Source organism: Spinacia oleracea, chromosome 2 (assembly GCF_020520425.1).
Source record: "Spinacia oleracea cultivar Varoflay chromosome 2, BTI_SOV_V1, whole genome shotgun sequence".
Classification (NCBI taxonomy): domain Eukaryota; kingdom Viridiplantae; phylum Streptophyta; class Magnoliopsida; order Caryophyllales; family Amaranthaceae; genus Spinacia; species Spinacia oleracea.
The window spans coordinates 99497225-99614682 of record NC_079488.1 but is presented as its reverse complement, the minus strand read 5'-3'; the positions used below and the strand labels follow the sequence as shown (position 1 = coordinate 99614682).

The window sequence follows — 117458 nt, the reverse complement described above, 5'->3', positions numbered from 1 at the left end:
AAACTTAAATGGCCAGGCCCACATTCGCCGTCGTGTCAAGGTCAATATCAATAAAAGCTTTGGACAGCATCATTTTATTTTGGATTTTTATTATTTCCTACGTCTGTGGCTGGGAGTTTTAGCGCATTAATTAAGTCGAATTTAATTCAATCCCAAAATTACAACAGATCGAAAAGACTCCGTCATTGAAAGCTGTATCAAATATCGACGTGAAAGAGGGTATTCATCATTGTCAGATTCCATCCACAAAAATCGTGGTTTTGCCGGATTAAAATTTCGTTTGATCCTAATTGTTTTGTATTTGTTAGTTTTGATTTTTATTGTAGATGTCTTATGACTATTTTATTAATGAACTAATTTTACCTTTATAAAATTGTAGGCTAATTCTTAATTTTCCCTTCTTAATCTCTTTCCTAATTCACCTCATCACAAGCTCTTAACAAGAGTTGGCTATCAAACATCCCAAAAAATAGACTACCTCTTAACACCCCTTTGTCCCTATTTATTTACCCCATTTATCATTTAGTCCGTCTCCAAAAGATTGTCTTTACCATAAAAGTTCATAAGACAACACCTTTACTCTCACATAAAATACATTTGACCCATCACTTTTGTCTTTTCTCAATTCCACACACTCATTGCTTAGTAAAGCACATTTACTCCGTGGGGCAAACAATAAGGAGGATTTCTAAACCTCAAGTGGCTTGTGTCCATATGGACACAAGTGAGTACCAAATACAGAAAATTTAGTACCATACTAATATTTTAGTACCAATAACACAAAATTCCTTAGAAGTACCAATACAAGTCATTTTGTATTAAAGGTACTAAAATATTATGTATTGATACTAAATTTTCTGTATTGGTACTCACTTGTGGAGTTGTGACTTGCGTCCATATGGACACAAGCCACTTGAGGGCAAAACTTCCTTGGTACCTCTCATTACTTTGTACAAAATAATTAAAATGTTGCAACTATAACATTGGTGCCTAAGACAAAATGTCACGTTGAAATAAAGTACCTTATTGTTAATCGTTTCAATTTTTTTTTTTTTTTTTATATGATGTTCTAACTGAGTTTCCATATTCGTTGACTAAATGGCTAAACAATAATACTCCGTACATAGTAATATTCCTATTGCAATCATTTTGAAGATTGATGTTTTTGTTTTCTCAATATGTTTAATCTCGTCCGAAATTCCCTCTTTAGTCTAGGAACTATTGATATTAGTTGATGATACGTGGTACAATTTATTCGAAAACGTGCAAGTAGATTTTGGTTTCTCAAAATTATAGCAAATAGGGGTTTTCTGGATGTATTATGAGTTTTTCATAATTCTTTAATCTTTATACTCCCTAGTCTTTATAATCCCTCAAATTATTAAATTTAAAAGTTATACTTTAGTTTTTACCAATTGATCCTTGTGATGCTTATGTTTTTTTATTCCATATTACTCGTAAGTATAGTTTATCATCCAAATTTATCAATTCTTAATATTCAATTTACTGTATGTTGTTTTAATTGCGTGGGTTTGATTAATATTTTGATTTGTTAAAGATTGAACCGAAGAGTTTGGAAGATAAATTTACTTTGTAATTTAAAAAATTCTAACTAAACAAAATTTACTTGGAAGGTTTTTTTTTATTATTTTATTTTATTTTAAATAATATAGTCCGCTACATAGTTATTCTAGTTATGTTTCGAAAATTATATATATTATTTGTTCTTAATTTTTTTAAGGATTATTTCGGATACTTTGACTTTAATTAAGTTAGGATGTAAATATGTAAGATAGGTTATGCTTTTTTATTCCTCATTTTTACTTGCTTGATTGGTGCTTGCTTGAAGATGTTGATTGATTTTTTGCCTTTTGAGTGGGTATGACGTGCATGGCTAGGAGGAGAGTATTGGAGGTTTGCTCACATCTCAATTCTCAATATTTTGCTTTAATTTATACTAGTCTTTGCCCGTGTTAATGTGCGGGATTTATATAAATTAGAAAGCTAAACAATATTAGATCATATAAAAACTATTTTGCATGTTGAAAATGATAATATAAATTTAAGAATTAGTTATGAAATTTATAAATCAATTCATATACGTTTATGCTACCGGTAATTAACATTTTAAATGATGTTACACAATTAAAACGTTGGTAGATGTTTAAGGGAAAATTGTCATGTTGACTTAGCTTGGTTTTTCTCTTCAATTTTGTTTTAGCCTATTTATCTAGCCTGAAATACGCTTATCAGAATGATTATATTAATTGGTTTCACATGATTACATGAGTGTAAGTTGATTTTACGAAAGTAATATTTTCTTGGTACTATGTGATCATATGGCTTAAATTAAAGATTGGAGAGTGTTTTTGTTTTATTATTTAACTGGTATTTTTTTGTTCTACTACGAGGAGTTCCCACCGCCTTCGGCGAGTGGACTAATCTCGCGCGGGAGTTTGCATGGGTACCTCGATGGGCAGCATCCCTCCCAGTTGAGATTTTTTCCATTCCCAAGGCTCGAACCCGAGACCTTGGTTGAGGAGCAAGAGACCCTTAACCACTCATGCCAACCTCAATTGGTATTATTTAACTGGTATTAATTGTTGAGGTTGTAATATTATTACGTATATCATTACTTTGTTGTGGGGGGTGGAATAATTTTTCTTTAAAAAAAAATATATTTCAATATAGTTTTTTTAATACTCCGTATGAGTTATAAATTGTACGCGGTTTAATCATTTTTATGAACTTTTCCGTTGTAAATAAAAGCACTCGGATATAAGTTAATTATACACTAATAAATTTTGATTTATGTTTTCAAACATTTTCCACGATTTATTTTAGAAGTTTTGAATAATAGTTTGGAAATAGTCGATCATTATGTCTTTGTTATTTAAGTTTCCTTTTTAAAAAGTAATAATTTTTTTATTTATCAATATTGTCTTAAATAGTCCACCTCTTAATTATAGAGTGAGAATAATTTCCATAAATATCGAGATTCTGGTTTCCAATTCAATTAATTTTATTGATTTCTTAATTAGCTAAATTTTCTTAAATAATGAGAGGTGAGGATTGGGGTTGTGAAAACTGTCACATTTATCATCACTTTACTTTAATAATATAGATAGATGTTTAAAATTTTGGTTAAGAAATATGATGTCCTAATGATTAGTCAGCATATTAAGAATAGGCCAGGCCCATTAGTTTAGAAGTCATGGAAAAATCTTGCCAGAGTAGTTTAGTCGGAAAGGTGGTCAGAAAATGTATGTAGGCCGGCATATGATTAATACTTGGTTGGTAGTAGAGAAGTCATTAACTAAGATTTGATTGGTTGTCTGGAAATGGGAAAAGCAATAAAAGGAGTAATTAATTAATGAGTTAATGCAAGATTTGAAAAGTGCCCCAATCATTTGAATGAAATGAGAGCTCAATCTTGCACATCCTAATTTAAGTTCACACTCAATCTAGAGCTACGATGTTTCTGAACCTCCTACTTTGCCGTCCAAATTTTCAATGGTAAATGTCCGTATCACCACTTTCAGAATTCCAGTCTTTGGTTCCATTAAGAACCGTGAGTTTAGCGCAAATTAAATCATCGACACACAAGTGGACACACACACATGATGTTCACGGTGCTCGTAAGGAATCAAACACAAGTAAAAGAACATGTGGTTTTTTCATAAAACAGTCGATAAAAATAAAAGAACATAACATGTTTTTTTTATATATGCGTATGTGTTTTTTTCGCGTATGTTGAGCATCGTGTACATGTGTTTATGGTACGCCCTTTGCGAGTTAGACATGTTCCTTCCAGGTTGAGTAGGGTGTGATCGTGTGAATATGTGACAAAGATAATAAGGAAGGAATTGGTTTGAAATTAGCGGCCGAATTGAAAAAATAAATTTGTAAGTAGAAAAAATACTGCATCATGCACCTTGTTGGTAGGGCACATAAAATTATGCTCTCACCCGGTGATTGTACCAAAAATGTCTATAGGCACATGTCACAATATAAATATATATATATATATATATATATATATATATATATATATATATATATATATATATATATAATTGTGTACGTAGTAGCAAATAATTATAAGATTGTACTACGTATATATATTCTGTTGAATTGTAACCCTTTGTTAATTTTATTCGGTTTACACCTATATAAATATTTGAGTGATACATTATGCATGAGGATATAAACTATGGAGTACTTTTAGAGCTGGCAATGGGTTGGGTTGGGTCGAAATCAGGTCGACCCATTTATAAACGGGTTGAGATTTTCCCAACCCAACCCGACCTGTTTAATTAAACAGGTTGAGATTTTCAACCCAACCCAACCCAACTATAAACGGGTTGACCTGAAGTTGACCCGTTTAATTTTTTTTCCCACTTTTAATTGTAAATTGATTTGACTATAGAATTGCGAGGTGATTTTGTTATGGCATATCTCATTGCAAAAAGTAATTTTTCAATATGTATTTGACATGAATCAAAACGTCAAATAATTATTCAATGTTGAAGGGAAAATGAGAAATAAAATCTTTCAAATCACATTATACATATATATATATTACATACTTGCTTGCACTTAAACGGGTTAGACGGGTTGTTTTCGGGTTGAAAATTTCAACCTGACCCAACCCATTTAATTAAACGGGTTGGGTTGGGTTGACCCATTTAATTAAACGGGTTGAAAATCTTGACCCAACCCTTTATTATTGGGTTGGATTCGGGTTGGGTTGGTGGGTTGGGTCAATTTTTGCCAGCTCTAAGTACTTTAGTTGGATAGAGACTTAAAATTAAAGTGGTATCCAAGAATTTGAGATCAAATCTTATCTTATTGTCTACATCGACCGAACTTTAGTTGGATAAAGCCAATTATATATTTCAGTTGGTATATATATATTACTTGAGATAGGTAAAAAACTAATCAAGGGTTAGTTATTACTTTTTTTTTTTTTTTTTTGACATAAGCAGGGTTAGTTATTACGGAGTATGTAAATATGGAATATACATATAGAAACTATGATTATTTGCATAAATATATAACACCACCAATCTTAGACAAAATATGATGGGCTTAGACAAGAACGGGTCATGAATGGCACACATTATTGAATTTGCATCTTCAAACGACAAATTAATGTCATAGTTCCCACCAAATGCTTCTTCTTGAACAGAAAAGATATATTGTGTGTTGAGTGATTTCTGATATTTGTTAGCACATTAGATCTAATGAACATTATATTCAAATGATTCAATATTGCTCTTATATAGGAAATCCTCCAACCGATTTAATTTTCATAAAATTCTGTTTTGAGTCATTTCATAAAATTCTTTTATTTAACTTTGTTCTATTTTTATTTAAGGGGGACAAATCAAGAACGATATCTCGCGATAATATTATTAAAAGATATATAAATTCTTACAATACACCGTTTTTAACAATTTAGTCTGAATCTTCTGTCACATAATCCACGTCTTCTCATTAGTTAATTATAATCTTATTTTAGATATGAAAAACAATAAGAAAAAGTGACAGATAAGTGGTACCTAAACTATGGGATAGAGGATTTTGACTTTTAACTATTAATTCACGCCATAGCGTCCATGCTAACAATTTTGCAAAAAAAAAAAAAGCCATAAAATAGCCAATTGGCTAATACCAAAAGAGTTTCTAATACTTGTAGCTTTTTCCCCGCTATAACAAACCGTCAACTCATGTAGGAGAAATTATTTAACCGGTATGGTGTGATGGTATAGTGGAACTTTTTATTAAAATGGTTTATTTTTGGAATTTAGACATCGTATATTATTTTTGCGAGAAATCGTCCACAAATCAATTTTGTAGCTAAATGTTGCATAATTGCATGTACTCCGTATACATTAACAAAAACGAATTTTTGTAAGGGTTAAAAAAAAGTAATTAAGAAGCGAAAACCATTATCTTATGTTTGTTGGTTTCTTCGTTTCTTCTTATCTTGTTTATCTCATTTATGAAAATATATTAGAAAGTCTTAAGGAAAGTGGACCATAATGCATGTATTTTTATATCATAAATATGTAATACAGTATCTTGAAAAATTAAAGCTTTGGGATATTAGATGATTTTTTGCTTCTCCCCTCTCTCCCTCTTTTCTCTCTCCTTTTAGGACACGCTTGAATTGGGTGCAATGGATTATAGGGGTAATAAAAGTCAAACCACCATAATAAAAGGATAATAAAGGAGAATTGTGGTGGTTGCATGGAGGGTGGTGTGGTGGTATTGTGATGAGAAGTTGTGGTCGTGGTGGTGTTGTAAGGAGAAGGGAGGAAGGGTGGAGTAATTTCCCCCCAAATGAGGGTAATAATCACCCTAGTGGGATGGTGGGTAACTATTCCCCCCATGATGAGGGTATTTGTTCCACCTTCCCTTTTATTTTCTTCTTGCCAACACTAGCTTGTTCCCTTTGCCACCACTTCATTCCCTCATCATCACCTTCAATTACCTTAGTTTGACTTTTATTACCCCTTTAATACATTACCCTCAATCCAAGCATGCCCTTAGGGTTTATAAAACTTAGGGTTTTCTAGGGCGGAAATAGTCATTTTTCTTTGGAAATTTGGTTATTTCCGCCCCTTCTATTTCAATTCTGTTGTGTTTTTGCGTTAGATCTCAATAAAACTACATAGTTTCAGTGTAGTAAGTATCCCTATGATGGGTTTAATTGTTTCAGAGTAGTAAGTACCCCTATGGTGGGTTTGTTTTTAGTTAAGTTTTGTGTGTGTTTAGTTTAGTTCAGGTTGTTTATTTGGTAAAGATTTATGCAGGATCGAAGAGGATGTCAATCTTTCGACTACAATCAGACAAATCAGACGGAAATCATATTTGTCACGGCTACAACAGATCTATAGACCCCCTCGTCAATGAAGGCTGTAAATCACATCGATATAAAAGAGAGTATACAGAATGTTTGATATACTACAATCGTAGCTATGGTGAAAGAAAGTTCTTATTTGATTCGATTGTTATGTATTTGTTAGATTTTAAATTTTTATGTAGATGTCGTATGACTTCTTATCAATGAATTAATTTGTTTATAAAAAAAAAAATGATTTTTTGCTTGATAGTTTCATTGTTAATATTGATTGGATTTTTTTTAGAGCAAGCGAAAATATTATATTAACATATTAACCGGAATTCATCACAAGAGTCGCCTCTCTAAAGAGAGGCAAAACATACGTGATAAGAATAACAATTCCTAACCGAGAGACTAAACGAACTCCTATATATATACTACATCCGTTTCAGAATGATCTTTACATTTTTCGTTTTAGTCCGTTTCATAATGTTCTTTACATTCTGCTTATTCTATTTTTGGACATGAAAAATTTCTATCTTACCTCATACTCCGTAACATTTACAACATACCACTTACTTTCTCTTACTTTTTTAATTTTTTTCTTACACAGTTACACCTATCCACTTTTTATCGTAGTACTATACTTTATCCATATTTTATTATATCCACTAACCTTTTTACACACTTTTCCTATTTTATACTATATAATACCAAAAACTTGCACTAGATCAAACTTTATCGGGGCCATCCAGAAAAGGAAAGGCGAGAAACATAGTTGATGGAAATGTCATCATTTTTCAGTTCAACAAGTGTTATCATCGATGCTGTACTTGTTGACCCGCCAACAACAAAAGGTACAAATTCATTCCCACTCGAAGTAGGCAAGTAGCAAATTAATCAATTAAAAAAGTGCCCATATTAGGGTTTGTGCTCTCAGTGCCCATATTAGGGTTTGTCGTAGTTTTAGTTTTCCGATTGTCCCTCCGATGCGATCTGGATTCTCAGGCGTGAAGTATTATCAGTTTGATCCCCTCTTCCTTCTCCTCCCTCTCTCAACACCTTCTCTTCTTCTTCTGCCCTCCCTCTCTTCTTTTCTTCCCTCTTTCTTTCTTCTGATTTCTGGTTCCTGGTGAGTGTCGAAGGTGCGTCATGGCGGAAACTCTCTTGGATGATTGGGAGAAGTTTAAGTTGACCGAAGATGAAAGTAGAGTGGTTGGGGTGGATTGTGAAGGGGTTGATGATGATGACCAAAAGATTCAACTTTCCCTCACATTGGTGGGGAAACTTCTCACAGGCAAACCATACAATTTCGAGGCTTTGAAACGTACGCTGACCTCGATTTGGAGTGTTAAAGAAGGAGTGGCTATCCGTGCGGTAGACACGAATTTATTCATGTTCCAGTTTTTCAGTAGTGGTGATAAAGAAAGAGTTGTAGCCGGATGTCAATGGACCTATTAAGACCAAGTTCTATTGCTGAAGGATATTAACGGGGATGAGCAACCTTCGGAAGTAGTGTTTGACAAGGCGCCGTTCTGGATTCGCCTGGTGGATGTTCCTTTTAACCGTCGAAACGTTAATGTAGCGTAAGAAGTTGGTGAGGATTTTGGTGGTTTCTTGGACTATGATGACTCTGACCCATTGGGGTGGGAAGAGGAGATGCGCATAAAAGCTCTGATCGAAATTGACAAGCCGCTCCGGCGAGGTGTGACTATCTCCACGGGAAGGGGACTGTCAAAATGGGTTGGTGTGAAGTATGAAAGGATTGGTGATTTATGTTTCTTCTGTGGAAGACTGGGCCATATGGATAGAGAGTGTCAATTCCACAATGCAGTGCCTACGGAAAACAACACCATTGTCTACAAGTACGGGCCGTACCTTCGTGCGTCCCCCACCAAACGCAGAAATTTCATTCCTTTTGCTGAAAAAGAGAAACAACGACAATGAATGATGTCTGTAGCAAAGGACGAACCTCGACTACCAAGCTATACAGACCCGGGTGTGGTTCTCTTAGGGCCACCAAGTGCAGCAAGAAGACTTCGGTTTGCCTCCCCAAAGCCGGATACTCACCGAGCTTTGGAGGTTGAGTCTAAGAGGAGTGATGAAGCAGGGTCGTTGGGGTTAATCAAAAGTTACAAGGAAGTTGGGTTCGTACCAGTTCAGGCTTTGGCAGACCTAGGGCATGAGAAGGAGCAAAGCGAGCAGTCGTCGAAAGCCCATTCCGCTAAGCCAGTGCCAACCAGCAGTGTTATCATGACCATCGCTATAATCGGGGTGAAGGAAGGAAAAAGGGATATTGTGAAGTCTGCTTCGGAGCTTGTCCCCTCAATCACTCTTTGCGATAAGGAAGCCACCAGCTTGGTACAGGAACCTGCAATCTCGCAATTTCAAAAGAAGAAAAAGTGGACGAAACTAGTGAAGGACCCGCATATTACAGGAAGTGCAGTAGCTACGTTACATGGATCGAAGAGAAGCATGGAGGATTCATAGATGCAGATAGATGAGGAGGAAGTGTCTACTGGGAAACGTTTTAGGAACATCCCTAAGTCATTATCGGAGTCGTCTAGCTTGGCGGTGGTTGGCGTGGACCAACCCCGCGCGTCCCAATGAGTACTTTATGTTGGAACTGCCGAGGGATGGGCAACCCCCGGCCAGTTAACGCTCTTAGGAGGTGGTGTATCTCCATTGCCCCCGACATTGTATTCTTGTCTGAAACAAAAGTTAATAAGTCGGTTACGGAAAATCTGAAAGCAAGGCTGGGTTTCTCAAACTCATTCGGAGTGAGTAGTGTGGGTCGGTCTAGAGGTCTATGTTTGTTTTGGTACGAAGAAAACATTTCTTTTTCCCTAGTTTCCTTTTCAAACAATCATATTGCAGGAGAAGTGGAGCATAAGGAACTGGGGAAATGGCTGTTGTTGGAATCTACGGTTGGGCAGACTCGGCTCTTAAAGTTAAAACTTGGGCTCTGGTTCGATCTATTTTCCAGAATGTAATCATCCCCATTTTAGTAGGTGGAGACTTCAATGAGATTCTAACCTATGAAGAGAAAGAAGGGGGTGCTGGCTGTGTTAGGCGCGCGATACCGGAGTTTCGAGATATGATGGAGGAATGTAATATGCGGGACTTGGGTTACGAGGGTCAGTGGTACACTTGGGAGCGTGGGTTGACATCCGAGAACCGAGTTCGCGAAAGATTGGATAGATTTATAGGGAGTCATAGCTGGTGTGCGCGATTCCCAGGAGCAGCAGTGAGCCACTTGGTCCGTTTCAAATCGGACCATACGCCAATCTATCTACAGTTTGCGTACAAAATGTTAGCATAAGAGGAAAGACAAAGAGGTATCAGTGCTCCCATACCACAACAACATGAGAGTCATGCATTTGCAGAAAATATAAGGAGATACAATGACTTTCAAGGGAGAAACAATGCTTACAAACCCTATCCTAAGAACACTTATCAGTATAACATTTCTGGAGGAAACAAACCTGGATACAAGAAGCCTTTTACTTACTATTGTGATCATTGTAAAGTAAAAGGTCATAGTACATAGAGGTGTTTCAAACTGCATGGGTATCCACCAAGTTTTACTAGTTTCAAGAATGATAAAAGAACAACAACTACAACCTATTCTGATGAACCTTATGGGGATGATATGGCAGAGTATCAACAACAATTTCAATCAACTGAGAGGGGACAACAACCAGGATTTCTCATAGCTGATCAATGTACTTAGTTACTAAGTTTGTTGAGAAAACAACAAAATGAGAAGAATTCCACGTATGTGCAAAATGAAGAAGGAGAAACAACTGTCCATGCATTCATGGCAGGTAATACTTTTTGTTTTCACACTTGTGCTCATTCTAGACAATGGTTCTTCAGATCACATGTGTACAAACCTCAATATGTTCGACACCTATGAACCTGTCATTGGAACTGATGAGTGCATGAAATAATTATACTTGATGGAAGAAGGGTAGCTATTCTACACAAGGGGAATGTCACTTTAAATGGGAACATTCAGCTAAAGGGTATTCTACATGTGACAGATTTTCAGTATATCTTGTTGTCTGTTTATAAATTATGCTTGGATCATCAATGTACAATCTCATTTACTTCTGATAAATGCTATATTCAAGGCCATTTAACGAAAAGGACACATGTTCTTAGTAATGTGAGATCAGGGCTATATAGTGTGGACACAAGCAAGCAAGAGTCAGATGTAACAAGTCCAACAACATGCCTGTCAACTACTGCAGATAACACCAATGTAAAGGTTTGGCATCTAAGACTTGGCCATATGCTTTTCTTAAAGATGAAACATGTTATTGATAGTTTAGCCACTTCTAGTAATAATGACAGTATATGTCAGATATGTCCATCTGCTAAACAACCTAGAAGTTCCTTCCATGTAAGCAGTATTAAGACCACAAAAAGGGTTCATATAAGAATAAGACTCACAATGGTTGTACTATATTCCTTACCTTACTAGAACAACATGGACACATCTTCTAAAATAAAAAAATGATGGTGTATCTATGATTGATTCTTTTCTGAAAATGGTGGAAACACGGTTTGATAGTAAAGTTATTTGTGTTAGATCTGACAATGCTCTGGAATTGTGTGAGGGTGAGATGAAATAATGTTCCTCAATAAACGTATTCTACACCAGACTAGCTGTAGTGGCACCCCACAACAGAATGATGTAGTTGAGAGAAAACACAAACATTTACTAGAAACAATTAGGGATTTACATTTTGAGTCCAAAATACCTATCACCGGGGAGAGTGCATACTATGTGCTACTTATTTGATAAACATAATGCCCCTACAGAGTATTGGGAACTTGACACCATATGAAAAACTACATGGTCATAAGCCTACATATGAGCATTTAAGAGCTTTTGGGTGCATTTGCTATGTTTCTACCTCTAAGGTGAACAGAACCAAGTTTGATGGAAGAGAAAAATCATGTGTATTCATTGGTCATTCACCTTCACATAAAGGATACAAGATCCTAGATCCAAAGTCCAATAAAATAAGCATTTTCTAGGGATGTCACCTTCTATGAAACACATTTTTCTTTTCATCACATACCAGAATCTCTCACTGCCCCACTACTTTACCTCCATACATTTTTCTTCCAATACACACTCCTATTCTTCCTGATCCAAACTTACATTTACCTTTCATTCTCTCATCTCCAGTTCCAACAGATACACCCACTTCCTCTAATCCTCTTCAGAATGACTCTCAAAGGATATGGTGCCCTTGAAAGATGTAAAGCAAGACTGGTGGCATAGGGGTGTACACATCAATATGGAATTGATTTTAAAGAAACATTTTTCCCCGTTGTTAAAATGGCAACAGTACGATGCATAGTGGCCTTAGCAGTAAGCATGAAATAGATTATTTACCAATTAGATGTAAATAATGCATTTCTTCACGGAGATCTGCATGAAGAAGTCTATATGAAGATGGCAGAAGACATCCTCAATCTTGACAATAAGGTTTGCAGACTTACAAAGTCCCTATACGGTCTGAAACAAGCATCAAGACAATGGTTTGCCAAACTTCACAGTGAACTACATAAACAAGGTTTTATACACTCTAAGAATGATTAATCTCTATTCATTAAAAGGGATGATAATCATATTACACTTGCTGCAGCTTATGTGGATATCTTGTTGACAAGGAATACTCTTTCTACAATTGAAGCATTGAAGAAACAATTGGATGTAGTGTTTAGTATCAAATATCTAGGAATGATGAACAGTTTCTTGGTATTGTAGTTGGGTATTTATCAGATGGGGTTATTTTGACACAAAAGAAGTTCACTAAATCCTTGTTTGCTGATAGTGGTTTCCCCTTCAGAAACCCACAACTACTCATCTTCCCATCAATACTAAGTTCTTTGATGATACAAGAGAAATTTATGACAGACCTGAGCATTACAGAACATTAGTGTTTTGTTGTACAATTGATCGATGGGGCAGTTTATGCATCAACCTCGATTTCCACATGTTGCTGCTCTCCAATAAATGCTTAGATATGTGGTTGGTTCAAAAGGTCTAGGTATTCTCCTCAAAGCCTTAGATACTTTGACTCTACAAGCACTTTCTGATAATGATTGGGCAGCCTGTCCCAATTCTAAAAAGTCTATCGTTGGTTATATTTTGTTGTTTGGTAATTTCCCAGTTTCTTGGAAGTCTAAGAAACAAAGAACTATATCTAGAAGCTCTTCAGAAACTGAATATAGAGCTATGGAAACAGCTAGCATCTGCAGAAGTCATAAGATTAGTCAGATTGTTGGAAGAAATTAGAGTTACAAACTTGAAACACGTGACCTTACATTGTGATAATCAATATGTCATTTACATTGCAAAGAATCCAATGTTCCATGAACGTACCAAACACATCGAGATTGATTGTCACTTCACTAGGGACAAGGTGTTGGAGGTCTCATTCAACTCATATACTTGCCTACTTAATCTTAGTTAGCTGACATCTTTACTAACGCTTTACCCTCACCTCACTTTTATGAGCTTATTTCCAAGCTTGGTGTTACTCTTACCACCCCAAGCTTGAGGGGGGGGGGGGGGGGGAGGTGTTGGTGATGATCAACTTACTACACTTGCAGCTGCACCTGAACAAGCACAACTTTACAAGGCAGGGCTTGCACACACAAGAGTGCAGCCCATATAACTTAATTCTGTTACATATCAGCTAGTTTGTCTGCGTGTGACAACTAGGATGTTTATAACTGGTTAGCTGTTTTATTCTTGCAGAAGCTTCAGTGCAGATCCGTTTATAGTTGCTTAAGCTCCATTACTTCTTGCTACCTTTCTGCATTTTATGGGTGATTTCAACAAATTTGTGTAACTAACTAACTAGACCATACGTTTATTTTGGAATTAATTGAAATAAATAAATTATTGGGTTATGATATTTCCGCTGACATTAGTGTTTTCCGTAATACTGTGACCAATGATTGCAAGGGGGAAAAAGTAGTCCATAATTGTTGGTATTAAAACTAAAAGTTGCGTATTTATTTCTATAGTGGAGCAATTATATATTACTACCTCTGTTTCAGAAAGTTCTTTACAGTTACTATTTGCACGAACTCCAATGCAATATTTAATTACTAATATATCCAATTTCGTATGTGGAAAAAATATAAAAAGTTGATATTGTGAAAACACATACCAAGACCAATCTAACAAGATCTTACATGTAAAGTTTTGATGTATATAATAGTGAGAATTTACAGTCAAAATTTTCATATTTTGGACACATATTCCTAAGCGTAAAGAACTTTCAGAAACGGAGGAAGTATGAGGCAAATGATAAGAGAAATCAATTATAGTGTACAAGAAAATAAATACGAGTGGGAAACCAAAGCCCTCTGCATTTTAGCATGGCTAAAATAGAGAATTGAGGATTTGAGGAAGTACACATGATCCATCAACTTCTTATATAAAGCGTGGCACTAATAAACGTACAACATCTACTTTTACTATAAAACGCTCATATTTAATTCATGAATGTAAGATCTTAACCCTAAATAGTTTTAAAAAAGGGAACTTAGGAGCTAAGGACAGAAGGGCTCTTGCAATTATCGAGATGCAGGCCCTAACTAACATCTGTCAATGTGTTTACCGGAGTTGTTTTTTCGGATATCAGATATGTGTGGCAAGTGGCAAGTGGCAACACACATATAAGCTAAAAGACAAATAGATAAAAGACAAAAAATGAAGTACCATTCATATTAAAAAAAGTATCATTCTGTAAAAAAAAAGTACCATTTTGATTTAAAAATGTACTATTCAATTTCTTTTGTTTTTTTTTCTTCTATTTTGTCATTTGCTATGATATGTATTTGCAAGCACATATCAGATATCCGAAAATACTTCCTCGTGTTTACCTGACCTTAGAATATGCTTGTGTTGTATGATGGCATGATGCTGATTTGTTCTTTTTTTTTTTTTTTTTTTTTGACATTTGAGAAACTTTGGCATGATGCTATTTTGATTTTTTGATGGAATGGCATGCATGATGCTATTTTAGTCGACATATATATGATGGTACTTCCCACGATGGATGATTGGGAGTCTCAATAGTACTCCATTTTTGGAGTGAAGTCCAACCTCATAAATTGCAAGAAAGGGGACAATTTAATTAAGACCAAAACTTTTGGACCAAATACAAGTTAATTTTGAAGATACACTACAAGAATTTGTATCTTTAACGACAACCTAATTACGACGGGTCAAAAATTCCGTCGCAAAAGCCTTTTGCGACAGGGCTAACAACCAACAATGACGGGAATAACCGTCGCAAATGTCTTTTACGACGGGTTTACGACGGATTTACGACGGGATTTTCTATTAACGACGGCCCCCTTTTATGACGGGTTCGCGACAAGAAATCCCGTCGTTAATCAACGATTATTGGCCTTTCGCGACGGGATTTCCCGTTGTTAATAGTACAATTTCTTATAGTGATATCAAATTTATTTATTATTTTATTTTGCATCAAAAAAAAAATGGCACTGGGAATGAAATTTAAGATGCGTGGTGAACAACGTACGTGGTTTGGTTTCTAACACTTCTGTAACAAAAAGCTTTCTTAATCAGCTAGCTAGTTAGCTTTTTTGCCCTCTTTGATCTTATATGTTGTAGTGACTGCGTAATTAGATGGCATGCATGACTTGATTAAGTGTCTAGCAAATATAACTATCTATATAAAAGGGGGGTTTATAATTTTTAAAGATGTTATTATTTGTTATCAGGGTCAAGACTCTAGAATAACATTTTGTAAATCCTTGCAAATGTGAGCAATCGGGGCAACATACAAACTAATAAATTATTTACTCGGTTTCTTAACGGGTGTATTATTTTGAATTTTTACATAATTATCATTTACTAATCTTGACCTCATTTATTACTAATACATAAAGTTAAATTTTGTATTTTTAATTGTTATTGTGCTAATTGAAGTATATATATATATTCAAAATATCTGACTATTTCTAATTTTATTAATGTGTAATTTAAAGATATTGATGGTCAAACTTAATAAATAAACAATGTAGAAAATCAATAGGATCCATCTATTGTGAAACGGAGAAAGTAGTGTGTAAGTTATTATACAAACATAAAATCGTTTTTATTTACTTTGCCACCATGGAGAATTGAAGTAGACACTGAGGCTTTATTTGGTTGGGAGGAATTGGAAGGAAAAGAAAAGAAAGGTAAAATAAGGTTTCTTGTATTTGGTACAAATAATTACTCCGTATATGGGAAGTGGAAGGAAAGGAAGGGAATCGGAAGGAAATTTATAAAATTTTACTTTCTTTTCCTTCCAAAATTGGAGGAATTTGGAAGGAAAGAGAAAATTAAAAGTTGTCATTTATATTTCCTTTCTCTTCCCTTCCTTTCTTTCCCTTAAACCAAACACAGTAAAATAAAATATCTTTCTCTTCCCTTATTTTCCTTTGTTTTCCCTTCATTTCTTTTCTCTTCCTTTACTAATAATGAACCAAATAGGGCCTGAAGAAATTGCGGTTGGATGATCATGCATTGATGGAGCCGGATTTTGACGATGGACTAAAGATTGGAATGAATCGGGCTACGGTTTGGTTTTATGGTTATTAAGCCCGAAAACCTAATTGGGCCGAGGTAGATGATCATCTCTAAAACGCATGTCCAATCCTCTCCTATATACATACAAATAAATACCAAGTATTTCGTAAAAATTACTACTCCGTAGTACACTTTTTTGAAATCCCTTTATAGATTTACAAGTGATCGATGCTAAATATATGACTACTCCGTAATTGTTAGCTACTTACTCATATAACTCGGGACTTTCTAAAATTTTTAAGATTATTAACTATAACTTGATTGGTTGTGGATTTGTGGGGGTGATTTAGGCTCCGTTTGGTAGAGTGTAAAACGTTTTCATTGTAAAATGATTTTTCATGGAAAACATTTTTTAAGGGAAAACACAATTCCAAACTAGTTTTCCTTTGTTTGGTAGCTTAAGGGAAAATGAGAGAAGATGGTGAAGATTGAGGGGAAGAAAGGAGAGGGAGGTAAGGAGTAAAAAAAGGAAAAGTGTTTTCCCTCACTTTCAAATGGAAAAGGGTTTTCCACCTTTGAGGGAGTCATGGAAAATGATTTTCCATCCCTTACCCAACCAAACAACGTAAAATGATTGAAAAAGAAGAAAATCGTTTTCCATAAAAACGTTTTACGCCCTACCAAACGGAGCCTAAATGTAAATTAAATTAAATCTCGCAGAGTTCAGAAAAAAAAAAAAAAAATATACACATAAAAATAAATGGAGCTAGATGCGATAGTGTGAAAATCAGTTCGTATATGGAGTCCCTTTCATATTGTCGCTTTTAGTCATGTCGAAATGTAAAGCTCCATCGAATGTCAACCTCAAAAATACTCCGTAATAAGGCAACTACGGAGTAGTATTTGTACTACTCCCTCCGTTCCTAAATACGTGTCCAGTTCTCATAAATAGCGTTTCCTTATAAGTGTTCAGTTTCTATTTTTGGACATACACCTTTCCCACTTTTCCATACACATTTCCTACTTTTCCACACACTTTTCCCACTTTTCTATAAATCTTTATTACTTTTTCTTACACATTCTACACTTTTACCACTTTTCAATCACCACATCCACTTTTATATATAATTTATTAATAAACAATTATCTACTTTTTTCTTTCCCCAAACAAAACATTCTCAATCATTACCTCTTACACACCATTCAATTTTATTAATTACCGTGTAAATGTCCAAAATAAACACGTATTTAGGAACGGAGGGAGTACTAGCTAGTTCAAAAGTAGTACTCCTAGATCTAGAAGCTAATTAATCTGTATCGGACTATCGGAGTATATATTACGGAGCAGAGTCGGAGCTAGAGTACGTATGAGTAGATTTTATGAGGTGACTCAATTTGCGGCTTTACTACCTACTGAGTAGTGGCTAGTGGCTACTGGCTACAATGAAGTTAGAATTCTTCTGATTTTGATGATTAATTATACGACTGTGTTCTGCCCCAAAACTGAAAACAATGTTGACACCAGATCTTTCAGTCTAATCACACCAATCACCCAACTCTGAGGACCATGGCATGTTCGGTAAAACTAGTCGTAGCCAGTGGCGGATTTTGAACGGTTTTACAAGGGGGCCGGTAGAAAATAAATTAAGCAATATAATGTGTAATTATACAATTATATACAAATTTTAGGAGGGCCGTAAATAAAAATACACTATAAAAGTTTTCGGCCAGGGGGTCAGTCCCACCCCAGCCCAAACAAAGATCCGCCTCTGGTCGAAGCGGACTAGCGTGCGGATAGCTTTTAGCGGATAAGTATTGGGTAGCTGTCATGTATCGGTGAACTAACTATATATCTAGCTAGTAGAGGGTAACCATTAGATGTAAAAAGTGAATATAAGTTTGCGATAAAAATAGCACTTTGATGCAATAAAACTAAATTTATTGTTTAAAAATTTAAAATAAGGTGATCAAACGCTAGTGTATTTAACGTACTATGATAACGAAAACCATAATAATGTAGGCTGACACCCACATTTGGCAGTGTAACGATAGGGTTGGACTTACAAAAGACCACCACAATGATAAACCAATTGATAATCTGATAAGTGGTTTTGTACAGCCATGCCAAGATGACAATATTCAGCATCGATCTACAAATTAGATCTGTCTTCCACCCTGGCTCTATATGACAATATGCATGGGTTTCTTGCCACTTCAATTCGAGAACATGGAGTGTATGGCCGTTTTAGATTTTTTGTTTTAATACAAATATCCACACTATCTTGAGTACATGGTACGTACGCAGTTGGAAGGGCAGTGCTAAACTGACAAATAATGTGTAATCTCCGTCTCTTCTCATTAATTAACTTCATATATATATATATATTAAATTGGGGAAGGCTAATTAGGTAACTCTGATATCTAGAATATTACAATATTAACATAATATACTATCGTATACTCCGTATACTTCGTATATATTATCGTAACATTCCCCCTCAAGGCGGAGCATGAAGGTCTCGAATGCCCATCTTGTCAACAAAAAACTCAAATTGCGCATTTTCCAACACTTTGGTGAATATATCTTCTAATTGTACCTTCATCAACACGTACGGCGGACAAATAATCTCCTCCTTAATCGCATCACGAATAAAATGACAGTCTGCCTCAATGTGGTCGTCCTCTCATGAAACACCGGATTCTGTGCAATATACAAAGTAGACTGATTATCACAAAACATACTCATACCTTGCTTGTGCACTACCCCCAAATCGCATAGTAGTTGCCTCAACCACTTCAACTCACATGTCAATACTGCCATCGAACGACATTCTGGTTCTGCAGAGGAACGGAAAACATCATGTTGTTTCTTGGTCTTCCAGGAAACAGGAAAAAAACCAAGCAACCCAAACCAACCAGTCAACAAACGACGAGTCAACGGGCAACTTGCCCAATCTGAATCGCACCAACCTTCCAACTGCAACTTATTGTCGGAACGAAGGAGTATTCCTTGACCCGGACACTTCTTCAAGTACCTTACAACTTGCAAAGCTGCTTCCCAATGTCCCTCTTTCGGGTTCTGCATAAATTGTGACACAATATGTACGGAGTATGCCAAATTTGGCCTCGTGACTGCCAAGTAGATCAAACGACCAATCAAGCGTCGATACTTTTCTCCGTCTGCCAACTGCGGGCCTTCTTCCAAGGCCAGGTTATGATTTTGCTCCATCGGAAAATCGGTAGGCTTCGCACCTAACAACCCAGTTTCTGAAATAATATCCAGAGCATATTTTCTCTGACAGGCATAAAATCCATGACTACTACGAGCAACCTCAAGCCCTAGAAAATATTTCAAAGCCCCCAGATCCTTCATTTTAAAGGATTCACTTAAATATGCCTTAAAACTCTCCATGGAGAATGTATTATTTCCTGCTATAATCATGTCGTCAACATAAATGAGCACACTCAATTGTAACGTACCTTTGGAGAGAGTAAACAAAGAATAATCAAAATGTGATTGTTGAAAGTCGTATGTCTTCAGTGCCGTAGATAGCTTCTCAAACCAACATCGAGGAGCTTGTTTCTGCAAACTTTATCCGAGTTATCCTTCCGGAATCCTGGAGGTATCTTCATGTAAATTTTTTCCTCTAAATCGTCATGTAAGAAAGCGTTATGAACGTCCATCTGGTGTACTTCCCAATTCTTAACTGCTGCGACTGCCAAAAAAGTACGGACCGTCTCCATTTTTGCCACTAGAGAAAATGTCTCATTATAGTCTAGTCCTTCTTCTTGGTGATTTCCCAGACAAACCAAACGTGCTTTTAAACGAAGCAAGTTCCCATCTTCTTCATGCTTTTAACCCGGCCACTTGCTTCCAAGCGCTTTCTTTCCTACTTGCAGATTTTCCAAAGTCCAAGTTCCTTGTTCCTCAAGCGCATCAATCTCAGCAGCCATTTCTTTTCTCCACCCTTCATGTTCCATTGCCTGTTTAAATGATTTAGGTGTCTTTTCTTCCTGCAATACTACAATAAAATTTATGTCCTTTGACGAAAAACGTTCATAATTAACAAAATATGTGATAGGATAAGGAGTACCTGAGGAAGGTGATGTCGAGGATGGACTTTCGGAAGCACTATATTTTTTCGTATCGTATGTATCACACAAACTCTCGATTTTGTACTCGGGAATTTTTCACGCTTCCCACTCCCTAACTCCAGATCTTCCTCCCTCATTCCCGTACTCCTTGCTTGTTGCTCACTCGTGCTCTCAACCTCACGCACCCAAGCAGTAGGTACAGCTCCTTGTCGCTGCTCACCCACTGGCTGCAGTACACGCTGATCCACAACACATTCTGCGTGCACTGCATTTTCCTCACTCAGCGTGTAACACCCTAATAATTCCTTGCTTTCATAAAACAATTTCCAACTTAAAGTAAAGGAATTACTAAGATATTACCGCCACCGTGATAACGGTTAAGGTTATTTACCAAAATTATGCAGCGGAATTTAATTAACTTTCAAAACAAATAAATATTTAATGACCTCCATACAAATCGAAACCATTACGGCAAACCAAAACATTTAAAAATCCATTAACTAACAATTAATAGTTTATGTAGTCATGACTATAAAATAATAGAGTTTGTAAATGCGGAAGAGAAAACATCTCTCAAGCTCAATCCCATGCTCGATAACTTCTCTCGCAAGTTATCCCTACAAACCTGTTATTAAAAATCTACTTCCCAACAACGCAAATGCAATGGTGGATCATCATAGGGTCATCAAGGCGAAGGCCATGACCAAAGGAAACATGAAGCACGAAATCAGCGAAAGCTGAGTACGAACAAGCTAGAATGAAATCCTAGGCTAACATGCTTCACTCAACAATATAATAATCCACATGCAAAAGCCATTTAATAAACAAGTAATCATGGAGACAAGACTCGACATTTGACACGACTCTTGACTCACAAATTAATTAAGAATAAGTTTCGAACGGGTAAAAGAAAATATCCATAAAAGGAAGGGTGTTGGGAGCCCACCAAACACCAAAATAATAAATATCGGTCCATACCGACTGTCGGGCCACACCGACGGGATTCCCGCGCTTAAAAGAAAGAATGAAACAACATCTTGTATCATTCGTAGGCGTACAAGTTTTCCGGCACGACTCCCCCCATTGTTCATAGTCGAGGTATATACGTTCCAAGAGTTTTGAAGCTCGTTCTGGTTGCACTTTACGTTAATTAATATTTTATGTACAAGGTGAATTTAAGACACAACAACAAGATATAAAATACAAGCAACCAAACAATGACACTTCATTTTAAATCCTTTAGGACTTGTGATCAACACACAAGACTCAAGTGATATTACTCCCATTGTTCCTTCTCAATATACTATTGAGATAACCCGACATTGCCAGTCAACAAGCGGGGTGTGCACAAGGCACAAATAGTCCTTAGTTCAATTCACATAGACTTTCCAAACATACCCTACGTACACACGAGGTAAAATATATAGTGCAACAAGGCACGAATACTTAGCTCAAAGTATGCTGGACATTACGTATAATAGAATAAACATAATCCTTGCTTGTGAAACACCCAAACATGCATATAAACTTGAACAACATGCTTGACATAATTCAACGATTATACATACTCACAACATGATTGTTCACATAGGATTCATAAATTCAACAATATTCATAAACATGCTTGTTCACAACGATCAAACATGAATCCAATAATAATCCAAGTCACATAATTCACAAATAATAAACATCACATAGTCCTCATGTAATCGGTGGTCACCCTAGGCATGTACGTACCTCGAATATCTAAGTACGGGGGCCACTTTGCGAATCACGACTCAAGGCTAGAAATCACCTCCTATAATGTAAAATAATAAAACTTAGTTATTATCCATGCTTACTAAAATCCAGCATCTTTTATAAATTCTAAAACCTTTGATTTAGTTAGAAATTGATTGTCCATAATTAAAACATTAGTCTCAATTGAAAAGTTAAAGTCCTAGTATGAAAATATTAATATTTCACCTTTAAAATCATCAAAATCAACACTTTTAGGCTTTAATTAAATCTGAAAGTTATATTTGATTTCCATAATTGAAAGTTACGTTAAATTATGTAAATCAATTAACCGTTAAATTGGGATTAAAATCCTAACCCTAATTAATCATAAAAATCACTTTAAAACATTAAAATCGGCACTTTGTTAAATACACTTATCTGAAAATTATTGTACTTCAAAATAAAATGTTCCTCAATCATCTAAACACGTAAATCCTCGACTCAGTGTTCATAACCGATCCCAGCAGTTTAATAATCCAAAATCAATAATAATAATAATAATAATACTAATAATAATAATAATAATAATATGATTTAAAAATACGGAATTGAAATAGAATAGGCAAGGAAGAAGAGAATTATATGAAACCGGCCTATAGCACGGTACAATCACGATTTGAATGTGTTTAGGCACAAAAAGAATTAGTCGGAACAAGTACAATACACACAACACAGAATTGGAGTGCGTGTGGTGAAGTGACAAGCAGGGGCAGCAAGACTCGGCTCGACAGCAGTGCACGAGCGAGCGAGAGAGAGAGAGAGAGAGAGAGAGAGAGAGAGAGAGAGAGAGAGAGAGTGCGAGTGAGGGTGTGAGGCGAGTGTGAGGGATGGGCGACGAGGCCACGCAGCAACAACAACGACAAACAACAACAACAACAACACGCAACAACATGCGGGTGCGTTGCTGTGCGAGTGAGGGCACGAGAGAGAGCGAGCAAAAGAGTGTGAGTGGGTGAGGTCGTGCGCAAGAGGCAGCAACGACAAGAGGTGAGGCGAGGGAGGGTGTGCTCGAGAGAATGAGCACAAGGCAGCAGCAACGAGCGGAGTGCTTGGCTACGTGCGTGTGCGGGTGAGGGGACCGAGGGCACACGAGGAGCAAGAGAGGAGAGGGCGTCTGGTGCAAGGCAAGGGAGGAAAGATAAAATTATGAAATAAGTGGGGATCAATTAATGAGGAGAGTTGTATTTATAGGTTCCTAATCCCTAGTGGGCTTAGGCTTAGGGATTTGACATGGGGCTTTGCACACTTAAGTAATTGGGTTTGGTTTGAAATAATTTAAAGCTTAGAATCTCTGTTGGGTTTACCAACAGAACGAATTGGGCTTGGAATTTAATTCAAACTGTTTAAATACGGCCCAATAATTTCCCGACTCAAATAATTAATTCGTTTAATTTGTTTCGGATGTAATAAAAATAAAAATCATTTTATTTAAATAAAAAAATACATTTAAATCATTATTAAATGCAATTTAATTTCTAATATTCATAAAAATACTTTATAAATACATTACAATATATTTATAAATTCAGAAAAATACGAGGTATTACACAGCGCCTCTGGCAGCGCCTCAATAGCTTCACCCCTCGCCTCCTGCAACGCCCCTCTCGCCTCAGGCGCCTCAACAGGTACAACAACTGCACTTGCTGCTTCTGCCATACTCGTACCAGCAGCAGCTGCCTGCAGTACCCCTACACCTGCACTACTCACTTCCATACCATCCAAACTCTGTGCACCTACATCTAAATCCCAATGATCAAATTCATCAACACCAATACATCCAGTTGTCGTCGTCTCACGACTAGTAGGCAATGTCAACAACTCACGCGATGCATCCACATACGGAAACACTCGTTCATAAAAGTTCACATCACGAGAAACAAAGAACTCATGTGTTTCTAAATCGTACAATTGCCACCCTTTTTGTCCAAATGGTAACCAAGGAACACAAATTTCCTACTTCTTGATTCAAACTTGTCCCCCTTAATTACCCCGTTGATTATACGCATAACACAAACAACCAAACACACGGATTGGCACATACGATGATACTTTACCAAAAATCATCTCATTCGGTGTTTTATTTTTAAGAAGAGGTGTAGGTGTACGGTTAATCAAATAACATGCGGCAAGAACACATTCCCCCCAAAATTTCTTAGGTAAATATCCTTGAAATCTTAAAGCTCTCCCCACATTCACAATATGTTGATGTTTTCTCTCCACTCTACCATTTTGTTGAGGTGTCACAACACACGAAGATTCAAATAACATCCCATGCTTTAAAAAATGGCCTTGCAAACAATTGAATTCTTGACCATTGTCACTCCGAACGACCTTGATGAATTGATTGAATTGACATTTAATCATAACAACAAAATTAAGAAACATCGACTCAATTTCTGTTTTATTGCTAATTAAATGAATCCAAACACCTCTAGAAAAATCATCAACAATTGTCAAAAAAATATTTCGCTCCATAAGACAAAGGTGTCTTGCAGGGACCCCACAAATCAATATGGATTAATTCAAATGTTCGACTAGCATGACTATTACTATTGGGAAAATTTTCTCTATATTGCTTTGCACTCGGACATACATTGCAAATTTTATTATTTTTCCTATTGATATGACTCACAGGAGGGAGTAACTCCAATATTTTCTCTGACGGATGTCTCATACGATGATGCCACAAATCAACCACACATTCTACTGCAAACACCCTTACTTGTGGAACCCCGAGGAAAAAATATAGTCCTTCATGTCGGTCACCCACGCCAATCACCGTCCTCGTCGAGTAGTCTTGAATTACACAAATTTTGTTAGTAAATTGAGCTAAACAATTTAATTCGTCACTTAATTGTTACAGAAATGAAATTGCAGTTTAATTTAGGCACAAATAAAATATTATCCAGGACTAATCCACCCTCTAACGTTACGGAGCCATAGTGATTTGAATTCGTTCTTTGGCCATCCGGTAACACAACCGGACAATTTCCAGACGTTGTTATATTCCTCAAAATTGAAATATTTCCCGTCACATGGTTAGAGGCTCCGGTGTCAATAATCCATCGTAAGTCTGTATTACCTTGTAGTTTGGCTTTTGGCTTAGACAAAATATCAATAATATGTTGCACCTGGTCATTAGACACTCCAACAATGCCCTTCACAGTTGATGCCCCATGTCCGTATACTGCAGAACTGCTGCTTGCTGCACCTGTTGTGGTCACAGCGTTAGCCTGCGCTACAGTCTCAAACTTACTGCCTCGACCCTTTCCTCCTCGACCTCCATAACTTTTGCCTCCCCTTCGAGGCCCTTTGCCCCCTATTTTCTTCTCGTCCCAGTCAGGGAACCCGATTAGTTGATAGCAACTCTCCACATCATGCCCCTCTCTATTACAATGAGTACAAACTTTATCACTCGTGTCTTTGTACCTCGATTTATCCTTCGATTCCACCTTGAAAGCCATTACTGCCTCCTTCTCCTTTCCTGCCTTCACACGCAAACTCTCGGTATTAGTTACCGTTTGATAAGCTTCATCAACAGAGGGCAGAGGTGTTTGTGCTAACAGTTGAGCACGTATAGCTTCGTAATGATTGTCAAGGCCAATCAAAAAATAATGCAAGTAATTCTCGGTACGAATCTCATCAATCTGTTTAGCAATGTTGCACTTACAACCTCCGCATGAACACTTCGGAACCCGAGCGTACTGCACCACTTCCTTCCAAACCTTTAACAACCTGCAGTAGTATTCTGTGATGGTTTCTGTGGAAGTCTGTTTGCACACACTCAAGGATATCTTGAGTTTACAGACCCTCGTACCACTCGCCACGCAGAACCGTGTTTTCAGATGTGCCCACAACTCGATCGCAAAATCATCAAGCGTAGACCTCAAATTCTCATCAATACTATTAGCTGCCCAAGATACCAATGTTGAATTGACGACAAGCCAATATTTCATCTTCTTATCATCTGTCGATGGTTCCGCGATCGAACCATCAATAAACCCGTACTTCCACTTTGAAACAAGCGAATGACGTACAAATTTTGCTCATTGATCGTAGTTCGAAGCCCCTCTGGGTTTAACCTAAGCTCTGATACCATGACAAATAATATGTAATCTCCGGCTCTTCTCATTAATTAACTCCGCATACATATTACACTGGGGAAGGCTAATTAGGTAACTTCGTATATCTAGAATATTACAATATTAACACAATATACTATCCTATACTCCGTATATATTATCGTAACATAAACACAACCTGATTTTACTTGGCGCAGCCCTTTTTACTTTCATTTTTTTATTTTTAAAAAAAACATAACTTTCTCTTTTATTATTTTCTCTCTACCTTTTTTATATTATTTTGGTTCAACTAATTTTTTTTTTAAAATGTCACGTGTATCTAATCAAATTAGAATACATATTTTGATTGCAATTGACGACTTGTTAACTTGGAAAACCTTGAAATTGAGATAATTTTCGTTTTTATCCTTTTTCTTTTGAGTCGTTTTATGCATTTGTATAAAATAAATACTTCCACTTTGTACAGATTGAACATAATATAACTAACCATTTCGTACAGATTGAACATAGTAGAATTAACCATTTCGTACAGATTGAACAAAATATAATTAACTATTTCATACATGTTGAACATAACCGAACTAAGTATTTCGTACAAATTGAACAAAAGATAACTAATTATTTCGTAAACATTGGATGCAATAGTATACACAAGATTTCATGTATAACGTACAATATAACATATGTCATTATACACAAATTTAACAAATTAAAATGGTATTCGTGCAACGAGTAGTCGAGTACTACTAATATTAATTACTCGTAGTATTTTAACAGTTAAATGGTTATCTAATTGTCTTGCTTGATCATGTCTTAACTAAAAGACAAATTACAAGCACTATACTTGCTATGTATATAAACTGAAGGCCGGAAATTTGAAGATGGAATTGCAGCAAAAATGCGAGGAGGGTATTATCAGAGAGAGTTTCGGTTTGGGGGGAGAGAGCAAAAGGCTATATGGATAATTTTGGTATTTTACGGGGGTGCGTTAAAGTAAATATAGGTTGTGTATAGATCGATGATGAACTATAAAATGATGGAATCTTACTGGTATAGATCGATGATGAACTATAAAATATCACCAGGCCAGGATCTCACCTGCATCCATCACCCACTTTTTATCCATTAATTAGGGTTTTCATCCGCTTTGTTATACCGGGTGATTGGGTTATTGAATCATCCACTGGATATTTTCATACCTAACACATAATTTAAGTTTTTTTAAAATATACTTCGTAATTACTTCAAGGATGTTTTGATATTCACCACTTTTTAAGTTTCACGTTTTTGTATTTAATACCTTATAAAAATGTAATTTATTATTTACCACCTTAATTTTATGAAACGTTTGTACTCATTCACCTTTCAACGGTATCCATCCAATTTTCCGTCCATGTGGGACTCACTTAACTAACTAATTCTTTAACTATACACTTTATAGAAAGAGGAAGAAAATTAAAGAAGTTGATTAAGTGAGCCCGCATGGATGGAAAGTGGAATAGAATCCGTTAAAAAGTGGTGAATACAAAAGATTTCATAAATTTAAGGTGGTAAATATGAAATTACATTTTATAAAATGGTAAATACAAAAACGTGAAACTTAAAAGGTCGTAAGTATGAAAAAAAACAATTGAACTTCAAAGCATCAATGTTTTTAACTTTTAATGATAGAAGTATTTATTTAAATTAAAAACTTTTAAAGTAATATTTGAAAAAAAACCAATACATTAAATTGAATGATTTCCCTAGAAAGGATTAAAACCAAAACTTATTCTCAATTTGCATTGGTGTAAAAATCAATGTGAGTGCAATACAAATTACTCCACAAATAAAGAGAGATCGGGGGGATAAATATTTGACCTACCGTACACAGGTATAACAGTCAATTCTCAACCCGAACCGTTGAACGCGATGGATTGGTTCGATCGTTTATAACCAAAACCGTTAATAACCCGTGAGCTGGAATCCAAAATCCGGTCCAATCCGATTATACTCAACCCGAACCGAACCCGGAAATATTAACCCGATTAAGATGCAAAACTCGATAACAAATCGTTTCGCAACAACCTGATCCGTTAAACCTGAACCAAATGGATAGGAAACCCGTTAATGACCCAAAACCGTTTCAACTCGAGGAAATCCCCTTAAATCCGAACCGTTTACAACCTGAACTGTTTCAACCCATAACTTGTTAAATCCGAACCGTTTACAACTCGTCACTCGTTGAATCTGAACCGTTTACAACTCGTAACTCGTTTAATCCTGATACTAATCTTAAATACTTAACACTTGTAAAAGTTATTTATCGCCCTTCCCCTAATTAAGGTATCAATATTATTACTTATAAATGCATTAAAAATTGTGAATTTAGTAATAACCTGATATTGCGATTTTATAATTGGGAACCAAATTGACCTTACCCGAAGTATAACCAGCTACTCATTTTATTCGATACGTATATTGATTTATCCAGACAGTAAGAACCAAACCGATATGAACCGAAATGAAAAGAATCCGAACCGATATGAACCTGAACCGATGTAACCCAGCTAAACTTATTCAACCCGGCCCGTTTCAGACTGTTGTCCGATGAACCCTTTCCGATATGAGTTTGACATGATATGATCTGAACCTATTACTACCCAGCTAAACCCGTTTACAACGTAACCGACTCATTCTGTCTCGGCCTGATTATAACCCGATCGACCCGATTATTATCCGATCTGATATAAACTCGTGCTTAATCAACCTGAACTGATCTGATCCGTTAACTTTGAAACCCAATCAGATCCGACCATTTAGCAAATTGAACCCATTTTAACCCGAAACAATGAAACCGACACAAAGCTAATCTATTTGTCCGAAGTAACACTCTATACACAGGGCTTCAATCTTAAACAATGGACTAAGAGCTCAATGCTAATGTTAGTAATTTATTACAGTATGATAAAGAATGAGATAAGCTGATAAGGTACAAAAATTGAGGATGGTATAAGATGATTCAATTCAACAAAAGTTTGAGTGCAAAAATGAATAGTCCCCTCCCTTTCACAAAAGGGAGTATAGTACATAAGAGGACCGCACGCGTGCAAATGTCACGAATTTGGAGCATGAGTTTATCATGCAAATAATTAAACACTCTACTCGTCGTATGACATTACACCTATTCATCCCATTTAAAAGCATTTTCATTTTATTTTTTTCCCATTAAAAAGTTATTTTTCTTTTTCAGAAAAGGTAAATAATTGTGGCGATAACCCGTTAAACCCCACCTAAATTAACGTTCCTAAATCCCAAACGCGGCAACAAACTTCAAATAAGCCTTCGTATTTGAATTTCAATTCATCTTTCATTCAACGCAACTTTTAAACTATTTTCTCATTCACTTTTTCAAAAATAAAATAAAATAGGTAAGATGTACTTCCTCTGTTTCAAAAAAAATTACAACACTTTTAATTTTGCCATTATTCATAAACCAACTTTGATTATATATTTACTAATCTATTAAAAGCAAATGCTATCAAGTAAATGTCGTTGAATTGATCTCATAATATTTACTTTCATAATATTAAATTTTATTATTCTTTTAGAACAAGATAATTAGAGATAATTATGATCAAGGTATTATTTTGGCAAAATAACAGTTAAAATATTGCAATTTTTTTAAAGCAGATGAAGTACCACTTTAAGTGGAATTTAGCTTGAATTCGCGGTAAAATTTATGGTGCCTCTAATAAGGATTGAATTCACGACCTTTTAAAACAAAAGATATACGAAGTGATTTTTTTCATTGCGCTAAGCCAAGTTTGGTTCATTTAGCATTTACCCCTCTTTAAGCTCGTCAGGGCTTGTGAGTGCAAATTGTATCCTACTTCCAACTTTATTACTCTTTACAAAGCATTCTCCTGATTGCTCTTTACAAATCATTCTCCAGATGCATCATGCATGTACGTAATATATAGGTAATAATAGTTTATCCCTTTAAAATTACTTTTTAATGTACAAAAATAATCAAAACAGGTTAAAAGTTATCCCAATATTTGGTTAAAAGTAATACTTCATCCGTTCCTTAAATATCGCACCATTTTTATTTTTACACTATTTACACTACGATTTTGGCATTTTTTTTTTTATGATTTATACGTAAGAAAAAATGTACTCCGTAGTTATATTGGGTCACGTTACATTCGTATCGAATATATATTTTCTAAATATCATTTTTTTATAATTTTTACTTATACATAATTTGAGATATTAAGAGTCAAACGTGTTGGGTGAGCAAAAGTAAAATTAGAGCAATATTTAAAAAACGGAGGAATATTTAATATTGATCGGTGTATAATAAATTTATTATACACAAAAAAAACACAAAAGTTTTGTTAAATTAAAAGATGTAATCCTATTCAGTTTTTCTAAGCTTAGCCTGGTTCGTTTACCATTCACTCCTCTTTAATCAAAGCAAATTTCTTTCTTTGTGGCCGGTGAGTGCAAATTCTACCGTATTTCCAACTGTCCAAAGATATTGTATTATTTATCTATTACTTCCTCCGTTACACAATAGATGCATCGTTTCTCATTTGCGCACTATTAATCAATCAACTTTGACAATCATTTTTTCACTGTTGTGTAAGAAAAAACATAGTCAAGTGAGATGTTGTTAAATTCGTATTAATGCAATGATTCCAAATATCACCTTTTTATACTACGCATTTAGAGATATTAATTACTTATACGCATTTAGAGATATTAATGTTCAAATAAGCGTGTTGGCATGCGTGCAAATAGAAATGATGCATCCTTTGCGGAACGGAGGAAGTACTATATACTAAAAGACACATCAGGAATGACACGTGTCACGTCCTGATGAGTCCTTCATATTTTTTTAATATTTTTTTTAATTTAAGAATCTTTTAAAATATCTGATTTCCTGATTTTTTTTATTTTTTTTCTTCTTATTCTTTCCTACTATTTAATATAATAGAAGTATATATGAAAAAACAATTTAAGATTTCATGTATTACGAGAAGGATAAACCTATATACCCTATCTAGAAAATAGGGTATTATAACTGATATGGTTATCAAATCAATATCATATCCAAAAATTTGGATAGATCGAGGGTACGAGTTTGATTACGGTTACAAATATTATTCAATTCCAAAAAAAGGATATCTAATAGTTGTGTGATAAGTTTTTTCTTATATTTTCCCAGCTTAAGTATTTTTGTCGATACGCTAAACTTCTAAAATCACACTAATCACTTTACAATCCAAATAAATAATAATTTTCTCTGATTTTCCCAACAACCGTTGATAAAAAATGATTTTATTTTATTAAAAACTTCATTTAAATAAATTATTTAGAACAGAAAAAAAAAATTAGTCTCATTCGTGCGTTGCACGGGACCTAACCTAGTACGTCTATATTACCAAGAGGTTAGATATGGCCGTACGAGGCTTCAATTGAACTCAACTTATTGATATCTAGTATTTAAAAACTGTAATCATAAGTGACAATATAACATGTGTCATCACCTCACCAATCGATCTTTTTTCTCCATTTTTTATAATTAAAATAGAGAAAACTCTAAAGACACCCATATCTATAAAATTTTAAAAAAAAAAATCAAACAACTCTAAAGACACAAATAACAAAAAAAATACAAAAATAAATCATCATAAACTTAAATTATACGAAGTATAAATCAACTAATATTACATACAATAAACAATTAATACTAGTACTTACTTCAATAAGTTAATAGTCCGATTAAATTCTTAACTACAACAAAATATGAGAAAACTAAATATCTCATCAAAATAAGCCATCAACATCTCTTCTTCCTTGATTGCACTCCTTATAAATAAATTTTATTAGGTACCAATCATTTCATTATAGTACTTACACAATCAACTATATATCATCGTCATCTACACCACAAAAATAAAAAAATTATTATCATACATTTTCCTAAGGCTATGTGCGTATTTTATTTATTGTGTCGTTTCTGTCCTATTTTACTATGGCCAAGTCTCAATTTTCGTTAATCTTTATTTTGATTATTTTGACAATCATTTATTTTGTTGTTGACATTATATTGTATGTTACGTTATCACTGTCGTTGATTGTTCCTCTAAACGTTACTCCGTATTTAGATTAACTTAGTAATAATATTAAATGTTATTTATATCTTACGGTAAACAAAAAAATTACTAATTTACATAAACAATTAAAAATTTTCTAATACCTAAAAGTTGTCGTATGTCGGGCAAAGTAAATTTTTACGGGTTAAGGCATAATTTTCCGGCCCGATTTCGGGGCCCGGCCCGACCCGAAAATTTAATTTTTTTGGGCGGGTTTGAGAAACACAAAAATACACTTTTTAGTTATAAATTTGGCCCGGTCCAAAAAGCTGAAGGAAATAATGCCCTTGGTCCAAGTATGCATTCAATGTTAAGTCTAATAAATGCGGTTCAGTATTAATTAACAAGTTAATAATTCAGTGAGATCAAGTGAGCTGAATGCCTAGCTAGAGGCCGCTTCAGTTCAAGTGGAATCAATGATATTAATCCACAGCTTACTCTTGACTGAACCCGTAGGGTCACACAAATAGTACGTAAACGGATCAAGTATTTAATGGCATTAAATACTCCATCTATGGATATTCGGAATCGACGGATCTTGGTTTCAGTGGAGCTGAGATCGTCACAGGCAAGAAATGAATACTCCGGAAACGATGATATTGCCGGAAACGGAAATATGGATCGTATCAGAAATATAAATATTATCCAAGTCGTAGATGTTGCCGGAAACGGAAACATGGTACGTATCGGAAAATATTATCGGAAATGGAAATATTGCCGGAATCAGAAATATTGCCGGAAACGGAAATATTGTCAGAATCGGAAATATTATCGGAATCGGAAAATAATTCCGGAAGCGGAAATATTAAATATTTGTTCGAAACGGAAATTGATTCCGGAATCGGAAATGTTGAATATTGTTCGTATCGGAAATGAATTCCGGAATCGGGAAATTAATCGGAAGCGTATCGTACGAATTAGCATTGGACGAGGCCTACCAGACGAAGGCCCAGCACGAAGCCGGGCCATCGCCCAGCAAGCCAGCGCGCCACAAACGCACCAGCCAAGGCTGCGCCAGGCCCACCGCAAGGCAGGCCCAGCGCGCGCCAAGGCTACGACAGCGTGTGGGCTTGCGGCAGTGGGCTGCGAGCACGCAGGCTGCGCGCGCGCGCGCATGGCGCCCCTCGTGGGCTGCTGTGCGTGCGTGTGTGTTTGTGTGCTACTCGAATCCTAAAGCTACCAGGATTTGTCGTATGATTAAATCTAATCCTAAAAGATTTAGTTTATTTAATTAGAGTCCTACTAGGATTATAATTAAATAAATTAGTATCCTAATAGGATTCCAAATCCTTTTCCATAACTCTATAAATAGGTGCCTAGGGTCACATATTTACATCGAGCATTCAAGTATTCAAAGTGAGTTTTTGAGAGCAAAAATTCAGTCATACAATTGCCTATAAAGTGCCGAAAATTCAAGTACCTTAAGGGCGATTCTAGTTGGTCAATCTTAAGGCGGATCCGGACGTGCTGTGGACTATCTACGGAGGGACGACACTTGGAGTCCTAAAGACTTGTTCTTGTTCGGTTCGGGCGCAGCTAGGGAAGGCACGCAACAAAGAGTATGCATCTAAACTATGCTAAATGATTATGTGTAAATAATATGTTTTCCTGGCTTTATGGTTTTTCCGCATGATTTATGAATTGTCATATGTATCATAACCTAACAGTGGTATCACGAGCCTCTTATTATTTTCATAATCTAAATTGCATGAACATGGTTAAATATTACAAATTTGCAAGAATTAGAAGGGTGATTAATTTCGTAATTGTTAATTAATTGCAAATTGCGTTTATTTAATTATACGTACGCAGTTTTTCGGCAGTTTCTTCGTTACTCATCCAAATCGAGTGATTTTTGTGTCAATTCCGCATGTAAAAGGCATTCTAAAATTTTGACAAAAAAATTATTTTTCTGCCGAACCCAGAATTCTCAAATTCGAAGCCTAACTATGACTTTTCGGAGGTTTTAGTTTTTCGAATGCAAAATTTCGTAAATTTAAGATGTTAAATTAAATATTTGCGATTCTTGTTGATAAATCTTGAATTTTTGATTGACCTACTGTATATGTTTAACAAGTTTGAATGCCTAGCCTTGTTAATTATGCAATCTAATTTGTAATTATGATTAATTTGTTGAAAATTAGAATAATTTAGAATTAATTTGATTTTCATAATTAATTATAATTTATTAGATACCTATGATTAAAAACCACCATAAAAATTGTAAATTTATGTTAAATTTTAAATTTTTATGACCTAGACTTGAATCCATGTTAATCGGAAATCAATTGAATAATAAATTTTCGATTTTTCGCCCTAAAATTATGAAATTAATATTATTTATTAATTTGTCATTAATTTTAAATATAAATTTTTTAAATTTTATGCGGTTCGATCATATAACTTGCACGCACAAAGCAATGGACGCTACGTGTTACCCTTAAGGGGTGTTGTATAGTGCGGGCATGTGACGACGAGCAAGGGAGCTCGTCGCCCATGCAGCACGAATGCAATGAGCAAGGCCATGGTGCACGAGCACAAGGCAGCAGCCCTGCCTTGTGTCGTGGGCTGTGAGCAATGGACGAATGGGCGAGGGCGAAAGCAAGGCACAGCAGTCGCGTGTGGGCAGCAAGCGAGCTGCGCCACAGCGCGCACTGCCTCGCGCAAGCGTGCGGAGCCTCGCGCGCAGCGAGCGCAAGCTCGCGTGCCACGAGTGCTACGCCCAGCGTCGATGCCTCGCGCAGCGAGCGATGGCTCGCAGGATCGAGCGCTGGCAAGCGCGCGCAACGAGCACTGGCGAGCGCGCGTAGCGAGCAATGGCCCGCATAAAGCGAGCACTGGCGAGCGCGCGCAGCGAGCGCTGGCGAGCGAGCGCAGCGAGCGATGGCTCGCGTGCATCGAGCGCTGGCGCGCGCAGCGAGCACCATGCGTGAAGCCTTGCGATGGTGAGCAGCAGCGATGCATGGCAGCGCATGGGCTGCGCGCACATGGCCAACGATGGCTGTGTGCGTGTGGCCCATGGGCGTGCGATGCGTGAGGTTGTTGCGTTGCGATTGGATCGTTTTGAAATTTTAATTTGAAATTTTCAGTTTACGTAATTTTAATTAATTTTAAAATTAATAATTTAAATTATTTTCTTGGATTTTAATTTTGAATATTGTAATTATAATAAATTTTATTTATTCTAATTATTTTACTAAAATTAAAATCATGAATTAATTTAAATACGACTGAAATTAAATTAAACTTTTTGGATTCAATTATAAATTTATATGAGCTTTAAATTTTAATTAAATTTGTATGTTTCCGGTTAGACTAGAAATACATTTTATGTTTAAAATTAGTAAAGCATATGAATTTATTGGTTTAAGTGGGAGCCCTTTTAGTCATAAACTCTTGATTAGGTCTACAAATCCTTAAGGTTAAAACAACTTGATTAGAATTAATAAGGACTGAATAATTGGTAGATTATTGGTGCCCTTGATTAATTGCTGCAAATGTTTACGTGATGCATAATGTGTTTTACTAACCAGCTATGTGGGCCATTCATGATAATGAATGGGTGAATGGTATATATTGTATATGTACTGTTTTGCAGGTTATGAAGTGACTAGTATGGCCCAAATAGGATAGAAAATATGGTCTGCGTACCATTAATTTGAATGTAATTGGTCTAAAGTACCAAAGTTGTTTTTCAATTCAAATATGGTCTGCGTACCATCAAATAGTTGTAACTAGTTTTAATTATAGCTTATCCTATTTGAAGAAAATGGTGCCTCCCACGGAGATTTTTAAGACGGACTTTGAAGTTAAAGCTTCAAGATGAAGTCGGGCCATACTAGATCACATTTATCTTATGCATGTTTTAAGTTATTTATTGCTTTTAAATATGTCTTAAAATGCATGAGATCAAAAGCTTGATTATGTTGCATGATTAAGGATTTTAGTTCACTTAAAATCTAACCAACATAGTAAGAGCATTAAGTTCCAAACTTAAAAATTGAGTTAAAAGGTGTCATGCCAAAATATACACTTGCTTGGATATCCTTTACATCAATCTAGTAATAGTTTTCGCTCAGCGAGGTGTTACTTATTGGTCCTAAAGGGGCAAGGTACACAAATAATTGTGAGTACATGTTAGTTTTGGTGAAACTCAACGATATAAGTAAGGAGTCCTTTTATGTCGTGGCAAAATCGATAGGTTTACCTAATAAGTTCTTAGACGTACCTATCAACCAAGAATAGTTTCTAGACTATTAGCAAAAGGCTTTTGCTTACCTAAGATGTTTTAGGATTAAGTCGACAAACTGTGCTTAGTACTTCAATGATTTTAGGATCTTGGAATCATTTTATTCACACCTGCCGGAACACATAACTTGAATAAAATGCTTAATAAACATTGAATTATGCATGTATGCTAGAATTTAAGTTTATTAAGAGAAACTGTGAATGGTTATTTATTTGTTTATTCTTTTCAATTGTAGTTTTAAATATGGCCAACAACAATTCATTCAACATTCGATCAATTCTCGAAAAGGAGAAGTTGAACGGGAAGAACTTCCTTGACTGGCAAAGGAACTTGCAAATAGTTCTTATGCAGGAAGAAAAGGAGTATGTCCTAGAAGAGGCGATGCCCGAAGCCGCAGGCGACGGGGTCACTCAGGCAGCCCTCAATCGTTGGATTGATGCCAACAAGGATGTGAAATGTCTAATGCTCGCCACCATGAGTGCGGATCTGCAGAAAACGTTCATCAACTCAGATGCTTTCACAATCATCAGTGAGTTGAAGAACATGTTCCAAGATCTGGCTCGAGTCGAAAGATTCGAGACTCATAGGCAAATTCTTGAGACCAAGCTTAAGAAAGGCGAGCCCGTAAGTCCACATGTTCTCAAAATGATTGGACTCATTGAGAATATGAGTCGGCTGGATCAGCAATTTTCTAAGGAAATGGCTATAGACACCATCCTCCATTCTCTTCATAACGGGTATGATCAGTTCAAACTGAACTACAGTATGAATAGTCTGGACAAAACGCTCACTGAGCTTCACGGTATGCTGAAGACCGCTGAAAAGACGCTCAAAAGTGATAAGCAGGATGTGCTTATGGTGCGTGGGGGCAAGTTCAAGAAATCTGGAAAGAAGAGGAATGCTAAGAAAGGTGGCAACAAGGCCAGCCCAACTAAGCAAACTGGCACCAAATCTGTAAAGAGGAAGGTCAGTCAACCCACTTCTGAATCCGAATGCTTCTACTGCAAGAAGAAGGGGAATTGGAAGAGAGATTGCTTGAAGCTAAAGGAAGATCAGAAGAACGGAACAGTCGTTCCATCTTCAGGTATTTTCGTTATAGACTGTATACTTGCTAATTCAACTTCTTGGGTATTAGATACAGGTTGTGGCTCACACTTATGTTCCAATCCACAGGGACTAAGAAGAAGTAGAAAGTTAAGCAAGGGTGAAGTCGACCTACGAGTGGGAAATGGAGCACGGATTGCTGCATTAGCTGTAGGAACTTACTATTTGTCGTTTCCCTCCGGGCTAGTTTTGGAACTGGAAGAATGTTTCCATGTTCCAAGTCTTACTAAAAACATCATTTCAATTTCTTGCTTAGATGCTAAGGGATTTTCCTTTTTAATAAAAGACAATAGTTGTTCGTTTTATTTTAAAGAGATGTTTTATGGATCTGCTAGATTAGTCAATGGACTTTATTTATTAGATCACGACAAACAAGTATATAACATAAATACCAAAAAGGCCAAAAAGGATGATTCAGATCTCACCTATCTGGGGCATTGTCGATTAGGCCATATAAACTTGAAACGCTTAGAAAGACTTCAAAAGGAAGGAATTCTAGAACCATTTGACTTAAAGGATTATGGTAAATGCGAATCATGTTTACTTGGCAAAATGACAAAGCAACCTTTCTCTAAAGTTGGAGAAAGAGCAAATGAACTATTGGGTTTAATCCATACAGATGTATGTGGACCAATGAGTACAAATGCTAGAGGTGGTTTCAGCTACTTTATCACTTTCACTGATGACTTCAGTAGATATGGTTATGTCTACCTAATGAAGCATAAGTCTGAATCCTTTGACAAATTCAAGGAATTTCAGAGTGAAGTAGAGAATCAATTAGGCAAGAAGCTTAAGGCACTGCGGTCTGATAGAGGCGGTGAATATCTGAGCTATGAATTTGATGACCATCTGAAAGAATGTGGAATTCTATCAGAATTGACTCCTCCTGGAACACCACAATGGAACGGTGTGTCGGAACGGAGGAACAGAACCTTGCTAGACATGGTCAGGTCAATGATGGGTCAGGCCAAACTTCCATTAGAATTTTGGGGACATGCACTAAATACAGCTGCACTCACTATAAATAAAGCTCCGTCTAAAGCTATCGAAAAGACTCCATATGAATTATGGTTTGGAAAGCCTCCAAATGTGTCTTTTCTGAAGATTTGGGGATGTGAAGTATACGTCAAACGATTGATTTCAGACAAACTTCATCCAAAATCTGACAAATGTATCCTTGTGGGCTATCCAAAGGAAACAAAGGGGTATTACTTCTACAATACATCTGAGAACAAGGTGTTTGTTGCTCGAGATGGTGTCTTTTTGGAGAAAGATCACATTTCCAAAATGACAAGTGGGAGAAAAGTAGACCTCGAAGAAATTCGAGTCGAACAACAAACTCTAGAGAATGCTCAAGATGACATTCAGGATGAAACTCAGAGATCTTTAGAAGAATCTGGTGAGAATCATGGTCAAACTAGAAATGTTAACCCGCGTAGATCGCAAAGATATAGATCTCAACCGGAAAGGTACTTAGGTATTTTGACGAACGAGAGCTATGACGTTCTATTACTTGAAAGTGATGAACCTGCGACTTACAAACAAGCTATGACGATCCCTAGCTCCAAGCAATGGCAAGAAGCCATGCAATCTGAATTAGACTCCATGTCTGAAAACCAAGTATGGGATTTGGTCGATTTGCCAGATGGCTACCAAGCCATTGGAAGCAAATGGGTTTTCAAACTGAAAAAGGACAAGGATGGGAAACTTGAAGTTTTCAAAGCTAGATTGGTTGCAAAAGGTTACAGGCAAGTCCACGGTGTGGATTACGATGAAACCTTTTCACCAGTTGCAATGCTAAAGTCTATTCGGATAATATTAGCAATCGCTGCATATTACGATTACAAAATATGGCAGATGGATGTCAAAACTGCTTTCTTAAACGGCGTTTTAACAGAAACTGTGTTTATGACACAGCCTGAAGGTTTTGAGGATCCAAAGAATGCTAAAAAGGTATGCAAGCTAAAGAAGTCAATCTACGGATTGAAGCAGGCATCCAGGAGCTGGAATATACGTTTTGATGAAGCAGTCAGTGACTTTGGTTTCATCAAGAACGCAGACGAATCTTGTGTATACAAGAAGGTCAGTGGGAGCAAAATTGCTTTCCTAGTATTATATGTCGATGACATATTACTTATCGGAAATGACATTCCTATGTTGAACTCTGTCAAGATTTGGCTTGGGAAATGTTTTTCGATGAAAGATCTAGGAGAAGCACAGTACATATTGGGCATCAAGATTTACAGAGATAGATCTAAAAGGATGATTGGACTTAGTCAAAGCACTTATATCAATAAGGTGCTTGATAGGTTCAAGATGGCGGACTCCAAGCGAGGCTACCTACCCATGTCTCATGGAATAACTCTAAGCAAGACTCAGCGCCCAAAAACACTTGATGAGCGTAGACGAATGAATGGGATTCCATATGCATCATTGATTGGTTCAATAATGTATGCTATGATATGTACACGCCCGGATGTTGCGTACGCACTCAGTGCTACGAGCAGATACCAGTCAGACCCAGGAGAGACGCATTGGACTGCTGCCAAGAATATTCTGAAGTACCTGAAAAGGCACAAAGATGACTTCCTGGTCTATGGTGGAGATGATGAATTAATTGTTAAAGGCTATACGGACGCAAGTTTCCAAACCGACAAAGATGATTTCAGACCACAGTCTGGGTTTGTCTTCTGCCTCAACGGAGGAGCAGTAAGCTGGAAAAGTGCTAAGCAAAGCACCATTGCGGATTCTACAACTGAAGCGGAGTACATTGCTACACATGAAGCAGCAAAAGAAGCTATATGGCTAAGGAAGTTCATAGGTGAACTTGGTGTAGTCCCCTCCATTAAAGGACCAATAGCCCTGTATTGTGATAATAACGGAGCTATTGCACAGGCAAAGGAGCCTAGACACCACCAGAGAGTCAAGCATGTACTTTGTAGATTTCACCTTCTACGAGAGTTCGTTGAAAGAAAAGAAGTCGAGATAAACAAGATTGGAACTGATGACAACATATCAGATCCATTGACTAAACCTCTGCCGCAGGCGAAGCACAACTCGTACACTGCAGCTATGGGAATCAAGCATATTGGAGAATGGCTTTGATGACCCTGTTTAATGTTTTAAAGTTTTAGAGTTTAAATCTTTGTAAAACATTATTGGTTAATCATTCACAATAAATGAAAAGAATTCATTTTTCCATTTAATTTGTGGTTTATTAAATGATGAGTCCCTTCAATTTGACGATATATTCAAGATAGACTGTCAGGACCAGTCCTGTGACTAAGAAATGTCTATCAAGTGAACTTGAATGTCAAAGGTTGAAAATGGTCCCTAGTCGGAGTTTTCTATAAAATTGGACGCATAGAAAACGTTAGACGACTAGAATGCAAGATGACTAGTAGTTCTGTTTCTTGAACTATGTGGACATGGCAATGTCATAATCATTTGCATAGATACTTACTTTGTGAAGACTAGTATCGGACAAGACCTATGAAACTTTACTGTAAGAGATGAAAATCTGTCATAAGTAAATTTCATTAAAAATTATTAGACACTAAATCCTCAATACCTGAGTGATTTGAGATTACTTGTTTGAGAACTGGTTGCTTTGACGTTGACCAACCGTCGCACCGTAAAAGGAGGCTATAAAGGCAACGCTCAGGTAATCACCTATCAAACGAAGTCTAATCTCAAGATCGCAAGATTGGGATTGTCCTCCCATAAATCGGGATGAGATGCTTAAAAGTTGTACAAGGCCACTCGGAGAGCTAGAAACAGTGAAATGCATGGCCGTGCTCGGATGAATCATAGGCTATGATTATCTGTTTATTTGATCAGTTGAACTCTGAAACCGAGAAATACCTCTGGACATAATAAGGATGACAACTCTTACCTTATGTTCAAGAGCAAGCATCGAGCGACAAAGGAATTAGGAAATGCACACTTGTCCCTAAGGACAAGTGGGAGACTGAAGGAAATAATGCCCTTGGTCCAAGTATGCATTCAATGTTAAGTCTAATAAATGCGGTTCAGTATTAATTAACAAGTTAATAATTCAGTGAGATTAAGTGAGCTGAATGCCTAGCTAGAGGCCGCTTCAGTTCAAGTGGAATTAATGATATTAATCCACAGCTTACTCTTGACTGAACCCGTAGGGTCACACAAATAGTACGTAAACGGATCAAGTATTTAATGGCATTAAATACTCCATCTATGGATATTCGGAATCGACGGATCTTGGTTTCAGTGGGAGCTGAGATCGTCACAGGCAAGAAATGAATACTCCGGAAGCTATGATATTGCCGGAAACGGAAATATGGATCGTATCGGAAATATAAATATTATCCAAGTCGTAGATGTTGCCGGAAACGGAAACATGGTACGTATCGGAAAATATTATCGAAAATGGAAATATTGCCGGAATCAGAAATATTGCCGGAAACGGAAATATTGTCAGAATCGGAAATATTATCGGAATCGGAAAATAATTCCGGAAGCGGAAATATTAAATATTTGTTCGAAACGGAAATTGATTCCGGAATCGGAAATGTTTAATATTGTTCGTATCGGAAATGAATTCCGGAATCGGGAAATTAATCGGAAGCGTATCGTACGAATTAGCATCGGACGAGGCCTGCCAGACGAAGGCCCAGCACGAAGCCGGGCCATCGCCCAGCAAGCCAGCGCGCCACAAACGCACCAGCCAAGGCTGCGCCAGGCCCACCGCAAGGCAGGCCCAGCGCGCGCCAAGGCTACGGCAGCGTATGGGCTTGCGGCAGTGGGCTGCGAGCACGCAGGCTGCGCGCGCGCGCATGGCGCCCCTCGTGGGCTGTTGTGCGTGCGTGTGTGTTTGTGTGCTACTCGAATCCTAAAGCTACCGGGATTTGTCGTATGATTAAATCTAATCCTAAAAGATTTAGTTTATTTAATTAGAGTCCTACTAGGATTATAATTAAATAAATTAGTATCCTAATAGGATTCCAAATCCTTTTCCATAACTCTATAAATAGGTGCCTAGGGTCACATATTTACATCGAGCATTCAAGTATTCAAAGTGAGTTTTTGAGAGCAAAAATTCAGTCATACAATTGCCTATAAAGTGCCGAAAATTCAAGTACCTTAAGGGCGATTCTAGTTGGTCAATCTTAAGGCGGATCCGGACGTGCTGTGGACTATCTACGGAGGGACGACACTTGGAGTCCTAAAGACTTGTTCTTGTTCGGTTCGGGCGCAGCTAGGGAAGACATGCAACAAAGAGTATGCATCTAAACTATGCTAAATGATTATGTGTAAATAATATGTTTTCCTGGCTTTATGGTTTTTCCGCATGATTTATGAATTGTCATATGTATCATAACCTAACAAAAGCCCGATAGTTTAGGCCCGAAAATAGCGGGTTAATTTGGGCACAAATTTTTGGCCCGGATCTTGGCCCGGCCCGACATAGCGGCTGATTTTTATGCCTAGCCCGACCCGAACCCGCCCATGGCCCGCTGTTTGATCAGGTCTAGTTCATACCTTTACTCCAGGTATCAAGTAAAAGAAAAAAACCCATCCTTAAATTGAACCAAACACATGATATTAAGAATCAAGTTCCAAACACATACCACCTAGGGGGCGCTTAGTTCGATCGCACACCGGTATGGGGTGGGAATCAGGAATGATATCAAGGTGGTATGAGTTTAGAACTTGATCCTTAATACCATGCGTTTGTTTCGATTTGAGGATGTGTTTTCCCTTTTGTTTAACACATGAAGTAAAGGTATGAGGCATATCCACCTCTTCCCCTACGTTTCTAAACCCCATACCTTGGGGGGTTTAAGGTATGGGTTTAATCCTGTTAAAATTTTCATCCAAACACATGGTATATATGGGTTTAGACCATTTCAAACCCATACCTCATACCTAGAATCTGCAAAATAAACACCCCCTTATATATCATTTATGATTCCAACCTCATAATAGTGTGCCAACCAAACGCCCCCTAAGAAGAATCAAACTAGATCAAACCATAAACTAGAAAAATTAGACGAATCAGATGAAGAGAACAAAGCCTTAGTGGCAAGCTAGGTGGAATACTAGTAGTGTCTGAGAATGCGATTGTGTTGGAAAGTTTCCCAAAAGTATCTTAACTTTGGCAGAAAATGATTTACTTCGTACATTAATAAAAGTTTGCTATACCTTTCCCTTGAAACAAAAAAAAAAAAAAAAACAGGAAAATTATCTTAATTAGAAGTGCACATCTCTATTATCTAAAGGAACTTTTGAGAATTTTGGTGTTCACATAAAATGTCTACATTGCCCCTAATCACTTAGTACTTTGTATTTTAATTGTTAAAAAAACAATAAATATCTTCAAAAAACAGTGTCAAATAAGGTGTAATAAGAATAATTTTCCAACTTGAAATATCGCGTACGCATTACCTATATTAACATTGTATAACAAAACTAGATTAGTTTTTCGCTGATAAAAGAAAATATGGAGTTAAAAATTCATAGGAAGTGGAAGAAGGTTATTTCTATTTTTTTTAGAAACAAGGAGTTAAAACTAGATTATTTTTTATCAACTAATTGGAAGAAGGTTATTTTGTTTGTTTGGAAAAAGGGAAAACATGAGAATTTAAACTTACTAGAGTAGAAAATCTAATTCCCACGAAATGGAAAAATTTGTTACCTAAATGCCTACATAAGTGAAAATTTTACCAAAAAAAACTATACATTGCCTAAGAAACGCCATCATGTAAGAAAGAACTTCCTTTAAGTTATTTTTAGTGTTTAAACCAACAATACTGGTGCATACAAAAGCCTACAACTATAATATGTGGACGGAAAGTAGGTAGTGTCCTTTCTCAGTTTCTCTGTTCATCAAGGGAAGAATAAATTATTAAAAAAAAATTATAATTAAATTAATTCATAGATAAAAAGGCATACGACACCTACATAAAGGTTTGAATTTAACAAATACATAACAATCGAATCAAATAAAAATTTCTTTTCCCCATAGTTAAGATCATAGTATATCAAACATTCTATATACCCTCTTTTATATCGTTGTGATTTACAACCTTCTTCGACGAGAGGATCTATAGATTTGTTGTAGCCGTGACAAATATGATTACATCGGATTCGTCCGATTGTAGTCGAAAGCTTGACCTCCTCTTCAATCCCGCACAAATCTTTACCAACGAAACAACCTGAACTAAATTAAACACACAAAACTTAACTAGAATCAAACCCACCATAGGGGTACTTACTAAACTGAAAATGTGTAATTTTATTGACATCCAACGCAGAAAAAAAAAAGGAGAAAGGGGAGGAATTAACCAAATTTCCGAAGAAATTTGGCTATTTCCGCCCCAAAAATCCCTAAATTTTGTAAACCCTAAAAAGAGGGAGAGATAGAGAAAGTGGTTGTTTCCGTTCGTTAGGGAAGAATAAATTTCTTATTAGCCTTTATTTTAAAGGGGGAATAGTTTATTTCCATGGAAGAAAAAAAGAAGTTACGTCCTTCATTTATTTCTCTGGTTGCAATAGTTTTTATTTTTACGTGTGTCAATGTATAAATTCGATCATTACCATCTTTAATTATAAAAATATAAAAATTAATAATTGATTTAAAAAATATATACACTGATAATCTAGAAAGATACAAAATTCCCTAAAAAGAAAGAACAAATTGTTTTTTACCACCTATAAAAATCGAAAAATTGTATTTTACCATCTAAAAAACTAAAACTTGTATTTTACCACCTAAAAAAGAATAAAAACTTATTTTTTACCACCTAAAAAAAAAAATAGATGCAACCTCTATGTGTGGCTACCTAACTCAATTTCTCTCCAATTTTTTACACTCCCTCTATGAATTTCTTTAACTCTTTCACCCTTCTCTCTTTATTTTCATTAAATTTTGTTAATTTTGTGAATTAATAATGGTGAAAAATTATGTGAATTCATGGAAAATAAGAAAGCGTGGGAAGAGAAGAGAGTTAATTACATAAAATAGTGGAAAAAAAGAACATATATGAAATATTACCGTTATTGTGCCCCCCACATAACATTTCCATCTATTGTCCCATTTTTCAGGTGGTAAAAAACAATTTTTTAAAATTTTTTAGGTGGCAAAACACAAGTTTTAGTTTTTTAGGTGGTAAAAAACAATTTTTCGATTTTTTTAGGTGGTAAAAAACAATTTATCCTATTTAACAATGACTAATTGCTCAAGTACGGAGTATAAATCAGTAGACCTGATGTTATTAAAAAAATAAGTAGACTTCATCGCACATTGCACTCAGTAACCAGCTGGCTCAACCCGACGAATCCTAAATTAAAAAAATTTAGAAAGCTCAAAACTGAAATTTTATTTATAAATTTGAGCCGGCCCGAAAATGGCCCAAAAAAACTCGTTACACTTGTCCTGAAATAGAGGATTTTGTACGGAGTAACAAAAATGGCCAAATGTTAGGCCAGTAAGACATACGGAGTAATAGGGAGATATTTTTTTTATTTTTTTTTTCAAGTCATTTGATCAGGTCTATATTCAACAAAGATAAATGCATGTAAATAGTGTTAAGTTGTACTCCCTCTGTAAATTTTTGGATGTACCCGTGTACAGTTAGAGCTGGTTGTACCCCATCCAAAACGACGTCGTTTTGTGTTGTTTAAAATGAACATTAATATACTGGTATAAAAATGAACATTTACTATTTTGGGAATGAACATTTATTTATTTATTTGGAAATGAATATTTACTATTTTGGAAATGAACATTGACTATTTAGAAATGAACATTTATTTATTTGGAAATGAACATTTATTTACTCTTTCAAAGATGAACATTTATCTAATCATTTGGAAATCCTCATTTGTTCAACTAATTTAGAAATGAATATTACTGATTGTGAAATGAGTATTTACTAATTTTCAAATGAACATTGTTAATGTATTACTATGTTATTACATTGAGCATTATATTTACATATAAAGTGCAATGAAATCATGTCAAACAACATATTTTACCAAAAAATGAACATTTTAGCCATTTCCTATGTAAAATTGTAGTTGAATTACAAGATGCTGGTACAAATCATCCTCTTATTTTTCTATATCTTCAATCTTGAATCTTGCTTTTGATGTAGTCTTGAGTTCTCATACTTCTGAATGTGTCTATGAAGTGTGATTTGAACACAATATTTGACCTTCATGGTTTCAATTTCCTCATTGTTGTAGGCTGAAAATGAAAAAAGTAAGTAATTTGATTTGATGATCACAACTAATTTAAAAATGAACATTTACTGATTTGAAAATGATGAGCATGCAAAATGTTTAAATGATAATATACAAGAATAATCAATGTGAATTAAAAAAATATATAAAATGTGCTTATACTTGATTGAACATTCAACAGCTTATAAATGTACATGCTTAAAATGAATTTTAACATGTTGAACTATTATCATATAAATCAAGCACAATTAACATCATAATCATTTTATAAATGAACATAACACTTCCTCAAAATGAATATACACAATTTATATATGTATTATTTACTAAAGTCAATATGAAAATGTGTTCTTTGAAAATAAAGAGAGAACTTACAAAAAACTGAACTTAAATAGTTATACATTGAACATCATACCTCTTACTTTTTCATAATTTGAACATAAAACTTTATGATAATGAACATTTTATTATCCGAAAATGAACATTTTATTATCCGAAAATGAACATTTTATTATCCGAAAATGAACATTTTTAAGTTCCACAATTTAATCAAGTTAACCATGATAAGTTTATTCTTTATAATAAGTAGATGTGAACATCATAATTTTCGGAAAACGAACATCATACCTCTTACTTTTTAATAACTTGAACATATTTTTTTTGATAATGGAACATTTTATTCTAAAAAAATGAACATTATTAAGTTGCATTACTTAATCAACAAACAAAATTTTAATCTTAATAAATAAGAATATATACAAGCATTTGAATATTACAAAATGAACATAATCATGCATTCGATCATATGAACCTCAAAAAAAATATAGATCTAAACAATAAACAACATTCTAATCTTTTTGGGGAAAAGAAGTTGGCAAGAAAATTGAGATGTCAACCAGATTTTATTTTAAATCATTTACATATTAACAAAATCAATTTTAAGAAAAATAAAATATTATACATAACAAAATGAACATTTTATTCTCATAATATGAACATTATAAAGTTCCATAACTTAATAAACAATTATGTATATAATCTTAATAATAAAATGATATGAACATCAGAATCTTACAAAATGAACATAACTATATATAAATATGAACATTTTGAAAAATCTGGATCTGAACATAAAAATTTATAGATTCAATTTTTGAAGAAATTTTGCAAGAAAATGGAGAGAGAATATGGAGATTCAACCAGAAAATTTCTAAATCACATAAAAATTGATGTGCGCACAAATGTCTAACATAAAAGGAAAAATCTATTGAGTTATCAAAGACATGCTTCTAATCAACATGTAAATTCAATCAAAAAATCACAAAAAATAAGGAAATTAACAGCAAAAAAAAAGGAGAAAAGAAGTTTACCGCTAGTGGCAGCGACTTCGTTGTCGTGAATGATAAGGGCGACGCAAACGCAAGCGGATTTTCCGATTGACATTGTTACTTGAGAAATAAAAATCACGTAAAAATGAGGAGAGATAAACTTTTGGGGAGAGAGAAATTGAGGAGAGAGAAACTTTGAGGAGAGAGAAAACAAAAATGAGAGATTTTTGGTTTTTGAAAAATTTATATGCAATTTTTTTTTAAAGAAAGCACATGCCTATATAGCTTTTTTATTTTGTTTAGGAGGGGGTACACCAATAGATGGCTATACCCTGGTATAGCCATTAGAGATATGTACTCCCTCTGTATTTAATTGATTGATGTATTTTGACCGGCATGTAGTTTAATGAAGGTAAGTTGATTTTATTAAATAATTAAAGAAGTGGGGTAAATGTGGATTAAATAATTGAAATAAAAGATAACAAATTCTTATTTACAAGGGGTGTACAATAAATACTGTACAGCGAATTAAAAGTTGACTCAAAATACATAAAAGTTACCCTTTTATATTATCTATTTTTTATTGATAATTTATTTTTCATTTTAATAAAAAATATTCTTCAAAATCATTAATAATGTATAAAAATTAATCAATTACCTTTTAAAATGTTAATCTATGAATTTTTTTTCATAATATAAAAGTTAACCAAAATATAGTAAAAGTTACAAAAACTAAGTAAAAGTTACTTTGGTATACGATAAATTTATTGTACACCTTGTGCGCGCAAGACCTTTTAATAAAATATAATAAAGGTGGGTAAGTGTGGATTAAATAATTAAATATTAGTAGAGGGGTATTAAATGTAAGAAAGATAAAATAAAATAAAGGAAATTTTTTTTTAAAAAAAATGCACCAATCTTTTAAATACGACAGATAAAATACATCAATCATTAAAATACGGAGGAAAATATGTAACTAGCGTTAAAGTCTAAAATGTAAATGTCACTCCTAAACATACACCAGAGTATAAAATGAGGCCCCTATTATTTTAGTAGGCCCAATGGAGTCTGGTCGAGTGAGTCATACCCCTCTCTTTTCACTAAGCATATTTTTATCTAAAAAAAGAAGAAATTCTATTTATTTTCGAACATAAAAAATAGAGAAAAAGGTACTCGTTCAGATTTTTTTAAACAGGAGATCGTACTTGTTCATACGAACTAATATTTTTATTTATTAAAATTACAAGTTCTCCCCACAACTCGTGTGCACTTTTATTTTGGTCAACGTTATTTGTCAACTCCCTCTTCTTTTTTTCTACTTCCTTTAATTCTATACACCCATTCTTCAAATTTTGTTTTAGTTTCTTTTATTAGTGGGAAAATTGAATTTATCATTTATAACTTATAAGGAAGTACGAAGTAGAATATACGAAGTAGATGGAATCAATTTTAATTTATGAACAAAACTAGTCGATTTCGTTTTCTAGTATGGGTGTACACCGAAATATAAATTAGAAATGAGAAATGATAATTTAAACTTGTGATCTACTCTACACAAGTTTCAGTCATAATCATCAGGCCAAGACGTAATTGGTGAAATAGTCGATTCTCTAATTGTTTATTCTCCATTTCATATATTGAATATTATGGAGTAACAATTACCCTCAGACGTTCAACTCGAAATGTTGTTCATTCACACTTCACATGTCCCTTAATTATAAGCCTCAAGTATCTAGCTAAGTGACGTTTTACTAAAGAATCCTTTATAGAGTACTCCGTATCATATAAAGTAAAATACACTCAAATAAACAACAATTATTGTAGTCAAATTTACATATGGAGAGTAGTAAACATACAATACCTTTTTCAAAACAATGTAATTTTTACTCCACATTATCCATGTATTTCGTATCAAATAAATCTTGATGGTGATATAAATTAAAGTTTAGAGTGTTTTCAAATTAAATGTAAGTAGTACAACTGCAAATGTCGTTTCACAAATAATAGTCAAAATCAATATTTCTAATTTTCTATAGTTTGAAAAAGGAAGATTAGAAGACTATCCTCACGAGGGAAACACGCAATGCCATGAAGTGTTTGTGAAGAAAGGATAATACTCAGCAAACTTTTACTTTTACTCCCGGATAAAATAATACTCCCTCCATTCCTTTTTGTTGTTCCCATTTCCTTTTTTGGCATTTCTTTTTGTTGTTCCCCTACTGAATCTTTACTATTTTTGGCCATAGTTTTTTTACCAATTTACCCTAAGATTCCCCACTATTTACCAAAAAACCCTAAGATTCTACCTTTTTTCCACCCTCTTTTTCCCCACCACCCTTATTTAATTAATTTCTCATCCCCCATAACCCCACCCCACTACCGTCACTTTCACTCTCTCTCACCTCTCTGATTTCACTCTCTCTCACCTCTCTGATTTCACTCTCTGATTTCACTCTCTCTCACCTCTCTGATTTCTCTCTCTCTCACCTCACTGATTTCTCTCTCTCTCTTCAACCTCCTTTCATTTTTCTCTCTCTCCTCCTTCCTTTCTCTGTTTCGATTGGTGATACCCTCAAGAACATCAAAGATGTTCTTCATTTTCATATTCCTCCTCTCACTTTTCTCTCTCTCCTCCTTCCTCTCTCACTTTTCTCTCTCCTCGTTCAATATCGCCGCCACCACCACCACAACTCCGCCACCGCCACCACCACCCGAAAAAGCTGTAGAATACGTATTATGGTTTTAGATGGTGAAATTCGACCACGAAAACCCTAGATCTAGAGTTTTCATGGTCGAATTTGACCTCTAAATCCTCAAAATCGTGAAATTGAGATCAATTGGGTATTTATTTATTTTTGTATTCACGTTTCAAATTTTTAGGGTTTTTTTTTTGCGAACTTATGACGAATTTCTGGGTTGTTTTTTTGGTTGATTTTGGTCGAGTTTTTGGTTTAATTTTTGTCGAATTTTTGGTTGATTTTGGACGAACTTTTTGTCGAAATTTTTGTCGAATTTCGGGTTGAATGTTCTCGAATTTTGGTTTGATTTTGGTCGATTTTTTGGGGTTTATTTTGGTCTAAATTTGGGTTGAATTATCTCGATTTTCTTGTCTAATTTTTGGGTTGATTTTGGTTGAACTTTCTCGAATTTCTGGGTTTAATTTTGGTTGAATTTGTTCGATTTGGGTTTAAGATTTGGGTTTAATTTTCTGGGTTTAATTTTCTGGGTTGAATTTCTGGGTTTAATTTTCTGGGTTTAATTTGTTCGATTTGGGTTGAATTTTCCTGATTTTCTGGGTTGAATATGTTCGTATTTATGGGTTGAATTGTGCTCGAATTTGTTCACGAATTTGTGAGTTATTGAAGTCTAAATTTCTGGATTTTTGTTGGATTTTCTTATTTTTTGGTTATATTTTAAATCGAATTTTCTGGTTCGATTTAGTGGTTCGATTTAGAGCTGTTCTAATTTTGTTCTTTTTCTGGTTCGATTTTAATCTGATTATTTTGTTAATCAAATATCTCTCATTTATCTTATTTATTTAATATTTTCTCTCTCCTTACTTTATTTTAAATATATAATCTCTTACACACAATCATTATTCTTACACCCAATCATTACTCTTATCCCAATACAAACAAAGATTCAGTTTTCTTAAAAACCCCCCAACATTCTTTATGGGAACAACATAAAGGAATGGAGGGAGTAGGTAGTACAAATAAAAATGGGCACTAAAATTATGAATAGGACCTCCAAATTCTCAGGTTTCCCAGTGAAGTAAAGTGTACTAATATAAGCCTACATTTTTGGCATGTTGTTAATTATCCCACTATCACACTCTTGATTATTTTGTTTGGTTAGAAGCACCAACGGTTTATTCTTTTTTCCATTTTTGTGGTGGACATCAGTGAGACTACCCCTCCTTTCCTTTGTTCTTTGATCTTCAATTCCTAACCTCACCACTACGTCCACTCTTGTTCCTCTCCCACTCAAACCCCCTTTATATCTAATTACTCGCGCGATAATAAGGTTCAGTTCATCCTAGCTATTTTCATTATTTTATAAGTAATAATATGTTTAATAAGTTCAATTAATTAAATTTAATTAATTAAGTGAAAATCAAGCCAGTGATCCGATTAGAATGCACAAATAGTTGATTCATTCCTGCGCGGCATTCACTTTTAAAATCTTTATTTATATAAAAATAAAAATACGAAGTACTATTACTTTAATGCGTTATTCATGTAACCCGTAAAGTCAATTATTAACGATCTTTTTAGTATGTGTATAAATCCAATCTCAAATGCTTTAAGATAAGCCTTATCCAATCCACCCTTGCTGCCATACCTTCGTACTATATGCAATGCTTTCCAATCCATAAAAGCATCATTAATGAGGTAAACTCGATAGCGAGCAATTTCTTGTGGCAATCTTCCCCGTCCAAGAAGGGGATTCATCTATTGGCCTGGGAAAAGGTGTGCCAACCAAAGGGGTGTGGGGGGTTGGGCATTCGAAATCTAGGTTATAAAAATCGCCTCCTCATCACCAAACTCTGTTGGAGATTAGCATCCTTTCTGCTTAACCTAGCCTCCCAAATCATCTCTAAAAAGTACATTTTCAGCAGGCCATACCCGTTCAGTTTTAGGAAGGGATCTTATATTTGGAGGGGTCTCAAGGACTCCTGGGGGGGATTCACGGACTCCTGTAGGTGGGTAGTAGGGGATGGGAGCCAAATTAACTTTTGGGAGGATAAGTGGGCGGGCATGGTACCTATTAGAACTCATATTACCGGCCCTCTTAGTTCCACAGACCATAATTTGACAGTGGCAGATTGTATAGTTGATGGTAAATGGGACTTGAACAGGCTGGGTTTCTCCTTGCCAAGCATGGTTTTGAAAAATATTTTGTGCATCCCAATCACTATTTCTAATCAATCTGATATGGCGGTTTCGAAATATGTCATTAAAGATAAATTTATGCTAAAAAAGGCTTATAATGACCTATTTTCCTGGAATGAAAACATGAGTAAAGACATGGATTTGGTTTGGAATAGCAATACCCTCCCAAAGGTGAAACTCTTTATATGGCAGATTTGGAGGGATCTCCTCCCCACGAAATCCCTGTTGTCTCACAGGGGGATGAACATCACGCCCTACTGCCCTTTTTGTCCCCAAAATGTTGAAAGCCCATCCCATATTTTGAAAGAGTGTGTGAGAGCGAAGGAAGTCTGGGCCCTAATCTCGAATTTGGACACCAAAAACTACCTCTATAGGAATTAATATATTTATTTTATTATTTTATAAACAGAATATCAGTTAGTTATATTTCTGTTAGAGAGTTTGTTACATTCTGTTTTGATGAGCTGGCATCATTGCTGTATTTAAGCAGTTGGTTCTGCATTTTTTCATTGCGTGCGAGAATATTGATTAATAAAACAAATTCTTCTCCTAATTCTCTCTGTAACTGCTTGAGATTCTATATGGTATCAGAGCAAGTAATCTTGATTCTGAGATTTAGGTTTGCTCATTTGAGTTCTTCTGATCAGCTCTTAGATCAAAACTAGGAGTGTTTGATTTCTGAAATTTTTGGTGCGAAATTTCTTGCGATTTGCGTGTGCGATTGCGAAGTTTCTTGCATTTTCTCGAAGTAATTTGATCTTCTGGATCTTCTGAAATGGCGATTATTGATTCTGAAAGTGACAATTCGCACAACAACACCAACAATGGAGGTAATGCTGACAATTCTGATCCATATTTCATTGCCAATTCTGATCATCCTACTTCTTCATTGGTTGCTGTGTTGTTTACTGGTGTGAATTTTGTTAGATGGAGTAGAAATGTTAAACGTGCCTTAGTAGCTAAAAATAAAGAAGGATTCATAAATGGTGAAATAACAAAACCAGCTGTAAATCACAAAGATTATATGAGATGGAAACGAACTGATTTCATGGTGGTTAGCTGGATTTTAAGCTCAATGAATCATGATTTAGCTGATGATTTTGGTTATATTGATAATGCTGTTGATCTGTGGTGTGAATTGAATGAGATATTTGGACAATCAAATGGTCCATTAGTGTATCAACTAAAGAAAGAAATTGAAAATCTGACACAGCAGAATATGACTATTGTGGCTTATTATGGTAAGCTCAAGAAACTGTGGGATGAAATGCAAAATTTAAGAGCATTTCCTAGCTGTACATGTGGAGCAATGTTGCAATGTAGCTGTCAATTTATGAAAAAGGTTGCTGAGTTTGAGGAAGAAGATAAGATGATGAAATTATTGCTTGGATTGAATGGAGGTTTTTTGATAACACTGTGACAAATGTTTTGTCAATGGATCCTTTGCCTAGCATCAACAAGGTTTTTTCAATCACACAACAAATAGAAAAACAGAAAGAACTAAGTGGTGCAACTACAGAAAGCAATGCTATGACAAGCAGTGCTATGGCTGCTCAGTCTTACAGAGGAAATCAATCTCAATTACAGAAGTACAATACAGGAACAGGCAAGAAAGATTGGAAAGAAATCAAAAAGGAAAAGATGAATCGTATTTGTACTCATTGCAAAGGAAAAGGACACACAGTTGATCAATGTTTCAAGCTTATTGGCTATCCTGACTGGTACAACACAATTAAGGCTTCCAAGGGGAGTAATTCTACTGGTGGTAGGCTTGCAGCTAATGTCAACTACTCTGCTGATATTGGGGATGAACCTTTGGGAAATACTGATGGTGACAATGGAGTACTGAATAATGATATGCTGAATGCAATTTGCCAAGAAGTTATGAAGGTTATGAATAACAAACAACCTCAAAACACTGATGCAACTAGAGCTACTTGCTCTTATGCCAATTATGCAGGTACTCTTTCTCACTCATTCAACTGTGCTGTAAATAAAATGCATAATGAATGTCTGTGGATTGTTGACTCTGGTGCATGTGATCACATGACCTATGATGAAATTATTTTAACCAATATTAGGATGCTTTTGAGTCCTATTAAAGTTGGACTACCAGATGGTTCTCAATTAGTTGTTGATACTATTGGAGATACTGTCCTCAGTGCTAAATTGGTCCTGCATAATGTTCTTTTGGTTAAAGGTTTCAAGCACAATCTATTATCCATTGGCAGACTTATTGAACACACTGGTGTGAAAGTTGTATTCACTGCTACTGGATATGTTTTCCAGGACCCTGCTAGTTGTGAATTAATTGGTGCTGGAAACAAGACAAATGGCCTGTATTATTTTGTTGCATCCTCAAACAACATATTATCAAGTGTTGCTGACCAAGGTACCCTTCATCAACAACCATATTGCAATACTGTGTCCAGTATTACTGATGTAAATAAGCTTGATGAGAATAAGATTGTTTTACCAAACAAAACTGCCACTGGTTTTTCTATGGCCAGGGAGTTGGATTCAAATAAGATACACTTGTTACATGCTAGATTAGGACATCCCTCATTGTCCAAAATGAAACATGTAAATTCTGAGTTTTGTAAAGGTGTTTCTGAATACAATTGCATTGTGTGTTACAAAGCTAAACAACACAAATTGCCTTTTTCTGTCAGTACAAGTAAAGCAAATGCATGTTTTGACTTGATTCATGTGGATTTGTGGGGTCCCTATAAGGTTAAAAACCTAGATGGAGCCTCTTACTTTCTTACAGTACTTGATGATCACAGTAGGTCAACTTGGACTTATCTCTTACACAATAAACTTCAAGTTGAGAATATTGTTTCTGATTTCCTATCCATGGTTGAGACTCAGTTCAACACAAAAGTTAAAAGAATCAGGTCTGACAATGGTACTGAAATTGTGAAAGAGTCATGTAGGAGCTTTTTTGCAAACAAGGGAATTATACATGAAAAAAGTGTTCCATATGTTCCTCAACAAAATGGCAGGGTTAGATCTTTAAGGTTTCATGCAGGTTTGCCTAAAAAATTCTGGGGGGAATGTATACTTGCTGCTACTCACCTAATCAACAAAATTCCTTCCAAACTTTTGGGTTTGAAAACTCCTTTTGAGGTATTATTCAATAAACTTCCTGCATATGATGCCTTAAGGGTGTTTGGTTGTTTGTGTTTTGCACACAACAATCATATTGGTAGGGACAAATTTGATTCAAGGGCAAAAAGATGTTTATTTATTGGATATCCTGCTGGCTACAAAGGTTTCAAACTTTATGATCTTGATACTCACAAGGTGTTTATATCCAGGGATGTGATATTTTTTGAGACAATTTTCCCATATGGTCTTAAACCTGATTCTGTTCCTGTCACTAATCCTCCTTCTCTAGTTCATTTTGGTACTGATAATACTGTTATTCTTCCAAATCACATCAATGACTATAATCATTCACTTAATTCTCCCAACTCTCCTATTATCTCTCAGTCATCTCCAACTCTTTCTAATCACTTTACACATTCTGATTCCTCAAACACAAATTCTTCTCCTTCTCAAAATTCTTCTCCTTCTCTTCCTTCTAATTCTTTAGAATCTGATCATTCTCATCCACCTTCTAATACAATTACTCTACCTTCAAATCCAACTACCAGACAATCTACCAGACAGATCAAACCATCTTCAGTTCTTACTGATTTTGTAGGAGGTTATGTACCTCATAGAACTTCTTTGGCTGCTCCTAATGACAGTGAATCTTTGTCATTTTCTGCTGATTCTATTCTGCCTCATATCACTCATACAGCTTCAACTGAATTTGATTGGTTACTTGATTTAGCTCTTCATAACTTTGATGTTTGGGATTCTCTTGCTTTCTCTGTATGCTCCACTTCTTCTGATCCTCAACATTACAATCAAGCTAAGGATGATGAAAATTGGATCTTGGCTATGGACAAGGAAATAGAAGCTCTCGAGAACAATAATACTTGGGATCTTACTGTGTTACCCAAGGACAAAAAAGCTATTGGTTCAAAATGGGTTTATAGAACAAAATTGAATCCAGATTACACAATTGATAAACACAAAGCAAGATTGGTTGCTATTGGATATCAACAAGTTGAGGGGAGGGATTTTACTCAAACTTTCTCTCCAGTTGCTAAATTGGCTACTGTTAGAATTGTAATTGCACTTGCTGCAATGAAGGGGTGGATTCTTTGTCAACTTGATGTCAACAATGCTTTTCTTCATGGTTTTCTTGATGAGGAGGTGTACATGAAACCACCTGCTGGTTACACTAAAGCTAAGCCAGGAGAAGTATGCAGACTCAGAAAATCAATTTATGGTCTTAAACAGGCTTCTAGACAATGGAACAAAGAGTTAAGCAAATTCTTGAAAACCCTCAATTTTCAACAATCCACCCAGGACTATTCTCTCTTTACTAGAACTTTTGATGGTGAATTTTTGGTATTGCTTGTATATGTTGATGATATTTTACTCACTGGCACCTCTTCTTCTCAAATTGAAGCAGTCAAAATAGCCCTTGATCATGCTTTCACAATCAAAGATCTTGGTCAACTGGCTTATTTTTTGGGTATTGAGGTGCACAAGAATAAGAATGGCATTTTTCTTTCTCAAAAGAAATACATTCAAGATATACTTGCTGATGCTGGTATGGAAAACTGTGATTCTGTATCTGCTCCTTTATCTTGTGGCCTTAAACTTTCTACTGATGTGGGTGATCTACTTGCTGAACCTGATATTTATAGAAGATTGATTGGTAGATTGCTTTACCTAGGCATCACCAGACCAGATTTGTCTTACAGTGTTCAGCACTTAAGTCAATTTGTTCACTCTCCTAGAGTTCCCCATTTGCGTGCTGCATTGCATGTTCTAAAGTATCTTAAAGGCACCTTAACTGATGGTATTTGGTATTCAGCTGATGCTGATCCTACTTTATCAGCTTATAGTGATGCTGATTGGAGTTCTTGTCAGTTCAGTAGTAGGTCTCTTAGTGCCTATGCAGTCTTTCTTGGCCCCAACCTCATCTCATGGAAAACCAAGAAGCAAAGAAGTGTTAGCAAATCTTCTGCTGAAGCAGAATACAGAAGTATGTCAGCAGCTGCAAGTGAACTTGTTTGGATTCATGGTTTGCTTGAGGATCTTCAAATCACTGTGCCTTTACCCATCACTTTGCACTGTGACAACATCTCTGCTGAGCACCTGGCCAAGAATCCTGTGTTTCATGATAAAACCAAGCATCTGAAACGTGACATGCACTATGTCAGAGAGCAAGTTGAAGCTGGTTTCATTCACACAGCTCATGTATCTAGTTCTCACCAACTGGCTGATATCCTTACCAAGCCATTGGCTTCCTCTCCTCACAAGCAACTTTCTGCCAAGCTAGGACTTATTTCCAAGGTCCAGCTTGAAGGGGGAGTATAGGAATTAATATATTTATTTTATTATTTTATAAAACAGAATATCAGTTAGTTATATTTCTGTTAGAGAGTTTGTTACATTCTGTTTTGATGAGCTGGCATCATTGCTGTATTTAAGCAGTTGGTTCTGCATTTTTTCATTGCGTGCGAGAATATTGATTAATAAAACAAATTCTTCTCCTAATTCTCTCTGTAACTGCTTGAGATTCTATAACCTCCCAATCCACCAATGGCTAGCTCACAATGTCCAGAACCCCCTCCCTTGGAACACAGTAACTTGGAATGTAGCCTTCCCTTTCATTATTTGGTTTATTTGGAAACGTAGAAACTTGTGGGTCATTTTGAAAGAAAACATGAAAGCTAAAGAGTGCTTACACAAAGCCTCCCTTGCCGTGACAGAATATATACAGTATAACCCCACCCCCCCCCCCCCCTCCATAACCCCGAATCATATAAGTCCAGCCATCACCACCCCCCCCAAAATGGAACCCCCCTCCCTACCCTAGGCTTAAGTGTAACATGGATGCCTCCTGGAAACAAGACTCTTTGATAGCAGGTCTAGCAGGTACAGTGAGAGACAACCAAGGCAAGTGGATCATTGGGTTCCATGGGAAAGCTATGGCGGATTCCAGCTTAATGGCGAAACTCCTTGCTATAAGGGAAAGCATCAGAATCGGCATTGAACAAGCTTGGACAGGATTGATACTATCTTCTGATTGTAAAGAGGCAGTGGAGCTTATAAATTCAAATGTACGGGTGACGGGAAATTATATTAATCTTGTTTTGGATTGTAGGGAACTGAAGAATCAGCTCTTAGGTTCGCTCCTTCGGTTCGAGGGTAGAGGGACAAACAAACTGGCGGACCATATGGCGCGAAAAGCAAGAGCAGACCAGAGCCAAATTGGGAGCATCGATCTTTTATTCCAACCACAGGAGTCTTGTAATGATTTGTATTTGTCAGAACTCCAACCAGTTCTAGATGTTAATTCGCGAAACTTTCATGAATCTGTACCCTAATATGCTGTATGACTTTGTTGGTTTAATTTAATTTTCCTGCCCTTTTCTACCAAAAAAAAATGCTTTAATGGCCTGTTTGGATAGAGGAATTTCATTTCAAATGATGAAATTGGGCCAAATCAGCGGTTTGGAAATATAAAGTATTTGGAATTTCAAATCCAAGCCTCTTAGAAAATATACCCAACCCATGGAATTTCAAATCTTTTCTCAAATGAAGTCATTTCAAATCCCATATTACTCTCGCACGCTCTTCTCCTCTAGCTCTCACGCTCCTCCCAACCACTCTTCTCCTCTCTCACGCTCCAACTTCTCCTACATCGCCATTAAAACTCGTTCCAACTTCTTCTCTCACTCTCTCTTCCACGAATCAAACCGAGTTGTACTTCTCTCACTATATCTTCCTTGAATGGATTTTTTTAGGGTTTGGTTTTTCCCAAAATTAATTTTTTAGGTTTTGATTTTTTCCCCAAAATCTGAATTTTTTGGTACTAAGATAAGGTTTTGGGATGTTTGATTGTATACCTCGCGATTAAAAATTCCGAATTTTCCCCAAATTTGAGATTTTAGGGTTTGATGTGTGCGGAAACATCTCCGCTGATGAACTCTTCGACGTAGTGAAGGAAATCAGACTGGAAACGTCACAGGAATAAGTAGATCAGATGATGAAAGAGATGTATTCCGATCATGATGACGTCATCCACCTCGAGGATTTTGCCGGTTTATGTACCGTCGAATCGGATCTTGTTTGTCGTCGCCGGTTCGCAGCCTGCTTGCCGATGCCGTTTGTCGACACCATGACGAGATTGAAGGCACTAAGTTTCGAAAAGTTAGGGTTTAGTGGTTCCCCAAATTCTAATGTTGTTAATTAATAATTTAATTTTGATTTTCTTTTCTTTATTGATTAATCAAATAATTCAATCAAATAAAATATTTAATTGTTGTTGAATTATTACACTTTCATGACTGTATTACTAAAATATTAGTGTACATGCCAAGAATTTGTATCCAGTTAAATTCTAGAGGTTGAAGTTCCTTTTTTCCCAAATATAAAAGTGGAATTGAAATATTGGATTTTAAGTTATAATATTTGCCAAACAATGAATTTGGAATTGAATTTCAACATTTCAATTCCCACATTTGAAATGAAGGAATTGAAATAAAATTCAAGTTTCCAAACACTACCTAATTTCATTCCAAATTAAAGGAATTAATGATTTCCTTAGATAGAAACGGCTTAAAACAAAATTAATATAAGTAATTAACTCTCGATTTCGGTTTGGAAACTATTTCTCATAATATCGTATGTGACTATCGTCCACCTAGGATGAATAATGGATAAAGTTAAAGACGTTGGCATATGGAAAATGATCTAGCAACTCATACGTGATACATGTGACATGGAAGAGCTTAATTAGTCTAACTCTTACTCGGATTTCAATGTTTAGAAAATGCATGTGGCACTAATTTTCTTTTTCTCCTCCTCCATTCTTAAAAATACAGGGTTGGTTGAACATGCATTGGCTGTTTTAAAAATTGAATGAAAAGAGATAGGTTGGTTAATTGAGCTCCTACATGCATGGACTCGCTATTGCATGTCCTCAAGATGTCAAATACTTTATCTCGATAAAAAACTTCCTACCTTAGTTTCTGTTCTATCCCATGCAATTTAATGTATATACCAAAAACTATACTCATATAGTCATATGTATTCCCTATGTTCTTTTATCCTACTTATTAGATGTAAATTCGAAAAACTATTTCATATATAAAAGGGAGGAAAGCAATTTGAATACGTATATATCATGTATCGGCTTAAACCTTCATCTCACATTTCACAATACGTCATCCATCTCCTACCCATCTATCTCACTACTGAACATAGTATGACAGATAAGTAAATATAAAATGATTCAATAGAAAAATAGTGGGAAATGAAAAGTAGGTAAAATGTAAAAGTGTGTTTGAAAAATAAAAAGTAAAAAATTGAAAGGAAGTGCGTGATACGAGTATAAAATACCAAAAAAGCTTCTATTTCCCCATAAAAATTCAACCAATCATATTATACTCGGTGAGTGTCACAGTCAGAAATAGTCTCACTCACACACCACCCTTCCGTCCTAATGCCTTTTCCCCTGTGCCTGGCCTCCACTCCTATAAAATGGGCAATGCCCCGCTTTAACCTCCTTAACCAAACATAAATATTTTGCAACAAAAGTTTTGTAAATATTATTCTTCATTCCTACATTATATATATTTGTTCTACAATAACAATATAGTATAACATCTCAAAGCATATAATATAATTACAGATAATAACAATATAGGTAGTACTATATATTTAGCAGCCAAAAATGAGGCTGTCTATGAAGTCATTAGTGCTACCATATGATCTTCCTATGTCTTCAGGCACACCTTACGTGCCCGTGCCTGTGCCTGTGCCTGGCCATCAGCAATGCAGTATTACTAAACGCACTCAGGAGCTCACTTTCCAGTCTCAGCAGTCTATCAATCGTCAGTCTCTTAACCAAACTAAGCTTACTCCTGTGGTTCGGCAGTCTCGGGCTGCAAACCGCTGGAAGGAGTACATGGGGGTTAGGGATTGGGATGGATTACTTGATCCACTCGACGATCATCTCCGTGATGAGATTCTCCGATACGGGTCTTTTATTGAGGCTACCTATAGGGGGTTTGAGTTTAACCCTCACTCTTCTTCCTATGGGTCATCCAAGTATAAGAAGAAGTCCTTTTTTGAGCAGTGTGGGCTGCCTACCCCCGGGTACAGACTAACACGGCACCTCCGTGCTACGTCGGGGATCCAAGTACCCGGGTGGGCTAGCTCCAGCTGGTCTCCGATGCAGACCAGCTGGATTGGGTACGTGGCGGTCTGTACCAACAAGGCGATGATCAAACAACTTGGACGCCGGGAGGTTGTTATCGCCTTGCGTGGGACCGCCACGTGCCTTGAGTGGCTCGAGAACCTACGAGCCACTCTTGCCCCGGTACCAGGGCCCATATCGGTAGAGAATGACAATGTGGGCCCGTGGAATGTGGACAGCCCCCCTATGGTGGAGAGTGGGTTCCTGAGCCTATACACTTCGGGGAACGACATGTGGCCCAGCCTACAGGACGCAATAAGAATAGAGATAGGCCGGATCCTTGATCTTTATCAAGACAAGGAGCCTCTTAGTATCACCATCACCGGCCACAGCCTTGGTGCTGCCCTGGCTACGTTGGCAGCCTATGACATCAAGACCACGTTCGACCGGGCCCCGCTTGTGACCGTGATATCTTTTGGCGGGCCGAGAGTGGGAAACCAAAGCTTCCGTTCCCTTGTAGACAAACAAGGGACAAAAATACTAAGGGTGGTCAACCCCAGTGATCTCATCACCAAACTCCCCGGGTTTGTAACTGATAATAATGAAGATTTTGTCAACATAGATACTAGTCCAAGTGCTACTAAAAAAATTGGGATAAAAAATAGTCCTCGTACTAGTCATAACAATAACAATAAAAATAACAATAGGAGTAACCGTCCTGGTACAATTACAAGTGTTAGTGATAGTACCCGTTTTGGTAAAATATTAAGTAGCCATTTCGGTAAAGGTAAAATAAAAAGTAGTAGCAAGAGTCGTTTGGGTGTAACTAAAAGTGGCTCGAGCAAAATGAAGCTAATGGGAAATATATTGATGAATTGGGTGCAACAATTTAGGGTGGATGACACACGGTGGTGGGTGTACGCCGAGGTGGGTCGAGAACTGAGGTTGGAGAACAGAGAATCAGCAGAACAACTACTGCAATACTATTTGAGCAACATGGATGTTGCAAAATGCCATGACCTAAAAACTTATCTAAACTTGGTGGAAGATTGTCCACTCAAAAACTTTGTAAGGAGGTCATTGAACAAACTCACCCAGCGTTGTACTCGTAATGCTCATGAGAAAGACAACAACATCAACAACAATAGTGGTGTTCTTGCTTTGTAAATTTACATTTTTTACCCACAATGTATAATTGTACATACATACTCATAATAACAACTACTCCGTAGTTTTTGAGCATTCTACATTGTAACAGTTTAAATGGAAATGTTAACCAATTGCGCGCTCAATTGATATACATACTCCCTCTGTTCCAAAATTTTACTCTACCCGTTTCTGAATATTTGTAACAGTTTGACTTGTACAGTATTTATACATTAACTTTGTACACTATCAAATGTTATTGTGTTGTTATTGATTTTAATGCATATTTTTCAAATATCAAATTTTCATAATTTTTAATTACTACTCCGTAATATTTAACTGCATTTAATTACGGTCATTCTAATTTTCGTTCAAACAAATCCAGTGTGTCAGTCAAACAATTGTACATATTTAGAGGGAGTATATTGTACGAAAATTTGCCTCATACTCCACATTGGTACATACATATAAAATTTAATACACTTGATGTGATACTTGGTACATACATGAACATTTATTACGTTTCCCTCTCAAGAAAAGGAAAAATAAAAATCAAATTGAGTACGGAGTAGTGTTTTTGCACATGGAGAGAAAGGCTTCACTTCTTCCATGTAATCAGATTCAGAACTCACAAGGGACATGACACGTAATATTCCACTCCCTTTAATCTTGAACATCATATGTGTCATATGTCAAATTGAAAGCATTCAAATTAAGTGCCCATTTCATATAATCTACAAATTTCTCACTCACTCGATCCCTTAGCTTGGACGGTGTACTTAGGAAGGATTCTATATTATTAAGATGCTATGTTAAGCTAATAATTAACTTCGACCCCTATAACTTACTGTTCAGGATTTGGTATATTCCTTAATATTTACACACTATATCTAATTCTAGTTCGACCTACATACGAATTTGTTTTACTCGTAATGTATACCCATGACTAGTGGATAATTCCCTTTATATTATTACCATACTTCGGTTTTAAAACTGTTAGTAATTGAGTTTAAAATATTAAAAATTCCAAATGTACTAATCCGTGTAAAATAAAACCTTTTAAAGTCTTTTTTAATGCATGTGTGTACGTATAATTAGATTATTTGACTCACCTATTTTATTTATACATGTCAACCTATTAGAATTGACCCCTGAGCCCATAATTTCTCCCTTCTCCGGCCAATTAGTCGACTTATATATATATATGTTTGCTTTGTCTCTGAACGGTTACTTACGTTATCATTTAAATAGGTAGATTTTATGTACTAGAACTAGAACTAGGAACCTATGAGTCTATGACCCATAATTTCTTCCTTCTCTATTAATAACACTCGATTTATGTATATCTAATATGCCTCTGGACGGTTACTTGTATTATCGTTTAAATGAGCAAATTTAGTTTGATGGAATGAGTAACCTATGTAGTACGTGAGTGCATGCATGAGGCAATAGACGGAATGATGAAAAAGGTGACGTTTGTTTTATGTAGGTCAAATAAAAATTGATTATTAAAAATGGAAGATTAATTAAGTAACAATGTTATTAAACGGTCAAACATACCCCTGTGTCACCAACAATATTTACGGCTGCATCATATAATTATAACACCGGCCATCCAAACAGTTACATTTTTAGAGACATCAAAAATTAACAACCAATCACACTCCACCGGCCATACCAAAGTTATACTTTCTGTATTTTCTTTTTTCTTTTTCTTTTAATTAAAGTGCAACACACCAAACTTATTTTTTTATGAGAAAAAAAGTCAGTGAAAAAGTCTTGCACCGATGTTTGTGTACTAACTGCTCAGTGAATAATTGTACTATCGACATCGAGTTAATTAAAGTGACATACCGCCGCAATTTTCAGTCCAACAAAAATCCATTCATAGATTTTTATCATAGATTTCGTAATTAAGTTCCAAGCACCAAAATAATATTGCGGATTATGGACCGTGGTGCACATAGAGCATGGTGCACCACAAGAACATATGTGTATAAGTAAAAGAACATAACACTACAACAAAAGAACATGCAATATGATATTTCACTTTTTTGTTATAAAAATAATATATATTACTATTTATTAAAAACCTAAATATAAAAAATACTCATGTTCTTTTCTCGTAACCAGATGTACTTTTAATTATATACTAGTGTTCTTAAGGTGCACCATGGTCCACCTTCTAAATTGCGGAGCGGCATTGATAAATAATATGATAAAATAGAAATAAGTCCATTTGTGCCTATTAATTGGCTTACTTTAAAAACAAATAACTTAGATTTGCGTAACAAAGGCATATTATTTTGAGTCGGTTGGGTATTAAGTGATCTAGTTTAATTTTGAATTGGTTGAAGATTGTTCGATTTTTATATGATGTAATGTTGATTATATAGCGATAAATTAAAAATTAGCTAGGCACGCTGGTTATGGATTGTTGGTTGGTTTAGATCAAAGTTGATTAGGAACATTTTTTTTTCTGACGGATTAGTAACAAATTAGGTCTTATTTAGTTAAACTTTGAATATACGTTAGGTAATGTACAAGACTTTTTGGCATGTGTAATACAAATGTAAAGATATTACTCCCTATCACGCAGTAAAGGTCAACATTGTTATGTTAAACGCAATACATATCATTTAGAGAATATTTGATTCAAACTCGTAAATAGGATAAATACAAAACAAATGCAGCCATTAAAGTCCGTCAAACAATATTTTTTAAGGCTGCATTTGGTAGAGCGTAAAACTTTTTCATTGTAAAATGATTTTCCATGGAAAACATTTTTCAAGGAAAGTTTTACTCCCTACCAAATGGTGCCTAAAAGGTGATATTATTTACGGCGTAAAATGTTAAAAAAATTCAATTGAAGCAGACATATGAATTCAACCGTAGAAAAACGCTAACTGTAACCCTAAGGATCATGATTAAATCATAAAATTAAAATAAAACATATTAGGTACACTCGGGTGCATGGTACACCCTCTTACATTTTCCCCTTACATGTAAGGAGAAAATATGAGAGAGATCACCCACAAACATAAAAATACTCTTGGGTGCACGGTGCACTCGAGTATACTTAATAATTTTCAAAATTGGAAGATCAATTCCAAAACAATTAACAACGTGTGATTTCATCACGAATTCTAACTTCAATTCATATGCCCTTAAATATCTGTTTGATTTTCTTTTTCTGTTAAAATCAAATAAAACGTACCAAAAATAGAAAAAAAAAATTGACTAAACTAATGGTGTAATATGTTCCTAATTACAGGTGTTTCAACGAAGAAAGAAATGAAATCAGGTTTTGCATGTTTTTCAAACAAATCATTGAAGAGCTATATTAATTACTCCATAGAAACTTATGAGTTCGGATGTAAATTCTTATCTCCCTAAGATTTGGGTCAAATTGACTAATTATATTTATTGTCTTTAATTTTGCAAACGCGGAAGCTTTAAATCCATTTGACCGCACGAGTTTTATATCTCTAGGTCTGTACAATCCCACTCCGTACATACAACATTACAATCTCGTTTTTTCGTCCAAGACTTTAGGCTTTAGAGATAACAGCTACTCCATAGTTTTCAATTAGACCATCTAATATTTACTTAACTGTCCAGTCATCTTAGAAAGACCGGTGACGTAATCAATGAAGGAGATAGGATTTTTATGTCGAAGTGTCAAGCATGTTAATAAATTAATTATTTTATCTGTATTAATTTACTTTTTCTAATAAATACAAGGTATAAACAATTTAATTTTTACAAATTAAAAATGGGTTCTCATAAAGGCTCCAGGCTCCGCCATAGAAGTAGTATGTCATATCACTGTTTACTAATTATCGGATGATCTATTACGAAAATTTGTTTGTGATCCATTACTTTTTTTCCAAATTTTAGCAATTCCCTTACTATTTTACCCATCTTAATAATTTCTTACGCATTATCAAAAGACAAAGTAGCTATACCAATTGAGGTTGGCATGAGTGGTTAAGGGCTTCTTGCTCCTTAACCAAGGTCTCGGGTTCGAGCCTTGGGAATGGAAAAAATCTCATCCCATCGAGGTACCCTTGCAAACTCCCGCGGAAAATTAGTCCACTCGTCGAAAGCGGTGGGAGCTCCTCGTAGTATAACCCAAAAAAAAAAAAATGAACAAAGTAGCTTATAGCAAAGGGAAAACCCCGTATAATTCAACACTCACTAGCTCGACAATGAATATTGGACGGCCTTTCGTCTTTTTTATTTTTAACAGTAAAAAGCTTACCCTGTTTGTTATTTGTGGTGTATTTTTTTGTATTATTTAATTTTCAGGTTAACAGTGCTTCCTCATTTTGTAATAACAATTTTCTTGAACTCGAAAGGTAGGGTTTTTTTCTTCATTCTTTGTGGTAGACTTCTTTTTATTTTAAAGATCGTAGGTCTGGCGGATTGTCATAAACTAGCTCGTTGATAAACAATTGTGCAGGATAAATTGCAAGAGTTAATAAGTTATCGTATGCCTTTTTATGAATGAATTGAATTGATTTTACTATAAAGAAAGAGGTAAATAAAACACGTAAACTGTCTACAAAAATATATATGGACCACTACATGCACAAATCACACGGTTAAACTCTCATGATAGAGGTTAAGAAAGATAAAGCTTATGATAACAAACATTTAATTTAGACTAAACAATTAAGGATTATCCGACAAAATCATCATTTAGGAAGATTTAAACTCAAAAACATATTCACAGAATCAAGAGTACAATAAAATGCAACAAGAAGAACCTTCTAATTGTTTTGCTTTAATTTTTAAGATAAATTATACATCCAATGTATCTCTGATTAGGGGTCCTCCTTTACGGCTAATTACTTATTTACATATGATAAACTTTTGACTTATCAAATAAGTAAATTATTCTCCTTTTAAGAATGATTATTATTATTCTACATCCTCCAAAAGTGCAGTCAAACCCATTAAATCATGCCAATGTAATAAGATACATGCCATAAAAATATGAAACACTCCACAAAAGTTAGTTTACAACGGATGTAACAAGATTTTGACTATAGCAGTATTTCAGTGTAGGTTACTCGTAATCAGTGGACAGTGGGGAATCTTGGGTTAAAAAATTGTACTTCATCCGTTGAATACTTATAACGGTTTAACTTTTGTACTATTCATACATTAGCGTTGACTAAATTTTCTTATTAATATATAAAAATCAATTAGTCTTAATGTATATTTTCAAATATCAATTTTTTTTTTCTTCAAGTTTTTACTACTCCCTCCATTTCTTTTTGTTGTATCCGTTTCCATTTTAAGCGTTTCATATTGTTGTATCCATTTAGAATCTATTCTATTTTTGGACATACATTTATCCTAAAATACCCTTACATTTCTATCTAATTACCAAAATACCTAAAGATTCTACCCATATTCCCACCTAATTTTCCCCACCCATAATATTTAATTCTTTTCCCTTCCCCATATACCCACTCTCTCACCTCCTTTATCACCCATCATTATCACTCCTCTCTCTTACCTTATTTCTTTATTATTTTCTCACTCTTTTATTTATTATAATCTCTTACACCCAATCATTTCTCTTACACCCAATCATTACACTTATACCCATATAAACCAATATTCCAATTTTCTTAAAAACCACACCAGATTCCAAATGGATACATCAAAAAGAAATGGAGGGAGTAATATGTAATTTTTTTTTTGGTAAGCAAGAGTAAATAATATATTGCTCAAAGTCCATTAACAACATACTGAAATGAACAGAAGAAACATCCTTGAGGGAGAGATCCACCTTCTAGGAAGGGTTGCCACAAACCAAAAGGAACAAAACACAACAACTACGGTAACCTTCAACTTTGAGGAGCAAAACTCCATACAAACACATAAAAGGAAACTACAACAATCTGTTGACACAATTATAGGCTAGCAAGCCATGCTCTATCGCTATTTGATATTTTCACAGGGACAAGTTTCTTGACTCTGCACAAAACATCAGCTTTAATTCTTTGAACAATCAAGTCTGGATGATGTACCCGAAGATTCCAAACAACATAATTCTTTGCAGCCGAATTTGATAAACTGAAGCCGTAATGGTAGCAATCTGCACCCCTTTTTTGAATTTGCTCCCCTCTGTCAAGCCATATGCAAATTTGGTTTACATCAGATGCCCTGCATCCTATACTTATCAATATTTATTTTTAGCCAAACAAATAAGCTATAACACAAGAGAAAAATAACTGGTCAACAGTCTCACAATGTTGACCACATAAAGTGCACGTGTCATCTTCACAAATCTTGTAAGTATAGAGTCTATCCTTGGTTCTTAATCTCTTAAACATTGCCAACGACCACATATATAAATCTGTGTTTAGGGATGTTGAGCCTATTCCAAGTCCATTTGTGCCAAATCACTTTGTTTTGATTTTGTGACAGCCAAGTGTATCCACTGCTTATAGAGTAACCTTTTAATGCTCTAGCAGACCAAACATCCCCTATGTACCCGCCCTTAAGATTGTCCTTAACTTCAGAGATTTGTTTTCAAGTTCAGCTTGTAGCCTTAGGGGGTTTGTAAAATCACCAATCCTTCCCTTGGAGATAAACATGTGATACCCGTTTTAGCTACAAACTATCGGTTTTACTTGTTATATTCCAAACGTACTTCCCCTCAACCGCAATGTTCCACATGTAACAATCCTTAATGCTAAGACCACCATAGCATTTGAGTTTGCAAATAGCTTCCCAAGAAACCGCAAGCTACCTTCAGCATTGGTAAAGTCCCTATAAATAATAGGCCGGAGGGGTCCTATAACTTATGGGTTTACCATCCCACAAGAAGTTCCTACAAACAACAATTTTTCCATAAGGACTTTTCTTGGGATGATTAAAATATTAGCCCAATAAGAGTGAAGAGAGAGGAGTGCAGAATTGATTAGAACACATATGGTAGCATAAGAGAGAGCTCTAGAACTCCAACACCTGATCATAGCAGTAATTTTATCCCACCAGAATGGAGCAATCTGCAACACCAAGCTGTTTAGCTGAGATCGATAGACATTCCGATATATCTAAAAGGTAGACAACTAGGAGAGAAACCAGAAGCAACACAATCTGGTTGCATCATCTCTTTTCATGTTGCTAGAATAGATTGCAGATTTAGCCATATTTGCAGCCAGACCCGAGGCACCAAAAAAGGTAGCAAAAGCGTGAAGTAATAAGAAACCAGATTTAAAGTCTCCTTTATTAAAAAGAAACAGGTCGTCGGCGAAAGTCAGATGGCAGAGCTTCAGCTCAGAACACATGGAGTGAAAGGAGAACTCGGCATTGGAACTGACATGAGCAAGAATTCTTGAGAGGTATTTCATGCATGTGGTAAATAGGAGAGGGGGGGGGGGGGGGGGGGAGGGAATCCCCTTACATAAGGCCCTTTTTACCTCGGATGAAACCATGTTAGCCCCCATTGAGATAAATAGAGTATGATGGAGTTGAAACACATGTCATAAACCATTTCCTAAATGTACCTGGAAATTTTAGGTACTCAAGCATTTCCTTAGGGATTCCCATGAAATAGAATCATATATAGGCTTTTTGCGCGAGTCTATTTTCATAAGGCAATTGGCCCTAGAGTCCTTCCTCTTGTAAAGTCGAACTAAATTTGTAATTGCATATAATTATGTGTAATTACATACAATTAAGGTCAAATTAGTTATTTAGCAAGTATGTTGATCGATCAAACTGTTACAAGTATTCAAAAACAGAGGAAGTAGGAATCAAGGTTTGTTCCTTACGCAATTATTATGCCACAACTATTTTTTTTGATGATTATGCCACAACTATTTAAGCGTGTATTTTGAACAATATATCCATTTGTAATTATAACTAAACACTAGAAGAAAACAAATTCATGGCCGAGCCTTGGTCCTCCCCTTAGAAGAGCCGTCGATGCTCGTAATATATATGAATGCACATGATGCATACTTCAAATTTATTTTCTTTGAATTGATATGCAGGTATATTTTATCATTGTAGATGTTGTATGACTGATTATTAACGATATTGTTATTCCCCGTAAAAAAAAATTAATTTCAAAAATATACTTCGTATACAATAACTCATACTTCAAATCTCCAATACAGTAGTAGTAGTAGATCGAGTACGGACTTAGTTTCCGACGGATGTAAGAAGATTTTTATCAATGACCATAACATTATTTCAGTATATACTACTTGTAACATGTCTAAATGATTTTTGAGCTTTAATATTGTTTTTTCAAAAATTCTTATTTATAAGCGGTGTACACTAAATATTGTACAGCAGAGTAAAAGTTGACTCAAAATGCTTAAAAGTTACATATATATTGTTCGGGCCCCCCTGTGGGACTCACTTTCTACACAAATTACCAAGATACCATTTCAGGGGAAATTACTGAAAATACCCTCAAACACAAACCTCTTGATGGGCTCAGACCAGAAGTTAGGGGCCCATATCTCAGCCCTCTACAGGCCCAAGATTCCATACCCCTACACTTTGGTGTGAGTTTCACCACGAGTGCGGGCACACCACAAAGAACTGTAGGGAGCTGAAAAAGGTACTGGATCACTTGGTTGACAAGGGCAAGCTGAATAATTACTTAAGGAAGAATCCCCCAAAAGCAAAAGCCAAAGAAAAGGAGTCTCTTAGTGATGATACGGGAGACTACATTGGAGTGATAGCCGGAGGCTTGGCAACAGGCGGTTCTGTGAGCAAGGCGAAGGATAGCTTGTGGGCACTGGAACATCAAGTCCTAAAAGTGGCATCAGCTTCTCAATCAACCCCGGTGATGACATTTGGTGGGAACACTAGTCATCCAATTCAAGAGTCCCATGACGATCCGCTGGTCATCGAGATGAAAGTCGCTAACTCAACGGTAAGGCGAGTGTTAGTGGATAGTGGATCATCCGCCGACATCATTACTCTAAAGTGTCTAGAAGGGCTCAAGTATTTCAAAGATGATCTGAAAACCATCTCCCAGCCACTCATTGGATTTGGAGGTCAAGGCGTCCATCCTCAAGGCACCATCAAGCTACCTGTCAGGTTGGGTCCTAAAAACAAGGGAAGACGGTTGTTGGTAGACTTTCTTGTCGTGGACATCTCCCTGCCATACAACATCATCTTAGGCCGACCTCTACTAAGCAAAATAAAAGCCGCAATCTCGGTGTACCAACTTCTCATGCAGTTTGAGTTGGAAGATGGCTCCGTGGGAAAAATCTTTGGGGATCGACAAGTGGGCAGGCGATGCTATGTTAACAGCCTCGAGAGAGGGACAAGTACCCCCAGCCACTGGCCAAGAAAGCCAAGCCAGAAGGGACTCGAAACTCCTGAAGGCAAGCCCCTCCCTCGCCCATGGAACACCGACAACCTTAGAAGGTTTTATGTTCAATCTCCTAAGAATTTCTCCCTTTCTCAAAAGTACTTAGCTTTATAGCTCACATCCATAGTTTTCAATGATGAAAGTGGGGGTAAGATACATGTAAGCCCGCCATAGGCTAAATAACATCTCATCATTGTAAACAAAGCTTTATATCTTCATGGCAATAGTAAAGAGCTCGACCAGTAATATTACTTAGCAAATTTTGTTTCTAGAATGTTGTAATTAGAAGCCAAACATTGGCCATGCAAGCGCAACACACGTCAAAAGGAAAGCACACGTCAAGCACATGAACTCATACTTAGTGAAATAATCTAAGTCATTTTTGGTGCTTCATCGTTCGCCCAATCATGGGGCTCATTAGTCCTTTTGGAGAACAACAGCCCATTCCCATACTTAGCAAAATAATCTAAGTCATTTTCAAGAATGGCGTGTCATCGTTCGCCCAAGCATGGGGCTCATTAGCTCCTTTGGAGAACAACAGCCCATTCCCATACTTAGCAAAATAATCTAAGTCATTTTCAAGAATGGCGCATCATCGTTCGACCAAGCATAGGGCTCATTAGTCCCTTTGGAGAACAGCAGCCCATTCCCATACTTAGCAAAATAATCTAAGTCATTTTCATGAATGGTGCATCATCGTTCGCCCAAACATGGGGCTCATTAGCCCCTTTGGAGAACAGAAGCCCATTCCCGTACTTAGCAAAATAATCTAAGTCATTTTCAAGAATGGCGCATCATTGTTCGCCCAAGCATGGGGCTCATTAGCTCCTTTGGAGAACAACAACTCATTCCCATACTTAGCAAAATAATCTAAGTCATTTTCAAGAATGGCGCATCATCGTTCGTCCAAGCATGGGGCTCATTAGTCCTTTTGGAGAACAGCAGCCCATTCCCATACTTAGCAAAACAATCTAAGTTATTTTCAAGAATGGTGCATCATCGTTCGCCCAAACATGGGGCTCATTAGCCCCTTTGGAGAACAGAATCCCATTCCCATACTTAGCAAAATAATCTAAGTCATTTTCAAGAATGGCGCATCATCGTTCGTCCAAGCATGGGGCTCATTAGCTCCTTTGGAGAACAACAACTCATTCCCATACTTATCAAAATTTATCTAAGTCATGTGCGGAAAGTAGAAGCCATGGCACCATAAGTAGAAGCCATGGCACCGTCATGTGTATGACAAGTAGAAGCAGAAGCCATGGCACAATCATGTGCGGCGAGTAAAAGCCACGACACCATCATGTGCGGCAAGAAGAAGCCATGGCACCATAAGTATAAGCCTTGGCACCATCATGTGCGGCAAGTAGAAGCCATGGCACCATAAGTAGAAGCCATGGCACCATCATGTGCGGCGAGTAAAAGCCACGACACCATCATGTGCGGCAAGGAGAAGCCATGGCACCATAAGTAGAAGCCTTGGCACTATCATGTGCGGCAAGTAGAAGCCATGGCACCATAAGTAAAAGCCACGACACCATCATGTGCGGCAAAGAGAAGCCATGGCACCATAAGTAGAAGCCTTGACACCATCATGTGCGGAAAGTAGAAGCCATGGCACCATCATGTGCGACTCTCTCTCACGCACCGCACCCGACATCGGGCGACAAAACAACAGCCACGCCAAGAGAAAGCATCAGCCATCATCCTACCCACGTACATACGGCGAAAAAAAAAAGGAGCAGCCACGCCGAGAAAGGAACAGCCACGCCTGGCATGCCCTTCCTCCACCAGCCTTCGCCAAAAAAAAAAAAAAAAAAAAACAAAAAAAAACAGGAGCAGCCACGCCAATCGGCGCCTCTTGCCCGATTAACAAAGAGCAGCCACGCCGAGTCATAACAGCAGCCACGCCGCTCAACCATGCCCGCGCCCTTGGGGCGGAAAACAAAAGTCAAGCCTAGCCTTGTGCCCGCGCCCTTGGGGCGGAAAACAAAAGCCAAGCCGAGCATTGTGCCCGCGCCCTTGGGGTGGAAAACAAAAGCCAAGCCGAGCCTTGTGCCGGCGCCCTTGGGGCGGAAAACAAAAGCCAAGCCCAGCCTTGTGCCCGCGCCCTTGGGGCGGAAAACAAAAGCCAAGCCGAGCCTTGTGCCCGCGCCCTTGTGGCGGAAAACAAAAGCCAAGCCGAGCCTTGTGCCGGCGCCCTTGGGGCGGAAAACAAAAGCCAAGCCGATCCTTGTGCCCGCGCTCTTGGTGCGGAAAACAAAAGCCAAGCCCAGCCTTGAGCCGGCGCCCTTGGGGCGGAAAACAAAAGCCAAGCCCAGCCTTGTGCCCGTGCCTTAGGGGCGAAAAACAAAAGCCAAGCCGAGCCTTGTGCCCGCGCCCTTGGGGTGGAAAACAAAAGCCAAGCCGAGCCTTGTGCCCGCGCCCTTGGTGCGGAAAACAAAAGCCAAGCCGAGCCTTGTGCCCGCGCCCTTGGGGCGGAAAACAAAAGCCAAGCCCAACCTTGTGCCCGTGCCCTAGGGGCGGAAAACAAAAGCCAAGCTCAGCCTTGTGCACACGCCCTTGGGGCGGAAAACAAAAGCCAAAGCCCAGCCTTGTGCCCGCGCCCTTGGGGCGGAAAACAAAAGCCAAACTCAGCCTTGTGCGCGCGCCCTTGGGGCGGAAAACAAAAGCCAAGCCCTGCCTTGTGCCCGCTCCCTTGGGGCGGAAAACAAAAGCCAAGCCCTGCCTTGTGCCCGCGCCCTTGGGGCGAAAAACAAAAGCCAAGCCTAGCCTTGTGCCAGCGCCCTTGTGGCGGAAAACAAAAGCCAAGCCGCGCGCGTCACACTCATACCTCTCTCAGCACAAATTTGAAGCAATCGCCCAATGTAGAATGTCTCAACTAGGCATGACCTTCGCCAAGCTCACAAACATTGCTAGCCAGCCGGGCAAGCAACCCATGTATATGTAACAAAAGCCGGAGGGCTGAGTTCATTCCGCCAAACTCCCGAGTCTTTGGCCAGAACTCGCAAATTTGGCGTGGGGCTAATGTTCGGGCCCCCCCCTGTGGGACCCACTTTCTACACAAATTACCAAGATACCCTTTCAGGGGAAATTACTGAAAATACCCTCAAACACAAACCTCTTGATGGGCTCAGACCAGAAGTTAGGGGCCCATATCTCAGCCCCATACAGGCCCAAGATTCCATACCCCTACACTTGCCTATATTTACTAATAATGCCATCCTGCATTACTATAAATATGCTTCACCTAATCATTACTCAGGTATGCAATTATTCCCACACTGACTCTCTCACTACTTTCTCTCTCTACAAGAACTGACTTGAGCGTCGGAGAGGGTTTTCTCGGGAACCCCCCCGAGCTAGTTTACGTTTGCCGTTTTTGTAGGACAAACCACAACCGATTGGAGGAAAACGACAGCCTGGTTGAAGAGGCTTCCCCTATTTTCACACTTAGCATTTTCTTCGCAGAAAGATATATATATATACATATATATATATATATATATATATATATATATATATATATATATATATATATATATATATATATAAGTTATCTATTTTTTAGTGATAAATTTTTTCATTTGAATAAAAATTATTTATTCAAAATCACAAATAATGTATAAATTAATCATTTAACCCTTTAAAGTGTTTATCTATCAACTTTTTATTTTTATAATATAAAAGTTATAAAAAAGTAGGTTAAAGTTACAAAAAAAGCATAAAAGTTATCTTGGTGTACAATAAATTTAGTGTATCGTTATTCGACGCCCGCATACGTTAAAATCGCCCGCATTTTTAACGTGAAATACACATTTACCCTTATAAAAATGTTACCTTTTCCTTCAATTTTTTACCACAATAATAAAAATGGAATATTAAATATAAATTAAATGATAATTATAATAACAGAAAATTAAAAAATAATTATATAAAACAAAAATTAAAGCATTAATTATAAAAACAAAAACTAGAAATTCAATTTCATAAGAATAAGAAAAAATTTATAACAGAAAATGCAAACATTAAACATAAATTAAAAAAAACAGAAAATAAAAAATAAAAAAAATACATTAAAAAAATCGAATACCTGCTTGCCGCCCGCGCACAGCTTTTGTGTGGTATTCATGGCCGTCGCGCACATGTTGTGCGTCGGCAACATGAAACTCGTGCACCAAATCTGCAGGGGCCACCGTGTGGTCGGCGCATAGCTTGTGCGTGGCGGCCATAAGCCGTGCGCGACATTCAATATAAAAAAGAATATATCAAAACTATAGGTCTCCGGTGTCGCTGCTATGGTCTGCTGGTCGCAGCCTCCGGTGAATTTCGAAGACGATGGGGAGGAGAGCTGAAGGAGGGGAGGGGGGCAGAAAACAGAAAGGAGAGGACAAAGTATACACAGACGTAAAAATAGAAAGGGAAGTCGTGAACTGAAGGGAAGGCCTCGACTTTCCGTCGGCCGGAGTACTTCTGAGTGGTCGGGAAACGAGGGGGAGGAAAGAGATGGTCGGAGATGAGGCAGATGAAGAAGGGGATGGGTCAATTTCTTTGTAAAGGGTAAAATCGTACTTTTCCGTAATAAAATGAGGGCAATTTTAGCGTATCAGGGCGTCGATTAAAAACCCCTCGCAAGACTTTTTTCTTTTTTTTTTTCTCAAATATGTATGGTAAACTCATACTACGTGCTAATAATATAGTACTGCGTACTATTGAAAATTTTAAAATTTAAAAGAGCACATAAAAAACACAAGAGCATTTTAGAGATTTTAGATTATGCAATTTAGATATTTTAGATATTGTGAATAATATAACAAGTTACACCAAAACTTCGGTGAAAACTTTGATGAAAACTTTAAAGTACTCCGTAATGCAAAGTAAATTGTTTGAAGTACATGTACACATTCACTCAAGTTACAGATCGATTTGCATTCTATCTCAAAATTGGTCCAACTAAAACAAACTAAACTCATGATGTTTGCATTGAAACTTAAAGCTCACTCGATTCAACAAATGCTTTATAAAAATCACATGATAAAATATTGCAACCACAAATCCAAACACAGAATCTAACATGCCTCAAACCCACTTCAATTTGTGATAAGATATGGCAAACTAATGAACTATGACCACTGAATTTGACAGTTCATAATAATCCAACGAGATCTACTTTAATTTCTTACTACACTAAGATATCATGTTGTAAGGACCGTCTTAAACATTTTAGTTTTCCGGAGTTTATTATTATTAAGACCATTATTAATCATGGATAAAGAATCTTCGGAAAATGTTTGGTTGACCCTAAGGGTTGGCAACCCCTAAGATACATATAACATAAAATAATATATAAACATAATTAATTGGAGAGAGAAAGTGTTGTATGTAAAGTTTCAATGCATTTGTAGCCAATCAAAAATCAATATTGAAAGGGTTACCAACCCTTAGGGTTACTCTATCATTCTCCAGAATCTTCACCTCTCTTTCTCTATACCCACTTTCTCTCCTTTTTCATTTTTCCCATTAGTGAAAAAAAATTCTCATCTCTGTTTTATTCATGAGCAAAAGAAAAACTCATCACCCCTCTCTTTCTCTACCCCTACTTCTCTCTCTAACAAAAACAATAATAACAACAATAATAAGAATAAAAGCAAAAAATTACAAGATGAGTAATTAAGTTTTTGCCTTTTTGGTACATAGGAGTATAGTTGTAAATAAGCAAATTAGAGAGAGAAATGAAAATTATTTTTGTGTGTTAAATTATATCAAAACTAGTATAACACATATGCGATGCATGATTTAGTGAAATCTAAATACAAAGTACTCTGTACTAACTTTTAAAAAATAAAAATTCTTGAATTATTTAAATATTTTTATTATCTAAAATGTCCACCTAAAATGTTCTTACTTTTTTTTATTACGGTTTTAAATTTAATATTTTGAATGTAATACGAAGTATTATATTATAAATTATTTTACAGTTTATTGAAATTTGAAACACGTATACTGTGCATTTAAGTATAGTGTCTACTACATCAAATATGGTAAATACAAGACTTCGAGAACCTGGTTTTAAAGAGTTTTACGTCGTTTTCTTTCTTCAATTTTACCCCTTTATACTGAATGGATGTTAAGCCAGGATGAGAATACAAATTATCGTAATCGCCTTAATTAATTTTATATGTTAAGATGGTTTTCTAACAAAAACTATGGAACTTACGATTCATCCAAGAATTACTCTTAAGAGACTCCATTTCGTGCTTCTATTATCTTAGTTGGTAGCCAAAAATAATGTATTACAGTTTTCACATTCTTTAAGCTCTTAAGATAGTATAAATTTGAGCTTCATATTTTTCTTGTCAAACATACTCCTATATGTCTGATAAATTAAATTATCTAGATGAATTAATCAATAAGTCTTTTTATATTCAACATTGTATCTTTTAAATCTACAATTTGATATTCCTTTTCAGTAAATAAAAAATTAATAAATTGTGAAAGTTAATAAGTAAATATATGTAATCTCATCCCTCCCTTTTTCCAAGTATGCGCATAAATTCAAAACTATTACCGACACACCACCCACTTAGGTATTTATATACCCATCGATATGAAAATAGGATACCCAGATAACCACCAAATACCTTCCTTACCCGTCCCTCCGCCCATCTTATCCACAAATTAAATTCCAATTAAATATCTATTCTATGTTAACCTTTTAATTTATCCTTCCAATTTAGACCAAAATACACTTTTTTGTTAAAATTAAGAAGATCAATAAAAATAAAATGGAGTATTAGATCCCGTTTAGTTTATTTCTCATGACCTGAACTTATTTTTTTTATCTGATCTGATCGATCTGAACTTAGTTTTTGTGATCTGATCTATATCTCATCTGATCAGAAATAATACGAATTGATCTGATATGATTTGATATGATTTTTCAAAATTAAGACTTAAATAAAAATTTACAATTGTTAATATTAAACGATTTACATGTAAAATAAATGTTAATTCAAATTAATAATACTTCATCCGTTCCTTAAATATTGCACCATGATTGACTTTAATTTACGTTTTCTAACACATACTTTGACTCTTAATATCTCGAATTATATATGTATAAGAACAAATTTTAAAAAGTTGAAATTTAGAAAATATATATTGATACGAATCTAACAAGATCTCATATGACTATAATTTTTTATAGATATGAATCACAAAAGATGATTAAAGGTCTGTAGACACCTAATTTGTGTCTCCCCTGATGGGATTATGACGAGACCATTTATCCTTGCTAGGTGGTTGGTACAACTCCGTGCGGAAGTCCCAATTGCTAAGATATATTCCAAAGTCCAAAATCCAACTCCCGAGCCCGTTCCCATTCCGGAACTCGGTACAAAATTCAATTTCCAAAAATCAAATTCAAAATCCAAACACAATCTCCCCCAATGGACCACTCCATTGGTTTTACAAGGCCGTTTCCAGTCGAAATGCCATTAAGAAATACAAAATCGGGCGCATAACCTCCTATTTAAACTCTCATTTCCACACAAAATGGGGAGGCAGAATTGAATACAACGTCGTAATTTCAATTTTTCCTCTCAAATTCTAATACAAAATTCAAGTTTCCAATCTACAATTTCCACTACAATTTCTCTAAAATGTGAAAGCAATTGGGAACACAAATCGGTACTAATTACCTAATCCTAAATAGGTAAATCCGAATCCCTAATCAAATCATCATGATATTTTCTACTTTTCTACTTTTCTAAGATATAGATGATATACAGGATGAGATTGATTTCTGGAATTCTGCTGTTGTTTGTTATGTAGTGGGTGCAAACCCTCCTGTTCATGTGATGGAGGGATATTTTAGGAGAATATGGAGGAATTTTAAAGTGGATAAAGTGGTGATGGTGAAGAAAGGAGTATTTCTGGTGCGATTTATGACAATGGAGGCAAGAGATACAGTGTTAACTGGTCATTACTTCTTTGATAAGAAACCCCTAATTGTTAGACCTTGGTCTGTGGATATGGACATGGAAAAGGAAGAAGTACAGGTTATCCCTATTTGGATTCAATTGAGATTGAACTTCAAATATTGGGGTGAAAAAGCTCTGTTTAAAATAGTGGGGCAGATTGGCAATCCAGTTAAGAGAGATTCAGCCACTATTAATAGGGACAAGCTACACTATGCTAGAGTTATGGTGGAAGTGCCAATGAATCAAAAACTACCTGAGTCTGTTTCTTTTGTGAATGAGCATGGCATGATAACTCAGGTGGAATTGAGATATGAATGGAGGCCAACACTCTGTGAGAAATGTCAGTTGATAGGGCATACTGAATCAGAATGTAGACAGAACAAAGCTAAGAAACTGTGGGTGCAGAAACAGGTTCAACCTGTGCATCAAGTAAGATCTCAAGAGGTGGAAGTGGATCAAGAGGGATTTCAGAGGGCACTTAGACCAATAAGAGTGAGAGTTTCTTCTGTGGAACCCACTCAGACTGCAAATCCTTTCCAGTTACTTAATGATGAGCAACAGGAGCAAGATTCTCCACAATTGCAAGACAGTTCTGGTGATCATAGATGTGTCAGTGAACAAATGGGGAGTTTAATTGGAAGAGGGAACTCTTCTTCTCCTCATGGATAGGATATTAAGTTGGAATGTTAGGGGGCTCAATTCATCCCAGAAGCAGAGTGAAGTGTGTAGGTTCATTCAGCAGCATGGAATTGGATTGGTTGGTCTCCTAGAGCACAAGGTAAAGTTGCCAAATCTGGGTAAACTTTATCAGAAGATTTTCTCTGGTTGGTGTTTCACTAGTAACTCAAGCTTCCATTCTGGAGGTAGAATAATTGTGGCTTGGAATCCTGGTAGTTTCACTGTCAGCATTTTGTCTGTTACAGCTCAGCATATTCACTGTCATGTCACTCCTATGAGTGGTATGCCAGCTTTCTTTTGCACTTTTGTGTATGCTTTCAATGATAGTAAGCAGAGAGAGAGTTTATGGAGTGATTTGAGAGTTTTGAATACTCAGGATCCTTGGATTCTTTGTGGAGATTTTAACTGTGTGATGAACATAGAGGAGAGAATTGGTTCTGCTGTTAGACAATCTGAAATTGCTGACATTAATGCCTGTATGCACTGCTGTGGCATGGAAGATATCAAAAGTAGTGGTCATTTCTTTACTTGGAACAATAAGCAGGAAGGAGCAAATAGGGTCTTTTCTAAACTGGATAGGGTTCTTGCTAACCCTAAATGGTTTGATTCTTATTCTGCTGCTGAGGTGTGTTTTCTGAGTGAAGGTGCTTTTGATCACTCACCTGGGTTGCTCACTGTTTATCCTAAGAATAATGGGGGGGAAGAAACCTTTTAAGTACTTCACTATGTGGAAAAGTGCTCCAAAGTTTAGTGAGATTGTTAAGACTCAATGGGATACACCCATTTCTGGAAGTAAGATGTTTGTAGTGGTTTCTAAGTTGAAGAGAGTGAAGTTGGCTTTGAAAGAGCTTAATAAGACTGGTTTTTCTGATGTACATGCTGCAGACTTGAAGGCCTATCATGACTTATTAGCTGCTCAAGAAGCTATGCATCTTCATCCTGCTGATCATTCACTTGCTAATGAAGAGCTAGATGCTATTAAGACATACAAAGATAAACATCAGGTTTATTTGGATTTTTTGAGGCAAAAAGCTAAAGTTGAGTGGATCAAGAGTGGGGATGAGAACACTGTTGTGTTTCACCAGAGTATTAAAAGAAGAAATTTGCAGAATCAAGTGTATAGTATTCATGATAAGAATGGAGTTTGGAGAGATAATCCTACTGAGGTTACTAGTGCTTTCTTGGAGTATTATGAATGTTTATTGGGTGGTAATAGTACTCAAAAAGCTGAAGTTCTTTCTCATATAGTTCAAACAGGTCCACTGGTTACTGATGCTCACAGAGCTATTCTAAATGCTCCTTACACTAGAGAAGAGGTGAAGAATGCTTTATGGTCTATTCCAGGTGTGAAAGCACCAGGGCCAGATGGATTTGGATCCTTCTTTTACAGAGATGCTTGGCACATAGTGGGGGATGATGTGATTGCTGCTGTGTTAGATGTTCTGCAGAGTGGCAAATTGTTGAAGGAGCTGAATCATACTGTAATTACCCTTATTCCCAAAACTAAATGCCCAAAAAATGTGAGTGAATACAGACCTATATCTTGCTGTAATACCTTATATAAATGTGTTACCAAGGTATTGTGTGGGAGAATGAGACAGATCTTGCCTGATCTTATCCAGGAGAATCAGGGTGGTTTTGTTCATGGGAGGTACATTGTTCACAATATCATGGTGATCCAAGATTTGGTTAAGCAGTATGGTAGGAAATCAGTAAAGCCTAGCTGTTTAATGAAAATAGATTTACAGAAGGCATATGATACAGTGGATTGGGGGTTTCTGAAATCTATGCTTGAGCAGTTGGGTTTCCCTAATTCCTTTGTGCAGATTGTTATGGAGTGTGTTACTACTCCCATGTTTTCTTTGATGGTTAATGGCTCAATGCAAGGGTTTTTCAAATCCAAAAGAGGGTTGAGACAAGGTGATCCCATGTCTCCCTTGTTATTTGTCATCTGCATGGAATATTTATCAAGAGTTCTTCAGAAAATGAGTGCTCTCCCTCAGTTTCAGTTTCACCCAAGGTGCAGAGATATTAAGCTCACTCACTTGTGTTTTGCTGATGATCTGATCCTGTGTAGCAAAGGTGACTTCCCTTCCATTTATCTTCTGTTGCAAGCTTTCAAATTGTTCTCCATAACCTCTGGTTTGTCTGCTAATATTCAAAAATCCTCTGTTTATTGTCATGGTATGACTGAATCTGATGTAACTAGAGTGATTGCTGCTTCTGGTTTTACTAGAAGTGCTTTACCTTTTAGGTATTTGGGAGTTCCAATTTGTTCAAAGAAGATTACAGCAGCTCAGTGTGAGATGTTGGTGGATAAAATGACTGCTAGAATCAAAGTATGGAGCTCTAGGAACCTCTCTTATACAGCTAGGATGCAATTGATTAATGCTGTTTTGCTTAGTATCCATATGTATTGGTCCCAGATTTATATTTTGCCCAAGAGTGTTCTAAAAGAGATTACCAAAATTTGTAGATCCTTCTTATGGAGTGGACAGGCATATAGCTCTAAGCCAAGTTACATAGCTTGGGAGCAGACTTGTTGTGATAAGAATCAAGGTGGTCTTGGTTTTAGGAATGTGGAGGTGTGGAATGTGGCTAATCTGGGGAAGTATGTTTGGGCTGTAGCCAATAAGCAAGATAACATCTGGATAAAATGGATCAATTCAGTTTATGTTAAGGATGGGGATTGGTGGGATTTTGTCCCTACTAGTTCTTCTAGTTGGTACTGGAAGAAAATCTGTGATACTAAAGAACAAATCAAGCAAGTGTTTACTGCTACTGAATTCTGCAATATGCCTAAATATTCTGTGAAATTGGTGTATAATAAGCTCATTGATTCCAAGCCCATGGTTCACTGGGACAAGATGGTCTGGAATAGACTTACTGTGCCAAAACATAGGTTCATCTCTTGGTTGGCAATTCAGCACAGATTGCAAACAACAGCAAAAATGGCAAGAATTGGAGTTAGCTCAACTTCAGATTGTCTTCTCTGTGGTCAAGCCCCTGAAGATCATGAACACTTGTTCTTCAAGTGTCCTTACAGTAGCAGATGTCTCACTGATTTGAAGAGTTGGTTGGGGATTCAAAGCTCCCTTACTACCTTACAGAGAGGAGTTAGACAACTGTCTAACAGCAACAGTTCCAAATTTAGGAAAAGTGTTATGTATGCTAGCATGGTTGCTTTGATCTACCTGATCTGGAGGAGTAGAAATAGTAGTTTCTGGGATAAAGCTTTCCCTACTGTTTTGAATGTAATGACTCTTTTAAAGCATACAGTTAAGAGTAGAGTGATGGCTGTAATGCCAAAGAATGTAAGTAGGAAGGATAGTTTGTGGTTTCAGAATCTCTGAAACTTAGTTGTGTTGTGCTTGCTCTTGTGAGGAATGGTCCAACCTAGTTGGTTTGTTCCCCTTGAGTTAGCCTAGGTTGTATTCTGTTTTGTGGAAATTAATATTATCATTACTTGCTTAGCAAAAAAAAAAGATATATTCCAAAGTCCAAAATCCAAAGTCCAACTCCCGAGCCCGTTCCCATTCCGGAATTCGGTACAAAATTCAATTTCCAAAAATCAAATTCAAAATCCAAACACAATCTCCCCCAATTGACCACTCCATTGGTTTTACAAGGCCGTTTCCAGTCGAAATGCCATTAAGAAATTCAAAATCGGGCGCCGACCCACAAAATTGAGCATGCCAGGCCCCGTCCCGTAAAACCGAGTCCAAAATACAAAACCCGAGTACAAAAAAAGGAGTGTTTTTAGACGCAAAATGCTTTAACCTCCAAGAAAAGCTACGTGCCAAAAATCGTACAAGTCGTACAAAGGTACAACGCTACAAAACAAAGCACAAGGACGATGTCATCGTCCTTGTTTGGCGAAACCTGGGACATGTCACCAACACCAGGCGCTGGGCGCTGACGCGTCTTGGCGTTTAGCCGCATAACCTCCTATTTAAACTCTCATTTCCACACAAAATGGGGGGGTAGAATTGAATACAACGTCGTAATTTCAATTTTTCCTCTCAAATTCTAATACAAAATTCAAGTTTCCAATCTACAATTTCTACTACAATTTCTCTAAAATGTGAAGGCAATTGGGAACACAAATCGGTACTAATTACCTAATCCTAAATAGGTAAATCCGAATCCCTAATCAAATCATCATGATATTTTCTACTTTTCTACCTTTCTAAGTTCAATATTCAATTCCTATGATGTTTTCATTTGAGTGCAAACTCATGATAAACTAGGAAAAGTGTTCAAAAGTGAAATCTTTGGGAGGTTTTCACTCTTGAAACTCCTCCCAAATGATTTTCTTAGCACATTTTCAATATTAATATGCAAGATTCAAGCTTTATTTTCGGAAATGATTAGTAAAGTGAAGAACTTTCATACTTGAAAGGTTTCTCCTTTACAACAATCATCATACAATTTTAAAAAATACCAATCTTTTCAAAGTTCAAGGATGTTTGGGAAAGTGCAAACCCTTCTCCAAACTAGAACACATGAACATTCAAATTCTATGTTCAAATACAAGTTCTATTTTCAATATTCAATGATGTTTAAGTGAGATAAATTCCTCCTTAAACTAGAATCAATTTCAAGTTATGGAGCATATTAAAGGTGAGGCCTTTTTAACATTAAAAGGTCTAATCTTTAAGAACCAAGTCTTCTAATTTCAATATTCAAGTTCAATATCCTAATTTTAATATTCGAGTTTTTTTTTTCAAGTTCTATTTCAATAATCAAAGTCAACGATGCTTTATAATGAGCAACTCATCTAAAGTTGAGATTTTTAGAGAATTGAATCAGTGTCGGGCCTCTTATTATTAAGTAGTTGTTTGGCGTTCAGACCTCAAGTACAATTTCAATATCGTCATTTAAATATTGTCATTTCAATATCGCATTTCAATACCGCAATTTCAATATCGCACTTTCAATATCGCAATTTCAATAACGCACTTTCAATATCGCACCTTTATTTTTCATACTTGCAATTTCAATTCCGCACTCTTTACTCACCTTTTTTAAGGTGATGTGGTTTTGTAAGCATTTCAATAATTCCTACTACTTGTGATGATGCTTTACATGTTTATTGATTTCATCACCCAACATGCTAAATACAACAATATACAAATGTTACATCACACTTAACAAAGATAATTTTTGGACAAACTGGCCTTAGGTTCCCTTAATTAACTTTAAAGGGAAGTGACCACGTACAAGTAGCAAATACAATGTTCTAAATGCATGATTCAACCCGCCTAGTGCCATGATTAGGATTTCATGAAAACGATCTTGTCTTGTGTTTGAACGTATTTTTCAAGTTTGCCAAAAATAAGCGGTTCGTTCCCGTACCCGAATCTCACCCGTTCAGTTTCAAGATTCAATACCTTATCCAAAAAGAGTCATACTAAGTTCTTTTTAAACAAGACCCTTAAACACGTTTGGTGGCGACTCCTTCGAATTTCAAAATTTCAAAACCCGTAGCGGCATCTACGAAAAAATGCAAAAGAAAAGAAACAAAAATCACCCCCTACAAGGTCTTCTGTGAATAGAGTAAAAAAACAAGATGATGTGTTATTTATGGAACTAGGAAGTATTGTTATTCAAATTACACATTAATTATTTGACTTTGCTCTTAATTTAATTATTCCCTATATTAGACAGAATTGGACATGATCTAGATAGATCGGTTATGATCTGGACATATGGGTTCTGGTATAGACATGATCTGGAAATATCGGCTTTGATCTGGATATGTTCTGCACATATCGGTTATGATATGGACAGATCAGTTCTAATCTGGACATATAGGTTCTGACCTGGACATGATCTATCCAGATCTGGACATATTGGTTTTGATATGAATATATGAGCTATGATATGGACATGATCCAGACATATCGATTTTGATTTGAATATTTGGTTTTTGATCTGGACATGATCTGGATATATCAATTCTGGCCTGTAGATATGGGTTCTGATCTGAACATGATATATACAAATTGATTCTGATATGGACATGATCTAGACAGATTGGTTATGATCTGACATGATCTGGACATATCAATTCTATTATGGACATGATCTTGACAGATCCGTTCTAATTTGGACAAGTCGTTTTAGATTTGGACATATAAATTATGATCTGGACATGATCTAGACAAAACGGTTGCGATATGTACATGATCTCGACAAATCAATTTTAATTTAAATATATGAGTTATGATTTGAACATGATCTGAAGACTTTGACAGAGTAGTTATGACCTCGATAAGATCGATTTTGATATGACGTATGAGTAAAAGTCCTAACATGACATGGAAAAATCTATTCTTCTTTGGACAAGATCTGGACATATTGGTTTTATTATGAATTTATGGTAATTTGGACATGATCTGGACAAATCGGTTCTGATCTGGACATGATCTGCATAGAGCGAATCTGATCTGGGAAGATCCGTTCTAATTCGGACATATTAGTTCTGATCTGGACATAAAATGGATAGATTGGTTCTAAACTGGACATGATTTGAACAGATCGGTTCGGAGCTAGATATGATCTGGACAAATCGATTTTGATTTGGACATATAGGTTATAATTTGGACATTATCTAGACAAATCCGTGATAATCTACACATAATCTAGATAGATAGGCTTTGACTGAATATATGGATTCTGATCTGGACATGATCTGGACATATTTGTTAGACAGGTCGGTTCTGATCTGGACATGATTGTGGTAGATCAACTTTGGACGTGATCTGGAAAGATTGGACGAGATCTTCTCCTCTGACACAGTCTGGGTTGTCTGGCTTTGCCCCAGGCCGGGTTGTGACTGATGCGGCTGTTCGGAAGCGGGCCAAGTACGAAGCACGTTGCAGGGCCATTGGTTATGACTTTCTTCCGTTCTCTTTCTCTTCTTTGGGCGAGCTGGATAAGGATGCTGTGGCGTTGTTGAAGCGGATTCAGAAGTTTTCTAGGACACAAGACATTGCTCATATTTTTACCAGGATAGGTTTTGCTATAGCTAGAGGAGTGGGGGCCCTGATTGTATCTCGGTTGCCCACTAATCATTTGTAAAATGTTTGACTTTGTTAGCATTTGATATAATAATAATAATAATAATAATAATAATAATAATAATAATAATAAATGATAAAAATAATGATAATAAAAAAATAATAAAAATAATAAATAAAAATAAATAAAAATAAAATAATAACATGTGCATGTGCTAATGCACGTGATATTTATTATCACGTTAGCCACTCTTGATAGTAAATCAAATATTTTTTTATGATCTTTGTTATAATAGTGTTTATGCACGCGATGCATTCGTGCTTTAGATTTTATTTGAACACTTATAATTTAATAAAGTTATGCGATCTTAAAAAAATCACAATATTGTGTTCATAGTGTTTATGCACGATAAGCTTACTTGAGATTTCATATGAACAAGTTTAATCCTAATATAATCATATGGTTAATCAAGTGCAAATTTTATTTTATTTTTACTGTTTAAACAATTTAAAAATGGATACATTAGGGTCAAATTAGACTATTTATATGGATACTAAGTTTCTCAAGAATTGACTTTTTAAATGGGACAAAACATTGGTATAAAGTTAATGAAATCAATTTTTCCAAATTGAATGCGCGATACAATTTTTTTTCTTAGTATATAATTTTATACATTGAAATCGACAATTACGTGTAAGTGATGAACATGTTCATTCATCTTATAAGTGATTGTTGCATTTATTGTAACATTTGACGTACTGTATGAATCCAACTCCCTTCGGAATTAAAGTAAAATTTTTCTTTGTCTCTTCGGATACATCTGATAAATTGGAACGATACTGAAAAGTAAAAGTTTTCTTTTATCTATCGTTGCGGTTTGATTTTTTTTTTTCAATGAAAACGAAACTATTCAATTGCTCCAGAATTTTATTAAATTTTTTTATTTATTTTAGGTTGGCATGAGTGGTTAAGGGCCTCTTGCTCCTTAACCAAAGTCTCGGGTTCGAGCCTTGGGAATAGAAAAAATTTCAACTGGGAGAATGCTGCCCATCGAGGTACCCATGCAAACTCCCACGGGAGATTAACTCGTCGAAGGCGGTGGGAACTTCTCGTAGTAGAACCAAAAAAAAAAAATTATGATAGAAGGAGTATTACAACTTGGTTAGGGTTCTTTCCAAAATAAAATAAAAAATGGTAGTAATTCTACGATATTAATTATTAAATACTATTTTTCATATGGACTTACATGTATTTTAATTAAAACACACTCAAACATGACGTGTCTAAAGGACTAGTTACAATACTCTGTATATTTTAAGGGAGAAAACTTATATTATACGTAGTACGAAGTAGGTTTCGTGCTTATAGTTTTTTCTTTTAATGTATTGGATAGGACGGTAACAGTGAATGTACTCCTGTCTTGATTTGAAAGGCATAGTGAAGGGACTTTAATCTTTGGGAGTTTAATTTAAAGCGTTGTGTTCCAATATATGAGTTCAAATTAAAGTCCTTCAACGCAATTTTAATAAAAACAAGTTCGTAATTACCTAAACAAACAATTGCAGTAATACAACTTTTTACTTGAATGGAAAAAGGTTAAGATTGATGATATCATGAATAAGAAAATTAGGGGATGACTAATTGACTAGTTCAATAAACCAAATTCGGCTACATATATGTTTATACCACCAAATTCTGTACATAATACTTACTGTTTGTGACATCACTGAAGTTGGCTACCAATAACAAAATGTGTAGATTTGCTTCCTTTGGGGAAAAACTTAACTGACACATACCTATCAATTTAACTTCCACCAACGACCGCAAATTTCTATTTTATTCATATTATTGTCTTATATCACCTTAAAATAAGCAAATATTAGTCTAGAATTATAATGGCTAGTTAATAATCACGTCTAATATGTCCATTTTAGTAGGTTTGATTACTTGATTCCTCCTAACTGGCCCTATAAGCTAGCTAGCTTAGTTGAAATTATAATGTGTTCATATCTATGTTGAGATCGATGATGAGCTTGGACTTTTGATGATCGAACTCGACTTTGTCTTTGATTATCAAACCCTCTATTTGTTTATCAGCCAAACTATCGCAAATACGATTGTGTAGGGGTGTGTATGGTGCTCTTGGTGCACTGGTGTCCAAACGACACGCGTCAAATATAAAACGCGGATATCTTGTTGAATCCGGAGAAGAAAAGAACAAACGTTGTTTTTTTGATAAAAAAGAACAAACGTTGTTCTTTTGTTAAAAAAAAAGAACAATGACTACTCTGTCCCTTTTTTTTTATTCTTTTGTTTTTCGCTCCATTCTTCTGGTATTTCTTTTTTATAATTTTCGAATCAGAATTTGTGAAGAGGAGAGAGAAACACTATGGAAAGGAGAGAGAAACTGTGAAGAGGAGAGAGAAAGTAATGGAAAATTCTCAGATATTGGTTGATTTTTCTACTTCAATATCAAAATCTATTGATTCTTCTTCTTCAAATTTGAATTCCTCTGCTGATAATCCGATTTGTGAAGGTAATTTTTCATTTTTTAAAAACGAATTACTTATTTATGATGATTTTGATTTCGATGTTCATTATTTTGATCATTTCAATTTATTTTGATTTTTTTTATCATTTCGATTTCTGCATTTCTCAATAACTTTGATTAATGTATTTTGATTCTATATTTTGATGATTTTGATGATTAATGTATCTTGATTATATATTTCCGATGATTTTTTTTTATGTTCTTTTTTCGATTTTATATGTTCTTTTAGTCTTATCTTTTGTTCTTTTATATATTGGTTCTCATATATGTATTAAGAGATTGTAATAATACAGAAAATAATTATTGAACATGTTGTTCTTTTTTGCTTTAGCTTGTTGTTCTTTTATGCTTTAGTTTGTTGTTCTTTTTTGCTTTAGCTTGTTGTTCTTTTGATATTACACACTTCAGATCAAATTGTTCTTTTACCATTTTTGTTGTTCTTTTATCTTTTTTGTTGTTCTTTTTTCACATGGTTAAAATAAGCGTTCTACATGATATGTTCTTTTCTGTTATTTATAATGTTCTTTTTCTTTACTTTATTATGTTCTTTTATGCTCTATTGTTGTTCGTTTTTTTATTGGTAATGTTGTTTTACATGGTTAAAATAAGTATTCTACATGATATGTTCTTTTCTGTATTTATAATGTTCTTTTTATTTAGGAAAATTTGGTAATATTAATCCAACCTTTGGCCGGTTTTCTTTTATTAATCCCACCTACGACATATTTTTTAATAATCCCACCTTTACTACCCAACGACTTTTATTGGGCTTAAGTGACCGATAACTGGTGAAAAAATCATCGAGATGGTGATGAATTGATGATGATGACTGAATACATCTAGAGAGAGTACTTCCACGTAGGGATATATTACCGGCGACAATAGGTTTATGACGTGTTGGGCCCAATAAAAGACGTTGGGTGGTAAAGGTGGGATTATTAAAAAATATGTCGTAAGTGGGCTTAATAAAAGAAAATCGGCAAAAGGTTGGATTAATATTACCAAATTTTCCTTTTATTTATTTATAATGTTCTTTTATTTATAGTGTTCTTTGAGGTTCATCCTCTTTTTGCTCTTTTGAGGAATTGCTCTGTTTATTCAGCCTCTCTTCTTCTTTCAGCTGTTTTTGAAGATTTAACATCATTTGTTGCTGGTCAAATAAAAACTTCATTTGCTCTTCAATACTGTACTTTTTGAAAAAAGAACAAACATAAAAGAACATTAAGATTTATATCTAATAAACATAAAAGAACAGAACAACAAAACCCAAAAAAAAAAAAACACAAGTGCATCGTTCTTATCATGAACATGGCTTGTATTTATTCTCCTTCCCCCTCTTTTTTTTTCATTTTTTTTCATTTTCTATATATATAATATTTCTCCTATTGGATTCATAACTTCTCATTTTAGAAACATATTCTTGAGAGAGAAAGAGGAGAGCTTTTAGTTTCTCCCAACAAAAGAGAGATTTCATGAGAGAGAAAGTTCAAAATAAATTTTCTCCTCCTTCTTTCTCTGAAATGTGATTTTAATTGAATTACGTTTATAAAAACTAGTTTATTAAGCGAAATACTATTTCAATTTCGCTATTTTTTGAATTTTTTTTATTCATTCAAAGAGGTTTATGCTGTTGATGAAGGTGCATCGGGTGATTAAGGTAAATTTTCTCGTTCTGAATTCTACGTTCTTTTAAAATTTTAATGTTCTTTTCTTGTACTCCCTCCGTATTTTTTTAAGAGATACAATTGGCCGGGCACAGGTATTAAGAAGAATAATTGAATGAAATAAAATAATAAAGCAAGTGGTGTTGGATAGATATTTTAATAATTAAATATGTGGGGACCATGTCATTTTGGTGGGTGGAGGGTGGGGTGGGTTTATGAAAATATTTGTTTAATAGGATGGTGGGTGATAGGGTATATTAGATGTATTATTTAATTAGATGGTGGAGTTGATAGGTTACTAAAAATGGCAAGTGTATCTCTTAAATAAATACGGCAGGAAAAAGCAAGTGTATCTCTTAAAAAAATACGGAGGGAGTAACTTTCTATTTCTGTGGCATCAAAATAGTGTGTTCTTTTGTAGAATCATCAATTGTTTTTTTTAACCTATTTATAGTGTTGTTTTCAGATATTTTTTGATAAATAAAATAACGGAATTAAAACATATTTTTAATCTTAAATAATAAATTATATCAGAAGTGCACTAACGACTTTTAAAATTCAACGCCGTGTTATTTTTTTAATTAGAACATAAATTGGTTGAAAAAGAACATTTCCAGAACTTAAAAGAACAAGAAAAAATATAGATCTGGTTTTAAAGTTCATCAAAGGTTCGTCGTTTTATTTTTTTATTAGAACATAAATTGGTTGGAAAAGAACATTTCCAGAACTTAAAAGAACAAGAAAAAATATAAATCTGGTTTTAAAGTTCATCAAAGGTTCGTCGTTTTATTTTTTAATTAGAACATATTGTAAATTGGTTGGAAAAGAACATTTCCAGAACTTAAAAGAACAAGAAAAAATATAACTGTTTTTTATATTTGTACTTTTTGTCTGATTTGTCAATATTAGTGTACTTTTTGGTTTTTTGCTAATGTTCTTTACTTTACTTGTTAATGTTCTTTTCTGATTTATTTTCTCTGTTCTTTTTTTTTTTTTTGCGATTTTTATGTTTGTTGCGTTTTATTGTTATTTTTCTGCGTTTTTGGGCAGGTGCACGAAGAGCACCGTGCACACCCCTGTATAATCCGAGCGTTGCCAAACTATACCTCGCGTTTTCATATTGTATACACAATCTAGGGCATTACAAACTATAATTGGAGTTACGAGAGTTTGGGCCTGTTACGGTGTTACCTATTAATCGTGTTCAATAACACGAATAAAGTAACTTTGACTAAGGTAACTTGGCTCGAAATACCCTAATCAAGATAAAGAGTAACTGATTTTGATTAGAATCATGAGTTATGGTGCATTTGGTACATCTGTTATCTTTGTGAGACGACTCGAGTTTCTAGTACATCTGACACTATTATGATACATCTAGTACATTTGTTATTCATGAGAGGATTCAATTTTCTAGTACATCTATTTTTATTTTTATTTTTGACAGCTTGTACATCTATTATTATTATGGTACATCTGATATATTTGAGAGGATACAAGGTAAAGAATTGCTAAAATGCCTTGAAGTAGCGAAGATGATCAAATCATTTTTTATTCAAAATGCCTCCGCTTTTGGATATCAAAATCATAAGGATTATTTCCAGGCACTTTGCACCGAAGGTTGCAAGTTGGGGAGCGAGTGAGCAAGAGCTTTACTTCAGTCAGAACTTGCCGGTTAGACATTGGTGAGTTTGAGCTCGGGTCTGAAATCCGCGACCACAATGTCGAGCGAGAGTTTGTCCACGAGTGAGCAATGTTTTGAGCTTAGGTTATTCAGTATACACATAGTGAAAAGTTGAGGTTATTTTAGTAAAATTACTTTGATATCCCCTATGTAAAAGACCATTATACCCTTAATAATTGAAAAATGTTTACAACTTTCAAACCCTTCGCCGTAAAACCTGTTCACTCCCTCATTTTAAACTTCGCTACTTTCTCTCTCATACTTTCTCTCTCCTCCTGATGCTTAGCCGTCTGCCGATCACCGTTGTCGCCACCATCAGTCTGGTTGGCCTTCCATCGCTTCCCCTCGTCGTGCGCTTCCGATCTCTGCCGATCACCGTCGTCGCCACCATCAGATTGGTTGAGTTTTTCTTGCTGTTAAATTCTCTATTATTCTTCCTTTATTTTTTAATTTCGCTATACCAGTAACGCAACACAACCAACATATTGAATTTATGTTTTTTCGTTTTATGCTTTGCTGCATTCTTGCGGTTTCAATTTCTTCTAGATTTGACAATGAATTTTCTTCAATTTATTTGTGTTATTTTTTTTTAATATGAAACTTATCAAGAATTTGGGATTTTTTTGTTCATCGATTCATATCTGTATTAACTTCTTTAGAAGCCTCAAATTTGGTTTTTTCAATTTCACCCAGCTTTCAATTTGACTAAAATTAAAGGTTTTTGTTGTTTCGATTTATTATTGAAAAAAATAGGCTCAAATCTGCGTTATAAATGAAGTATAATACTACAATATATGTGGATTTATCTATAATTTAGATTATAGACTCAATTATGTTAGAAGCTCTTTCATGTTTGTAGCGCTTTGTTTCATGGCTTTACAAAAAAAAATCATTAGGGTAATTGTTTTGTAAGATTCGAATTATATGCTTTGTCTGTTATGTGTTTTAAGTGGGACTAAACATTTTATTACTTAATTTATTAGATCTTATGTTAAAAAATGGTTTATTAGATTTTGAGGTTTGAAGTTCTTATGAATTTTCTTTTGAAGATTTTGAACTTGGGTGTTCTAATATTTTGGGGATCGATATGGTTTCTTTTAGGGTTCGATTTTAATTCTTTTATGTGGAATTGAAGGGTACTTAACTTTTTTGTAATTTGCGCTTTGTGCGGAATGAGTGAAGGGTTACTGGGATCCAAAGATTAAGGCGAAACCTGAAGGATTTCTGGAAGTAATCGGCATTGTAGAATGATAAGAAGGGAAACGTGTGGCTTGGTTTGTTTAATACTTGACTCTCAAGTTTTCATGGTTAAGCATGAAGTTATTTCAGATGCTTTAGTGTGTGGTTGCTACTTTGGAGTATCATGCCTTGAATAACAGGTCACCGTTTATGTTCGATTCGAATGTTCTATAATGTTAATTATAGTTTGTTTCTACCAGGGTTAGTGTTGTTTTAGATAGTTAGGTTTAATTATTTCAATACACCAACTGGTTCGGTTTTAATCAATTTTTTGGCTATTCATTGGGGTTTTAATAATCTGAGAATTTGTAGGTCTAATTTATTTTATTTTTTGATGCTTTTGGCAGCGGCTATTTGGATGATCAGTTCAACCAATTGCAGAAATTAGCTGATGAGAGTTGCCCAGATTTTGTTATTGAAGTTGTAACCCTTTTCGTTCAAGAATCTAAAAAGCTCCTTGACAATTTGAGAAAAGCTTTGTGAGTTTAATTTATCTGGTTTTATTTTTCAATATTTGTTGGGTTTTTTAAATTTATTTTTGCTTGATTTCTGTAATTTTGAAATGGATATTTTCTATGTTTTACAGTGAGCATCCAGTTGTAGATTTCAATCAAGTGGCAAATCATGCTCATCAGTTTAAGGGGAGTAGTTCTAGGTATTTTCTGACTCTCAATCTTGAAATTTGTATTTCTAGGGTTCCAAATCTTTTTTGAGCTTTGAATCTGTATTTTGAATAAAAAATAATTTGAATTTTTTTTGTTGAATTAAAACCGATACAATTTGATTTTGTGCTCGATTTTGTGTTTGATCTACGCACATGGATTAACGGTTTAATTTTGATGTCTGAATTTGTAATTTTGAGGGTTAATATAGCTTTTATCGCTTGCCCGGGGTTGGGGGAAGGATTTTCAAAATTTACATAACTTTTTCATAGGGTCAAAAATCCGATCATAATGTTGTTTTCTTTGGTTAATTTATTTTTTGGGATGTTGAATTCAACATATAGAAGTTAACAACTCATAAAAGGGAATTAACATAAAGAAGTTAATAATAAGTTAAAGTCCCTTGCTTGAATCTATGTTTCATCACTCCTTGGATGCTCATAAGTTTTCTGTGTATGTTTACATGGGTACTTGATGCTAGCGGTAGGTCAAAACAAAGGATAAGTGAAAAGAAGAGCCGAAAAGTTTTGTTGAAGCTGAGGATGAAGCCTATCACTGGTGTCAGCATAGTCACTGTGAAGAAGAGCAAGAACATTAGTCTCTTTGCATTGGTGTAGTCATTTTCAATTGTGTTGGTTACCTTTTTCTAATTATAATCTCCCTATCGAATCAGATTTTGTTTGTCATCTCCAAGCCTGATGTCTTCAAGAGCCCAACATCAGATACATATGTTATCTTTGGTGAAGCAAAGATTGAAGATTTGAGCTCACAACTTCAAACTCAGGCCGCAGAGCAATTCAAGGCTCCGGACTTGACCAATGTCATCTCCGAGAATGAAAATTCATTGAAATAGATTCATAGATTTGAGAGGGAAATGGGTTAGTTTGACGAACCTGGTGAACATTTTCCATTCCTGAATTCGATTTATTGCGAACATTTGCCACTTCAATAATGAAATTTTGATTTTTTGTTGTGATATATTAGTTGTAACAACACAATTTTAAGTTTTTTTTAATAATTTCGCACGCATCGCATGCATACAAGACTAGTGCATATAAAACTTTATTGATCTTGAGGAATACAAATTACAAAATTTGAATTATGACATGCATTATAATTTATAACCAAGTAAGACATGGTTACGAGATTTTGAATTATGAATTTTGTAATTTGTATTCCTCAAGATCAATAAAGTTTTCTTCTTTTCTGCATGCATGCAGACATAGCTAACACATTGTTAGCGAATCGCGTTAAATCTATGTAGTCTTTCATTTGCATTTTTTATTTTCTTTTCTGTATCCGTTATAACAAACATAACCTGGCCTTTACTTTTCTTAATTTCATATTCCAAGGACAGTTCTTTATGACGGTTCATGTTAGCCGACCCCAAAAAATAATTTTAGGAATCAGGCTCAGTTGTTGTAACTTCTATCGACACGATATATCATCCGAGGTCTTGTTGCTTCCCATTTGAGGGGAGTTTCCGTGTATCCTTTCTCCGTGTCGTTACTTTCCTTTCTTGTGTTATGTCCTTCATGCTCCATAGGTTACGGTGGGATCATCTCTTTGGTTTTCACCCAAGCTAATCTAGCGAAAAAATGGAAAATACAAGAAATACATGTACTGCAGGGTTAGCCTCGCAAGACTCAAAGCGATGGTGCCTGCTAAATTGTCCAACATTCAAGTGGTTGCAACTTGCAAGAAGAATAGTTGTAGACTTGTAATTCGTTTTGTAATTTGTGTAATGGTCTATTAAAGACCTATTACTTTACTTTGTAGTTTGTAAACTTTTCATTTTATGTAAATTTATCCTATGTCAAAAAAACAAATTATCATCCGAAACAGGCCATCAAAATCAATACTATTCTGTTTTAAATTAGGTGAAGAGCCTAAAATTGGATCATATAATTTCCAATTCAAACACAATTTCGACCCGCGTAACTCAAATACGTTGACCAGGTTCCTTCACAACGAGACATAACTCTAAGCAACAAAACATTTTAATCAATCTAGCCCCTTAAATACATTCTTACCATTTTAATCAATATGTTTATATGTATTCGGCTCTATCTAATTTATATGTTTCTTATATTCGCATGCATCGCATTTATATTATATTTTTTACATGTTATTTCAGATTTAAATGTAATAACACAAATATGTTTCTTATATTCGCACGCTTCGCGTGCTTATAAGACTAGTAACTATTATTGGAATACGTGTTTGGGCTATCTATGTTCTCATACCATCGTTTTAACCACATTTCCCTCGATGCTAATGCACCAGTGATTAATTATATTTTGGAAATTTACTCATTTGCGCTACCATTTATAATGGAAACCGTTCATTAAAATGTAACCAAAATATATGCACTATGTACTACTCCGTACTCTGCAGTAGACCTGGTTATCGGGCGGGGTGGGTCAGGGTTGGTGCGGGTCAAAAGAGGGTCGGGTATGAAAGGGTCATTTTTAGCGGGTCGATAATGGGCGGGTCAAAAGCGGGTCGCGGGTCATTAGTGGGCGGGTCAATAAACGAGCAATGAAAAATGAAAAATAAAAGAGCCATGTGCAAGTACAAGTAAATACGAAGCTATACACGTAATTTTTTGTATCATTACTATTTTAATTTTCAAAATAATTGTAGTATAAGTTTGACCCTATAATGACCCTGTCCAATAGAGACCCTGTCCAATAAGAGCCCTGCCCAATAAGAGCCCTATTAACTTGACCCTAACCCTATATCCATTGGACCACCCTGTCCAATAACCAGGTCTACTCTGCAGTTCTTTTATTACGATGAAAATTTCTGACTTGGATCGGACGGGAGTTACAGGTATCGAGTAGGGTAAAAAATAATTTGGGTGTATCCGAATACACGGTGCACGTAAGATATTATACGGTTATTGGTAATCGCTCCGACATTTTCTCCTTGTACGAGAAAAATATTTTAGGGAGCAACGCATTTTTCACTAGATTTTATCATTCCCTGTTTATCGATCTTCAATACTTCGTGTAATTTTTCAGCTCTAATTTTATTTCTCAAAAAATAATATTTTATTAATCATAAAATATATGATAACTCTATTAATCTTTTGAAAATCTGCACGTCAAGATCTTTTGTACTTCGTATTACTTTATTTTTAAACAATCATTTCGTTACTCAAATACATCGTATTAATTGATCAAAAATAATTTAGAATATATAATCTGGTAGATATATATTAAAAAAAATATAGATACATTACACAACTTCAATAGTGTAATTAAAAAACTCGATTATACTGATAATGAATGATTCACCCATCCAATCCATAACCATCAATTGGGGGAGGTTAAATAGTGGAAATCATTCTACTCAATTCCCTCTTCAATTACTTGGTTGGGGTTTATCCTGTGACCTACCACTTTGTTGTTCTCTTAGCCTGAAAAAACCACAACAATTCAAGTTGATAAGATAGGTTAAATCGGTTAATTTATTGTGAATCAGATCCATACGAGATATTGAACCGAGTATTAGCTGGTAAGAAAAAACATAATAACGTAGGTAGTGAAATATATATAACCTAGCAATATCGGCTCTCCGTCTGGCTTCTTCAGCCATGGAATTAAGTTCCCTGAAAGAGTGTCTATCACTAAACAAACCCCTCATGTCTTCTGAATTCCCGCCACCACGTTCCGTCCACCGATCCGCCGCCCATGCCGCCTCCCTTTCTCCCTTTCCAAAACTCTTCTTATCCGTGAATGCCGTCTAAAACCACCACCCATTCAAATCAATTTACCATAAAAATTTAAATTATTAAAATTCAGGAAATTTCCAAGATGTTATATTATGTGAATAAGAAAGATTGTACCTTTTCATTGAACATATGATGCCATGCTCTTCCACTGAGTGCATATCGGACCGCGAATTTTAACGGGTCAAGAAACATATAAGTCACGATGTTGTACAACCATATCACACCCGTCCACCCCCATCCAATTTTTCTTATTCCTGCTATTTGCCAGCTTGCTTCTGCTGAGATTATACTTGCAATCTGCATTCATCGATTACAGTCACAGTCACAGTCACAGTCACGTTGATAGTGTAATTTGAACCAGTAATGCATGCAGATCGAGGAGATAGTACATTGTGTAACGTACCAGTTGAGCAATGAGAAAGGCGACAACAAGAAGAAAACCAGGTCTTTCAGTGAAAGACCAGCCTCGAGCTCGAGTGACGAATATAAGTGCTTGACTTATAATGCTAACTTGTAGATAAACAGCTGATGCCATCCTTTCCTTAAGATCTTTTTCGACTCCTGGTGCTGACAAGTTGTGTTTGTATTGGTTCATATCTCTTACTCCAAACTTTTGCTGCTCAAGAAATTAAGGCCGTTACATGACACGAAACAGAAATGTAAGAAATTAGCTAGCAGCCTAGCAGCAACGCGATTTTTCCTAATATTTTCATGTGATTTCTGCAGCTACTTAGGCTCTGTTCTATTCGACTTATTTGAGACAAAATAAGTTCTGTGAAATTCAAACAAGTTCAGTTAGGTTCAGATAAGTTCAGACAAAAAAAGTTGAATAGAACGGTTAGAGATGCAATAAAGTTCATGTAGGAACATTTTTTATACTAGTTACAAAAACTGAATGAATGGTTATGTTCTTTCAGATTAAAGTACCGCGAAGAAGCTGGTGTCGTAAGCAGCCCAGTAGAAAACAACAGTCATGGTAGCAAGGTAGCTACCAAGGGCAATCCCGGTTGCAAATATTTCCTTAAGGTTCCAGCGATCAGGTGATGGAGATGGTTTCACTCTATCTTTGGATATGGTCATTATAGTGCCTACATTAGAAGAAAATCATCAATTACCAAGTCTAATAATCAGTTTATGCAAGCTGAATAACCATAACTTGGTCAGTATCAGTAATAGCTTATCAACATACCGTCATTAAGAACTGCAATCACCAGAATCATGAAAGGAGGGAAATCAAATTTCCAAACTACACATAGCAACATGAACCCCAACTGCCAAAGAATAAATTATCCATAATTTAATTAAGGGATACTTCATTGTAAGAAATAGTGACTAGAGATAAATCCTGGATCCGCCACTGCTGGCAAAGATAAAAAACTTACCACAATACGGATGGTTATGGATACTGCATATATCTGTTGGAGAAAAGGGAAACCAACAGCATCAGGATTCGATCATAAGTTATACTTCCGCCGTCTTTTAATACTCGCAACGTTTGGACTTTTGCCACTATTCATATAATCTACTTTGACTATTCATAGTGTTTTTTATATAAGATAAAACATAGTCATGTGGGATCTGGTTAGATTCGTCTCAATGTGTATTTTCAAAATATCAACTTTTTATAATTTTTGCATAAAGAGAATTTAAGATATAAATGATCAAAGTTGTGCATCGGCATGCGTGAAACTAACAAACGTTGCGAGTATTAAAAGACGGAGGAAGTATATAGACTAAAAATTATTGTGCAAGCTAGAATAACAAATTTGGTTTTAGTACCGTGTAGTTTTTCATTCGTTGAAAGATGGAACGGCTAGTAAGAACAGCGCTAATGATAACACTAAGGCCTGGCTCAGTTAAAACAATGTCAGAAGCACTCCTAGCAGCATCAGTTGAATCATCAACCGCGATACCAATATCAGCCCTCTTTAAGGCAGGGGCATCATTCACTCCATCCCCTGTCATTCCAACTATGTGCTTTCGCTCTTGCAATATCTTTACAATGTTGTACTTATGCTCTGGAATTGAACCAGGACTTTTACTTAAAAACAAGATCAACATGTTATGTTATTAACCAGGTAATGGAGCTGAAAAATAGAGGATAGTTACCAGGAAAAACACCAGCAAAACCATCAGCACTTTCGATAAGTTCCTGGACTGGTGGCATATCAGGATTCCTGTTATCTTTGTTGTCCCCTAGAATAGCTGAAGAAGGGTACATGTTTGTGCCCATTCCAAGCCTCCTTCCTGTTTCTTTCGCAATTGCAAGCTGATCCCCTGAAACATTATTCATTTCTCTGCTTTAATTTGTCTTTAAAGGTTCATTTGTAAAACCTGATTAATATTTAGTACGTATGAGTATGAACCTGTAATCATCTTAACGCTGACACCAAGATCAAGAGCCCTTCTGATGGTCTCAGCACTATCATGACGAGGTGGGTCAAAAAGTGGCAGAAGGGCAACAAATTCCCAAGGACCCCCTAGGCTTTCTTGTGTACCCTCAGGCACTTCCTGGCGAGCAACACCAAGGGATCGAAGTCCACGATTAGCAAAATTATCGATCACTGTATGAACTCTACGCTCAATTTCTGTTTTGTTATGTGCCAACGCTAGAATCTGTTATGGTCATTCAACAAAGCAAAAGTAAGGCGAAGGAACTGTAAATACAGTTTCTGATTTTATTTAATTTCTTCTTCTTCTTTTGTGACAGTGTTTATACCTCCTCTGGTGCACCTTTGCTAACCCTGTGCATTTTACCAGCTTCATCAGTGTAAGTCAGCGCGGTTCTTTTATCAGTTGGATTGAATGGTAGGAAATGAACCTCTTTAATCCCTGCTCTTGCCTTTTATCATACATGAACCAAAATATAAACACAACTTTAGATCACACCTTGAGTTCGAGTAACTAAAAAGTGGTCGTTTAATTTGGCTAGTCGTAGAAAGTATCACTTCCTAGACTTTCTAGAAAGTTCAACTTGATGTGTATGTAGATGTCAACCAGATGAGAACTCAATAACATATACGAGTATATAAAAATATACCTGTTTCGGGTCAGACAACATTGATACAATAGCGCCATCAATAGCATCTTGATTTTCAATCCTCGATGCTCTTGCAGACATTAGCACTACCATGTCCTTATCAACACCTTTGGAAAATACCTGCAATAAAGAAAATTACAGTATCAATTTGAAAGTAGTTCTAGTAGTACTATATAGTATATACTAGTGCATACATGATTTAGTTTTGTTATATTAAGGAGAGCTTGCAATTGAACCTCAATCAAGTTTTTATCAACAGTTAGCTTGTTGAGTGTCAATGTGCCAGTTTTGTCACTACACAACACATCCATGCCAGCCATTTCCTCAATTGCAGTCATTCTCTTGGTTATTGCACCCTGAAAAATGTCGTCAAATTTAAGGCATTGTTCTATGAAATGTTATAACTTTGACTTAAACATGTCAAAATAGTACAAATAAACCTGTTGTGCCAAACGATGTGAGCCAATGGCCATAGTGACAGAGAGAACAGTGGGCATGGCAATAGGAATTCCACCAATAAGCAAGACAAGGAGATTGTCTATGCCAACGCGGTATGGCCTTTGGTGTAATGCATATATCACTATGATTTCAATCAGCATTCCAACCGCGATTGAACATATGCAGAAGTTCCCAATTGATGTCAAAACCTGTCCAAATTATTTAAAACTAAGAATCAGATGAATTTATTTATACAGTAGGCCGGCGTTAAGGTTTTTAGTTTTTAGGAGGGCAAACCTAACCTTTTGGAAATGGCCAACATGATGAGTGTTTTCAACAAGATGAGCAGCCTTGCCAAAGAAAGTGTTGATGCCGGTAGCAATAACAACGGCTTCAATCTCACCTTGCTTACATGTTGAACCTGAATACACTTGACTTCCTGGATGTTTAGTCACTGGAAGTGACTCTCCTGTAAGTGCTGACTGTTATTAACAAGGATGCCAATGTTAGTTAGGGTACAATAACAACTTAGTAGTGTACTTTGACACTTATAAAAATTGTAGTTTTTATTCCTTTTAAAAGTGTCTACCCTGTTTCAAAATCCTAGATACGCCACTGCTTGTTATTAGTGTACATTGACACTTTCGTTTCAGAGAGTGTTGAAGAAAATGAAAGACGAATACATTATTGCCGGCTTAAAAGAATAAATATAAGAAAAAGAAAGAAGATGACCTGGTCAATTTTAAGAGGATCTCCATTAAGAAGACGTGCATCAGCAGGTACAATATCTCCAAGTTTGATGCTAATAATATCCCCTGGAACCAATCTTGCTGCATCCTCTTCATTCCAGCTCCCATCTCTTTGGACCTTTTCATTTTTGTTTTTTTTGAGAAAACAAATTCACGTGAGATCTTGTTAAATTCATAATATATATTTTGTGAAAATCATTTTTTTCTAATATTAACTCATATTAAAGATATTACGGAGTAATTGTTCAAGTTATGCATTTGTAAACGTGAGAAGTAAAGTGTTGCAAATAAAAAGAAACGGTGTATGATTTATAAACGAAGTTTTGGGTACCTTAGCTTTAGGTGCTAGACGAGCCATAAGCGCCGCAGCTGCATTGCCAGCATTGTTTTCTTCGATGTAACTGATCGTCGAATTTACCAGCAGTAACACTACTATTCCTATAAAGTCTGGGTAATCTGGACCTTTTCCCTGTTTTAAAAAATCAAATTTCCTTCAGAGTTTTATAAATACCAAATATAACTCTTTTTAATGTGAATGATATTTATTTTACAAAAAATTCATAATACAATAAATAGAAAGGGAAAAGCAGAGGAAAACAGAGGAACGTTTCTAGTTTTTAAATTGTAACAAAAGCATCATAATTCATACTCCCCACACTATGACATACGAAGTAATATGAATCATACATGATGGATCAAATCGATCATAAAGAAATTCGGGATGAAGGTTTAATTAAATTGGTTAACACGAACAACCCAATCATTACCCGATTGGCGGCATGAGTAAACATGAATTTGTAAATAGTAAAATTGACACCATAGACCAAATTAAAACTTGGTTAAATTTCGTAATTGAACCTCAGTTGAAATGAAATTACGACAAAAACAATATTAGAATGAAAAAAACAATATTAGAATGAGAGAAAAAGGAGAGTAAAATTACCCCTCCATGAGCAAGAGCAATAGCCATAATAGCAGCAGCTTCCATGACCCATGATAGAGGATTCCACATAAACCCCAAAAATTTCAGTATTTTGTTTTCCTGTCCACCAACAAAATTTCATCCAAATAAACAAATCTAATAAATTTAAATTATCCGATTATCTCATAGAACAACACAATACGTAGTTACTATAGTCACTATAGGAAGTACTCGTATTAGATTATACGAGTACTCTGTATGGTCCATCAATTAGATTTGCGTTCCTGGTCACCCACTAACCTTTTTCTCCTCGAGTTTGTTGTATCCATATTTTAAAATTCTTTGTTCAACCTCTTGAGAAGTTAACCCATTTCTTGTACATTGAAGACTCACAAAAACTTCTTCAATTGGTACATTTTCCTGCATTCATTTCAAACATAAACCCAAATTAATTACCATTTACACTAATCATACGCCCCAATTCGCAATTTCGATTTCAGTTTTTTTTCAATATAAACTAACCAACTAGTACACATTACCAAATCAAGATCTTCTGCGGCTTCACAAGCTTCCTCCAACTTGGATGCCATATTTGAGCCTCTCCTCCTACAAAATTTTCGACGAAAATCTACTAAAAGAACAACAATGCTTTAGCCATTTCTCCCTGGTTAATTAGAAGCTTACAAAAATTGCATGATTATTAATCAATGCATCATCTTCCAGTGGAAAGGAAAACTAATCAAAGATTAATGATTAGATTCTTCATAATAATTGTATTTAAACTTCCATCATTTGAAAACAAAAAGCCTAATGTAACTGCACAAAAATTGATAACCTATAGTAAATGTTGCAAGAAGTACTTCATCAATTCACCCTTTAGTTTTCCTTTTCCTTAACCAAAATAAAAACATCTAGTCAGAGTTTCAACCCAATAAGACAGTTGATCTTACCTACCTGAAAACCAAATAACCAATAAATATTTTATTTTATTTTTTTTGGCTTGAAAGAAATGGAAACAATTTAATTACCTGAAATTGAGAAACGGTTGGAAATTAACTTTTCACCAAAAACATGAACCTAAAGGTAGCTAATGAACAAAAAATATGGTATATTGTTTTTTGTTTTTTTGATTGATTTATTTATTTATACTTGGTGAATTTGAATCCTTCGTAAACAGATCACAGTGAATATTTTAATTGGAGAACTCTAATATTTAATTATTTTTTTCCTAAAAACTTGGTAAGAAGTGTTATCACAAGGATTAGAGTGATAATGCAGCAGATTAGCCGGCCCACTTTCAACGCTTATGGGGAGTTGGAGTTCTTCAACTGACCAAAAAAACCCACGTCAAGAGAAGGTTGATCTCCATTTCTTTTGAATTTTTATTTAAAGTTATCGGTATATCTGGTTCTACTACGAGGAGTTCCCACCGCATTCTGCGAGTGGACTAATTTCCCGTGGGAGTTTGCATGGGTACCTCGATGGGCAGCATCCCTCCCAGTTAATTGAAATTTTTTCCATTCTCAAGACTCGAATCCGAGACCTTGGTTAGGGAACAAGAGACCCTTAACCACTCATGCCAACCTCAATTGGTGCAATCCGTTACAATTTAATGTAATAGTACTCGTATTTGGTACTCTATTACTCTTTACTTCGTATTATTATAGATCCGTTACAATTTTTTACATAAATTAACGTAATACGTACCCTTTTTTTAAAAAAAGTTGAAATTAGTTCATTAGTATAATAGTCATATGATATCTACAATGTATTACATACTTAAAAACTAACAAAAGGTCTTGCGTGTACAATGTGTAAACAATGGGGTTCCAATGAAGGCCCTATTCGTTGATGTGGAAGATCTAACTTGCTTGAGTGAGTTGTGTCCGAATTTACCTGCACAATGAACAATGTAACTAGCCTCGGGGTGTTCCGAGGAAAACCTCTCTGATGCCTAAGTAAGAACAATGCTCGGGTTCTAGAGAGAGTTCTCTAGGGAGTAGTATTAAGATAATAAATTGGACGTACCTTGAGGTGTGAGCTTTGGCGGCTTATTTATAGTATTTGTGTAGTAAGTGCCCCATATGTCATTTATTACTTGATGGGCCTTGAGCCGCATGGATGCTTGATTAGCCTTTGAGGGGTGAGAGCTTTGTATGTTGTTGTTGAAGCCATTTGGGCTTTTGGGTTGTAGGCCCAATTGGAAGCCAATTGGGAACCCAAACAACATGCCCCCTAGACCCGTTCCATTCAGAATTAAATGGGCGGGTATTCATATGTTAGAAGTTCAAAAAGTCCCGCCTCTTTATTCAAAAAGGTGGTTTTGAATTCATGCATTGATGACAAATGTCGATTTTCTCTTCAGTTTCTTTTCGATTGTGTGGCATGGATTAAGGTGGAAGTTGGGCGGTTTTTGGGAGGTTTTCCTACAAATACTCAACCCAATTCATCATTTCAAACTCGAATTAAGCTTTTCCTAATGCTTTGGTGAAAATATCCCCTAATTGCACCTTCATTGACACGTATGACGGACAAATAATACCTTCTTTGATTGCATCTCGTATAAAGTGATATTTTGCTTCAATATGTTTCGTCAGTTCATGAAACACTGGATTTTGTGCAATGTGAAGGTCATGCTGACTATTACAAAACAGGCTCATGCGTTGCTTATGTTCTACGCCCAAATCTTTGAGTAGCTGCTTCAACCATTTTAACTCACAAGTTAATGCTGCAATAGAACGATAGTCTGCTTCAGCTGACGATCGCGATACTGTATATGTGTTTCTCAGTCTTCCAGGACACAGGAGAAAGTCCTAGCAGAACAAACCATCCAGTTAAGGATCGACGAGTTAATGGGCAACTAGCTCAGTCCGAGTCACACCATACCTCTAGTCGCAATGCACTATCAGAACGTAAAAGAATACCTTAGCCCGAACACTTTTCAAGTATCGCACTACCCGTAATGATGCTTCCCAATGCTCCTCTTTTGGTGCTTGCATAAACTGAGACAAAATGTGTACAGAATATGACAAATTTGGCCTGGTAACTGCCAAGTAAATTAGACGTTCTACTAGGCGCCTGTATTTCTCCCATCCTCCATTTCCTTACCTTCTACTAGTGCTAATTTGTGATTTTGCTCCATCGGAAAATCTGTCGACTTAGCACCCAATATATACCTGTTTCTGAAATAATATCTAGAGCATATTTTCTTTGACACACATAAAAATGACTCTTGCTAAGTGTAACTTCTAGTCCTATAAAATATTGCAGATGACTCAAATCCTTCAATTTAAAGCACTGACTCAAATACGCTTTAAAACTATTCAATTCGAATACATTATTTCCTGCAATAATCATATGATCAACGTAGACTAAGACACTCAATTGAAATTCTCCTTTCGACATAGTGAATAAAGAGTAATCAGAGTATGATTGCTTAAATTCATACTTTTTCATAGTGATAGATAATTTTTCAAACTAACACCGAGGTACCTGTTTCAAACCATATAATGATTTTTTCATCCTACAGACCATGTCAGTATTATTTTTATGAAACCAAGTGGAATTTTCATATTAATTTCCTCTTCTAAATCACCATGAAGAAAAACATTGTGTACATCCATTTGATGCACCTCCCAAATTTTCACCGCTACAACTGCAAGAAAAGTCCTTACTGTTGACATTTTAGCAACCTGGGCAAAGTTGCATTATAATCCATACCTTTTAGCTAATAATTGGCTAAGCAGACTAATCGCGCCTTGTTCAGGACTATTAAGTTGTAATTTGAAAATTTGTGACTTAATTACAATGAAACTTTTTATGAATTTCGTGTAGTTTGTACTTTGTTTTTGTAGTATTTGGTCAAATGGGCGGACAGTGTCCTACTATTACCGAATTCCTGAGTCACTGGACACAGCCGCACAGGCCACTGGGCGCTGACTACTGACTACTGGCTACTTATTTTCAGGCACAAAGATCCCCACCCCACCTTAGAAAAATATTGCCGTTACTCTTTTTTCAAAAAAAAAAATAAAAAATTAACCATTTCTAAAAGTACTTTTTTTTACCATTTAAATTTCTTCCCTTTTTTTAATACTTGGTAACTTTTTTGCTTTGCAGGATTGTGTACCCTATTGGGTTGTAACGTTTCTATAAAAGTCCCCTCATTTATGCAGGATACTTTTACTTCACCTGCTCATAACTTAAACTCGGTTACTCATTCACCGACTCAACCTCAGCCATGGCTACCATTTTGAAGCTCTTTTTCTCTCTCCTAGTCTGCCTCATTTTCTTCTCTCTTCCAGGTAAAATTTACCCTTTTCTCTTCAATTTCCATCAATGTTTAAGTGCTCCGTCCTGGATTAGTTGTCATGTTTTTTGTTTGAATTAATACCATCAACGTGACTATTAATTTTAGGCATATCTATTACAATAAACAAATGCAAATCCTATTTTATTTCATTAATTTTATTTTCATTCTTTTGAAGAAATAATTGTATGAATTTGAGATTTGTTACTTTTTTACTTTAGTTAGAACATCAAAAACATTTAAACAATTAACCTCAAAACTGTCAAATCAAATTATTAATACGGGACATAAGTAGAATCTTGTACTACTACATTCAGTAATTCACTTTTGTTTAACCGTGAGCTACTTGACTTGGGCTGGGGTACTAATGTCGGACATTGTTTGTGTTGAGTTAAATTAATTGTTCTAAGATAATAAACTTTTACTACGGAGTAGCATTATTTATTTAACCAAGTATTAATGAAATGGGTTTGAAAATTGAAATGGGAGCAGGGGAAGTAAGTTGCGCAAAACTGGTGGTAATGAACAAATGTAGGTACACAGTGTGGCCAGGAATCCAGCCAAGTGCTGGGAAAGAAATCCTAGCTCGTGGTGGGTTTCAGCTGTTGCCTAACAAATTTTACATCCTTAATCTCCCTACCGGGTGGTCCGGTCGACTATGGGGTCGTCACGGGTGCCACTTTGATGCTAACGGTCATGGTACATGTGCTACCGGTGACTGTGGTGGTACCCTCTACTGTGCTGGTGCTGGTGGTGCTCCTCCTGCTACCCTTGCTGAAATCACTCTTGGACAAGACCAGGTATTCTACTCTTTTAAGTCTTTTGTCATCTACTCGTGGATATCTAGTTCCTGTCAATTAATTTATGTGGACATCTTTAATACGGAGTAAAGAGTATTATTTCGTTTGTGCAACTGTATCTCTTAAATAAATACGGCCAGTGAAACCCTTAAATCAATACGGAGGGAGTATCCGATATCTCTCATCACATACTCCGTATTTGTTACAGAGTATTTAATCTAATCAAAAGTCATATTACTTCTAAAGGAATGAGGTTTAATGGTATGAATTTATTCTTATTACCGTAAACCAATACTGGAAAACTTACTTACTTAGATGGCTAATTTTAAAAAAGTCCATGGTTCTATAACATAACTTGGGTCATAGCAAATCTGTTTTCTCTCTTGTTATATGTCTGCATCATAAGTGTGTCCATGACTACGTGTATAATGTTTGACACATATTTGACACCTTAATATAATATATTAATATGTGATTGTAACATACAGGACTTCTACGACGTTAGTCTAGTAGATGGCTACAATCTGGCAATCTCATTTGTACCCTTCAAAGCAGCGTCAGGGCAATGTGCGCCAACAGGGTGCATTAGCGATCTAAACACAATGTGCCCGACAGGACTCCAAGTCCGCGGTGCACGAGGAGGTGTAGTAGCTTGCAAAAGCGCTTGTTCCGCCTTCAACTCCCCAAGGTATTGTTGCACAGGCAGCTTTGGGTCTCCTCAGTCTTGCAAGCCCACAGTCTACTCCAAAATCTTCAAGACCGCTTGCCCACGCGCTTACTCCTACGCATATGATGATCCTACCAGCATCTCTACTTGTACTAGGGCTAACTATTTAGTCACTTTCTGTCCCCACCACCACCATTGACTCACTTTTTTATTACAGTAGTAGATCTAAAAATATGAAAACAAAAATTAAATAAGATCATTCTGAGTAATGTTGTTCTGTAGTTAGTGACTTAGTGGTTCTTTGAATTATGGGGAGATTCTGTTTTTTGTGTCAGCCTGCATGTCGGTCTATTGTGTGTACTGCTCACCATTAATGGATTAATGGATTATTATAATACATTATTATTTACTAGTACTCCCTCCGTTACTTATTGTTTGCCCATGAAACAAATGTGTTTTATTAAGACATGGGTGATTGAACACGAAAAATCACATGAATGCAACATATCCAGCATACGACATACATACATGTTACTATCCCTCGCTTAAAATCAACTCACAACCTGGAGTTTTTCAATAATTTCAAAATGCATCTGCAGGTCAGGAAATAATTCAGTAAAATAAGTTTTCTCACAGACTTGCAGCTTTCCCTTGCTCTTCTGCCTTCCGGAGTTGAGTATTTGACGAAATGTATCCTTCTCTTCACGTATCCAAGGTCGCCGTGTGTCGTTCCATTGCCTTGGAGTCCCATGAAGCACAAAGCGTAAGCTTTTGTCCTTGTCAATAAGCCTCTCTGCTACTCTCTGGATGACAACATCATCAGTTAGACAAGCACCAAAAGAATTCAGACCAACGTCAACGTAATGCACTTCAGTTATGCTGTCAAAGAAGCTCTCTCTAGAAACTGGTACAATGTGGTTCCCCGTTATTTTGGTGAAACCGGTAAGCTGTGGTGGATCCTCCATGCATTTGATGTCTGAGAATCCAAGCTCCGAAACTAGCTGATTGAGTATTATACCGCCCTTGCTAAAACCGAGAATGATTGTGTTAGGACGGCAAGAGGGTGTATGATCTGCAGAAAGCTGGGGTTCTTTGTGCGCGATGTTCTTAGCCCTCTGTAGATAATTCATTCAGATAACATTAAGAATATGTAGTTGAGGCATCTGCATCAATATCCAGAAATTTCTAGTACTCCAGAATGATTTAATATACAATCAATTAACAGCTCAACTATAGATGATTATTAAATGTACTTTGTATAATTTTGATAAGCTAAACATCGATACATCACATCAGAAAACAAGAATGAAGTCAGTTTATCATAAACTATCAAGGATATGACCATGAAAACTTTACAGTATTCAAATCAACATGCTAAGACAATCTATCACAAAGTCAATACTCGACTACTTTGATCACCTAAAAGTATACGTCTCCCCTCTTCTTCCCCTCTCTGAACAAAATCATGATAGGTTTCTCGTAATCAGAAAACCCTATTGCAGAATCAAGGTCAGAGCCCCAAAATAATAGAGAAAAACACAAAGAATTTCTCAATTGGGCAGTGTAAAACTGTAAAAGCGGTCACCCACTTATAATCAAGCCAGGATTTCCTTTTAAGTGCACTTCCTCCTGGGGATATTTCCCAAGTTGACAAACTTGACAACACAAACTTGGAAAGGATGATCAAAATCTCGTGACAAGTTATGGATAAACATCAGTTTCCCAGGTCCTATATAAAAACCAGTGGTAGGTAATTTTTAAATAAGTATCCAAGTGACAATCTTGGGACTTGAAAATTTTCAATGTGAGCATGGATAATTTTCACCCCTCAAATCTACCAAGCATCGCCTATTTCGATAATACAAAAGAGTATATGTTCCCTGAGTAAAGCTCTATCCAATACTCCCTCCGTCCCTTAATACTCGACCTGTTTTGACCGGACACGCTTGTCAATGCACAACTTTGACCACCAATTTCTTTAACTACATGTTATAAAAACTTATAAAAATATTATAATTTGAAAATATATATTAAGATGAAGCCAATAATATATTATATACTAACATTTGTTTTCATATACTAGAAATAAAATAGGGTCAAAGTGAATTATGTGAATAGTGCAAAAAGTCAAAATAGGTCGAGTATTAAGGGACGGAGGGAGTATTCCGATGTATGTTTTGTTCATTTTTAGATAGTTGTATGAATACCCTAGGAAAGGTCATATAGAAAACCCCAAGCGAGACGAACAGTTTTGTTTAATTAGGTATACATTATGGAGGCCAATTTTTTAAAGCCTCCCACCATTGTCTATGCATAAGTTATCCCCTGCCACCTCTGCACAAGCAAATGACCTACCGTTAACACAATCCAATCATGACTAAGCACCAGTTATCCAAGCTAAAACCAAGTACACAACCGGATGAAGGGGGCAAGAAACAAGGACAACCAGTCTACCAGTATTCAAATGTTTCCCTAGAAACCAAAACTCCAAAGCTCAACAATCACCGGATTTTTAATAGGGAAACTCAAATGCTCCATTACATATTAAGTTGAGCATTGTCATACTACATATAGTCTCAACACTTATGAGCTACACATCCCAAAAGCAATAACATCAATCAAAGACAAAAAAAATTATTGTTTAGATCATGAGGAATCTATTAGGAAACAAAGAATCAAAACTATAATATACCAAACAGAAGTAAAGATCGAACATACCTCTTTAAGAAAATTGGCCAAAAGTGCAATTACAGAAGTTGAGGCCGGATATCCATCAGGTCTATAAGATTGTGGCTCCCCCCACTGGTTAAGAGACTGAAAATATTCCTTGTATACAGCAAAGGGGCAATTGAATATGGAGGCCTCAATAACCCATGCATTGATAGAAGCTCCAAATTTTGACACAAGAACGTCAGCAATATTTTGTATATCAGACAGCCTCTCGATCACTGGGTTGTCGGTCCCTTCAACTCTATCTCCGTTAAAGAAGATGGCATTTGCAGTAGGTACCTGCATACCATATTAAATTTCATATTCAAATAGAATAAATATGGATATGGAAAATAAAATCTAAGAAAGATAGATTGACTCCAATGTTTTACTACGAATCATGCCAATCAAAACTACATTCTTTTGCACTGACATGAGAGGCCGATGTAAATTAACTAGATTTGTCAAGCTAAAAGTGCCTGAACAAAGTTGTTAATGTTCTGATAAGATTACTTACAAGAAGTGCTTTTGAAGGTGAAATGCAGAGAGACGCTGCTATTCTACAAATCGCAGTGCCCTTTGGGCAAACAGGAACCTTTAAGATACCAGTCCAACGATCCATGAAGATCTGCTATGAGAAACAGTGAACTTTCACTTGAGGCAGAGAAAAATCTTCAGGACTAGCAAGGCCAGTATGTTACAGCTAAAAATAATCTGCTTTGATTCACAGTCAGCAGGAGTGCTTCTCAATTATCACATTAATTCCCTTTACCCTGAAGCTGAAACTTAGGCACCCAGTACTAAGTTACTAACATGAAACAAAAATACTCAAGGGAAAACAGAACATAATATTCTGTTGTGAGCTATACTACACGATTACTTGTACTTTTCATTTCCAACCGAAGTACCTAAATATGAATCTTAGAACCTCTTATGATTAGACTAAAACGCTTGCTTGCACACTCGGTGTACATTGATGAATATACTCCCTCCTTCCCGTAATAACTGTCCTAGTATACTTTAAAGAGACTATTTGACAGTACAGTGACACCAATTAGGATTTGTTAGTAATAACATTTTTCTTGAAATTTTGTTTAGTGGTTCTTCGAAATATAAACAAAAAGTTACTCAAATATTTGAAGAGTGCAACTAATGAGTACTAGTAGCATTTAAACTCTATTGTGTTTCCATATTGGAAAGAGGGAAATGATGAAAAACAGTCAACCACCACAACGTACTACCTAAAATACCACAACAAGCATTTCAATTAGCACCAGGCCACCACAAACATATAAAACCACATCCACCCAAGGTACCATCACAAACTCACAGCTATATACCAATTGCATGTTGGTTCAGTGGTGATTGAGGCTAAACTTGGTAGGGAGGACCCGTGTTCGATCCCCTGCAACAACAATTGGGAGGGGACTGGAACCTATCCACTCAGAACTCGCCCCGAATCCGGATTATCCCTAAGGGCATGCTTGGATTGAGGGTAATACATTAAGGGGGTAATAAAAGTCAAACTAAAAAATATAAGGTAATTGAAGGTGATGATGAGAAGATGAAGTGGTGGCAAAGAAAATAAGCTAGTGTTGGAAAGAAGAAAATAAAAGAAAAGGGGGAACAAATACCCTTATTATGGAGGGAATATTTACCCACCTCCCACTAGGGTGATTATTACCCTCATTTGGGGTAATAACTCCCTCCCTTCCTCCCTTCTCCTCACAACACCACCACTACCACAACTTCTCATCACAATACCACCACACCATCCTCCTTGCAACCACCTCAATTCACCTTCATTGGCCTTTTATTAAGGTGGTTTGACTTTTATTACCCCCATAACCCATTACACCCTAAGGGTGAACCGGGTGGTACACCAAAAAAAAAAAAACTCACAGCTATATGCCACCATAGCATCTGAATTATCACTGCACGATGTATTATTGTAACATAGCCTACCATTCCCATCCGAGGTACCACTATACCTATCTAAGATGCACCCACAAGGCCACAAGTCAACTACAGCCCTAAACAACACGAGATTAAACTCTTTTAAACTTCTCGGGGAGCAACAACTTTACAAGTTTCTCCCTCCAATGATCATGATAAATTAATAATTGTCATTCTTAAAAATAAAAAATCATCCAACTAGCAATCGACCTCTGAGATTTTTGGGTAAATCTAGGGTTACTCAAGGTTTTTCTAACTAAACACATTGTAATTTCAAACAAAAAAACAACTGAAATCGGATCATCCCAAATGTTATTCAAGACTCAAGAGTTCCTCTTTATCCCACTGAACAGTTAATATACAAATGAAATTCAGATCAAATTTCACAACAACACAACAATTGGCTAATTGCATAAAACAACTGAAACCCAATTCAATATCATACAGCTTAATAGGCCAAAATTCATGTTCTGACACTATAATAGTATGATACAAATTGTCTAAAATTATATATAAACAAAAAGGTGGAAATTGGACAGGTGAAATAAAATAAGTTCAGGAAATATGCAAGCTAACCTTAACTTGCAAGAATTTGCGGGAGTTTTCTGCACTAACGCCTTCGAGAAAGAATCTGTCATCTTCTCAAAGAGGTATTTTTTTCCTTTTCTTTTTCTCTTTTGGGATTTCTCTTGTTCTAAATATGTTTTTAAGAAGTTGGGCTTCAGTGCTTCAACATTTGTTTTGGATAAGTTTGGGCTTGCCATGTTTTTTTTTTTCTTTTCACCTTATAAAGGTTCCTAGAAATTGGAATCGAAATCGGAACATGTTGCTACGGGTTCCTAAAAATTAGAATCGAAACCAATGCAATAGGTTTCGGTTCATTATACCCTGTTATGTAATATTTTAAATAAATTGTTGTCAATTTATTTTTATTTTTTTAAAAAATCTAATTTATGATTGGACTTTGATTTTTTTTTTTTTTTTTTTAGTCTGGGCTTAAATTGTTACTCCTCTGTATTTTATTAAAAGATGTACTTTGATCAGCACGTAATTTTAGGAGAGTGATTTGAATATATTAAAATAAGATTAAAGTAGGGTAGTGGGTGAATTATTTGTTGTGGTAAAAAGATGATGACACTTGTAGTATAGCCTTTGTGGATTGAGTGTTGTATCGAAGCTCCGGATTGCAAATTTTCCAATTCCACATGCATGGACCCGGTCACCATAAGATTACCATGGACCAGGGTAATTAGGTAATTTTAACAGTGAGTAAATTATAGAAACTGTAGGTTCTGTAAAGTAACTATATCTCCAGAATAATAACTATGAACATAATAATGATAAGAATAACTATTCTATCCAAAGAGTAACTATATCATATAGAAAAGTAATTTTAACCGTAAAACAATTACTACTATATATTCATTCTTGCAGACAAAAAGAGTAAATTATAGAAACTATAGGTTATGTAAAGTAACTATATTTTCAGTATAGTAACTATGAAATAAATAATAATAATAATAATATAGTAA

General features: G+C 35.8%; 6 protein-coding genes across 12 annotated transcripts; 4 read left to right on the top strand and 2 right to left on the bottom strand.

Annotated features, from left to right (window-relative positions):
- The first annotated feature begins 59290 nt into the window (after positions 1 to 59290).
- LOC110803946 (uncharacterized) lies at positions 59291 to 59788 on the top strand. Its single transcript, XM_022009499.2, has one exon. It carries the CDS (start codon positions 59291 to 59293, stop codon positions 59786 to 59788), a length of 498 nt encoding a protein of 165 aa, XP_021865191.2.
- Positions 59789 to 61990: 2202 nt separating this feature from the next.
- On the top strand, positions 61991 to 63986 carry LOC110803940 (phospholipase A(1) DAD1, chloroplastic). Its single transcript, XM_056835575.1, has one exon. It carries the CDS (start codon positions 62140 to 62142, stop codon positions 63769 to 63771), a length of 1632 nt encoding a protein of 543 aa, XP_056691553.1. The 5' UTR covers positions 61991 to 62139; the 3' UTR covers positions 63772 to 63986.
- A 30586-nt stretch (positions 63987 to 94572) lies between these two features.
- Positions 94573 to 97450, top strand: LOC130467665 (uncharacterized). Its single transcript, XM_056836245.1, has 5 exons — positions 94573 to 94697; positions 96283 to 96414; positions 96522 to 96590; positions 97079 to 97172; positions 97271 to 97450. The coding sequence occupies exons 1-5, from the start codon at positions 94573 to 94575 to the stop codon at positions 97448 to 97450; spliced, it is 600 nt and encodes a 199-aa protein (XP_056692223.1).
- A 2257-nt stretch (positions 97451 to 99707) lies between these two features.
- On the bottom strand, positions 99708 to 106794 carry LOC110803922 (ATPase 7, plasma membrane-type). 4 transcript variants are annotated; one of them, XM_056837459.1, is made up of 21 exons: positions 106514 to 106794; positions 106025 to 106116; positions 105786 to 105905; positions 105507 to 105605; positions 104895 to 105032; positions 104547 to 104681; positions 104117 to 104296; positions 103817 to 104023; positions 103613 to 103732; positions 103377 to 103496; positions 103056 to 103178; positions 102703 to 102952; positions 102446 to 102613; positions 102116 to 102354; positions 101719 to 101751; positions 101526 to 101607; positions 101264 to 101424; positions 100740 to 100952; positions 100451 to 100633; positions 100163 to 100347; positions 99708 to 100021 (listed from the first exon to the last, which is right to left on the bottom strand). In XM_056837459.1, exons 2-21 carry the CDS (start codon positions 106073 to 106075, stop codon positions 99967 to 99969), a joined length of 2862 nt encoding a protein of 953 aa, XP_056693437.1. In that variant the 5' UTR covers positions 106076 to 106116; positions 106514 to 106794; the 3' UTR covers positions 99708 to 99966. The 4 variants fall into 4 exon arrangements, with proteins under 4 accessions (XP_056693437.1, XP_021865157.1, XP_021865158.1 ...); XM_022009465.2 differs by having other exon boundaries at positions 106025 to 106113; XM_022009466.2 differs by having other exon boundaries at positions 106025 to 106091.
- A 2836-nt stretch (positions 106795 to 109630) lies between these two features.
- On the top strand, positions 109631 to 111676 carry LOC110803924 (thaumatin-like protein). The gene is made up of 3 exons (XM_022009472.2): positions 109631 to 109789; positions 110287 to 110594; positions 111083 to 111676. Exons 1-3 carry the CDS (start codon positions 109726 to 109728, stop codon positions 111458 to 111460), a joined length of 750 nt encoding a protein of 249 aa, XP_021865164.1. The 5' UTR covers positions 109631 to 109725; the 3' UTR covers positions 111461 to 111676.
- A 27-nt stretch (positions 111677 to 111703) lies between these two features.
- Positions 111704 to 116661, bottom strand: LOC110803923 (uncharacterized). Of its 4 annotated transcripts, none has more exons than XM_022009467.2 (4): positions 116503 to 116661; positions 114488 to 114749; positions 113980 to 114270; positions 111704 to 112376 (listed from the first exon to the last, which is right to left on the bottom strand). In XM_022009467.2, exons 2-4 carry the CDS (start codon positions 114590 to 114592, stop codon positions 111813 to 111815), a joined length of 960 nt encoding a protein of 319 aa, XP_021865159.2. In that variant the 5' UTR covers positions 114593 to 114749; positions 116503 to 116661; the 3' UTR covers positions 111704 to 111812. The 4 variants fall into 4 exon arrangements, with proteins under 4 accessions (XP_021865159.2, XP_021865163.2, XP_021865160.2 ...); XM_022009471.2 differs by having other exon boundaries at positions 114488 to 114601; positions 116503 to 116648; XM_022009468.2 differs by having other exon boundaries at positions 114488 to 114755; positions 116503 to 116644.
- Between the last annotated feature and the right edge of the window lie 797 nt (positions 116662 to 117458).

Excerpts from the sequence above, each read along its gene's own strand:
- LOC110803946 (XM_022009499.2), top strand. The coding sequence starts at position 59,291 with ATGGATGCCTCCTGGAAACAAGACTCTTTGATAGCAGGTCTAGCAGGT.
- LOC110803940 (XM_056835575.1), top strand. The coding sequence starts at position 62,140 with ATGAGGCTGTCTATGAAGTCATTAGTGCTACCATATGATCTTCCTATG.
- LOC130467665 (XM_056836245.1), top strand. The coding sequence starts at position 94,573 with ATGCCTCCGCTTTTGGATATCAAAATCATAAGGATTATTTCCAGGCAC. Across the intron at positions 94,698-96,282 it reads AACTTGCCGGTTAGACATTG|CGGCTATTTGGATGATCAGT; the intron begins GTGAGTTTGAGC and ends TGCTTTTGGCAG. Across the intron at positions 96,415-96,521 it reads GACAATTTGAGAAAAGCTTT|TGAGCATCCAGTTGTAGATT; the intron begins GTGAGTTTAATT and ends TATGTTTTACAG.
- LOC110803922 (XM_056837459.1), bottom strand. The coding sequence starts at position 106,075 with ATGGCATCCAAGTTGGAGGAAGCTTGTGAAGCCGCAGAAGATCTTGAT. Across the intron at positions 103,733-103,816 it reads CACATCGTTTGGCACAACAG|GGTGCAATAACCAAGAGAAT; the intron begins GTTTATTTGTAC and ends GACATTTTTCAG. Across the intron at positions 103,497-103,612 it reads TTGATAAAAACTTGATTGAG|GTATTTTCCAAAGGTGTTGA; the intron begins GTTCAATTGCAA and ends TCTTTATTGCAG.
- LOC110803924 (XM_022009472.2), top strand. The coding sequence starts at position 109,726 with ATGGCTACCATTTTGAAGCTCTTTTTCTCTCTCCTAGTCTGCCTCATT. Across the intron at positions 109,790-110,286 it reads CATTTTCTTCTCTCTTCCAG|GGGAAGTAAGTTGCGCAAAA; the intron begins GTAAAATTTACC and ends AAATGGGAGCAG. Across the intron at positions 110,595-111,082 it reads TCACTCTTGGACAAGACCAG|GACTTCTACGACGTTAGTCT; the intron begins GTATTCTACTCT and ends TGTAACATACAG.
- LOC110803923 (XM_022009467.2), bottom strand. The coding sequence starts at position 114,592 with ATGGATCGTTGGACTGGTATCTTAAAGGTTCCTGTTTGCCCAAAGGGC. Across the intron at positions 114,271-114,487 it reads CACCTTCAAAAGCACTTCTT|GTACCTACTGCAAATGCCAT; the intron begins GTAAGTAATCTT and ends TATGGTATGCAG. Across the intron at positions 112,377-113,979 it reads TGGCCAATTTTCTTAAAGAG|AGGGCTAAGAACATCGCGCA; the intron begins GTATGTTCGATC and ends AATTATCTACAG.